General features: G+C 40.0%; 9 protein-coding genes and 1 pseudogene across 12 annotated transcripts; 4 read left to right on the forward strand and 6 right to left on the reverse strand.

The window, feature by feature from the left end:
- The first annotated feature begins 8084 nt into the window (after positions 1-8084).
- On the forward strand, positions 8085-19688 carry LOC145465988 (histamine H2 receptor-like). 3 transcript variants are annotated; one of them, XM_081449775.1, is made up of 2 exons: positions 8085-8709; positions 17648-19688. In XM_081449775.1, the coding sequence occupies exon 2, from the start codon at positions 17754-17756 to the stop codon at positions 18744-18746; it is 993 nt and encodes a 330-aa protein (XP_081305901.1). In that variant the 5' UTR covers positions 8085-8709; positions 17648-17753; the 3' UTR covers positions 18747-19688. The 3 variants fall into 3 exon arrangements, 2 of the variants coding, with proteins under 2 accessions (XP_081305901.1, XP_081305902.1); XM_081449776.1 differs by lacking the exon at positions 8085-8709 and adding an exon at positions 13286-15170; XR_014041758.1 differs by lacking the exon at positions 8085-8709 and having other exon boundaries at positions 15178-19554; positions 19588-19688.
- On the reverse strand, positions 10429-37395 carry LOC145465959 (splicing factor 3B subunit 3-like). Its single transcript, XM_081449729.1, has 32 exons — positions 37307-37395; positions 35913-36144; positions 35662-35738; positions 35015-35108; positions 34024-34196; positions 33096-33350; positions 31972-32034; positions 31087-31161; positions 30419-30522; positions 29798-29963; positions 29170-29265; positions 28387-28459; positions 28062-28213; positions 27474-27578; positions 26271-26321; positions 25588-25878; positions 25436-25500; positions 24837-24894; positions 24090-24244; positions 23071-23245; positions 22610-22765; positions 21912-21961; positions 21553-21718; positions 21354-21395; positions 20782-20865; positions 19703-19842; positions 13202-13274; positions 12786-12884; positions 12383-12526; positions 11789-11893; positions 11231-11326; positions 10429-11063 (listed from the first exon to the last, which is right to left on the reverse strand). The coding sequence occupies exons 2-32, from the start codon at positions 36136-36138 to the stop codon at positions 11019-11021; spliced, it is 3654 nt and encodes a 1217-aa protein (XP_081305855.1). The 5' UTR covers positions 36139-36144; positions 37307-37395; the 3' UTR covers positions 10429-11018.
- A 128-nt stretch (positions 37396-37523) lies between these two features.
- LOC145465997 (glycine cleavage system H protein-like) lies at positions 37524-42987 on the forward strand. Its single transcript, XM_081449787.1, has 5 exons — positions 37524-37740; positions 38801-38880; positions 38998-39061; positions 39572-39703; positions 41667-42987. Exons 1-5 carry the CDS (start codon positions 37524-37526, stop codon positions 41771-41773), a joined length of 600 nt encoding a protein of 199 aa, XP_081305913.1. The 3' UTR covers positions 41774-42987.
- Positions 42988-44394: 1407 nt separating this feature from the next.
- Positions 44395-49826, forward strand: LOC145465990 (uncharacterized). Its single transcript, XM_081449778.1, has 2 exons — positions 44395-45297; positions 47881-49826. The coding sequence occupies exons 1-2, from the start codon at positions 44740-44742 to the stop codon at positions 48166-48168; spliced, it is 846 nt and encodes a 281-aa protein (XP_081305904.1). The 5' UTR covers positions 44395-44739; the 3' UTR covers positions 48169-49826.
- A 2727-nt stretch (positions 49827-52553) lies between these two features.
- Positions 52554-63172, forward strand: LOC145464974 (uncharacterized). Its single transcript, XM_081448786.1, has 3 exons — positions 52554-53402; positions 59182-59526; positions 60885-63172. Exons 1-3 carry the CDS (start codon positions 53327-53329, stop codon positions 61031-61033), a joined length of 570 nt encoding a protein of 189 aa, XP_081304912.1. The 5' UTR covers positions 52554-53326; the 3' UTR covers positions 61034-63172.
- Positions 63173-63266: 94 nt separating this feature from the next.
- LOC145464973 (glutathione synthetase-like) lies at positions 63267-76526 on the reverse strand. The gene is made up of 13 exons (XM_081448785.1): positions 75635-76526; positions 74834-74909; positions 69646-69803; positions 69230-69263; positions 68139-68215; positions 67960-68040; positions 67032-67115; positions 66471-66540; positions 65784-65905; positions 65577-65646; positions 64873-64954; positions 64231-64414; positions 63267-63624 (listed from the first exon to the last, which is right to left on the reverse strand). The coding sequence occupies exons 1-13, from the start codon at positions 75889-75891 to the stop codon at positions 63501-63503; spliced, it is 1419 nt and encodes a 472-aa protein (XP_081304911.1). The 5' UTR covers positions 75892-76526; the 3' UTR covers positions 63267-63500.
- Positions 76527-85289: 8763 nt separating this feature from the next.
- On the reverse strand, positions 85290-86247 carry LOC145466059 (uncharacterized). The gene has a single exon (XM_081449837.1). It carries the CDS (start codon positions 85735-85737, stop codon positions 85303-85305), a length of 435 nt encoding a protein of 144 aa, XP_081305963.1. The 5' UTR covers positions 85738-86247; the 3' UTR covers positions 85290-85302.
- Positions 86248-90791: 4544 nt separating this feature from the next.
- LOC145464975 (uncharacterized) lies at positions 90792-95413 on the reverse strand (annotated as a pseudogene).
- An 18165-nt stretch (positions 95414-113578) lies between these two features.
- On the reverse strand, positions 113579-128356 carry LOC145465977 (glutathione synthetase-like). 2 transcript variants are annotated; one of them, XM_081449752.1, is made up of 14 exons: positions 128271-128356; positions 124458-124769; positions 122987-123062; positions 122359-122516; positions 122104-122137; positions 121750-121823; positions 121575-121655; positions 121212-121295; positions 120051-120120; positions 119553-119674; positions 118939-119008; positions 118276-118357; positions 116833-117019; positions 113579-115561 (listed from the first exon to the last, which is right to left on the reverse strand). In XM_081449752.1, the coding sequence occupies exons 2-14, from the start codon at positions 124724-124726 to the stop codon at positions 115438-115440; spliced, it is 1431 nt and encodes a 476-aa protein (XP_081305878.1). In that variant the 5' UTR covers positions 124727-124769; positions 128271-128356; the 3' UTR covers positions 113579-115437. The 2 variants fall into 2 exon arrangements, with proteins under 2 accessions (XP_081305878.1, XP_081305877.1); XM_081449751.1 differs by lacking the exon at positions 128271-128356 and having other exon boundaries at positions 124458-124973.
- Positions 128357-139409: 11053 nt separating this feature from the next.
- LOC145465791 (uncharacterized) lies at positions 139410-141482 on the reverse strand. The gene is made up of 2 exons (XM_081449549.1): positions 141168-141482; positions 139410-140598 (listed from the first exon to the last, which is right to left on the reverse strand). The coding sequence occupies exons 1-2, from the start codon at positions 141436-141438 to the stop codon at positions 140114-140116; spliced, it is 756 nt and encodes a 251-aa protein (XP_081305675.1). The 5' UTR covers positions 141439-141482; the 3' UTR covers positions 139410-140113.
- Positions 141483-144179: the final 2697 nt, after the last annotated feature.

Genomic DNA, 144179 nt, shown 5'->3' on the forward strand with positions numbered 1-144179 from the left:
TAATATTTGTTTTCTACAAGATATTTCCGCGAGCAACTATCAGCCCACAGGCCCTTGACAGAAGCACTCCATTGTTTACAGATGTCGAGCTGATATCGTACCCGTGCAAGATCGTACCACGTGATTAGTTTCGGCCAATGACTACATAGGATAATTTAATGATTGACTTAAAGGACTGATACGGTTGCCCTCACAAATTTTATGTTTTAAAAAACAAATGTTAACTTGAGAACGATGTTGTAAGGCTGGTACATGATACATCTAGTGCTTTAGACCATAAAATTTCTACTATCAACCCATGGGACCGAGATAGAAACACGATTCTGCGTCGATGGTAGCCTGTCCAAGATTGCCATGCATACGGCTGGTGCGCCTGAAATTTGAATTGACCAACCAGGATTCATAAAGAAGGGAAAATGTATTGTCCTGAGGCCAATGTATGTTTAAAACAGGAAAGGAAATGAAGCCGGGCAACTTTCCTCACTGGAAACGGCATTGAATATTCACGAAAAGGGATTTAAAATTCAAAAAACCATTCCAGATTATAAAAGTCATTTGCAGCTGCAAGCTTTTATTTTGGCGCCAAAAATGGGTCGCCCTTGCCTGTGGAGTGTCGCCAGGCAGGATAATAGTTGTGTTAGTTTTAGCAAAATATGTTTTTCTTCGTCGAATTAAACCCATAATCGTATCTATAGTAAAATTGTCGATCGTGATTGGTCCTCCGCGCGCCTATTTGTCACGTGATCGGCGCGCGATCACGTGGGTGTCCAATTATAGGTATCCAATCCACCGTAGGTAAAAAGATGGCGGCTGTACATTTTACCACAATGCCACGCGAACCTAACACAGCCTACAAGGCACAAATAAAGCCAAATTTTTATATCATTTGTCCCTGTACTAAGGATATTAAGTAGCCTAGGTTTGAAGATGTTATAACGTTTCTGTACGTTTTTATGAACGTTGTTTAGGTTTTCGTGCGCTAAGAACTATGGGTAAATGTACCAGTCGCCATCTTTTTTCCTACGGAGGATTTGAACCGTTTGTAACCGAATACCTGTAATTGGATACCCACGTGATTCGCACGTCAATTACGCGCGCTTTAATGGCTTCATTCGCAATGTTTCCTACGGTTTTCAAAACTTATGAAAAGCGCTACAGACGCTTTCGCTCAAAAGGAGTTTTCAAAAGACATTTTTAACTCCGAAATTTGTTATAGATACGATTGATTAAAAATTGGACCTCTTGTCGTACAATTCAGGGAGTAATCGTATTCGTAATTTCAAATTGGCCTCGCGCTCGTCCAATTTTAAAATTACTCGCGCGATTACTCCGTGAATTGTACTCCACTCGGTCCAATTACTATTTTTCTTTGGCCATCGTGGCTTAATAAGAAATAACACGCAAACTGCGGTGATAAACATGGCAATAAAACGCATGTTAAAAAACAAAGACGTATAACCGTAACAATGAAATGATGTGCTCGTTTGACGTTAGTTCATTGTTTACAAACGTTCCACTTGATGAGACAATACAAATTTGTCTTGACAAATTGTATGCCCTCCCAGATCCACCAACACTGCCCCGCTCAGCCTTGAACGTTCTGCTGGAGTTTGCCACAAAGAAGAGCCATTTCATATTTGATGGCCAATAGATCGTTTTCACGTGACGTCATCAAATTCCAAAATCCAAAACTAAAGAGCCACGAAAATTGTTATCCTCATAAGGCATAAGGGGATCTAAATTTACATCGGTTTACAACTTTTCAGCTCAATAGCGTGCTTGGTTTGGAAACCAGCGCCGTTTGAAGTTCAGAGCTATGGCGGTGCGTGACATACCGCTTCGATCGCGTTCGTGCAAAAGTACACACTTATCTACTGATTTTTAGCCTTTTTAGGAGTTAAAGTGTTAGGAAAAGTGCTTGTGTAAATGGTTGTTGTTTCAGTTCAGATAATCAGTCGCCTAGATTTCCAAAGTAAGTTCCAGATGTTTGCACTATTTTCCGGCCGCCATGTTGGTGGAGCACAGAGCTCCACCAACATGGCGGCTCCATACTGGGCTCTGTAAATTTGCGCAAAATGTTTCGACGAATATTTGAAGTTTGGGAAAACGCGGAGACCCAAAACTTGGAGAAGTGTCTTCTTTATCTGTTTCCTACAATCATTAAAATTTCTTGACTTATCCTCTGAATAGTTTTCGATTTATTTTTTCGTTGCGTGACAGTGAAAACCATCTATACTATGACCAAATTGATGGTGTGGCTATGGGCTCTCCTTTAGGTCCTGTGTTGGCCAATATCTTTATGTGTCATTTTGAAGAAAAAATGGGTTCGTAATAACAACGCTCGCCCTTCCATTTGGTTTCGATACGTTGACGATACTTTCACCTTGTTCGACAGTAAAAACACAGCAACTCAGTTTCTACACTACCTCAATAACTGTCACGCAAATATTAAATTCACCGTTGAATTTGAAGATAACAGTACAATCCCTTTCCTGGACATTCTAATCAAACGCCACAGTCATACTTTCTCAACATCTATTTACCGAAAGAAGACCTTTACTGGCCTGTACACAAAATGGGACTCCTTCACACCTAGGAAATACAAAGTAAACTTCATCCGAACTCTCACTTTTCGTTGTTTCCGCATCTGTTCGTCACCTTCTCTTTTGCGCTCTTGTTTGAATGAACTGAGGAAGTTGTTGTTACTAAATGGATACCCCACGGGTGTTATCAATTACAACATTAATGATGTTCTGAACAGGCAGCAACGCAAACCGAAGAATCCAACCACCACAGTCCCTAAAAAGGAAATAAGTTTTATGGCTGCATTAATCTTAGGGTTATTTTCCAAAGCGCTTATCGCATCAAGTCTTTATTTCCCTACAAAGATAGGATCAACCGTTCCCAACTGTCAAAAGTTGTGTAAGGCTAGTTGTTGGGACTGCCAGGATTTCTACATTGGAAAAACAAAACGTAGATTGCATGATAGAAAAACTGAACATTTTAAATCGACCACGAGTAGCTGTCATGCTTCTGCTATTGCAGACCACGTCACGTCAACTGGTCACAACTTCAAATGGGACCACTTTGATATATTAGCAAAAGGTCGGACAGATACACATTGCAAGATAAAAGAGACTCTGCTAATAAGGGAATTAAAACCCGCCCTAAATGATAATGTAAGGAGCGAAAAGCTTTATCTTTATTAGTTGGCATTGTTTATATGCAAATTTTTCTCAGCCTCTGTCATTGTTATCGTTAATTAGTTACTTATTTTAAATTGAAATTTAGTTGTTACTTCTATTCCTAACGGTCACTTCTGAACATGTATGTTGAAACTTACGAAACGTCAAGTAAATGAACTTTGTTTTTTAACATGCGTTTTATTGCCATGTTTATCACCGCAGTTTGCGTGTTATTTCCAATTACTATTACTAATTCACGAGGTAAGTATTAGAAGAGACCAGAGCAACTTAGACATTGAATTTTTTTTTTAGCTGCGAAGAAAAAGACAATTATCGTGTCGTTTCGGTGGGACAGTTCGGTTAACGTTTTAATTGACTGTCGCTCTTATTGCGCGCGCAAGCACTGTCTGCAAGATGTACCACGTGTTCAGATAGAAACCTCCAAACTGGCGAGGGGTACAGAAAACTTGACTTTTTGACTAGACCGCAAGTACTTCGCATCAACACACGCATTTTTCTTTTGACTTTAAAAAAGTATAGGCACGCAAGGCGTGTAAGATTTATTTTTTGTTGTTGAGTGAATTAAAGTTTGCACTGCTAAACGGAATCGTCAGTCCAACAAGTTTGTTTTGTTATGATGTAAAGAAGAGAAAACAGATTTAGAATTTATCTCGTACCCACAATAGTTAAGCAGGAAGTAAGCCTTGAGTTTTATTAAAAAATGTTAGGTTGGCTGGTTAAGATTAATTTTGCCAGGAAAAAAAAAAACCTAATGAAACTTCTGATATAAAGCCTGCTATTATTCTCTGGTCTTTATTTTAACAATTCAGTAGCTTTGTCTGCGAAAATACTGTACTATTCTCAGCAAGACATGAAACAGTAGAAAGATTAACACGTAACACATACTGCGTACGGCAAACGGTAAACGGCAAATTGCTGTTGATTCTGGGACATTTTCCCTGGACTCACTAACGCACCAACACGGTTATATCCTGTCACCACCATTGTTCACGGTTTCTTCAGAGCCTTCTAAGCGCCGTTTTGGGAGGCAAGGAAGTCATTTAAAGAAAAAGGTTTGTCACTTAATGAGAGATAAGTTTAACTCTGTTGTAACCGCGCAAGGAATCAGCACTGCTTGACAAAACCAAAAACCACTGCATCGCCTCAAAGTCTAAAGCCCTGGTCAAACGGACTCGCAAGTAGTCGCAAGTAGCCACAAGTTGAACTTGCGTAGAGACTTGCGTTGGGTGGCCAAACGGACTCGCAAGTTTTCTCACAAGTACACGCAAGTCGCAAAAAAAAAAAAAAAAAAACATTTTAGGCAGACATTTCCTGTATTTCATTGGCTAATGATATGTTAATGGACGTCACTCAACTTGCGTTGACTTGGGTTGGGTGGCCAAACGGTGAAAAACTTGCGTCGACTTGCGTGCAAATTTGATCTCGACCAAAGTGAGCGCAAGTCATCGCAAGTCAACGCAAGTGCCCGCAAGGCCTGATCAAACGGAGTCGCAAGTAGACGCAAGTTGAGAACTTGCGTCTACTTGCGAGTCCGTTTGGCCAGGGCTTAATTGAATCAATTTGTTGTTTTAAAATGTTTACTATGCGAAACGCAAAGCCTTGATCACATGATAGAATATGCCACTATGATTATTCGACTGATTCTCAAATTCTAAACTATTTTGAAACCCACCCACAAAGTCTTCGACCTAACTCACACAAAACGCGACAGCATTAGCAACGGTTCAAATAAGGCCAATACATGAATACATGCTCCTGTTTATAGAACGACAAAGATGGCCGTTCTAATATCCGGATGAAATCTTCTCACATGCAATGAACCTTTACAAGCACCAGTTTGATTGTTTTTTATAGTAGCCTTCTGATTCCGATTCTGATTCGTGTGACGTGACATATCCAAAGATCCACCCATCCACTAATCCACTCATGCACTTATCCAGTCATCAAAAAGTCCAGACCCGACGACTAAGAGGTGCTGATATCTTAATAGCTATTGCACTCTTAATGACTAAAATGACGTCGCACTTCGTAGTACCAGACAAAGTTTAAAAAAACCACACACACACTTCGTGATAACATAGGCACGCAAGACGTGCAAGAGTTATTTTTTTCTGTGAAGTTTTGTAGATAGAAGCATTCATGGTACAGTAATGATTTGGTTAATTTGACAAGTTCTTTTGGTTGCGATGTTACATCGGTCATGGTAAGATAGCTAAATAGTAAGCCATAAAATGTTTGACTGAACAAACTACAGTAATCTGACATGTCTCCAGATCAATGTAGTTATCATCTTATTTTCTAACGGGCAATTTGATTCGCTCTTTGATACAACCCGCGCTGTGATTGGTGTGACACCCGCACATGCATAACTCCCTCGCTCACCGATCACATAACCCTTCCAACCCCCAAGAGAAATTTTTGCTCAAAAATACTCAAGTTAATTTAGAGACTTTTTCGCATTTTACACAAGTCGTAAGTTTACCTTTTTACACAACACAACACAACACAACACAACTTCACCGAAAATGGAAAGAAAGAGAAAAAAAAATCTCTGACACGTTGAAAGTCTGATTTAATGAAATGCACTTTAACTTGGTGCCACGCAGTCTTCAAAGAACATTTGAACAGTTTTCATACTTTTTCCCTTAAAAAATATCGGGCTGAAATGAATGTCATCAAATAAAACTATTAAACTGCTACTGCAGAGACGTAAAAACCGTCCAGAAACAAAACCTTTTTTGTTTAATATCCTGGAAACAGTAGCCGATAACTTGTCAGCTCTAATTGAATTTACTCCCATATAAAAAACAAAAGTGTTAAGTTACCATTTGTTACTAAAGATAGCAAACATCTCGTGGGAAAGAGTGATGACGATTCGTCCGCTCTAATTGAATTTACTCCCTTGTGAAAAACAAGAGTGTCACATTACACTTTGCAACTAAAAACCAAAAATGTCTCGTTATATTTGCATGCAACAAGAACAAAACAATTGTTACCCGCACTTACTATTGTAAACGTTAGAACTGTTTCAAATCTAAAGTCTCGTCCCCTCTAAAGCAAGTCCTAAGAACTACACGCGACGATTCGTGACCTCTAATTGAATTTACTCCTTGTGAAAAACAAAAGTATCAAGTTACCTTTGTAACTAAAAATAAAAATATCTCGTTGCATTTGCATACTACTAACTCACGAACTGTTTCAAACCTCAAGGCTCATCTCGTTCATTTAACTAAAATCCTCAGCCTAACCCACAGAAAATGTCGAAGTAAACCCAATATATGAATACTTCCTCCTCTTTTATAGAAGAATAAATATGGCCGTTCTGAACTCTATCGGGATCAAATCTTCTCACATACCATTTACCTTTACAACAAGAAATTTGATTGGCTGTTTATAGTAGATCCAATCTGATTGGTGTGACATACATACATCTCTCACTCACTCACTTACTCACTCACTCACTCACTCACTCACTCACTCACTCACCCATTGACCCGTCCATAACATACCCGACGCGCCGACTAAGAGGTATTTTTTTTACAAAAAAATAACTCAAAAATAGCTGTCGGACCTTGTAATAACTAACTTGCCGAGCTTTGTGGAAAAAAAACACCCAGTTACAAGCGGAGGCAACGACTATGAGAAGGTTAATAAATGGCATACATAAGTAAGCAACGGCCTAAATCGCACTTTGTTATAAACCTGGCTAATAAAACCTCAGAGAGTATGTGGGCAAATTACTACAGCTACCAGAGGAAGGGGACTCGGAGAGCGAGGAGCTGAAACTCAATTACGATTTCAATCTCGATGGTAAACTTCAAGACTTCTTTGCAAGAGAGCAAGTTGTATCGGGGACGAGAAGGCATGTATTTTTTCCCATTTTTCCATGTTGTAAAGGATGACTAATATTGTTGGGGCGCTTGGCACAAATTATGCGGGTGCCTGACTTGTATCTGTCTGGCTGCTGGCTTTATTGGCCGAGCTTAGTCTGACTAACAAGCTTAATGAACACGCTCTCGAATACAGTAAACACCCGCGTATAAGAACCTAGAACTTTTGGGTTCAGGCTGAATGGGTTCTTATATTTTGGGGTAGTTTTTCCGAACTCAGGCTGATTAGGTTCTTAGTAGGTTCTTATTTGTAGGAGTTGTCATAGTGATACCATTCAGAGAGCTACTGTAGTACTAGTATGTCATAATGGTTGAACATTTGTATTTTAAACCGCAAAAATGCCAAGCCTTATTTTTTAAACAATAATAAATTCAGTATCATAGGCTACCATATTTACAGTTGTATTTGATAATAATGTAAATTGTTAACAGCAATATAAATATATAAATAAAAACAGCAAAAATAAATAAAAACCCAATTTAGGGAATTAAAATTGAACCAATTTGAAAATAATCAAATACAATGTGAAACAAAATATTAATTTTCTTGCGTATTGAAATAAAGATGCATTGTACTGTACACAGAAAGAACAAACATTTTCTTTGGGTATCACTGTTAGAGTTGGAATGAAAAAGACAAGCAGTAATGTGTATTTCACATGAGCAAAAGTCAGGGCACTCTACAGATTCAAGTCCCAAGGCTACACCAGTATAATTTTATACAGTATTCTATACTCTGTATTTAAAAGATTTTCAATTAAACAAATAATTTTCATGGTGTTTCTCAGAAATTTCACAATTTCTATCAATTAAAATCCAGTATTTTGGCTACAAAATAAGAGTGTTTTTTTGTATAAGAACCTATTGTTCTTTGCCAGCCTAAATAGGTTCTTATATATTTGGGTATTAAAATGCCCAATTTCAGCCTGTAGGTTCTTAAATCACTAGGTTCTTATACGCGGGTGTTTACTGTACTCTATCTGTGGGCACGTGTGGGCTGACAGGCCGACTGACCTTGGAGGATTAAGTATCTTCAAGCAATACCTTTTACACGACTCCCACCAAGGTCTTGTGCTACCAATGAAACACTCGACTTTCAAGAACTAACGTCAAAACAGGAAGTTTAGTGGAGATTCTACGCAGGGTCAGCGGACAAACCCCAAGCAACAACACCCATGGAGTTTATTTTTCGAGAATTATACGATTTATCCACGGTCACGGTCAAGGGCGAAAAAACTTGCAGGCAAAAACTACATGGAAGATTCATGTGTTTCCATGCGGGCCCTTGAAACTCCAAACTAAATAATTAGTAGCCCGTGAAGCTAAAACGAACGCAATCCCAAAAACATACATCGAACTCAGCTGACAACTGACAAGTCACAAAAGTAGTTTGATTGACAGATGACGATGGCGTTGCTTCATATCAAAACATGCTGTCAGTCATGAGTGATATTAATAGAGATAATGCCTGTATATTAAGACTTAAAAATCCATTTAAACAGCCACTTCCATAACTACGGTAGAGAAGAGGAAGCATTTCAACAAGAATACTCCAGGGCAGGAGAAGAGAAGACCCGGCACTGAAATCAAAACGAAGCTGAATCTAAATTCAAGTAAGCGAAATTTTCTTCAGTTTCAGTTTTATTGCAGAATACGAGCAAGCCCCGCCAAGAACGCGCGAGAAGGAAAAGTGAAGCTTTTTCTTCCGCTCATTTTCATTTGCTTTTATTGTACCTTACTCGCAAAAATTGAGAGCCATGAAATTAAGTCGTCTATGAACTTTCAGACATCGAGGAACAAGCGTTCGCCCTATTATCCTTTATAATAAATCTTACACATAAACAGATCAACGGTCGCACAAGAAGAGAGATTCGACGAGTTTCCACGCTCTGCGCTTCGATCCCCGCTTGAATTCACAGTCCCCTCGCTTAGTTGATAAAATATTCAAATACATAACAAGCGTGCATTTCGATGCAACAACTAAAGATCGTTTCACGTGGAGGGATCAAGCTCTAAAATGTAAAACTAAAAAGCCAACAAAGCGTTTTTCCTCATCAGACATAACTGGTGATAAATTTATATCTGTAAGCAACTTTTCAGCCCAGTTAAAAAATTGCAGAGTTATGGCGGCGCCTGATAAGATATATAAGATATATATATATTCATCTCTAACTGTTACTGTTTCGGCCTTCTCGGCCTCATCAGGGCAGTGCTGATTCTAGGATGGAGGAGAAGCCATATCGTCACCCCAAACTATCTCACACTTGTGGTACCGTCTAAGCCATGCCAGAGTGCTAAAACTAGTGAACATTCATCTCGTGATTTTTAGCCGCTTGGGAAGTTTAAGTAATGGGAAAACTGTTTGGGTAAATGTCTGTTTGTCCAGTACAGATAATTAGTGGCCTAGATAATTAAGTTCCCGAGCAAGTTTCAGATGTTTACACCATACTTTCTGGCCGCCATATTGGTGGACGAAGTTAACATTATTGTTGTTAAAAACAAAAAAACAACAAAAAAATGAATGTATAATAGTACAATCAATGATGATTGAACTTTATTCTACATCCTATTGACGACATAGCAGGTGTCCATTCTACCAAAAATGCTAACACCAACGAGTTTCCAAAAAAAAAATCCAAAAATCGCATCAGATGTGATCATCATCTTTGATAAGGAAACGCTCCACCAGCAAATCTTGGGGCTGCAGACAGGAACGTGTCAGCGAGTCGGTTGAAGTTAATTTTTATGTTAATTAGAACACGCACAAAACGTCTCACAATTAGACTTTCACAAAAATTAATGCTTCCTTAGAATTAAAAACAGCAGCTGCAAAAGCAGCTGTAAACATACCGAACTTTTTTCGTGCCCATTGAGATGTGTTTTACAACATGATCGCGAGAACTCAATGCTACAAGATAAGCTTGTCATTCAATCATTTAAGTAATTGAAAACAAGAGAAGACTTTCATGTTAGATGACTAGAGAGGGATATCTTACCCAAATGTGTTAACTTAAACGCTGTCCAAACCTTTTCACGTTTTGTATATGACGAATTTTGAAGCTATTGCTTATCATGGGGAAGGAGTACATTTTTGGGATTTGGTTTTTGAGCAGCAGAGTAAGACAAAACGAAACTGGCAAGTAGGAACTGTTCCTCCCGGATAAATTTTCTGAGAAGATTTTTAACTTCCAGAATTATAACTCTTGCGCCATAGCAAATTGTAACTGCCACACAACTACGGACGAGCAAAACTTTGGCTATGTACCAAGCTCAAAGATAAATAAGAATGACCGCTGCAACGACAGTTTAAAGCACCACAATGCAACTTCTGCAAACTATTAAGAACTCATTTCTACTTTAATATACATAAAACTACTTTAGCACTTGTCCGAGTACTTTTAAGTAAGAGATATGGAGAGACGCAGGACAGGGTATTGTTTTTACTAGTATTTAAAAGTTTCTCAATGACATCGCCTTTGAAAAACAACTTAAATAAAACATTATGGATGACACGCGGCAGAAAGATGCTAATCAGCAGAATGAAAATTACACTGTATTATGAATATCAAAACAGTCCGGCTTATTAATAATTGGCCAATCCATAAGACGGCTTTTAAGAACAACTTTAGGTAAAGAAGGGTGCTTTACAATCAATCATCTACAAATGGCTCCATATTCATCACAAGACGACGCTTATCATGGCAGTGCTCAAACCACTTGTTTTGACAGTGCAGGGGCGGCGGGGCTTTTTATACACGCTAGAAAACTTGCAATGTTTTTCTACAGAAGGCGACGCAAAGTAACCCAGTGCGTCTTCGTAACACTTGTGGTACATTATAGAGCACAGGAGAGACGTCTAAAACGTTTTCGTGTCATACCACGAAGTCAGTCATCCTTCTTAGTGTTCTTGATCTTTATATTCCTAGAAAGCATACCGTGTTCTTATGTCTTCTAACTTCTTTGACACCTGCCAAGCAAACAAGTCAGTTAATAAGGTAGAAAAGAATAACAATTCATGTGCAGGTTGCTTGGTAAAAAAACAACCGGCTTCTTTCACGAGATAAGAAACCCACATCGTTCAGTCAGTACACTATTTGAGAAAAGAACTTAATAACAACATAATTCTGACTTTACCTCGGCTGGTGTGCGATCAAGTTCTTCTGCAATGCTGCGCCGCTTGGAAGAATCCAGCGAATTAAAATATTCACAGAGATCGCCATCAATTACGCTCTGAAATACAAACATGGAAGAAAATAATAACCTCCTACCAATATAAAGCAAACATCGCTCTACTTCTGCTGTTGAACTAGTCGACATCGAGGAATCACAAGCCGGTAAACTGAATGCACTGAAAACAACCCAATTCACCTCCTCCACGCTCTGAGATTCGAAGAAACAGGAACGACGATACGTGGTAACAAGTAGAGATCGTAAGACTGTTTTTATTTAATTCTATGATCGCATAGCTTGCAATGGGTAATAAATCATAGATGACAAGGCTACAGGTGAAACGAGAAAAGTAGTTTTTTTTTCCTTCCCTTTTACCTCCCAGTTCACCTACCGCTCACTAGCTACCTTCTATCCCCTCATAAAAAACAATAATTTATTCTCTTCAGATTTTGCATTTATGGACCACTCTCACAATATAAGTCTTGCACAACATAGTTATTTTTTTCTGGAAAAGCATCTGACCTTGACTGGCATGTAGTAAGATCTGTACGACAAATGATCTCTGCCGCAGAGAGACGGTTGTTCTGCACGCAAATGCATCTCAAGGTGCTGGAAAAAGTCAATGTCCTGAAAAAGAAACCAAGACGGCGCTCAGACGAAACAAAAGTGACTTAAACGTAATAATCATTCTCAACATCAGCTTGAAGCCGTATCCTCCGAAGGGTAGGAGGTAAGTTGCGATTTCTTGCAACGTAGAAATTACCAAAAGAAACGTCATTAAAATTCGATGACCACAGTACAAAGCAACAATAGCTAAGATTGGGAAACATTGGGACACCCGAAAGGCGATCTTGGAGAATTGATCGGTGTAAAGTGGAAAGCCAACTTGGTTAAAGTAAATAAATAAAAAGGTGTTTTTAAGTTGAAGAACCGAGAAAAGAAAAGTTCAAGTCCCCATGAAATAATTTAGTCCCCAAAGTGAAATTACTGAAGATGCGCAATCATTAACACAAATCTACAGCCACTATTCAGTTACTACATGACTGCTCACTACAGGTTTCACTCTGTAAAGCTGTAATTTCAAGTTTAAACGAGGAAGCATTAGGAGATCTTTACCTCTCTTGATGTAAACGGCACTAGCATTCCAATACCTCCTGACAGGGTGGTGTAGACTAGAGACTCTGACCCTCCAGGGATGAGCGTCGCTTTCTGCAGAGACAGGACTGTTTCACCCACGTGGTAATTACACAACGTCTCCACCTGTGGAAGGAAACAGTGGTATCACTCCAGAAAATACCGAGATTATCGCACAAAATGACATAGTTTGACTGGGTATTGTTGAGATAAAAAGTAATCTCATTGTGAAGTTACTGCATTTTTGACGAAAAAAAAAAGCGAAATTATCTATTGCATTAGGGCTAAGAAAAGCCTCGCAATGGTGAGAACTAGCCGACGGAACTATAAAAAGGAACAAACAAACAGAAAGACAAATTTTTCATGTAAAGAAAATTGGTCTTACCTTTTGAGGAGCGCCATTTAGAAGTCCCCTATCCCAAAATGCCTTTGTGCCTGTAGGGTCTTCGTCAATCTCATCAGTTGTGTTGGCCGTTAGGCGAACCTTATGAAATAGCAAAAAACGGAAACACTAAGTGTATTTTAACTACACTAGATACACGCAAACATTATACAGTTTGACGATATACTTCCTGGGGAAAGTGATAAACTAAGGCCACAGTAGTACAGAGGCCATATCAACCGGACGTCTGTAAAGCTGACTCTATGGAGGGAAAATCTAGCATGTGGATGTCTCCACTAAGTTTCTTACCACCAAAAACATAAACTCTTACAACCACTTGTCAACCGCAACAAATCCTTTTTTTTATTTTATGATCACGATGACGATGACGATGAAAATCATGTAAGTGATATACTCACCACAAAGACATTACCAAACTTATCTGCACCCGCCACTGTATCGTAGTCCACGTAGCTGCTGCAGGTTAACCATCTGAAAAGACAATAAATTTCGTATCAGTCTACTAGTGCTTATTAGTTATGACTATTATAAATTGAACGTCAGTAGTCTATTGTGAATCCGTGAATTTGATTGGCCTCATTGTCGTTTTCTATCCCCTGATAGAAAACAGCTGTACACGTAATTTTTTCCACATGCGTCAGTGCACGTCGCGCACAATCATAGCGCGCAGTTTTTGAAACTCTTTGAATTGCCTGATGCAACACAATAAAACAGAACATTTTTATGCCATAACACTAGGGCAAATTTATACCAAAACAATTAGGCCACCCGCCCTCGTTTTTTACAAGCGATAGCCTAGTGTTGACTATCTGCTCGCAGAAAACTTGGGAACGTAGTCTAATTATTAATAAGACTGACAGTGGTCTATTGTAAGACTTCTCTTGAGAATTCCACATGGTTGTTTTTTAAACGGATGTGTTATTAACTTGCCGTAATACCCGCCACATTTCATAACACAGTTAAGGGGTCTCGTATAAAAAGCTTTATTGTGTTTGCTCCATTTCTAGGCTTTCCTGGAACATGTAAAAATGATTCACCAAGGAAATTGCAAACTTGTAGTTACAAGACGTACAAACAGAGCCGGAAAAACATGAAAGCTTCCAACAGCCGAGGACTTAAACGCATTACTCAGAACTCTACTGCCGCAAAGAATACGCAGAGGTGTGCATTCAAAATTAGCCCACAAAAAGAAACTCATTTGACTGTCTAAAAGCCTTTTCCTTTTCTGACAAGGAAATTATGGCAGTTACAGAACACTGCCATTAACTAAACGCAAGAAACAATTCGTCAGAACGGTAATGGATAACTAGCTAAAAAAAACATTTGTTCTATGCCACTGAACGTTCTCTGTATTCGATAAACTGAGTTCTAATACATGACGACTCGCAGTCGTCGTTAAAAAGGGAAAAGAAAAGGCACTCGACTATTTAGCGAAAACGATCCAAGAACTGACTATTGCAGTTGATTATAATTGAAACATAAAATAAAGTGAAATAAGTGGTACCATCTGGAGTGAACTTAAGTGCTTTATCGTACGAACATTAACTCTCCAGGCCCCTGGTGAGATTTACCGTCGAAAAGATGAAAAAATCTATTTTGTCCCTGTGCGGTTTTGTGGCGGTTTAACTCCATTAAAAAAAAGTGAAAATGGAAATTCTACTTTTGTTGACTTGAGGGAGCAAATGCATGTAAATTGCTTTAGGTTTGAGGCACGGAAATTTGAAAGATTTTACGCAAACAATGGAGTTTCCTTAGATGTCTGGTCAAGAGTTGAAACACTGCTTTTTGAAAACTAAACGTCTCACAAAACAAACACGCGGTAAATGAAAAAAACACCTGGGAAGTGCTTGTCGCAAGATGAAACAAGGATAGCAGATACGTCCTACAGGAAGACAAAATACAAAGGAGAAAATAAACAGTTTCTCCTGGAGGTAAAACGAATATTTAAAATATACGTAATTTTATTCTAACTTTACAAGCCCTGTATGGACTCAAGCCTTTATTTTTGGGTCAATTCCTTCAAAAACTCAGTTCGGATATTTTGTGTCCCGAGAGTCACTTCAAACGGATGATTAATTTAATTTTGATGTTATGTCGCGTTGCTAACTTACCAATTAACCACATACATTGGAGAAATGTCCTTACTGGCTAACTTGTGCACTCCCTGGAGTGAGTAATTGCAATTCGCAGTTGGTTGAACGTCTTGCAACGCTCAAAGTAATATAACTCTCGGCAGGATCTGTTTAAAACTTCACAAAAAAAGGCAGATCTTCTAGATGCGCAGAAACGGAACGGAATAATATGTGACTTCGTATATATAGTTCCAAATACCGATGACACACGCAAGGGTAATAGGATACAAACAAGGTGAGAGGGCATTTTGAATGTTACATATTTCGCCTGAAATTTCAAACGAGAATCGAATTTTGAAAATAACTCATCTTTCGAGCTTGTTACTACAACTACAGCGTCATTTTGTTACGTTAAATTAAAAGTTTTAAATTAAAACACATTTCTTCATCGCGTTGAAACACGAAATCTACGATACAAATGACTCTTATTACCCTAAGCTTCGATAGGTTTAACATTGAATATATGGCAGTTTTAAAAATACCGCAAACAAATCCCGTTTAAAATACCTTTCGAGACTGTTAGACAAGGACCAAGAAAATATATCACACTGTAGCTTAAACTAGCAGTATTTATTTTCTTAAAGAGAAACAAAAGCAACCTTTTTGGACGTCACAGCACCTGTTCTTGCCAAAGTTATTAACGTGGAGTTCCATGTAAACATCGCCAAAAGTGAAATGAAATTTTAAAATTTAATCGGCGATAAAATTACGATATGTGTCATGATCAGCAAGAAAATAAAGGAAATAATTCATCCGGCTTCGCCTGACAACATAATGCAACAAAGAGGATAAAACTGAAGCCTTCTTTTCAAACAAAGGTGAACTGGTGCGCGCACATACAATTGTCACAGAATTATGTTTAAGTCGTTTCCAACCTCTGAATGCAAATTCTCCCAGCTGATTCCTATAAGTTTATTTCACTGTGTTTTGTGAGATTTTTGTGTTCATAAGACAATATCCCCGAGATACAATTTCATTAGTCTAGGAATCTGTCTGTTCGAAAATAAATTTATACTGTTAGGTAAAATACGATAAGGATTCAAAAAGTAAAGACTGAAATTATCCTCGAATCGTAAAGACAACAAATACTGGCGATTTAAAAACAGAGCGGAAACTTCACAGGTGATCGAGGGACAAACGATAAAACTATACAACAAAAATGTTCGTTCAGAAAAAAAAAAACACTTTCCATAACTGTCAATTCTTCGTTGAAATATGACAGTCAGGCTACCATAAGATTTCGGAAAGGTCTACACATTTCTACAAGCGTCAATCGCTGACCTTAAAAAGAAAAATTCTTACTTGGACCAATTTTGAAATTTAATGTGTTTAGTAAAAACGTAGCGGGAACTGGAATGAAAGGTTTTCCTCCCTTTGCAAACAAGAAGCTAATGGAAAGAAAGCAAATTTTGTCAAGTGATTTCGATTATCTCGCATTATCTCGAAATGAACGCAACTTCCAAGAATAGCATTAATTTCGAGTAAAAAGAAGACATTATTTTTTGGCTCCAGGCAAAACGCGGCGAATCAGAAAGCTAGTACAAAAAATAAATCAATCATATTTGTTTAAATTCAAATCATTAATGAGTTCTTAAGAACATTTACAAGGCACAAAACCCGCAATGTGGTTGGTAGCCAAAACAAAGCTAAAAGTTGCATGACCTGTTCCCAAGAAACAGGATATTAGAACAAGAAAACAAATTTGACTCATAATTTCCACCGCACAAATGCGTATGCAAAAAGCCAGTGTTGCTCTCCATGACAATTTTATAGAAGACAGGTCTGTCCGTTTGAACTGACATACGAATATCGACAAATACGAGAACGATGCCAAGCTAAAAAAAAAAAAAGGTTGCAATGAAAATTCGTTATTTAGCAGGAAGGTTGTTCCCTGAACACACTTAGAACATTTAATTTAGCCTAGTGTTTACTCATGACAAATAAACCCTCTGATCTGTCTTAAGTAGCGATTCTATCAGGAGATAATAAAACAATTCAGGCTAATAGATTTGGTGTAACGACAATGCTTGGGGTGGCTAGCTTTCAGCAGGTTCCACACAAAAATATCACCATAATCGAATTATTCGTTAGCGCAAATCGCTTGCTGATTCAAACCTCACAGGATTTGTAGACATGCTTTTTTACATATACCACTGTCAAGAACAGCAGCGCTTGACAAATGACTAATTTAACTAGGAAATGAAATATTCATGATTACCAAAGGCTTTTTTGGACCTTTTCAATAGATCGATCCCAAAAAGATATCAAACTTTAATGCACGTAGACCAATATATAATACCATAACTCAGGAAGGAAAAAATTATCTCCTATATTGAAACGGAACTGGTGTTGGCGAGATAACCCCACGTTCCATTGTTATTCTGTTTTTAACATTATTATCAAAAATCTATACGTATTTGGCACAGAAAGTACTGTCTGGAGTCAAAATGAGTCACGGCGATGAATGAAATTTGATCAGCGCCTCAAAAGAACTGTCAACAAGCTTTGACAAGGTAAACACTGTTTTTAATTTTTTTGCATGGAAAAAATTGCCAACGAAGTGATTAGCGCCTATGCAAAATAAGGCTAAAATAACAAAGCTTGCACAGTGGGAAACTTGTACAGTATCAAACAACATGCATTTTACACAGACCGTCAGGTTCTAGCAAGTTCAGCATAATATTTGACGTCTTTATGTTCTTACGTTAACAGGGCATAAATCATTTCAAGCATCTCGCGAGATCACAGAAAAAAGCCGCTACTGAACGCAGCTGTCCACGCTAGACGATCTGACAGTGAAGAAACTGAAATTATTAAAATGGAGAACTTGAACGCTACCGGAAATTTAACGAAAAACGACGGAAACCATTCGAATGAAATGGAACCAGAGGAGTTACTGCACCAAACACAAGCCGGAAAGGCAATTATCGTGTTCTTAGCATTGCAAGGCGTCCTGATAATCTGTGCGAATTCCCTAGTGTTCCAGTTGTTTGCCAGCACCCGTTATTTACGAACAAAGACAAACTACTGTTTAGTAAGCCTGGCGGTGAGTGACTTTATGGCGGGGAGTGTTTCTCTGCCATTAGTGCTTGTTTGTTCCGCGACTCTTTCCCGGCCCGTTTGCACCAGTATGGATCTGTTTCACCGCTTCCAATCGATTTCAACAATCCTCCACCTGCTGGTTGCCACATGCGAACGCTATTTTAAGATTAAGAGACCGTTTAAGTATAACATCCTGGTGACAAAGCAGCGAGTGGTGATTCTGTTAGCCGGTGTGTGGATCTTCTCTTTAAGCGCTTCGTTTGTTCAGCTTACTTGGATTACAGGAAACCTGGACGATGAAACGCTGACTGAGTTCGATTCCGGCTACACTGCTTTCTGTTTAGTTGCACTAGCTTTCATACCGTTTTTCGTCATTGCTTGTATCGATGGCCACATCTTTTACTTCATCCATAAGGAAAAGAAAATGCGACGCGCGTTAACTCAAGGAACAGTGCTTCAGAAACAGGAAAGGCAGAAGAGGAAACAAAATGATTGCAAAGCGCTGATAATTTACGCGGTTATGGCCGTCACGTTTGTGCTTGGATGGTTCCCATACTTCATAATCTCCTTACTATCAGATTTAAGTTTCGACATGCATGTTCCTTTTACCGTGGAAATAATCTTACTGTTTTTGAAATTAAGCACAGCGCTAATCAACCCACTGCTATACACATTTTTTAAGACGGACTTTCGAAAAGCACTTCAGGCCATGCTAGAAAGAGATAACAGTTCAGATGGAAGCAACGAATTAATAACCACGACAGTTTAATTAAATAACACAAATCAAACACTGCTACGAGGAACGGAAACAAGCAAACTTTTTGAGCCGTTCAATTATTCCATTTTTTGTTAACAAGATTAATACAGTTTTTGGTTTATACATTGTTCCCTGATTATAACAAATTAAGATCTCGCATAATCCTAGTGTTAACACTGCTGATCTCCAACAGATGGTAACGAATAGCAGTTGTGAAATTCTAAGTTTCAAAGAATAAATTAAACATGGTTTCTGTTACCTGACAGAGTTATGGTGTGGCTTGTACAATCCTGTTGGTCTCTATCAATCCAATTATGATGGAAACATCTTACTCACATTTAGATCTTTTTTCATATTCACATTATAGCAAACCATCGTTTTATAAAGACTCTCTTTGAGCGGAAAGTAATTTTGTTTCTGCATCCAAATTGATGTTTACGTCAATTACAAACCTTGTTTCAAAACATGATATATTGATCACGAGCCGCACAGCCTAGGAACGCCTCAACTCTTTTGTCTTGCATATACGCGATATTCGTTTTATTCAAGTTTGGAAAATGAACGATAAGGTGCTCAAAAGAACCATATCTCTACCTTCAACATGAGTGGCAAAGATCAAGATTAAAATAGGATATTTTCTCATAATCAATAACAAAAAGAGGTTTCTTCACTGGCAGAGTATCACTACATTGTTTCTTGAAAAATTTAACACTCAAGACAGATGGAACTTGCATTAAAAAACACGATACATCTACTGTTGTTAGTAGCTTCTCCTTGCTCGAAGAAATTAACCTATACACTTCTTATAGTAAGGAAAACTGTGAAATTTATCTCCCTCTGTACGAGCATTTAGGCAAGGCCTTTTTCAACAAACGAATATTTAACCACAGACTAAACTGCAACACCAGCTGTTGCCCCAACTGTGCAAGATACATTTAGTTGAATCAACAAAAAGACAAAGGAATTACCTTGGATTCACGTCATCTGCGAATATAACCAAATGGTTTTCTCTCGCCTTGTACTTGACGAAGTGAAACGACTCTTGAATGTCACTCACAACAATACGAGTTCCCATTGTATTGAGACCCATGATAAAGTTGGGCAGTTTCTGCAGGAAAAAAACACGAAGACTGAAACTACTACTTTTAAATGGCTTTACCAAAGATTTTCCGAAAGTAATTTCGGAAAATAAAACCTCCCCCTTAAACTGCGCGCCTCTTCATCTGTAAATATCCTTAAGAACGCTTTGTACAAACATTTTAAATTAAGTCAGCTCAAGAATAAGATTTTTACTCCTTTTTTAAATAATAATTTTTAGATTGCGATATTTTAGTGATAATCTTTGATTATTGTCTATAGTAGATTTTTAACTTTTAGTACATTTAAGAGGGCACAAATTTATTAGTTGATAAACTATTACGTGTCACCCTCGATAAATAAAGTTTTGATTTGATTTGATCTGTTTGCTTTTGCGTCCACTAAGCTCTAAAATTGGTTCACAAAACCTGTAAAACGTACTGTAGGAAAAGATTTTGTCTGGCAATCGGAATAGAGTCAGATGCCATCGTGATTTGGCTTGTGGCACTATTTTTCCCGCGCTTTTTCTATTCGGTTCGTTAAACTTACTGTCGGGGGTAGTGACTGGTCAATGCCTTACACGTTTGACCCAGGTCTTACTGTGAGACCAATTCAGCTCTACGTACAGCTTTAATTAATGGCGTCACCCTTTTTCAAAGACCAGATTGACGTTCAGATTAACCGGATTCCACTATAATGGCTGGGCAACGTGATGGAAAACCGCTGTAAGGTCTCGTCCACACTACACAGGAGGAGCACTATAATGTAAAGCCGGCGTTTTCAAATTCCTCCAGTTTGAAGAGCGTTTTCGAAAAGCCCCGTTTTCGTGACGGATTAGTGTGGACGGTAGGCCCAACCGTAGAAATAAAGCGGCATTTTCAAATTTCTCCGGCGAAGTGTGGACGGGGCCTCAGCCTGAGATTATGATTAATAAACAAAACGGAGTCTGAACACTTTCATCACAAAGTACCTTGTTTTCACATTTACGAAGAAGCTTCTTCTTGCCGAGGTCATAGATTCTTAACAGCCTACCAACACCAGCTAAAAGACGGCCCTGAAATTATATAATCAAGAAATATTCAGTTATCTCACGCAATAAATCATGGTCCCCAAGGTCAACGGTAATAGAAGAACTTGCCGAGGTCTGAAATGATAATCCTTCACTCTGACTAAACGAAAACCATTCAATAACTCAGATGAAACGTTACGCAAATGCTATCTCTGCCACATCTTGATTACAAAAAAAAAAAACGTGCAATGACTATAAGGGGCTACATTCAACAGTGTTGGGTATCATTTGGTCCCCGAGCCTGGTGCTGACAGAAGTAACCACCACTGAACACATGGGTGTTTTTGGACTTCACGACAATTTTCGACTGGATATCTGAACAACCGGCTAATGCCTTCAAAGGCAGACAGTGCGATCGACTGGATAGCTGGAAATGCAGAAACCAGAGAAAACCAGAGCCTTCATCAAGGCGAAATTTGCCAACAAGTGTGACTGACATGCTGCCGGTATAAAAAACAATCAAAACTACCAACCTGAAATGGAGCGAGCGCTCCTGGGATATCATCGACCTCCGTCTGAAAAAACAACAACAACAACGAGTCTGAAAACAACAACTCTCAAACGATTAACTAGTAAATAGAGACATGTTTATTGTTACTGCTTTCCATTCAGGAGTCTCGGAGAGCAGTTTGTCTAAGTTGCTGAAGAGAGTATTTTAAAACGAGTGCTGACCTTGTGGACAAATTCCAGTTTGTATCCTCCATCAATAAGCTCAGCTATCTTGTACGTATGAATGAAGCCTCCTGCGCATGACCGTGGGTTCAATGTCAAATCCTTGGCTGTGCCGACTAACGCGTACGTTTCATCAGGCCGACACGTGAAATTACACACGCATACACTATGAAATAACAAACAGAAACTTAATTCTGCTAGTCTATTAACGAAGCCTACTGAGACATCTACAGATTTCTGTAAGACAAAGGCGATACCTGATGAAATGAAAAGGACTACAAACAGGTTTACATACAGTAATCACATGAGCTTCTTTCAACACTTAAGGATTTATCGAAACGATTCTACACGACACAAACCTGACAGCAGATTCGTTCTGTTCCAGCCGCACCTCGTCAATTGTTTCACCCTGGAAATAAACATTGACGCCTTAATAAATGAGCCAGAAACGGGAAAGGGAGTGAGGGAAGAAGACCATGAGAACTCCGAAGAGAAGCGGGCATTTTTCAGGGGCAGAGAACATGCAGCGAGAATAAGACTTTCTTTCATGAAAGGCACCTAACTGTACACTTAAGACGTTCGTTAAAACGTAGATAGGGTACATGCAGCAGCAAACGTGTGTAACTTGTATCATTTCAGCGGAATCTACTGCCTGCCGATGACCTTTCCAAAGAACCAGTCACGCTACCTCATAAAGACAGTTTTTTTTTGTTCGTCTAGTGTGATCGTCCGGGTGAGGGTAGTTCTGAAAAGAACTGTTGTTGGTGACTGACGTTTCGACAACCTGAGCGGAAGTCATCTTCAGAGTCAAGTGAATAGTGTTTGTCAGTCGATGTTGTTGTAAACCCCTGGTTCGTTAAAGCTGATTGGTCAGTTTAGCCTCCATGGTATTTGGGCGTAAGACTGGTGATAGCCAATAGTCATTAGTCCAGTCTAGTAAGTTTCGACTCGTATATTGCTAGTCAAATAAAGTTGTTCTGTTTGAGGTCATCTGTAAGGTGCATTTAGTGGCATTCTATTCTCAGCGGTATTGCTAGAGCGTGGTTGGAGTATTTACCTTGATGGGGTCCAACATTCTCAGAATGGAGGCCCACATTCCAGGTCCGGCTTTAGCAGCGCCGAACTGCTGCTCGGCCAGATCCTCATTAAGAAACTCGGCCGCCATTTGTGCTGCAAGCTCCTTCTCATCATCACCGGCTGCTTCCACCATTTCCTGACGAGCAGAACGAAGCATGAATGATCAAAATGTAACTTCTCTTCCAATTATCAACTCAAGGTCAAGAAGGAAGGTTAGGAGAGTTACGAAACTGATACTATATATTACGAAATTCTCCTAACTGCAACTGTTTCACATGTATAGGTACCCCTGTTTAAATGAGAATTTATCCCAGACTCAATAAACCAAATAGTTCAATATAGCGATGTTCTAACCAATAACTACAATACGTGTTACAAAGCGTGTTACGTAAGGTAAAACATTTGTGGCAAGGCAGCGACAACATTGTCTGAGTTACACACCTCGGCGATTTGCTGTTTCTTTTCTTCCTTGACTTTATCAGTGAATGCATTGTGATCGCTTTCTATGATGACTAAGTTGTTACTCTGGGGGTGGATGACAAATTTCCGAGGTGTGTACTGTAGAGAAGTGGCCACTTGATTAAACACCGCACCCAACTTTTCCAGCGCTAAAATCCTTTGAAAGAAAAACAACAGAATACATTATTTCGCCAGTTATTCCTCAAAAAATTGTTCGCAAGACAGAAAACGTCCCTAACCAAATTTCTAAAAAAATGTAGTTTAGGAACCTGCACAAAATAATACAAAGGAGTTTCAATGGTGTAAAAGTTTGTTTGCAAACTTTCCAATGTATAGAGATGTATGGAGACGCTTTTTCAAGTTCAGCTAATTGTCCATATTGCAGCCATCATTCTCCATTGTTTGTCATCCTCACTTCCAAACGGGGAGGGTGGGGGGGGGGGGGGGGAGGGCGGCGGTCATTTGTTAACCACTGTTCTACAAAGTTAAACAAGTACTATGTTGACGAGGTATGTTTTGAGCTTTTGAAACAAGTTAACACACTTACAATCACATTGATCACATCATTTACACATCCAACTTCTACTGCTTTATAGTTCCCGTCTACATAGATTAAGAACATTTGAAGAACACTCCACACTAATCTTCAAAGTACATAAGCTGAATTGTGGGAGGCGCGGTAGGCTAATTTTCAGTGCGCTTGAATCCGAATCGAGAGGTCTGGATTTGAGCCCTGGACGGATCACCGTGTTGTGTTTTAGGGCAAGACACTTTTACCTTCACAGTGCCTCTCTCCCATGTTAATGGGTACCGGCGGATTGTTGGGGCAACCTAACAGAGTAGTAGAGAGTAACCCTGCGATGGACTAGCATCCCATCCAGGTGGGAAATATTAATACTCCTAGCCGCTTCATGCAACAGAAACCGGAGACAAGGACCAAGAACTATGAGCCAGTTGGGCATAAGAGGCTTTACTATTTATACGCCGTGTACGAGGCTCACCTCAGCGTGTTAGCAGAGATAGCTACAATTCCTTCAGGACACTGTTCAGAGGAGAAGCTGGAGGCGTATTCCAGCGTCTCGTAAGACAGTGGAGTAAGGTGGAAGCGAGACTGGTACGAGTAGCTCAGCCATGAACGACTTGACATGGCAAGAACCTACAGAATACAACCAATATATCAAGCACAACAAATAGTGACCCAGTGACCGACAAGGGTCAACATTTTGACATTGACCGACAAGCACAACATTTAAATATACGGCAGAAACGTGAAGGGGATAACGATGTACAAACGTTTTCCCCATGTTCCTATTGGAGTTATAGTGGAGAGCTTAAGTAAACCACGACGGCAACGGCAACGAGAACGTCACCAAACCAAAGGTTTAATGAGCAAAACAATAGCTGTGCGCGTGCGTTATAAATCTTTGTACATTTCTTTGCAGTCCTCTGCAAAATGACAACGTGAAATTTTGGAGAAAACGAACGACGGCGGCAAATTTTTCGTCTATTTATTTAGAAATGAACGCTGGCATTACATATTTAGCTTCAGCAAGTTATGAGACCAACTGACGTTCTGAACAGATGTAGACAACTGCGAAATTCGAAGGTAAAATATAAACTAATCTTTTATCAGGCGTTGTCCTCGAGGTCGCTTTCTCTAGTAGCCCAAGTCGGAATTCAGTACAATTTACTCTTAGGAAAATTGAAATTTTTGCGTTTAAGTCGACGTTGTTAGCAGGGACACTCACCGCATCAGATCCGTGCATTCGAACTTTAAACAACTTGACAGCTTTAGAACCCAGGTATCTAAACAATAACAACAATACGATGTGTATGAATTAGTTTGCCTGACCAGCTCATCACATTTGAGCTTTACTTTTGCGATTACATTTGAGCTTTTAATATACTCAGCCAAAATGACGCAGAATTTACATAAAATGGAGCTCACACTGTACAGCTGTAGGCTGATTCTTATCCCCACAGAAAACAAATGCATGAAATTTGGAAATGTCGGTTAAGCCATTTCAATCTCCCCCTTAACTTAAAACATACATTGTACAAGTTCCTTCACGTGTAAATGTAATTGTTTCTCTTCAAAGGTTTTGCTCTTCTAACAGAGCTTTCGAACTTAGGTAATAATAGAAGTAGGTTTTTGAACTGGCTAATGAAACACTTCCCTAACGTTTATGTTGGAGAAAGAATTTCTAGTCCCCGTCCGAAGAATGCGCAAGCGAAGAAAATGTATCAGGCTTTGTAGAGGGAGAACAACCAACGGAACGTTATGAAACGGAAAAATTTGTTTTAAGTCCAAAACTGCTTTACAACGATACCTTAACCATTATCCTACCTTGTTCTGGTATCAGACAGATCTCCAGTCACTAAATCTAAAACTGTTCTAAGAAGCACGCCATTCTGCAAAACAAGAAAGATCACATTAGCATAACAACAACACAGTTACCTCGACACTTTAAAGACAAGCAAAACAATAAAAGAACATACCGACAATCCAATGTTAAGAAACAATCCTCCTAGTCGCCCAGATTCGCTTTCCAAGCCTCCCATAGCCATCTCCACGATACACAGTGACTCGGGCGTTGCGGGTAAGGCCTGCATACTGAGAGGCTGCAGACAGTCCTGCGGGTCAAGGGATATGACCCGTACTGTATTGTCGCTCAGACCAATGGCCAGAAACCTGGAGCGTTGTTCACCCGCGGGCACCGTCCCGAGGGCCATGCACTGTACATCTGAGGACATTTCTTTTCGTTCTGTATACTCGTTAAGTTGACCGGACTGAAACAAATAACATTTCAAAAATGGCTATGTTGGAACGCGTGGAGAGATAACGTACTGTTTTCGCTAACAGTAAGAGTGAACGCTGAGTAATTAAAAGAAAACCATTCACTTCCTTTCTATCGCTTCACTCCTGTGATTTTCTCCTTACAAACTGAATATGTTCCAATATTTTTTATCCTACTATTGGTTTCGTCAGAGGCAATAACAAGTAACCTTGTATTTCACGACAAGTAGAGTTTAAGGCATTTAAAGGACTGAAATTAGCACCAGAAAATAGAGTACATGGAGCCTCAAAACACGCTTACAAGAAATTAGGAAATAAGGCCTATGGTAAAACGTTAGGAGCACACTGCCGCTGATATAAATGATTGAAATGTTACTTCACTTACCGGGTCCATCTCAAAGTAGACAATTTCACCTCCAGTTAATGCAATGACAACCTGAAAGGTAAATAAACCACAGAATTATTGCAAAACAATCATTTAAGAAAAAAAAAATTCCGCCTTTACAAGACAATTCAATGCTTAGGTCAGGGCAAAGGTCGATGGTTTTTTGCTGCTGATCATGTTCTTCTCTTTTACTTTTGTTGTTATAATGTGACTAAGTGTAATTTATTAACTGTAATTAATGTACAGTATTTATAAATATTTTAATGTGAGGCGAGGTGACCTCTTGAAACCATCAGGCTTTTAGTTGAGGCCACCTCGTACGTAAGAATACGGTTACATAAATAGTGCAACAGTGTGCGGCTTTGCCAGTGCAGTAATTATTTTACTAAAAACTCTAGCAGGAAAACTTGACAATGAAGTGATTGTAACAGGAAGGGAATTCCAGATCTTTGGACCTTGGTAAAGATTGTGAATATTTTTAGATTAGTCCGGTAATGATGCACGCAATAATTATTGGCTGTTCTGGTGCTATAGCCATGAATTTGACTGTCTGTAAAAAACAAGTTGAAAAACAATGGAGGAAACAGGTTATTATGATAATAGTACATAAATTTAGCTATTTGAAACGTGTTGATTTGATAAATGTCTCAAATTCCTACTTTGGAGAATAAAGGAGCAGAATGTGCTCTATAATCTGAATTGGTAATAGCTCGCACAGCCCATTTTTGCAAACAGTAAATTCTATTTGAGTTAGTAACGTATGTAGACGACCATGTAGAGTTAAATAAAAATGAATTTACCAGAAATAAGGCTAAGTTACACTCTAGCCAATGGCGGCAAGCGGCACTTCAGGTAGGTCCTTGGGGTCTCATACAGGGTTTGTCAGGCCTTACAGAGCTTATGTGTTTTCTGTTCCAGTTATGCAAAGACGCGCTGTTGTCTCGAGTGTATAGTGCGCTCCCTCAGCTGGTTGTGGTACAGTGTAAGAATGCGAGTTGGTACATATAAGTGTGACGGTGGAACTGGGGGGTTGCCACTCTCAGGGTTGTCATAGATACCTGCGTGCTCTGCTCGATGCTCGTATCACGCCTGGCGCCACCCTCCCTTAAGAACCTTTCCCAAACTCATCATTAACATTTAGAGGTGAGTCTAACGACAGAGCACTCCTGTACACCTTGTTACAACAATCCCTGCCTAACTCACCTGTCTCTCGTTCACTGCACATTTCACAATAGTTTTCTTTCCTGGTGTTTTCCATTCATTCACACGCTTGTCAGCTCTGATGTGTCGGATACCGTCTGTATAAACCTGTCAAAATAATGGTACCACGTGCGTTCAAGGTCTTGTAAACTAATTATTTTACTCCAAAGGCATCTAAAAGCAGATAACAAGATATGTTTTACAATGTATATTATCTGAAGAATGAACTATTCCGCACTCATTAGTCGATAGCTGTGCTCCATGGCAGTTTTGACCGTGAAAAATGATGTCCACTTGTGAACTACACTGCAACGCAACTGTCCGGAAAACCTTTTTCTCTTGTAACAACCTCACGTGTCATGATTTCGTATTGAATGCGCTCTCACCATTAATGTCCCGGTAATTTAGTTGACTACAATTTTCTGTTGTCTACATTCTTGCACCCCAAAAAATCATGCTGTGGATGAAAATAACGCAGCAGTGTCTCTGTACTCGCTACACTCGTGGTTCCAATCTAAATTTGATTCTTATGATATCATTTCTATGCGTTGATAGCTGTTGTGAATTCCATAAGTACAGTGTGCATTGTACCTGTAGCAGAGCCTCCTCTCCTAGCTGTGAACAGGACAGTGTGGGAGTGGTGCCGAGGAAACCACTATCAGTGACTTCTTCAACTGTTTCACCAATGGACAAAACCAGAGTGGCGTTTATGAAAGACACCACGATATAAGAATCGAACTCGTCTGTAAAGAGAGTGCAGAAAAAATTTCAGAAAAAAGCACTTTGAGATCAGACTGAGAGACGTAACTATGCAACAAATTACAGTAGTTGTAACAGAATTATGTTTACAGTTTCCAGTTTCCAGTTTCCAGTCATTGGTAAAATTTGTCCTGCTTATTTCTTCACAAAAACATACCTTGTGAATGTGTTTTCACGGTCCAAACAGCATTGGGATTACCTGGTAGCTCTGACACGGCCATTTCAGAAACCTAAAGGATTAGAAATATACTGTAAAATACCCACAAGTATAGAGAAGCATGCCAAATGTACATGAACACGAATTGTATGACTGTCCAATTTTATGTGCACACTGGCTTTCAGTCTTACGTGCATAGGTGACATCTTTCGACCAACTTTCGACTTGCCATTTCTTGACATGCTACATATGAACATGTATGTAAATGGCTGAAAGATTATTTAACTGCACGTATTTAACTGGCAATATTTCCAGTTATTTGAGGAAGAAATGACAAATAAATGATAATTACTGACCTCAAATGGCTGAAGAAGATTGTGTGCATGTTTCCTGATTTACGGGATAATTCAAATGATTTTAGTGTGGTCAATCGGCTCTCAACAGTGACTTCCAGTAGTATTGGGCAGCTGCCACTTTTAGTATTCGAAAAATGCAAACATTCAAAACAGTTGATTATCTCTGACAGAATGACTGCTTAACACTCTGATATTCTGATGATCTCTCATGACTAAAAGTTGAGTTCGACCGTAGGGAAGTCCATTGTGCTTTTGTGTAGGCTGGGTTACATAGCATGTCGAAAGATGTCACCTATGTGTGTAACACTGAAAGCGGGCATAATTTTGTCATAAACAAACTATTAAAGGTTGAGAGGTCTGTTTCATAGCATTTCAAAAGTGAAAAAAACCTACACTATACATATCTTAATTTGAGTTTGTGTCTTACCTCCAGACCATGCCTCAAGACCCTCATGGATGAACGGGGACCCCTGCCACAGGCAGCAAACAACTGAGGGGTGTCTTCGTTAGCCAAGTCAGCAATCTGAAGGGGAAAAAATTACAACTCAGCGAAAGAACTACTGCAAGGTTTACAAGTTAACATACAGGATTTTCCTGATACCTGACATACAAAGTACACTGAGACATGCTAACATGGGGAACAAAATCCCAGTATAGGGGAATCTTGACAAAGTATGGTACCTTAAGCAATTCTGATTCACATTGTCCTACTGGAAATAGGAAGGCAAACTAAAATCTACAGGGGATGCATTGGTCTGATATTTAAAGCCCTGGACTACAGATCAGCGATTCACATTGCAAGCAACTAGATTGTCAGGACATTATTTTATCCCCACAGTTGCCCTTCTCACCCAGGAGAATAGATGGAAAAATGGAAAACTGTTATTCACACCAGGGAAACCCGGCTAAGCTATTACAGTGTGGGACGCCTTGACCTGAGTGCTGACCAAATGTCCATGTAGAGATCGTGATCTTTAAAGACCATAGAAGCCTAAGTACTCTATCCCGTACTTACCTGGGACTTACTATAGCTCATGCAATATGAAAATCAGTACCTGGCAGGACATTATAGGAGCCAAGCTCTCCATCTCATCCACAAGTACCAAATTTTTAAGGCCTCTAGGAGTAAAGAAGAAAGTTGTCCCCTCCTCCAGCTCCATTGCACTGGAGAACTCTGGCTCATCGTCATCATCACCAAGATGAGCAATCTGATACAAGTAGCTGAAATAAAGAATGAAAGGAATTTATCAACACCACAAAGTACAAGTCACTCACAAATGCAGCGCTTACAAGTGCAGTGTCATTGTACAGTGTAAGTACTGATAGAAGCATTCTCATCTTAGATGTAACAGGGTACATAAGGTCCCTTTTCAGAGTCACCACAAGTACATTGTCCATGGTGCACATGTACCTAATTCCTTGTAAGGGTTAACCCTTACATGTTATTTTCTAGACAAGATATCTATGATATGTTAAAAGCTTGATCAAACCTTTTTAATGAACTTACCATGTATGTTCATTCTTTTACTAAATTAACTTGCATGCAGAACATTATTCTTACTTATCTTTGTAATTTATATCTGACAAATTAATGGATGAATCTTAGAACTTAGTAGTTGTTGAACACAAGTTGTTGTACACAAAGGTACATGACATACAATGTACACTGTACTTACTGGTTTCCAAATTCCGAGGCACAGAAGAGGAAACCTGTCTTCAGCACACACATGGCAGCAGCAACAGGAACAGTGTCAAAATACTTCATGCGCAGTTCTGTTACCTGCAGAAGTAAACAAAGCACATTTAAGCTAATTACATGTGATATGTACATTGTGTACTGTTAAACCTTATCTACATGCAAGATGAACACAATCAGCCTTAGTTATCAATTGAAGGTATGTACCTGCTACCTGTCAACAGTTTCACAGTAAGGTTAACTAAAATTTTCAGATTTTCAAAACTATACTTAATAAACGGTACATGATGCCTAGCTTTTTGCCAGATGGGTGTCCAGGCGTCCTGTGGACATCCACCTTTTAAAATAATTGTTTAATTACTTTTTGCCTGTTGTTTTATAAATTGTTCGTTTGAGCCGACCCCATTGCACATTTTGGATGCCCACTGTCAAAATCCTGGCTTAAATCCTGTATGATACACTTTGCCACTTGTGATCTTTGCGAGGTTGAGTTCTTTAATTCAACCAGGGACCTGAAATGAAATCCACTTAATATTCTCCAGGTGGTAAAAATACATTCATATGTACATGTACCTACATGTACTTGCAATCTACCTAGCAATCAGAAACCTGCAGAACTGCTATAAATTCAACCACTCTCATACTCACCATGTCTTCATCAACTTCCATGGTAACTTTAAAAATGTCGCCTTGTTCCGTTTGTACTAAGAAGAAGAACATGGACTAGAGAAGAAAACCAGTTTAAATTTATATGATCATGATAAACAGTAAAAGTCAGCCCCCTTAAGAGCTACTGCACACTAAACACAGTTAATCATTTATTTTTTACAAATTTATAAGCAGTGTGGTTAACATAATTATAGTAAAAACAGCTATCACTCAATTGAAAGACAAAGACATTTTAAAATCATTATGATCATAATTATGCATAACATGTAATATGTAAATTATTCAGTCAGGTAATTGTTGAACATGTATATAATGCACCTTTACAAATAAATGGTATGTACCCCTGATGGAACAATAGTAATTTTGAGCTTTAATTTAGTAGTGGCTTAAAAATGACGTTCCAAGGTATTTGTTTTTGGCTTAAATACATGCAGCTTAACAATTAGGGAGGTCAATAAGGGCCGTAACCCATAGCACCTGTTATAGCTGAGCATGAATGATGGGCCCCTTGATGTTATGGGTAAACTTGCCAGTTGTTGATACAATTCACCCATAAAGTAACAAGTTTGTTACGGGTGGGAAGATCAAGGCTACTGGTGAATCAAAACTTAACGACAGCCTTACATGTACCTACATGTAGGTAGAGAAATTAACAAGATGTGGAAATATGTCTATCTTGTGGATATTAATTAACATCTGGACTGGTGAACTTACACGTATGTATGCTATCAGAAAATGGAACAAGATTTTGCGGGTTGGAGAGCTTATCAAGATTCAAATATGCAGTTGCGTACCACATACATGTACAGTTATATAATGTTGGGTTGATGATAGCACAAAATTTTATTATTTTTTTAAATGTACCTTTGTCTTGTGAGTAGCACTGCAAACAAATATCATTCCTCGTTCTGGGTCATCAAGATCATACTGAAATATCAAATATACTGTTTTGTACATATACATATTTATAAACAAGACCAAAAGGGTTACTCTCAATCGCTTTTTGTATTTTTGTTTCTTGAAATGCTCTAATGCCAAACAATGACATCAAACCATTTCAGAAAAATAATGCAATAGAATGTAACCCTTTGCATCTACTAACCTTTTACATTACATGTAAATTATTGGACATTTGCATATACATGTATTTTCAATTAAGTGTTTCAACCCAGGGGAAATGCTGAGCTGAAAATATTACTAGATTGTGTTGCTTTGTCTTTGCTGTTCATTTAGCAGTTCAATGCTTGGCAGTCCTGGTGGGGACCCCTCCCCCCTCCCCCCTCCCACAATCCACTACGAGAACATTTGCCCCAATCGCAACCTCAGTGGTTCTTTTTGATACATGTACAAAAAACCAAGAAATGCAAGTGTCCAAAATTATTAATTTTTAAGGATCATGAATAAGTAAACAAACTCTAAGGCCCAGTTCAAATGTTACGTTATTATCGTGTCAAACTTAATTGTATTGACAGAGGTTATAATTGAGGGCGACTACATGTACAGTTCGATAGTTGATTCAAACATCACGCTAATTGTCCTGTTGAACTCAACTGTATTTAAAGTTTGACTTTAGTATGACTGTAAGTCCATAGTTAATTGAAACATCATGCTATACTCATGCCGGGCAAGAGGAAAATTGACCAGCTGTGAAGACAATTTTGCCTGCCTGGTTTGGCCATCTAGTGGAAAGTTGTCCTTACAAAGAAGTTCAGTTCTGTTAGTTTTGCCCACCTGTGAAAACCAGTTGCCATCCTGCTGAAAATGTTAATGAAACCACTGCTCATGTTGAACTCAGTTGACTGAGCTTGTCATGCTACCTGACTTTGGCCAGGCATTGATTCACCTTGATTAAAACTATGAGCTATACATGTGCCTGTAGTCATCCTGAGGTCAAACTTTTTATTGATCAATTGAGTTCAACAGAACGATATGGCAAGGACAGCACAACATTTTAACCAGTCCTACATGTAGGATTTGCACGTACAAACCTTTCGCCGTGGAATAGGCATGCGGATATCTGCCTGATCGCCAAAATTTTTGTACGTGATGTAGTTTTCAGAGCAGACCAGCACTCCACTTGGCCCATCATTTCCTCCTGGAACAGGAATGAGAAAGTTTCCATGTTCTTCAAGGGGTTCACTGTATTTACGCACCACGTGGTTTAAGCCCAGATCTAACTCATAGAATGTAAGGGTTTGTTGAGTTGTGTGGACAGCCTCTCCAGTTGGATCATTATCAGCATCCTACAAGAAATGACAGTTAATGTTTTATACAGAAACAAACTGTCAATACTACTAGCTTAACTTCTTCCATACAGCCTTTGAGACGTCTAGAGGTAAACAAATAATTGTAACTACATGGTTCCCACAACACAGTGACAAAATGGCTCTGCATGGTTGGCTGTTTAGGTTGATGAGTTCACATGGAGTGTGAAAGAGCTGCAAATGGATGCTCAATTAAAGAAATTAAGTTCAGTTCCTATATGTTTTAAACTGTACTTCATGCATATTTGCAATTTGTCACATCAAAATTTGTACAAAAGCTCTGTTACAGGCTCAACTGTGATTCTTTTAAAAACCATGAAAATGAGTCGAAGTAAAACACCAACTGGTCTGTGACTTGATTGTACCATATCTTCATCAGCTACGCATTTGTAATATAACCAGGAGTTTGATATTTTTGAACTTTCAATCATATCATTCCAGGGGTTAGTGGGAATTAGCGGGTTTGAACAGTTTGTTAAGAACTGCTGAGATTTTGGTATTAAAAAATTAAACTGACTCCCCGATGTAAATGTACATGCAAGATTGAAATAGCATTGGCCTGGTGTACAAAAGGTTAACAACAATCTCAAGATTACTGTATTCAATAACAACACACAGAATGCTAAATAAATTTAAAATATAATTTCAGTACCTCATAATCCATCTCCAAGCAAGCAAACATTGGATTTTCAAAACCAACATCAACACCAACAGTGTGATACACCAAAGTGTGAGACTTGTGCGCTTCAAGTGGAGATGAAATTGTCAGGCGAGCTGCAGCATCTCGGTTCAGAATATAAACTAACTTCTGTTTTTCCACAGCACCTATGAAAAGACATTTTAAGCAACAGAGGTAGATAAGGATTTTAAACATACGATATCATCCTGAGCATGTATGCACACTGTCCAAGTACATTAATTTCCAAAAGCAAAAAGCCCCTTAAAATAGCAATCTTTCAAGATAAACCAGTGCTAAAATGTAATTATTGTTATACTACATGTAGATTCCCAATGCAGGAGCCATTTGAAGGTAATAGAATTCTAAAACTAGCGATCTCACACATGTACATAACATGTCTTTTTTCAAACACAACTTTCAATCATTGATAAAAAGTGAAAATAACAGAAGGAAAGAGTAGGAGCCTGATGTTTTATTCTATTAGTTATTTATTGATAAATAAATAATTTTTCCAAAGTACATGCTTGGTAATGAATTACTCTCCATTTTGTTGTACATTTGTATTGAAAAAACAACAACAAAGAAAGATCATTTGCAGGAAGTTTTATTCAAAACATTTAATTTTTATTAGATGGATCGACTTAAATATAGTATACAGTGTACACATTTTAGGCTATTCAATAGCACATGTACATGTCGCAACCCTGAAAGATGCAACTCTCCAAATGTAGCCATACAAAAGACTGCTACATGTAAATCTGGAAGTGAAGTTTATGTTTTGGGATAGTCTAACTGGGAGGTTTTTTCTTATAAGTACAAAAAAGGAAGTGTAGAAAATTAAGATAAAAGCTTTGATACTGAAATAGACCGAGTTCACATTTGACACAACACAATGTAATTTACTAACATCTTGCCAGTGACTGTTAATCTAATAAGTATGCATAAATGAAGAGATAAACCATACCAATCATGATGGCACGTCCTTTAGGATCAACAGCCAAGTACTGCCCAGGAACTATACGCCGACAGCCACTTTTACCAAACGTTTCTTGATGAATCTGTAGGGAAGAAGAAGTGAATAAATTATAAACATTTCTGTCACCAATGTTTTAAATAACAGCCTACATGTATATGTACATGTATCTTTAATCTAAAATACAGCATAACTTCTCAGGGCTCAAAAAAAGTGCCAACCAGTCATCCAGGACAAGTAAATTTTCTTGCCAGGCAAGTTACTTTTCATGATCACTTGCCCAATGGGCAAGACCCCAGGCAATTCAAGTCATCTGTCAACTAAATAAGAAAAAAAGGAAACTTAAGACTTGCAGGGCAAGCACAATTTGAGAGTAGTTTGATTTGAGAGTTGTTTTGTCCAAAAGGCAAGTTATAATTAGTTTTTGCAGCCCTGCTTCTGCAACGCAACAAAATTACAACATGCATGTATTTAACACTACATAATTATTATAAAATATGTATATATCAGAACATACATGTACTAATAATAATATACTTCTTGCACTTCTTCTATTCAACCATTACCAATACATTTGTACATTGCACACATGTAAAAAGTGGATACTGTTCTGTTAGTAACAAGAAAGATTTAGTCACCCTCTCAAAAGTGTTTTTAGAAGGGATGTATTCCAGGATGACAATTCTTCCAGAATCACTTCCAACCACTACATAATCTGTAAACATAACAATATTATATCACTTTGTTACTATTGCATGTGCAAGAAAAATAAATGCAATATGATCCTTGCATCTTAAAAGTCTAAAATGTAAGTTAGTCTACAAACTACATGTACTTCCCCAAAACAAATAAATTAGCTATGGGATTTTGGAAAGTTATACGCACTTACCCTTTGATCCACCAGTGAGTCTAAATGCAATAAGATCTCGGATAACCCCAAACATTTCCATGGCTAACAATGGAAACACTTTGCCAGTGTTTGGGTCAGGACGAAGAAGTTCTATGATCTTTCCTCGTGAGATTACAATCTCCTGCTGCTTGGAGCCAGAGAAATTGCCGTGAATTGCATGATTGATAGTAGACGCCTTCTGAAGAGTTAATGCGTACAAATGCATGGTGGCCTGGAGAAATTAAAATCGAAATAGTATACATTCACATGTAATGCACTGTATTAATTAATACTTCAACATTAGTAGTAATGTGAAGATAATTGATTAATTTGTTTCAGATAAACTCTCCTATAGTAAACTGTCGCTTACATTAATTATAAGCCCTGGGCTTATACAACCTCATAAGGACTTATAGATGGGCTTATAAACGAGCTACTGACAGCTGCACATGTTAATCGAAACAAGTTTTTCATTTACTGGTAACTATGCTTTAAAACCTCATAATAAAATGAATTCAAAATAAGGAATCCGAAAGCTAGAGGGGGGCTTATAGCCAGATGTATCTTTTAGTTCACAGGTAGACAGGCTTGTAATATAACCAGAGGAGCTTATAAGCGGCGGTTTATGGTATAAATGTATCTATATGCTCTTGAAGATAATATTCTTTTGAGACATGGTGTAATAGGCCATACTCATACTCTCAGTGTTGAACTGGATTTAGCTCGTAATGGAGGCTCATGTGAGGGAGTATCATTTCAAAGAGATTAATGTAATTTGCATTTCAAAGCTACTAACAGTAGTTCCAGTCCAATTCCAGAAACACAAACATGGCCTATTAAAATAATAAAGAAAATATTTCCTATGGACATCTTTGATATGCACCCAGGTATAAAATCAAGGCAGTGACTGTTCTAAGTTGGCATGCTGATGACCTTCTAGAATTTAAAAACCCTCTCATTTCTTTGGCATCACAGGTGCATTAAAATGCACCCTGGCCATTGTATCCTAAGACTGAGTCATATCAAACCGCTCTAACTATTTTAATAACCAAACATTTTAACTTTAGAAGATCATGATAACGAAAATTATGGAAAATAGGGGAATCATGGAAGGGAAAAAGACTTACGCTTACTTCGTTTAACCTGGATAGATCTGACAGTTGAATTTCTGTTTTGCTGGTACTGCTGTTCTTCTGTTTTGCAGATGCATAGTAACTAAAAGGTCTTCTGTTTCTCGCACTAAATCGAGCTTTTACTGGAATGCCGCTTATGAAAGAGTATCTATTGTAACTTCTATAATACTATAATGCAGTAAGTAAAATATGAAGACTTTAATCATTCTATCTGACCTTTCCTCGTGTAACTAAGAGAAAATACTACCCTAATTTACTTACTTTTCTAAAAATTTCACGCTCAAAGTTTCAAAATGGATACACCAACACCTTTTAGAGGAGATTCCTTGTAAGAATGTCCCAAAGTATGTACTTCAAAGGCTTTCGATCCTGCAAAAATACTCCAGAAGAAACAAACAACATTGAAGCTCAGGAGAAAGCCGCCATTAGCGTTTGACGCACGTGTGGTCATGCGCAGACGGGCTCTTTATAGAGCCCAATGAGACGAGTAGCACTGGGGACGAGAATGGAGCCCAATGCTACTCGAGCGACTGGGAGCCTCGTGAATAGTGAGGGAGGAAGCATGGCGGGTTTTCTGAGGAAAACTTCAGCAATTCTGCCCCTTTTTTATAATTTATCCTCAAAAAGAGCAGCGATATGCATCACCAACTTTGAGAGTAAGCGGTTTCTACACGTGACAAGGCAGCTTTTAGCAGGTAAAGTCATGTAAATCGTATTCCAGCTCGTGCTTTGGTATTCGATATTGCGCAAAATTTATACCTGGTCAACGTGGAAGCTTCGATCGGGGCTATATGGTCTGCATTTTGTAGTCAATCGTATTGCGCAACTCCCAATAAGTAAGGTGGTTAGGGCTCTTCTATTAAAGAAGTTTCTCCTCTAGAAATAAAACTGTCTTAAAACCTTAGCAGGCAGACACTTTTAAGCGTAACATTACATGTAGTTCTTATCTTGAGAACCGGGCTTTTTCGAGAACCGACCAGTCTTGCGGCATCGAATATTCCCCGGGCCTGCGTGAAATGTCCTCAGCTATTGATTTTTTTTCTTCAAACACCCAAATGTTTATTCAGACGTTATGATGAAGTGAATCAAATTTATATCCTGTGGTTTTCAATTACTGGTACTTGTGCAAACAGTCAACTGCAAATGTCATCAGACCAATCACAGCTGAGCTCACATCAGTCGTTTCTGAAGATGTGTGCTTTGCCTATATCACACCATATTTTGGTATTTGTAGCCATTTTCAACAGCTGCAAACCATGTGACCAGCAGTGGGGAAAAAGCATGAAAAAAACCTACCAACTCTCGAGGATAATTTATGTAGTAGCCTGGAAACAAATATAATCTCCAGACTACTTGTTGTATCTCTCTGAAACAATGGGAAACCCTTTGGTATGTTTGTTCCCACTGATTATGGCTGATTTGACAGAGTCGGTTGTTCACACTGTAAGTAATTGCAATCTTGTTGAGAATTTGAAGAGATAAAACCACCCCCCCACCCCCCCCCCCCCCGTCCCGTCCCAAATGTATTATGAATAAAAAAATTGTTAGAATCAAAACATACCATTTTTTCCATCACTGGAATGGGAGAAGGAGTGTTGTTAATTTTCAGTTGAATTCAATCCTGAACTGAGTTTGATTCAATTCAAGTTCAGTATAATTTAATTTCTTTCACTTAGTTTCACCAGGAATCGTGTGCATTCATCAGTCACATACAGGTACTCACAGTGGGATAATTTTCTTGCATTTAAATTTTAGAGAGGAAATATACAAAAAAGCATGAGTGGATAAGTGTGGAGAATGGAATTGGTACAGTAGGAGTTACAGATTATGCTCAGGTAAGTCTCATCTTCAATATTTGCTGCACAATGTAGATTCCACCATGAGATTTAAGTGGTGTAGAGTGTATTTTAACTGTAAACGTTCACATTCTTTATTTTGTTGTTTCTTTCAAGAGTAAATTAGGAGATATTGTATACGTTCAGCTTCCTGATGTGGGCGAGACAGTGACAGAAGGAGGTAAGAAACCTATTAGAAAGTCTCTGTGACTTGACAAAACAAGAGGCTGAGGTCTCAGTTAAGTTACAAGTACTTGTTGGTCATGTAGCCTACATTGTATCTGGGGACATTTAAGTTGCATATTGCTTGACTGTCATCTTCATGAATGTGGAACTAGAGTAGCTGGGGTCTCATTCTTCAATGACACAAAATGCCCGTTAACCTGTTTCTCTTGTTCTTAATCATTTTATAGGACAAGTGATTTTTCACAGACTTACATGTAGGGTAGTTGGCAATCAGGTCATGCTGTGTTCTCCAGTAGTCTGTATGGGAATTTCGCTACGAAAACTCATTAAGGCAGACTCTACTAATGCACCCACCCTGTCACAATCATAATAATTTAACCATTCAATTTTTGTGCTGTTTCTGTTACTGTCTGTACTAACCCTAACATTCTTTGATTATTTCAAAAACATGTGTGGAATTTGTGTTATGAAACTTGTTGCATTGTGTCCATAAATTTTTTCACAGTGGAATTTGGCGCTTTGGAAAGCGTGAAGGCTGCAGCGGATATCTACTCCCCAGTCTCAGGGGAAATTAGTGAAATTAACAGCAACTTAGAAAATGAACCAGACTTAGTGAATAAGTCTCCCTATGACGAAGGTAATTTACAGAAATATGAAGGTGACGTTAAAAACGTGTCTGTAAAATCTCTGATGTGGCTGTTCTCTGCCAAGTGCTTTACACTTACAGTTGCTAACTGCAAAAAAGGTGTAAGCTAAAAAGAGAGTGAAATGTTCTTATTTGAAAAGAAACTAATGCAATGGATCTACCAGGGAGGAGGAATTGATTCTTTAATTGCAATGTCGCCCGTGCCAGCCTTAACAGGCCATGACGAGCATTGGCCTTTGTTCCACTTAATTCTGATGTCATCACATTTGACCAAAATTGGCATCACTTATACATGTAATTACTCAAGTTCTGCTGGAGGAAGCGATCTTTCCAGTGATACCCCAATAAGAGTGATTGGGTCAATGGAGCCCGAAATAAGCACGAAAATGCTCAGAAATTTGATTGAAAGGCTCAAAGCAAAATTATTCTCAACTACAGTCGGCTACTCTGTGGTAAGAATTGCCTGTCTGGATGATGCTTTCTTGGAAATTCTTGAACTGGTTCAGCAAGCCCAGTTGAAAGTCAATCGCTGTGGCAAAAAGACAAGAAAAGAAGAAAAGGAAAGGCAAAAAAAAGAAGAAAAATGAAAAGCATCAAGATGCAGGTCACTTTCTGGTTCAAATGCTTCAAAATTTTGATTTCTGTGCATGCATACTGTCCTGTTGCAAATGCCTTTTTGAGTAGATTGCAGCTAATTTGACTCCAGTCCAAATGTACAAATAATGCATTTTTGGCAAAAAGCTCCAGGAGTCAATTGGTTCAGATTGCCACAGAGTCAAATTATGAATAATAAAATCAATCAACTGGTCTTTGTGAGGTGTACATCTGTCAGGTTATGGATGGAAGCAGGGGTTTTGCAGAACACCAGAGACATTAATTTCATTACTATGAGTTGTCCCTGATATACTAGGCATAGAGAAGAGCCAATCTAACTTCTTGCATGCTCTCCAAACTTCCCAACTGCAACTATAGCTTGATAGACATGGCTGAAAGTGGGACCTATACTGACTATTTTATAACTGAAGGACATTGATCAGGAAAGCTTTGACCAGTAGCCTTCTTATGATTCAGAAAGTGCAATGACTCGGTCTGTACTCTGTTTCCTTTGTGTTTTCTAATGCTTTATGAGGTGGAAAATCTACACTCAGTTAGAAACACTGTCATTCTCCATTGACAAAACTTGACAAGGATTTCCCTTGCTTAGAGCGAGTGGAAGACATTTTTGTTTTGTGGCAGTAACATTTGTACTCATCATTTTAATTATACAGCATGGGCACTGTCGTGTGCCCATTCAGTTATGCATGGATGCTTTTGCTAGCATGTTGAGTTAGACTGTTTATATTTACTGACAAAAACATAAAAATGAAAATTCTAAGAACGATACCTGTCATGTACTAGTGAAGAAAACATTATTTGCTCTTTATTGTCGAGTGCATTCAAATTGAGAGTGAACATTTTCACACTTCCAAGTATTTATAATTCATCAAGTTTAAACAAAGGATATCATAGCCTTGAGGGTGTTTGAATATCTGATCTTTGTAAGTATGCATTCTTCCAATTTTAATTTTCTGTTTCCTCCTTAGTTTTAATTTTGATCGATAAGACATGAATCATTTGAGACTGTTTTGCCACTTTTACAAACACTTCGAAGTTCATCAACACTACTCCACTGTTTATTGTACTATCAACTCTCTTCTAAGTGTTTGGAATTAATTTTGTTTATTAAACTTGTTTGATTTTCACGTATTACTTGAAATAAGTACATGTAATTATAAATGTAGGAAAGGAGAGTTTATATCAATTATGGAATCTGTACCTTGAACTTTCCTCTGAATCCCAAGAGAGAGAGAAGTGCGGGCAAGCTTAATTAAAGCCTCTATGACATTAATGTGACTCTGTCTGTCACTTTGTGCCATTCATGAAGCTTCTGTTAATTCTTCTTCTCTGTTTTCAGGTTGGCTAGTTAAGATTCAACTCAGTGAGCCAGACAAGCTGCCAGATGACCTCTTGTCTGAAGAGGAATACCATCAGTTACCTGAACTCGTGGAAGACGATCACTGAATTTAAACACAAATAACAATATTATTATACTAGTCCAATGACTTAAATAGTTTAAACAATTTTTTTATTATTAGTCTAACTGTGTACAACCTTATGAAAAGTTTGGTGGGAGTTACAACACCGGTGTGCAAAATGAATTTTATGATGCATTGCATGTGTGAACACTTTGTGATGTCACTTGAAACATTACATGTATACATTTTACACAATCCAGTACCACACTGCCATACATGTGCGTTAGTCTAATTATAGTGAGGAATCAACAAGATTAACTCTATATTTATTTATAATGTGCAGCTCCAGAAAGTATCCGTATTCCCCTCACAGAAGGGATTGGAATTTCCTAGGGTGGGGGGATGGTTCTGTGTGATAAAGTTCTAAATGTATGAAGCTGAATTGGAAGTTCCAGAGGAGTGTAGGGGTCTTAGGAAAATCCCTTCCGTGGGGGAGGTATGGATATATTTTGATACTACACATTATTTGCATATGGGAAAAATACATAATTTTGTTATACAATGGAAAAAGGGGAATTCTATTGGGGAAGTTTTATACATGTAGTAGCTTTTTTAAATGTTAAGTTTTTTCCTTTTTCTTGTCAATGAATCTCGACGTATCCATTCATAGCTCTAGTAGTCATCTTATTGTCTGAGGGAGACTGAGGTTGGGAGATTGATGTCTCAAGAACAATGTACACAAGACACAAAACTGTGGGCACATAGTGTTACCACCTTCAACTGAACAAAACGTTGTGACTAAAAATCTACATCACTGAATGAGTACCTCAGTCAGTTGTTGGAATGCCTTGTTGTAGTTGTTCACTGCATGGTTGCTGTTTGGCCGTTAGTGATTCATGTTAAAGGAAGAAGTGTTGTTGTTATTATTTCTCTGAAGAGTGAAAAATGACATAATTTTTTGTTAGTGAATTTATCGTACATGGATCTGAAATCAATCCCAAATTTAATAGCATTGGCGACTTTATTCTTGTGAGTTTAAGAGTAGTAATAATCCATTGCTCCTTACAATACAATAATCTGCAGTAAAACAATTATTTTACATTTGTTATTGTTATGCAACAGTCTTCCTTTGTTGATGATTTGATTCCATCTATGAGTTCTGTTTCAAAAGATGTTCATTGTTCTTTTGGTATTCAGTGATAGAAAAAAACTGTTGGCATCTGTTGATGGTTAATAAAGGCAATATTTTCAAGTCTATTATTTCAGGGTTTGTAAAAAATATATTTTAGAGAATAAAAAATTATCATTCTCTGGATATCATGTTTTATTATCCAACTGTATCGAATACCGTCAAAATAACAGTACAAAGAAAAAGCTATATTGTACAGTTATTTGTACAGAAGAAAACCCCTTTGCTGGACAGGTCGGCACGTGCACTAAACTGTCACACTCTCCCTCTTTCACTGATAAATTTATTGACTACTGACAGCAGTTGGATAATAAATCTCTTATTAGATGTTTTGGTGTGTAGTTTTGCTTTATATTATTACTCGTCGTTTGTGTTTTATAAATACTGCACAACTCATAAAAATATACAGCGATACTACACACCAAAACATCTAATAAGATATATGTCCAATTCAGTCTGTAATCATACTCAGGATTAACAAATCGAACTCCTGCTTCGCAATCATCTGATTTTGTTAATTATTATATGCTTACAGACTGAATTGGACTCCACTCCGTCCTTAATTACCATTATTAATAACTGGATTAATAATTAATCCAATTATGGTAATTAAGGACTGAGTAGAGTCCAATTCAGTCTTTAAGTATAGAGTGATTAACAAAATCAGACAACTGCAAAGCAGGAGTCCAATTTGTTAATCCTGAGTATGATTACAGGCTGAATTCGACAACACGATGTCCTGTTACCACATTAATCCTAACCATTATAATTTCCCACAAAAGTAAAAGTTTCATTTGAAAAAGGGCTTTTAATAGTCATTTTAAATATCATAATTAAACATAAGGAGAATAGCTTGCAAAATGGCTGTTAAGTTTATTTCAAAACAGTCACCAGAGACAACCTTCACAATTTGACAAAGTCAATCTCTTGAATTGGTTACTATTGGTGATTGTAATGAATGTTTAGGGCAACTGCCAGCCACAATGGTCATTAATAGGGTATCAAATTTTTGATCAGGTCATAAATAGGGTAGAGAAAACAGCAGAATTTGGTCAAATGAGGTAAGGGATTTGGGCAGCAGGCTGCACACCCCCACCCACTTTTTTTTTCTGGGAATACCCTCCCCCACCTCCCGGGCTTCGCTAATTCACTATGGAGATTGATTTACCATTATCAACTGCCGCGAAAAAACTTACTGGTAGTTGATAAATAGTTCTGAGTTTCACTTGCCTTCTGACACAGCCCAGCAGTTTCTTTGGGAAGTAACACTTCGTGATGCTTTCCTGATGGGTTAGGCTAGACATTATTATTCCAGTTAAAGTTTTGAATAATTTTTGGCATGTATTCTAATTTTGACTGTCAAGCTCTTCATTTGAAGAGTGGAAGTTTAGATCTGAGAATGAAATCACATTTTCATCATTGAATAGTCCATTGTTGATTTTTTTAAAATTCTAACATGACTTCAGTTTTCTAACCAAAAACTGTCGTAAACTTTTTAAGACTCCTTTGTCTGGTAATTCCCACTGGTACTGACCGAGAGCCTGGAACAGACTTGGTAATTCCCTTGAGAGACTTGACAGAAAGGAAACATAACAAAATTCCGAAGTTTGGCAGAAATCTTTGTTGTAATATTAGAACTGTTACATATACTTTGCACGCGTAGCGAGCCTATAAAAGTTTTCAGAAGGACTAGTATCTAGTTAGGAGGACGCTGGGAGTTGTTGGGGAGGGGTGGTTACTGCGAAGGACTCGAACTTGTGGCAGGGATTTCTGTGAAGAAAGCGAAGAATCAGATAGTTCGTAAGTTTTTAGTGACCGAAAAGATGGCCGAGAACGTGATCGAAGAAGCTCACCGTAGAGCAAATGAAGCAGAAGTGCAATCCGAGCAAACAGCTGAAGGAGGCGAAGTAGGAACAGCAACGGCTGCAGATGGAAAAAGGGACGCTGTTGCAGATGAGGAGAAAGAACAAGGCCAGCCGCCGAAGAAGAAGTCGAAGAAAAACCCCGCAAAGAAGGCTGCAAACGCAGAGTCCGCGAGTGCTGGCCAAGATAAATATCCTTTTGCGCGATCAAGAGGTATAAGGATCTTCAGTGATCGGGAAATCGAGTCCCAGGACGCAGAGATGACAAAAGAATACTGGCGTTTTTGGAACGACACCGCCGAAGAGCTGTGTAGCGATCGAGCTTACAACGATTGGGGAAAACGGGATCTAAAGCTTTACATTGATGCTGCCTGGATTATACATAAGACTTACTTGCAAGAACTGCGTGAAAGAGAGTTGGCAGGCTTGTTGAAAGAGCTGCAAGAGAAATACGGTTATGCTGAGTTGCCAGCGAAACTGAAAAGCCAAGATCAAGCAGTCTCGACCGCCCTGTCAAAGGTACATGTAAATACAAAAATTAACCTTAAGTTTATATCTTTTACACATTTAAATAAGGCTGGAAATTTCATTTAGTCCTTGGGTACTTATTGACCGTTGTTGCTGTAAGACTTTGGTGCGACAGAGGTTATCGTGAATGTTTATACAAACTTACCACATCCCCCTGGGAAAATGTTTTACACGCTAGTTCTTGACCTTGGGGTTACCAGGGATTTTTGTTATTTCCTTGTGCTACAGTGTAATATGGCAAATTGTCCTCTACAAAATAAGTTACGAAACCAACAGCTTAATTACTAACGCAGGCAAATGAAGGACTATTATGCACGCATTTGGAAAAGCATAAGTATGTATAATTATTTGCCCAAAATATTTCTGGTTATGTTTATGGTACATGTATCAGTCAAGAGGTTTTATTTAAGCTTAAAAAGATAAAATGATATTATATTTGTATGCCTTGGGTACTGTCATTTCATCAATGCCTGCACACTGAACCATTAGGTATATTAACATCCTAGAGGGGAATTTTAGCAAACCATAAAATTCTGATCATAAGCCTCCTGAAAACTTGTTTCACAACATGGCCAGTGGCAAAAATTCTGTTTTCTTTATTGTTTATTATGAGACCTTGTAATAGAATGGGTGTATTTCCCAGCCCAGGCTGAATTTTAAACCTTTTCATCTTGCAGTTTCTGAAGAACTTTTACAGCATTGTCAGATTTTGAACACAAGCCATGTTGCAATTGACAACATTCGGTGATCTGTTCCAGTGGGTCCCCGGCACATCTGCGATGGATCGCCAACATACTCAAATTTGTGCAAAATGAAAATCAAATTGGCGCTTGTAATTTTCACCATTTCACCTGTAAATATGGATCGAATCGTCCTACTGTAGTACGTTGCATCCGCAGATGATGTTCACATAAAATTTTTCATCGCCGACAACTGCCGACAACCACTGGCTCGCTTGCGAAGTTGAACTTGGCTCAACTTCGTGGTCAAGCTGACGGTGAATGCCTGGGATAGATTATGATTCTGCAATAAATGTTTACATATGCCGTAACGATGTCCCAGGCAGTGCCGGCAGCTATGTCCCAGGTATGCTGGCGGCATGTAAGAACCAGGCAAGATGATTTCCAGTCCATATTGCACACTCCCAAGGGATTGAACATGTTTTTGTTTTGATTCATGTAACCTTTTGCAACTTCTTACATGACATAAATTCAAAAACATGTTATTCACCATTCACTACTATGGACAGGGGCGGGTCCAGGATTTTTCTCAGGAGGGGGTTTCACCACTAAGGAATGGTGTAACTGACTGGTGAGGTAAACAAATATGAAGAAGACGGCTTCATCTCAGGGGGGGGATTGCACCCCCTCCCCCAAGATCTGCCCCTGAGGGATATGACACTTTATGCTCCATTCTTTCTGATATCACTGAATAAAACAACTTTGTAGCTGTACAAAAGAAAGCAACTGTTAAATGAAAGAATTCAAAATGCCACAAAGATCGTTAGACTTATAACTCTTGGGCTCTTGATTTCAAAGGTATTGAGTGATTTTTGCAGTATGTATGAAATGTATTTACAACAACTGTGTACACAGTCAGAACTCTTCTTGGACCACTCATTCCCAAACAAACAGGTCTAGTTAGGTCACCATTGCAAAACTCAGTTTGAGGTGACAGTTGTAATTTGTAATTTTTTAGCTCTTGCAAGTGACTACATGTATTCCTAGACTGGCCTTTCCTTAGTTTTGTTTGTTATTAGTGACCACTCAATGATTATCATTCTTATTGGTCAATACTTAATATATAATATATGCAATTTGTCTTGATCACCCTGTCACTATATGGTATATACATAATGATATTCATTAGCCCAAAACATATGACACACACAGAGTAGTGACAAAAATGGACACAGTATTATCTGTCAGACCATTAGTTTACAGGATTATTGTTCCACTGCAACATTTCTGTGTCGCTCAGTTGATATTGTTTTATTCACTCAGGGTTTGGCCCTTTTTGTGTACTTTTCTCTCAGCAATTTACTGGTCAAGACAGTTTGATAAATTTTTATACAGTCAAACCTCTATTTTGCGGCCACCACCCCCTTATTAACTTGCCAGTTATCAAAGTCCCAAAATTATTGTCAATAACATGCTTCAAATAAAACCCCTGTTAAACGGCCACCTTTTTTAAGTCGCAGCGGCCACCTTTTGGTAGTCCTGAGGAGGGTTTTCTATTGTCCTGAGCTCCTAATAAGCGACCGCCTTAAATTTATTACATGCAGTTTTGGTTTGTTTTCAAAAAGGCTATGTCAGGTAAGACTGAAATAGAAAATGACCACTGGTAGAAACATTCAAACACAACACGCCCGTGAAGCAATATTAAACCTGATGGTAAAAAATTATTCAAAGCACACAAAACCCTATCATGCAGCCAGTTCCTATTTCCCAGAGGATGGCTGCTTAATAGGGGTTTGACTGTGCACTTAAATATGCTGTATAGATGCAGACATTTATGTGGAGTTACTTTATGTAATAAAATCATTCAATCTTTTTGTTTACTCTTGGATTTTAGCTTCAAGACTCCACAGCCAACTTGAATGAGCTCAATCTCGAGTTGTCCCGTACCAGAGGCAAAGCAATGAATCTTAAACAGCGGGCAGTGGGTGATTCTTTTCCTGCAAAACAAAAGGATGAAGAGACAAGAGTAATGAACAAACAAATCAGCGAGCTGGAGAAAACTCTATACGAAGGCATGTCTGAAGTGAAGAGGGATCAAGATTCTATGAAGAAAGCCCTTAACAGACAGAAGACTTTGGTATACAAAGCACGTCAGGAGCGACCTTTAGTTGGGCACAGTTAAGAATACAATGGTTTATTTGGAAAAAAAAGAAGTCAAATGTTATCTGTTGGAAATCAGTAAATATGGTGGTCAATTTTAGCATTTTGCATTTAACATGTTAACAAAAAACTTCTTAGCCTGTTAATTTATCTCTTGAGGAAACACGGGGATGAGAAACTCAAACAGAAAAGACTTGTATCAAATTGTTATTGTATCTATTATTACAGATACTCCTGTAGCATATGCTGACTATATTTAACATTACTTTATAGATTTGGAACTGGGATACTTTATGAGTAAAACTTTGATCCACTCTTGTTATTACACAAAGTACCTTCCGTTTGGAACCTTTGAGGTGAAATTAAGGTGAAAATGAAATATCAAACAAAACAGTTGTTGCCTAATTTTTCCTTCAGCCTATATTGCCATATTGTGGAGGCACAGTGGCCTCATAGGTAGTGCGCTCGTCCCGGATCGAACGTTTCGGGTTCGAGCCCTGGCCATGGACACTGTGTTGTGTTCTTGGGTAAGACACTTAACTCTCACAGTACCTCTCTCCACCCAGGAGTATAAAAGGGTACCGACAAATTGTTGGGGAAACCTAACAAATTGCGGGGGAGTGACCTGCGATGGACTAGGATCTCGTCCAGGGGGAGTAGAAATACTCCTAGCCGCTTCATGCTACAGAAACCGGGATAAGTTCCGGCAGCTATAAGCCAGTCGGCTCCAACGCTTCACTTTTTATATTGCCATATTGGTGTCTCCAAACAATAGGTTTGCACAGAAAAGAATTCGTTTCCCAAAAGAAGGAAATTTTTTCATTTGGAAACACCAATGCCGTGCCAATCAATGCGGGCTCTTCAATTCTTAATGAAAATAAGAGTTATGAGGGCTCGAGCTGGATCCAAGTTTGTACCTAAATCAACCTTTTAGGTAGATTTCCGAAATCACTTACGCACGAGCCGCCCGCCTGATGGAGGGACCGATTGAAATGTATGGGAAACGTATTATTCTGCCGCTCCTTCGTTCCCAAGCATTTGCCTTAATAATTTTGCTACCTGTTTTTCCCACAAACAAGAGAGGCTCGGGAACATGCTACGAAGCTCTACGAATTGCTGACTTAAAAAAATTACCTTCAAACGGAGCAGAGTTGTGAAAGCACTTGCCTGCCATCCATACGGCCCAAGTTCCAGAGAGCAGTTCTCTGTTGTCTGAGAGACCCTGCTATGGGTGTAACCAATATGGAAAAAGGTGATACGAAAATAGTTTGTTAGGGGAAAAACGTTCGACCCCAATTACGAGATGGGATTCGAAAAATAAATAAATTAAAAAAACGAGGCACTCGTAATTTAAACTGAAGCATCTTGAACTATAGCTCGAAAACGACACCCACTGACTAACTCACTTATCTTCATCGTGCCGTGCAGTATAAGCTTTAATAAACACTGAGATATTTCTTTTTTTGTATTCTTTATTATGGGTAACATGACTCACGTACAATACTGTGTTCAACATAGCAACTCAGTACAATTTACTTCTTCACTTTGTGAACACAATCAAAACCTTTTTTACATAAAAGGAACACTAAACTGGTTGATTGATTTGAAGACACTATCTTAAGACATATTTACAAAAACATTTAGTCTGAAAGAGGAATGATTGTGTAATTAATCGAACTTTCCCATAATTTATTCAACCAGTAACACACTCATTCTTCTTTGATTAAAGTCAGTAACAAGTTCTTAATGCTGGTATCATAAACCATAGATTCCTCTCGTGTTAGTGTCACTCGTTAAAAAAATACTTAGATTATAGCTTGTTTACATAATACGAAAATTTCAACCAGTTTGCGTATTATACAGCCTTAACCATGAGGGCATTACACTTAGGAAAATTCCTTTCAAGCTAGTAAGTCAATTATAAGAAGAACTTGTTCTCCAAGTCCAAGGTCACAATAACCATCAGCCTGAGAATCGGAATCCAAGTCATCAGAAAAATAAGAAACTTCGGGCTCAAGCTGCTGTTGTTCCATCGTCGGCTGATTTGTTGATTTTGAGTGATCAGTCTCAGCAACTGCTGACATCTGCTGTTTAATAATACCAAAGCACTGGTTCGTGTCAAGCGGTTCACATTCCATTTCTTGTGGAAGGTCGTTATAGATTGATGCGCCACGTTGCATACAACATTGCTCAGTCTCTGGTGCCATACACGCTGTAACTGGTTTCATAACAGATTGCGTCAATCCTTGATCAGCAATCGGTGTCTTCATTAACATATGTTTCTCCTGTAACATTCCCATTGTAGACGATGATGGCCTCTTGGCATCTCTCTCCTCGACTGGAATCGCTTCGGGTGTACATGCATTAGCTAGCTTGTGGGTGGTTTCCATTGTTTCAAGCTGATGAGCATTAGAGGGTGTGGTCAGTAATGGCTCTTGATCTGTCTCCATCATCTCTTCAGTTGGCGGTGCAAGGAATGGCTGACTGACAAAATTTGCCCACACTCCAAATGAGCTGTCGTCTACTGAAGCAGACTCATGGTTTGTCTCCATTGCCTCAGTTTGGACATCGCCAGACAAAATCTCATTTTGGCATTGCTCTTGATCTAATTCCATCGGCCCCATCAGTTCAATGAAACTTGCATTTGCGATCTCTGATTGCTGCTTTGCTTCCGCTGGTTCACCAGATGAAATTGTCACCGCACATTGCTCTCCGTCTGTTTCCATTACCTCTGGATGGCCAGTGGACAGACGTTCCACACTCAGCGCACTCTTGACTACCTCTATCACCTGAGGCTCCTTTGCTATAGCTTCCTCTGGCTGTCTCACGTCTCGGTGTGCTTGCCTTCCCGCAAACTCAGTTGGTGCGGCCTTTGAATTGACATATATGCTTCTTTCGGTGTTCCGTTTTCCTGTAATGTTACTAGCCACCTCTATAGCTACGTTCAAAGAAACATCTCTCGCCACCTGCGACATATTCTGCGTCCTGTCAATAGAAGCATGGTCGTCCCAGCAACTGATTTGCTCAAACTCTTCCTCGTTCTTTGCCTGCTTTACTGCAGGGGTTGTTGGCTCCACCAAAACCTGTCCCTTAGGTGACGATTTTCCATCAGTCTCACGAGAAGCGATGCCTTGTGAATCTCCAGTTACATTAGTAGAACGCACTTGACTTGAATGTGTGACTCCTGACGATGAATGTTCTTGATCCTTTACTTTACCAGGAGCCCGGATTTCATGGTGTACATAGCGTGATGGAGATGGAATGTCTTTCCCTTTTGTCTTTTCTTCAAGTGCTGGAGTTGGTGCGAAAACATCCGTATGTGCGGATGAGATTAAACGTGATTTTACTTTCGGTTTAGCTTTCTTCTCCGTCCCAGGAACCCTGGTAGCAAAATCATTTTTGGAGAGCGTAGTTGAATGTGGTCCGTTTGTTTTCCATCTAGTTGTTAATTCACTCTTTGCCTGCGCTTGTTGGACAACAGTTGGTAGAGCGGATGATTGTTCTTTTTCAAGGCCGGAAGAACTCGGCAAAGGACTGCATGGCAAGTCTTTCGAGCCTGATGAGGAAAATCGTATGTGGGGACTCTCTATGAACGGGGCAGCTTCTTCTCCTTTTAGGTACGCTATGAATGCGGGCTCCGTGTAGGGTAGCACCTCCATGCTATCTTGGTGAATATCATTGAACTGCTCCAGTTCTCGTTGAACGTATGCATAAACTATCTTCGGCATGAATAACAGCGCATCCACCATAGCGTTAACAATACGACAAAAATGGAAGTAAAAGCCGCTTCTTCTCTTCGACTCTTTTGAAGCTGAAGCGTGTTTGCAACAGCACATGTTACGGTCACCAGCAAGAGTTGTTTGGACATTAATGTTAGCTGGTACTTGTCCAGGAACATCAAAAGTTGAGGTCGGGCTAGGACTGTCTGGTGTACGGACAGTGTCAATGGGGCCTTTCAAAACAAGTTCTTCAACTGGCGGCGGCTGTATTTTAATCTTGCGCTGGTTTCTTTTCTTGCCAGTTGATTTGTTTTTCTTGATTTTGTACGTGCGCTTGTTGGTTTGTTGAGCTGTTTTCTGGACGCGACGATCTTCAGCAGTTTTCGTTGTTTTTTGCCGATAGCCCTTACCAGGTACTTGGTCCTCGTCTTTTATGTACGCTGTAAACGCGGGATCCGTCTGCTGCTGGAGCGTCTTGTTATCTCCGTGAATCTCATTAAACTTCTTCAACTTACTTTGAACGAAATCGTAAACTTTCTGTTTCAAATATACCACCGCATTTTTCAAAACAGTGATCATGAGAAAAGGAATAAAGAGACAAATGATAACAAACACATTGCGAAGGACAGACCTCTCGCTTCTCGTCTTTGAATCCATCTGTCTCGAAATCTCTTTCTCGTTTGTGATGATTTCCATTTCGTTTGTTTCGTCATTTGCCTTGCGCGCGCGTGCAGTAACGCGCGCGTCGAAGCCCGCGCTTATTCGCACTGATGTTTTTTTTTTTTTTTTTTTTTTTTTTTTTTTTCTGTGGCAAGCTGGTCCATGATTAGATGACAAGGAAAGTTCTTATTGGCTCGCTGAGCGGTATGAATGGTCGGAATTGGCGGGCTGCTATTATGGATACTCTCGACTTGCTTTCTAAAAACATTGCAGAAAAGAAAACAGATTTGTTGAGGAGTAAAGTTCGTTTGTCCATTATATTTGGCGGACAATTTGAGTTTTACAACTACTTTCAAAGCGAGTTGAAAAACGTAAACCCCAACTTATACCTCTATTTAGCTCAAGGGGTGGGGGTGAGGGGGGCGGGGCAAAGTACTCGCGCTGATTTTGATCTTTTCTTTCAAAAACCAGCAATAGGTCGCAAAACAGTCAAAAAGTGCCGCCAGGCTGAGGGACGGAAATAAAAGCCCACGCTAAATTCTGGAACCCAACTGTCAGTAAGAGAGGTACAAAAAGACTACGAAACATCTGAAAGAGGGTCACCACAGAAAGTACCATCAAGTCCATAAGGTACAACTGGCCACAGCTTTAACATTTATTCGCACATTTATCCAGTCCCCACTCCCCCCACTATCCACAGACATGACCGTAGTTCGCTTTTATCGCATCGCTCCCTGGGTTCGAGGAAATGCATGAGTACCCTACGTCACGTGACAACTTTCTATCAAATTTTGCTCGATCATGGCGGCTGCAACTTTCCGCTTCGGCATGGTGTTTTACGGGGTCGTTTTGATGATGCTGGTTTTGTGCAACAGTGGTAAGTGTGTATGTGATATTTTTTGTTAGTATTTTGTATTTATGAGCTGCGCTGCGCGGGATAAAACTTCTGATCAATCTGCAAAAAGTATTAAACGAACACCTCGATTCGATTAGCAATTCTGATGTGTCGAGTGGTGTCAGCGCCGGTGAAAAGAACCCCAATCGTGATCACGCAGCCGGATTTCTTCTGTAGATTTTCTACTTTTATTGCTTGATAATTCGTGGTAGCGCTTTCGTCTGTCAGGTGTTGTTGCTGAGCTCTTTTGTTATCGACTGTATTCAGAATTCAAAACATCCAACCTGGTCAATAATTTGCAATTTAAGCACAATGACCGTAAATTATGTGGTCAGATCCACTAATACAGAATTCTTCCTGAAATTTCGGAAGATTTGGATCATTTCGAGGGAGAAACCAGAATTAATGCTTTATAGAGTTCAAAATTTCAAATAATTATTTATCTGTTGTATAATCTAATGACTTACCGAAACACAAATTCGAGCAAGAATATTTCGGTTTATCGTGAACTCATCAAGGAGACAGTTTTTATTGCTAAACATTGACGTCACATTCGATCACGTGCACCAAAACACTCTTGAGCATGGCCTGTTTAGTGAGTAGCAATTGAGGTTGCGAGTGGGTGAAATCTTTAGCTTATGGTCAAATTTCCAACATGATTTTATGTGTCAGTACTCAAATTACCAGTGAAGCATGCTTATATTGCTCTAAGTAATGCTGAAAGCCTCAAAATCCTGAAATCCTGTAGTCCTGTCCCCAGTACTCACTTGTCGTCTGGTCAGCATCAAGAATTGCCAAAGTCTAATATTTTGAAAGTCTAATACCTGTATGAAGATCGATTATCTTCCTGCCCATTCAGACACAGATGATACTGTCACTACTATGTGATGTGACTCCAGCATATGATCTGGGTTTTAAGTCCAATTTTCAACAAAGTGTGGAAGAAACATAATTTTTAGCACATATAAAGAGTTTTCTCTAGTTCTCATGATCACTGGACAAAACCTGGTTCAGTGTTACAGCGGGGTAATATTAAGGGTAACTGATTAATTTCTTTTCATATTTGCAAGCTAATCATAACTATTTAAGTAACAAAATTCTTAAATCTGATTGGTTCTTAGCATCTAAGGTGCCCAATAATTAAGCGTCCAGATTATAACAAGTTGTCCAATAACAAAATCCATGTGCTGTGTGTGCATTGTTTGGTTCCTTCTCAACATCGTGTAGTTCCAGGAAATATCCATACCCCCACCCATGGTTGAAATTTCACATAAACCCCTCCCTCCTCCCCGGAATTTCCATTTTTTGAATCCAAAACTAACCCCCTCCCCCACCCGTCTGCCCCCATACCCTCTGGAAAAAATAGTTTTGGTAAGAAAGTGTGTTAATTAAAAAGTTAAAAGTTAAAGTAAACACTCCAAACACTTAACCGTCTGCATTATGCTTCACTGCTGTTTATTTTCAATCATAACATCTGAAGATACCCACAAAGAAAACATACAGCAATTTATTTAAACATGCTTTAAAAGAAAATAGATAAAATAATCAATTGTCAAATTACTTTCCCACAAGACTAAGACTGATGAGCGTAGTTCGTATGAGTTTGTATAAAAAATAGTTTGCAGAAAACTCTGGAGAAAGCAATGCCTGTTGAAAATTTAACATTCTAGTGAAAAATGAGTGTGGATGAAATTGACACCATACTTTTATTGTAAACACGATCGCTAACACACTCGTGACAAAACCCACGTTTACAGCAAAATTACATGCTAATGGCAGAGATAAACAAGAATAAGAAATTCTCAAGTTTGTGAAATCGTAACATCATTTCTTCCTTTATAAAGACACTAATTTTCACAAAAGAAATTTACTGCCATTCAACAGCTTTGAAGACTGATGCAAAAACAAACTAGGCTAGTCACCAGTGCTTTTAGGTCCACAAGATGACTCCATGCAAGACTGGTAACAAGTAATGGCAGCCACTTCCACGTTCTCCACATTTGTTAGTTTTCAAAGTGCTCTTTGAAGAAAGAAAACTTATTTCAAATATGCAATTGAAATACAAGTATTCAAGCTACTATTCTTTTATGTCAAAGATCTACTTAGCAGGTTAGAAAGGATTTTTGAACAGCTATAGCGATCCTTGAATCCGTGTTGAATCGAAGGGCATCTAGAAACTTAATCGACTGTCCAACCCCCCTCCCCTCGAGAATTTCCTGGGTCTATAACCCCCACCCCCACCCCTCCAGAATTTCCCATTCCCTATGTGGTGGGGGTATGGATATTTTCTGAAACCACACATTTTGAAAAACCTCTTTAGTCACAGAAATACCTTTTACTTAGTGAATTTTTCACCAGAATGTTACATTTTCAACAGGCACTGCTTTCTCCAGAGTTTTCCTCAAACTAGTTTTTATACAAGTTTATGATTAATTGGTAGCCAGACTTACAGTCTAATTGTGTCTGTAATAACAGTCATTTACAGGAACATTGCCAGAAAAAAATTATGACTGATCAGTGTTTGCACCAGAGCGCGCCATTGCGGGAATTCCGCGTTACAGTCAGGGATGGCCCCTAGAAAAACTAAAAAGGGGCCAATTTGGCCCTTTCCTCAAGACTGCAGGCTTAACACAGTCATAATATTTTAAAAGCCATCCCAGAGCTCGAAATCGTGATTGATACGGTCGCCAATGCAACAAGCATTTCATCCTTGGCGACCAAAAATTCTGGTTTAGTCGCCATAGTATGACATAATGGTGACTACATTTCTCTGTGCTGACGACCAGAAACGGTTATTTTGTCACACATTATGTCCTTCTAGAAAAATCATATTGAAAGATCTTTGCTTCTAAAACATTCAACATAAGAAAAGAAGTCAATGACCGTGTTTGAAATCGCCCTATAATGCATTGCAAACCCTTGATCATTGACTACGTCATGTAGGCCTAAGGATTGTTCTCTTGTAATGCACGGATCCTTCATACTAGTATCTGATTCAAAAGAAACTTTATTGAGTAGAAACCCTTCAAAAAGCACTTACTATTAAATTTTATCATAGATCCTAATAAACTGCTTTATTTCCTTGGTACCCTGATGCATTTTTTCTTTCTGTAGCTTTCAATTTAGTGGCCCCTTTCCTAAAAAATTGGCCCCTAAAAAAGATCTTCAGGGGCCACTTTGGCCCTCAAGTAAAATTTTCTGGCTGAAAAACTACTGATGCAATGTCCATGGTTAAATTTTCATTTACTTTCTTTTGTTTTGTGTAATTTTGTTTAAATTTCTCTTATAGTAGCTTTTTTACTTCCCCCATTCAAAAAAGAAACTACAGAAACGAAAAATGACTGAGGCAAGTGCCTCAGTGTGCCTCATACTGGCTACGGTCCTCATCTATTACACAACTAAGTTAGTCCAGAGGGCCAATAAGTTAAAAATCAACGAATCAGACTGCTTCATTGTTGGTCCAATATTCTCTAAGTATTGGACCGGGCACTGTCCCAAATGATTCCACATGATCACTCTTGAAGATTCCTTGTGTTGTTTTATGGCTTACGTCTCTGAAAGAACTTACTGATAGTCCTTTTGTTTTTCTTCCAACCCTCTTCCCTTCTGGTTTGTTGAACATCAGGCGAGAGTTTTCACCTAATCAGCTGCAACCAGTATTGTGCACTTTTTTTCCAGTTCATTATCGTGGCATTTATTTTTTTTTCTCATTTTCAAGTTTATGATAAGTCTCTTACATATTAACCAGGCTTGCTCAGGACCATACAATGATAGTGGGAGCATATTGGCCGTCGGTCTTTTTGGTACAGACCTTGCTACGCTTGGTCCATACTGTCAAGACCTTATGAACACGTTCATCTCTTTCTTCACGTAATTCTCTACAGCCTCTTGCTGATTTAAATCAATGGTTTTAATGTCCAAGCACTTGTTGAAAGGCCATGCTGGTATGTGGTATCACTTTAAGTCTCTTGCAAAATTTCTGTGGGTCCAATTTCACAATTTCTGCTGTGATTGGGCTAGGTGAATAACCCTGTGTTTCAGCAGATGTTTGTGGGGGAGGAAGATTGCATGGTGCGCTCAAAGAGCAACTGTGTAGGAGGCTAGAAAACACAATGCACAGTTGATAACTTTTCCAGAGAAATATTAGTTTACTGTCAGATAACAGGGATAACATAATATGACAACACAGCAACTGTGATCTACACTGTTCATCAGCCGAAATTGGTTTAATCTATAGAACTTCTTTCTTACCATGGTATGATTTCAGAAGCTTCGATTGCTTTTGAAGAAAACTGATCGAAATGCCTTTTTTTCAAAATCTGAATAGTTAACCTATAATTCTTAAAAATTATTGTCCAAAAAACTCTCAGTGGCTTTTCTGTGCATACAGTTTAGTCTTTGAGATTCTAAAAGAATAGAGTGACTGGACCTACAGTGCTGTAACTGTGTAAAATTGTGTTTCTGTAACTTGATAGAAACACAGAACTAGAATGATAATGATGGGGCGGGCAAAGAGAATTTACATTGTGATGATCAAAGTAAACAAGTTGTTCCCTTTTCTTCATTGCAAGATTTTCTAAATGAAATAGAGAACACATCCTCCTTGTTTCTGTCAAGTTTTAGTAGACTTCTACTAGTATACTAATGCAAATGCTGTAATCTGATTGGCTGAGCCATTGAACACCATCAGCCATTAGTGTGCAGTGGCTGGAGGTCATCTACTAAATGGTGATCTTTTTTCTTTTTTCGTTTTTCCAAAGTATTGGAGGAAAATTTTGATCCAAATGCACGAGAATGCTAAACGAAGGACATTTACGGTTTCTTGACTTTAAAAAAAGTTGAAATTATTGAAAAAACTGATGCGCATGAGCACACAACTTCAATTTTAAATGAAAATTCAATCCCAGCAATCTTTTAAGGCACAAAGTTTAATAATACGTCGAGAAATAATTGGAAACTGTTGTTTGAAGTAAATTTTAGTAAGAATTCTACTAAAACAGTAAGATTATTCGCTCTCAATTTCTATGAGGTGATAGTTGATGAGGACGAGAATAATACGTCGAGAAATAATTGGAAACTGTTGTTTGAAGTAAATTCTAGTAAGAATTCTACTAAAACAGTAAGATTATTCGCTCTCGATTTCTATGAGGTGATAGTTGATAAGGACGAAGGCCTCATCAACTATCACCTCATAGAAATCTGGAGCTCATAATCTAATTGTCAAATAGAAACACTTGTGGAAGTTTGGCAGAAGTCAAAAAAGCTGTGGAAACACTTGCCTGTTGGCTCATGTTCTCACAGCATATCTTGTTCTCCCAAACTTCCACTCATGCCTCTATACCTCGAGAGAAACATGGAACCTTATAAACCATGAAATACTTTAAACATTTCTGGATTGGTTGTTGTGTTGTCAGTCCAATCAGAGTCAAGATGAAACCGCAGATCTGGAGTAAATCACTAACTGTGAGAACTGAATATTATTTGTGTAATACTTACTCAGTCTGAAAGCTTTTTCAAATCATCATAAATCATAAATAAACATTTTGTCCTTAATCTTAATTTACACAGCTACACTACAGTACTTAGGGCTTCATTTTTTCCTCTTATAAGTGTTTCTGAAGGCATAAGTGAAGAGTGACTTGAACTTAAGTCTTATTGTCACACTGTTTTGAAGGTCAAGGCCTGCAATGAAAGCCCCACACTTGAATTAGCATTTAATTTGTAGTGAGCTCATTATGTATAATATTCAACCCACCACCAGATACAGGGACAGGTACAAGTACTGCAAATCCTCCTACTAATAGTATTAAACCAGCAACACCAACCACCAAGAGCAAAACCACATCATCGACAACAGTACCACCAACTACTAAACACAAAGTCACAACAGTAACTGCAAAACCAAAGAGTACAGTGCTGCCGACTTCTAGTAATCATAGCACAGCAGTACCAACTTCAAATGGAACTAAAAGCACACCAACATCAAATGGAACTAAAAGCACACCAACATCAAATGGAACAAGCACAGCAATGCCAACTGCACATGGAAATCATAGCACAACAGTGAGCTCTACTAATACGATGAGTCCTTCACCAACACCAGAAGGTAAGTAGCAAAGACATGTTTTAAATGTTTGATACTTAGTTGATTTTATAGTATTACACTGCAAAACCTTCCTGCGGGTAATCCTGGGTGTACATGTAATTAGTGCACATGTATTGTTCAAACTGAGTATTACATTGATCTGCAACATGTACATTTAATGTGTGCACATGGCACAGTTTTCACCCAAGTGTCAAGAGCAATTTTGTCTTTGCTTTACGTTTGCATTACCATGCTTAGCATCTGGCTTAAAAAAAGCGGTGCACACCACTGACTTTTTGTCATTTAGTAATTTAATCGCAACCAATTTTGACTTGCACATGTTTTCCTGTCCTTCACATCACCTACATGCATAATATATATATATATATATATATATATATATATATATATATATATATATATATATATATATATATATATATATATATATATATATATATATATATATATATATATATATATATATATATATATATATATCACTCAGGTTAGCCTGAGTAGTGTTCCAGTTAGCCTGAATATGATTATCACTGAGGGATAGCCTGTTTGTAGTTACAGCTGTAGCTCTCAGTAATGGAAATGGGAAATCAATACCATATTGATACCATATCTGCAGAGTGCAGTCATCTGGTTTCACTTGCCAACTATCATGATTAGAGCAGCATTAATGATTATTTTTAGACAAGTTCATATGTTCTAGTTTTTTTATCTATTAATTACTGTTTTTATTTTCTTACTGTTTATTATTCCTTATGATACATGTGTGGTTTAGAAGACCTGCTAGTACATTTAAGACTGAGAGCTGTTCTAGTTCATATGAAAATGAGTACTTTAAGTACACTCTCACATGTGCATGCATAACTTACACTGTAACTTCACATAATTATGGGTTATTGAGCAAGCTTGTTCAGTCAAGATGGCTTGATACTGGCCAAGTTCTTTTTTTCCATGTTTATGGACCAAGACGAAGTTGAGGTCCATAAACATGCAAAAGAAAAAAAACAAAAGAACAAGGCCAATATCAGGCCAACATGACCGAGCAAACGTGGTCAATAAGGGATTTATTATATGGCTTTTGGGGAAATTTTCCTGGCAGGACACAGTGGGAAGTCCCAAGTGGGCAAGACAGCTCCATCTTGCCTGCTCAGGTAGCCAATCACAGTGCAGGATTTCATTCATATTACCCCACTCACGGAGCCAGCCATATAATAATGTGCCTTAAAGGAAACCTCTAGTGATAATGGACCACCTTGTTGATGCATTATTGACAATATGTAATATCTAGTCAAAGCTGAAATTTGTTGAAGTTCTTTTTTAAAAGCAATAGTTTGAGAAACATGACCTTGTTTGTGTTTCAGGGCATGGTACTGACCGTGGCAAGTGGGTGGCCACAGGTTTTGCTGTCGCCTTTTGCATTACAACCATTGTAATGACAGTGCTATATTGCCGGCAGCGCAAGATTTACCGCGAGCTGGAGGGTGACAGTTCACTGTCCCGGCTGATTTAGAGGAACTCGGGGGCTGGAAGTGAAGTTAATAATGTTTTGTAACAGTAGTCTAGTTACTTTACAAAAACCTGTTATTGTCACTTTTGATTACAAACAAAATGAATGGTTTGCAAATTGTTTTAAGCCATTTGGCCACCAACATGCCAGCTCTTGAGTGTGGGCTATGTATATGTATGCATAAAGTGTAACCATTCAAAAGGTATAAAGTGGCACTTTCAGATAATTCTTTCTTTTCACCCTCTTTTATCCTCTTCTCTTTTCTTTTTCTTTTTCTTTCTGTTTTTTTTTTTTTTTTCTTGTCTCTGTAGTTTTTTTCTTTCTTTTCCCTTTCTCATTGTAATTAATGAATGTTGATAAGCAAGCTGGACACAGATTTCAAAGTATGCTGTTATTGGTATTCCCAGCCAACACGAGGCCTGTCCAAGGCTAGCCTCTTGCCCTGACTTTAGTTGCTCTCTGTTGAGGACAGCTACCAAAACTAAGATCAAGCAGAGGTTAGAATAGAGAGCAGTTAAGATGCTTGATAGAAATTGCTAATGGACAAGGTCGAAAATGTGCCCTCATGTTCTTGATCTTGGCCAATTGAGTCCCCTATGAAGTATTTCATGTTTGAGTGGTTTAACTCTATTTTCTTTGTCTTAAAACAACTTTTCCTAACTTTCATGTGTAGAGGTAAGTCTGAGCACCTTTTTTTTTGTTTTGTTTTCTCACATTTTACATATCTTAGGTTCATAATCAGGCTCTCAAGGCATCATGGGGTAGACTTTTTAAGTCACCAACAAGTACATAACAGTAAATAAATGCATCATGTTTAAGAAGCACCATAGTGTCTAGATTGCTATCATTGTTTAGTCTATTCCATAACCAGCAAGAGCATTTCTTTTCAGGGCAGTTAATGAAAAGGGACTGTAATAAATACTTAAAGGAGCTCAGTCACGGTTTACGCATATTGAAAAGTTTAGCCTCAATTTTTCAAACTCGTCGTTTGTAATCCGTGTTAATCTTCTCCATTCTTAGCCATCCTTGTTCCTTTATGGTTTATCATTATCTCTTTGGTGTTTTTCTATCTTATTAAACAGTTATTTTCAGGTTTCCTACCATTTAAAGGCAATTTTGTATGTGGCCAAAATAACTCAAAATATCGTGACTGAGCTCCTTTAACAAGAAGCCTTTTCACGTATTCTGGCTGCCATTGAAGGAGTAAACATTGGGCGAAATGCAGTGTTCTCATGGGAAAAAAGCATCCAAGAGTGGACAATTTCTGTACCAAATAGTATGTGAAATATTTAAATGTTGGTATTGTGTTTTACATCTCCTCACATCTATGAAGTCCACTAGACAGTAAGTAGAACCTCTCGGAAATTTGAAAAGAGCAATTCAGAAAGGCGGCCAGTTCACTGATGTGAAAAGACTTGTGAACGAAGGATACTTCTCCATTTCAAAGCAAGTTTGTATGCAAAAATGAAAAACAACAACAACAACAATACAGCAAACATGTTTATTGACAAGTTATTTAGCTTCGTTACATTACCATTAAAACTTAAAAGTAGTGTGCTAGTATAGCTTTTGACTGTAATCAAATGTTCGCGATGTCAGCGGACTAATCAAGCAAAAAGCTTATTGCTTTAGAGCGGTTTTCATTTGAGTGTCGAAAAGTAATTGGTTTCGCATCAACTACGCTACACCATTGGCTTAAAAAACTCGCGCCACTTTTTCATCCAATCAGAAGTAAAACCATAACCAATCGTGACTCGACCGCACGCGTTTTCCGGCGCTTTGCGTCTGCTACATGTAATCTCTTCGAGCTTTGATTGGTTTGTTGGATTGTCTGTGTCCTTTGTGATTGGCTAGAGTGATTACTTTGGTTTTGGTTTTACGACACTCAAATGAAAATTGCTCTAAGTAAAGGGACGGTCATTTAGTTGCTTTGCTAATGAGGACTTTAGAAAATTGCATAACATAACACGTGGAGAATTGCTAATCTTTGTACTTAGTTTGGAGTTATAGAATTTTTACAAAATATGTTACTTAGTTTAGTTCTATATAAACAATAAGTCTGTAAGTAGTTCCTCAAAGAGAATAGTTCGAGAAGGTTTAAAACCCTCAAGGCTACTCATTAATAAAGTGTTTTCTTGGAAAGGCTCACCACATTAATACTACAAGTTTCGCGTTGTTGCTTGCGCGACTCATCCAATTGAATTGCTGATATTTTTGAAAGGAAAAATACAACTTACTGCCTAACGAACACGGAACAAAAACTATAATTAAGACACTGCGTTCGGTATGCTTTTTTTCAGACATGCTTCGATCACGGAATAAGTAGAACCAAACTGCATAAAACGGCATAAAGCGGGCAAAAATAGCAATTGCTGATGTATTCAGCTAATCTGCAAGCTGTGAATTGTATCTGGCCTTTGTAGACTCTTGGTTATAAAGCAAACAAACGAAAGATGTACTCGAGGACAAGTTAAACCAAATACGGACTGCCATAAGCACCCTCTCCATGTAGACTTTTAACTTCCAGTTTGTTCCATGGTCTGTTCCTGACCAGGTAGCCTCCCTCTCTGTTGACCAGAATTTCATCTCCACGACTAACAGAACATAGAGACGTAGGTTAACCTATCTTTCACATGGAAAAAGCAGCACCTTTCCAGAGTGGGAAGTACAGATGCGAGGTAACCATTAGCGAAAAGCGTCATTTTTGCGGGAATATGCAGTTGTAACTTCACTTCCTTGCCTTTTTACCCGGAGCAATTATCAATCCCATTTCTCCGCCTTACACTGTTCACAGCCCTCTCTTTCCTCGTATTTTCTCGTATTTTTTAATTTTTTTTCATTTAATTTTTCTTCATTGAACCCGTTCGCGTTATTTAACACGCGGGTAGAATTACGAGAGAACTGGACGCCAGCGCAAAACGGAAGACTTGACATGTTTACAGCCTCTCTATTTACGCACGTCGCACGCGAAAGAAAAAGTGAGCGAATCGAGCGCGAAGCTCGCGCGGGGTGGGGAATGGAGTTTGCGAGCAAGGCGAGCAAGACGTCCGTTTTGCGCTTCTGTCCAGCTCTCTCGCGGTTCTATCTGCGTGATCCACGATCGAAAAAAAATACGAGAAAATAGAAGGCTGGGAACAGTCTAACTTGACAGGGTAAGGGGGGTGGGATCTGATATCGATTGAATACTGTATCTTTGTTACCTGATAAAAATCCCAAAAATACCCAGCTCGGAAATGATGTCAACCGGCGTCATGGACTCTTGGCGAACAATATGGGTTTTGTTGATGGAAGCAGGCCCGATGCGCTCCATCAGTATGTACTGTGCACGGTTTTCAGGGATGTTTAGTAACGTTCGACGGATATCTTCGCCGTAGATTAGATTGCCTGGAACACAAAAAAAGCTGATAAAAGACATATGAGGGATGGGTGATTTTTTAAAAGATATATCCCGCAAGCATCCTTGTACCAACGAAAGAAATTTCGCGCATGTTCAGTGAGCCAAAATAAGCATGTTACATGATCAAAATTGTAGTGAGGTTTTCGTGCCAGCGTCCCGGCTTTTCCTCGATGATACGGCAGGAGTCGACGCATGGCAATTGTGGGAAGCTGTTTGCTTACGCCGATGTAAATGGTCATCTTTCACAAGTTACAAGAGAATTCTTAATCAGATTCATATCCTCCTCGCATTTAACATTTACCAGTTGATTTTCACTAGTTACCCTAACTAGCACCGAAATGTTAATTAAATACACCGACACTTCGTGAAACAACGTTGAATTGTTTTCAAAACTGCTTCTAATGACATCAATATTGGGTGGAAAGATTGAATACTTGGAACTTACCTCCCCCTTCTCTTTGAGGCTTCATCACAAATTTTTCTACCGTCTTTAGACAAAGCTCAACATTGAGGTCTCCCTCTGGACCCTGAAAAATTTCAATTTCATTTTTCACTGAGGTGTAGTTCAATACCTGGGAAACAGTCTTACAGTGGCTGTTGATTATAAAGGCTTTTAGTGACACAAGCCTACGTACGGAGAGAAACCCATTGTGACACAGATTACAGAGACAGATTTAGAGACAGAAGGAGCTCAGTCACGGTATTTTCAGTTATTTTGGCCACGTACAAAACTACTTTTAAATTGAAGGAAACCTGAAAATAGTAGTTACTTAGATAAAAAAACACCAAAGAGAATAACAAAAGATAAAGGAACGAGGATGGTTAAGGATAGAGAAGATTAAGAGGGATTACAAACGACAAGCTTGAAAAATGTAGGCTAAACTTTCACGTTCCACGTTCAGTGACAGAGACTGCAGTGACGCGCAAGTACAGTGACTGACTACAGGGACACAGTCTGACAGAGAAAGAAAGGAAGATTAAAGATGGAACAGTTGGAAGTTACTTATGATTATAAAGTAATTGTAATTCCAAAGACAAATATGCCAAAATCTCTCGCGAAAGACTGCCTCATCAAATGATTAATAATCGTTAATAATCACTAAATGATTTAACTTTTCTTTAGTACAAACAGCAAATGCCGTTTAATACCGGGTCCAGAGAATACAATCCAGTGAAAGTCCTCCGCACCCTGGCCACTGACTCTTTGTCTGGCAGAAACCTGGAAAATTAGAAATTATGTCTTAAATGCCTTCCAAAATAGAAACGTTTCAAGAGAAAATCTACATAACAATATCATATTAATACACAGCAATCACTGCAGGAGACATTCATTATCCTCTCTGTTTGTTGTAATACCTTTCTAAGACTCCAGGCTCAGCGAAAACTTGCTGCATCCTCTTTGTTCCCATCAAATGATACGCCACTGTCGGACATTTAATACAAAGCGATAACTCCACCGTCAGACGAGCTGCCCACTCCTACATCGGAAACAGGTTCAATATAATTAATCAAATGATCTACTGGGTCGAGGTCCGAAGAATTTTACAGTAGGTGGAGAAACGGCTATTCAAAAGCCGATTATAGCTGATACAATACATTACAAAACTTATTGACACTCCCTAAAGAGGACTTTTCAGTGACAATTGATCAGAGATTAAGGCTATCATAATTTCTCTCTGCAAGGTGTAAAAGTGCTTTTTACTACTAATGATTTCTGGAATTTGAAATGAGACAAGCTCAAAGCTTAAAGAAAGAAATTATCAACAGAAATCCTCATTAAAAGGTCACAGAAACTTTAATAAAAATTCACGGTCATGCTAAATTAGTTGAATCGTGCTTTGAAAATGGGTGAATAAAACATCTTGATATTGCTATAGGCTGAACATTCTTGCACCATCGAGCGCACAACACCTGATGATGTAAACCTGTACACGTGTGCAATTTCTCTCTACCGGCTTCTAATGTAAATTTGGAGAATGTGCTTGAAGAATTAGACACAGCTTTATGTCATGCTCTGTAGCCTTTAACAAATAATCGACTTACCTTATCAGTGGGGTAGTCTTTGGGCGTGTAACCAGCTCTGAAATAAGCCACAGCGACTTCAAGTCCATTCCTGTTCGAATTATTCAAGTTGCATTACTACACCTCAGAAGAACAACTAAGACGGTCAACGGTGAATTACATAAATCTTGCAGAGCATAGAGCGGTAGTCTCAAACTGTAGTGTAGTAAAACCAAAACCAAGCTAAATACATCCCAAAAAGACTACTCAGCTAATCTCGGACTCTAGTAAAAGCAAAAACCAAAGTAATTGACTGATAACTTTCGACACTCAGTTGAAAGCATAACAAAAAACACCCGTGTTAATTCCAATTAACTATAACGGCTAAACGAAACCAAAGGGGCAGACCCTAGAGTGAGTTGTTATGCAGGTGTCGGTATCAGTAAAGGGGTATAGATTATAACAGTGAATTTCGGTTTCTCAGACATAAGGGTAACTCTCTGAGGCACAGAGATGTATCTATTATACAAAGGATTCCGTAACGAGAGGCTAGAGGCTTTTGACTGTAACAGATATATAACGGAAAATACTGATATTACTCACACAAAGAGAGATTTTTCATCGTCCATTTCATTGTTGTTATAAATGTCAGTAAGTGTCCTCCTGATTACCGTTACAGCGGAGTTCCTGCGATTTAAAGCGCGTCAGCTGTTTATCATTTTATTAGTCATAGTAGCACTGAATTCAGCATTAACTTTAGCACAAGTAGTAAAAGTCATTCTTAGAAGATTTCTGTTCTCACAATACTTAAGGTTTCAAAACTAATTTTAATCAATTTCCTTCCAACGCACGTGATGAACAAATCAATTCAAAATTCCATGATGATATACTTCCTTTCCTCCGAATGAAAGGACCTTGTCCTAAAGGTAAAATACTAGAATTCCCGCACGGGTGGTTAGTAATGAAATTTATCCCAGAATGTGGGACAAATTTAAAATCCAGATTATTATTTGATGTTACGGGAAACAAGGTTTGCAATTGTATTTTTACCCATGGTAATTGATACTATCGCCTTTGAATCTTTCAGTTCAGTATCGGCGATCGCAAGACCAAAAATTACTCTCGCGTCTAGCATTATAAAGATGTGTTGTAACCTTGAAAGAAAAATTGCTGTGTGCGATGATACCGCAAAGTTTGAAAAATAAAGACGGATCCTTGTTACAAGTTGGTATTTGCAGCTTTCTTCAGACGCGTTTTTCTGGGGTCGCTACTTTTGAGCAACTAAACTTGAACCTGCATTACATATGGACTGATCCTTCTTAATACAAGAATAATGTTATCATTGCATATATAGAGAAAAAACGGGATACCTCTTGTTGAACAGATCTAGAATTCGTATTAAATGAAACGGAGTAACCCTTAATTTGCGTCATACTTTCGGAATTTGCTAACAACCATAACTTTTTATCGTCTACTTTCTGGAGGTCGTTATTTTTCGTACCACGGTTAGATAAGCTTATATCAGTATTACTTGTTTTTGATGTGATACTCCAGTATCCTTTGGACATAAACATTGACCTCATCAGTGCGAACGATGAACATTATGACAGCACTAAAAAGAATTAAACAAAAAGAAGATCTGAGTTCAACGAGCGAGCAAAACAAAATTACACAAACCGGCCAAAACCAAGAGGATAACCTGCTTATTACCTTGGGGTTCCATATAGTTCCCAGGCCCTAATGAGACCATCGGCCACTTCATCTAACGCAGAATTTGGAGGTGGTAACTGCAAGAAAGCAGAGAGACAAGGTATATCGTAAAATACAGATTAGGGATGGACCATTATTTATTTCAGGAGGGGGAGCTTTTTGAGGTTGTGCACGCGGACTTTTTTCGTTGAGCAACAGCTTGAGCAAGAATTTTTTTCAACATCAAAAACAGGACCTGGATAGTAAAAAGCGTTGCTAGATTGCTTTCCTCGTGGCTTCCAACTTCAACTTCGTAAGGGGTTTTGGGTTGGCTTACTTGCAGATCGGCAGCTTATACCCAGGGGAATCGTAAACGGCAAAAAAGGGCGTTTGAAAATGAGCCGGCAAAAGCAGATACCGCAATACTGATAAGGGATACAAGTAAGTCTATCAGGAAAGTCGAAAGTCTACTCAGTATACGTTTAGATCTACAATCTACCTGCAAACGTATTCTTTACCTATACGATATTTCTATTTGAAATGCAGTGTTTTGGAACTGACCTGGGGAGTTGGTTAGGAAGTAAATATGTAAAAGTCGGACGGGGAAGGGTTCTATCCGAAGGGTCCTTTGATTGGGTTTCTTTTTTCTTCAACGGAAAGATGCACGTGTACCAGAGGGACTTGAGAGCAAGGACAGGGGGGAGGCTGATAACTGGCATTTTACGATGCGGATTGACAAGTATTTTGTTTTTTGAATCTGCTCGCCGTATGAGAAAAATGAACAAGATAGGCGCTCTTAGAGTCGGGCATACACAATCGATATTTAAGCGATACGCGGGGCATCAGACTTTTCTTTGATCAAATGTAATCAGGAGCTATGAGAGAGTCCAGATGATGGGATTTGCAATAAGTGGTCAGTATTCTCTTAGCTATGATTATGTCCTCAATAACTACAATTTAAATGCCGGAGTTAAAAGAATGATTTCCGAAGCCACATCTAGTACCTCTAAAGAACCAAACAACAAGCTTTTACGAATTATGCATGTGACTGGTTAACGCGATAATCCAATAACATTCCGTGGGCATAAATTTTAAAAGCGGGAATATCTCACCTCGTGTTGTGATCCAGTTAAATTCAGCAGATGTCTAGCAAGTTCAAAATTACATATAAATAAACACAACATTTATTGGACAAGAGATTACTGGTATGTACACTAATAAGTCAACATTTATATCATCTCGACCTTTAGCCACGGTTTCCAGGCGTTTTCTCAGCCAGCTTCCCTTGTCCGGGGAGGACCCAGTCGGAAATTCGAGCCCACTCGATTGATTACAGTAAAACTGTCTTTGTAGAAAGTGGGAAAATAACCTGAAAAAACCGCTTTAAGTTTCTCTTCGGGAACTAGCTCAGTTTTAAACATCCAAGAGAGAAAACGTTATTCCCCGTTGGGTTACTTCAGAAAGAGACACTCTAAATAATGTTCAATTTGTGTTCGGAAGCAAATCTTCTACTCTAACAAATGTTTACCTGTGCATGTTCGTAGTCCGACATGAAGAAGTGATTGCGCTTATAGATATGGTGTTCAGTTCAACTTGCTTAAGGCAAAGATCAGCGACTTTCTCTTCAAAGGCGTTGTGTGATTTGTCAATCAAGTAGTCCGATCGAAAGATTCCCAATGAAATAGACTGAAACAGAGAATAATAAGTTCAACTCTGGTTCAAACTTAGTTCAGTTCAGGTGAGGAGTGATTCCATATCATCTACATGTAAAGATCTACAGTTGAAAGGAAAGGGATAGCCATCCTCTCTTGTAAAAAGCCAGCCATTGGAGGTTTTTGTGATATTACGCAATTCTAGATTTAGAGAACGGGGACTGTTAAATCACATCCAAAGGTGGGGGATACTCGTCGGAAACTTGTGAATGTCAATCAACCCTCTAACAGAGATCAGACTAACCCGAGCACGGCTTAAGCTTTATTTTAAAAAACAAAAGAGCCATAGTGACTCAAATGACAACAAAAATGCCAGTCAACACTTCCTTTCATCTACGAAGAAATTTTACGCCAATTAAATCGATCTAAACCACAGAAACATCGTATAATGCGTATAACCTCAAGATACCTTGATGTACAGTGGCCAAACATTGACCTGAACGCCCTAACTGATTTCAAAATCCTCCATCTACACCTCCAAGGGAGATCACAACAAGCTGCCCCCTTGACACGGCAATCCCCGGGAGAACAAAGACTCCTTGCCACGTAGGACTGCCCGCGAAAAAAAAGGCATAACTTTTTAATGAAAAGAATATCATAATTCGCAGAAACAGTTTTGTCGGCGATCGTTCTGACAACATTCTCTCCGAATTTCAGCCAATTTGGTCCGGGGGTTGCCGACCTGGAAATCGAAATGCACGTACAACTCGCCTATTTTTTTTTACTTTCGAGAAACAGAGAAACAATAAAATTTGGCGGCATCCAAGTGTTATGAGATTACCACACCAAGGGAGACACCACAGCGGAATCAACTTTCTGTATAACAATAGGACTGTGACAGTTAACATGGAACAGGTACAGATTTCCGCGACGGCGCGCGTTAAACTATTCACCAGTGAATAAACCGCTTTTTCATGTGTGAAGTCAGAGTTCCAAAGTAAGTAAACGTGAAATTATCTTTTGATTTACTTTATTAGCGTTCGAAATTTTACGTATCGGTTAACTAATCTTCAAAATTATGACCATGTCAGTTAACATGCGGAAGGCCCGTAGAAGGTCCCCGAGAAAATGCAAGTGCACAAAGGGAAAAGGGAGCGGACGTCGTAAACGCGACTTCATCGACTAATGTTGATGCAAAGGCAAAGATGCTGGAAGAAATGACGATAGCTGGGTAAGAAAAAAAAAATGTTACACTGCTGATTCTAATTTTGTACAATCGATCTGTCCTTCAACTTCGTCCACTTCTCTTCGTCAATCTCCTCTACTTCGACAGTTTCTTGCAACAGTATTTTTGCGCGGCCGTGCGCTCATTTCGGCTTGTTCGCTGGCTTCGTGATCGCGATCGTTGTCGAGCAATTTTTCTTGATTGTAAAACGACCCTTTGCCGCTTTCCGCTAATTTACCGCCCCTTTCTTTGCCGAAAGTGTTTTTCGCCTTGTTTGGCCTTCTTTTAGCCGATGAAAACGGGCAAGATCGCTTTTTCTTCTTCGAGGGCATCCGGCACTGATTATGGCGCGCGAATCGCGTGTCAACTCAGCATGATCTTGATGTCATGTGACTTCTTGCCTCGATAATTAATTCATTTTACAGCATTTGTCAACTCTCAATTAAGTAATTAATATGCGAAAAAACTTTCTCGCGCAATAACTAGCGGCAGATATAATATTTTTCCTTGGATTTTTTTATCTTGAAGATTGCCTTAAAATTTATCCAACCGCTTAAAAAAGTAAAATTATGCAAAATGGCAAATTTTCCCCTGAGAGGAGGAAATCTAAATAAACAGAATATGCATATATCACTACATCTGAGTATCAAACAGCTAATCCCGTTTTAAGGAAGCATGGATGACCAAATTATCAACGAAAGGATACAAATTCAAAGTAAAGCCAAGAAATGCATTTACAAGCCTGAAAAGGACACTATAGAAGTTCAAAAACTTGCAGTGCTAAAGTTTAGTAATTATTCACGTTTAATTAAGCATAGTTAACAATAAAGATTAGCGAAAAAACTGAGCAACGACGTTTCGGTGTCATCCTGGCACCATTTTCAAGTTAAAAAATATTTGTGCGAAAAGTAAACTAATTTATACCAATGGTAGAGGTGTGAAATTGAATAAATTAAGATTAAGATAGCTGTTCAATGTTCATGTTCATTCCAATGAGGTGTCAAACACTGGTAATGAGTTCAGTGTCTGTTCAAAGCCTAAACAAATACTTTTGCGCGAATGGAGTCTGACTGTGTGTTAAGGCTCGGTTTCTTCTTGCGAATCCACAACATTTCGTGGATCAAGCAATCGAACTTTCCCTGACATTTCTTTAGGATCTTAAAGTTGTTAGTCAGGTCACCAACTGTATCAACTCGGTGTTCATTTTGAAGGTGTTTTCCGATGGCGGTAAATCGGTGTTCCTCAATGCGCTTGTAAAGATGACGGCTAGTGTAACCGACGTATTCTTTGAACAGACACTGAACTCATTACCAGTGTTTGACACCTCATTGGAATGAACATGAACATTGAACAGCTATCTTAATCTTAATTTATTCAATTTCGCACCTCTACCATTGGTATAAATTAGTTTACTTTCGCACAAATATTTTTTAACTTGAAAATGGTGCCAGGATGACACCGAAACGTCGTTGCTCAGTTTTTTCGCTAATCTTTATTGTTAACTGTATTTCCAAATTTAATCTTATAATTAAGCATAGATTTGAATATTATTTTTGCCGACGACTCTGAAGTCATCTTATCGGCGGTGGCTTTACCAGTCTCTAACCTCCAAGCATTTCACCAAACCGAATAAATTGAACTAACAAAACGCGGAAATTCCATACTTTGTAAACACAATTTGCAGATCACCACAAACAGGCAAATATTGTTGGCTTCGGCTTAAAATGGTTCATCGACCTTTGTTTGTTTCCAACAACAGCGGAAGAAATTTTAGCAGTCTATGAAGCGAGCGAAAAAGAGATTCAAAATTCGCCTTGCAGTGTTTACAAATAAGCTTACAGTTTGATTATTTTTAAACGTGAGGTTGCAGTCCGCGAGAGATAGCGAAAACTACTTGTTTTCTAAGGAATGGATGCTCCGCTGGCGCGCCTTCGGCGCGCAGGAGCTTCGCTATAAAAATCGTTGGGTCCCAGTACTCGTTTCCGTGAAAAAACGATGATTTGTCTCTCGCAACCCAAGCCGTTTAGCAAAAGCCACTATTTTGTATATGCATGCGCTCGTGAGCGCGCGCTAATGACGCGAAAATCGTGCGCAGTAGGGGTGCACAATGCAATTCTGAGGAATAACTTAAGGTGGCTCCCTATAGTTTTACGATCGCGTGAGCGCTGAGGAAGTAATCTGCGCGCGCTCAAAGGAAAACGTCAGTGTTTTTCGATATTTTATTACGTCAACATAAGCACAAAAAGCAAAACTGACATTGAATTTTCTTGGGTTACCTTCGGTGAAATTCCGTAAAATTTGGCAAAGTGGTAGTAAACATTTTACTTTAGTCGGAGCTCGTTTTTCAGGGAAATCTATAAAACCAGATTTTTTGCAGCGGTAAATGACATAAATTTGAAAATATCAAAAAACTGCCTTTACAAACCCTACTTTTTTGGGGTTTAAAATTCGCATCCCGCCGTATTCAATGTACCGTAAAATTTGACCGAAGGAAATTCAAGAAAATCACATATAAAGCCCTAAAAACTGTAAACAACGCATTTGTTTGGGCATTTATTATTCAACATTAAAAGCCAAGATCTTAAGAGAGATGATAGTAAATCAACATATCATCATTGCTTATTACATTTAATGAGTTTTAAAGGACTGGGTGTAAAAACGAATGCAAAAACATCATTCAAAACATAACACTAGCGCGCGCAACGTGATAAATGATTACCCTATGGAGCCGCCTTAATAGCGGAGCTTCGGCGGCCCGAAAAGCCGCCAAGCGGAGCCCCATACTCATATTGGAAAGAAAAGGAAACCCATGAGTTGATTTTCTCATGGTTATCATGGCTAGCGGTATTGCTCGTGGACGCGTACGTACGACGGGGGCGCCGACGACGACGACGGAGTCGCGAAACATGGCGGCCGTACTCCAACTGATAGGTTGACAGAGACATGCAGCCTTGGTTTATCGTTTACTTCTTTGATATTGGACATCCATGTTATGATCAATTGACACCTGTCAAAACAAGGTATCTGCTGACCAGTATCACATGACCATATCGCGGGCTCAAGTTTAAAGCTTATCGAGATCGCGTGTTTTTTCAAGTTGACCGCTGACCAAGTGCTGGTTTTCGATTGGATCGCGAGCTCATCTCAGGTTAACTTGTTGAAAACAGGGCAGGATTGTTTGGAAGCCGGTTAATGCTAACCCAGGATTAAAAGTTTACCGAATTATAACTTTTTCTTCTATACAAATGTTTTTTGCTGCTTTGTTTTGTGTATATGATGATTATTAAAACTTAAAACAGAGGGCCAAACAATATACAGAAAACCTCAAAATTCTACCTTTTCTTGGGTTAGCTTAATCGGGCTTTGAACAACCCGGCCCAGGAGCTACGCTTTTAGGCTGGCCTAAATCTTTGTATTAGATCACAGAAGACGTCAAAATGTGGTGACACATCAGTGTCGTGTGCCACCACGGCTCGTGTGCTACTTTCTTGTTCTTACCACATTCTGACGTCATCGGTGATCTACTGAACAGACGCACGGCAACATGGAATCTATGTGTTAATATGAAAGGATGCCATGCATTTCAGTGAGAAATGCCTGATGAAACATTTCGGCTGTTAATCATGAGTGGCACCAAAATTACCCCTTGAATACCAAGAAGGTCAATTCGCATGAACGTCGTCAGTTTTTTCCCGCAGTTCTGGTGATACATGAATTAATTCGAATTTTTCAAACATGTTTAAACGTTTAGAAAATGTGTTCGGATAATGGGAACTTATTTCAAAGCCTGGACAAACGCATGGTAGTTGAATACCTGAAGTAGGAGATTGTGCATTGACCTGAGAGGTTCCTTGTTCTCGCGCTTTCTCGTAGATGTCAAATAATTTTGATGTGAATGAATCAGCTGCTACTGTGCTAAGGGATGAAAGAAAAAAACAGTGCAAAGCGCTTGATATCATTTAATCTTAACAGGAAAAACGCTTAAACTACAAACGTCCCATCAGCAGTAGAATAACGTATACCTCTCGCATTACGACACGCTATATCAGAGTGGCGAATGGAAAGACAATGCATAGGCTGGGAAGGAAAATGGAGGATATTCTACATATCCAAGCCCTCTTGAAAAAAAGCCCTCTTAAAAGAGTCGTTACTGCAAGGCCGCGAACAGATTTTCAGCATTTTGTACAAGCCAAGAAAGAAGATTACTTTTAAAATTATAATAAGTTTATATTGTATTAAAAGTGATGGAAGCAATAAAGTTCAAAATAGAAATGAATGTATGAAATATCATATATCCGAACTCCGGGAAAAAATATGAAGACACGATTGATCATTGCAGTACTGCGATGATCAATCATGTCTTCATATCTTTGTCCGCTGTTCAAATATATGATCTCAGTTCAAATATTCACTTGTATTCTTCACCATCTACGGGTATATTACGAACACAACGTGACCAGCTCCCAGTTGGCTTCATAGCTCAGTTGGTAGAGCACTGCACGGGTATTGCAAAGGTCATGGGTTCGAATCCCGTTCACTAGAAAGCTGATTTTTTTTTTCAGACTTTAATTTCACTGCTACTTAAGTTGTGATGATCAATCATGTCTTCTTAATAAATTTCAAAGCTCAAAGTTACATACCTTTTTAGCGCATTCTTTGTGAATTCGTAGTCCCGGCTGGCGTTGTGTACAAGCAGATTAAAATCCGTTTGAACTTCTTTTGCAGCTGTGAAAAACTTCTTTGGAAAAGGAGTAGGGAACAAAGTGAATGGTCTGTGTTCTAAGTTTCCGTTTTGGTTTTTGTAAATCATTCCGTGGGTAAGGAAATAGTCTCGCCCTTCTTGTGCTAGAAAATCCACGTCATCCACAGATTGATTACAAACATTGGAAATGGACATCTTTACTGAAAGGTAACAAAACAACAATGACAGATTAACACCAAGGACAGACAGCTAGTCACCTAAATAGGCCATTTCTGAGTTGCGTTTTGCCTTTGTGCCAAAACGAGTCTCCGTGCGAACCATTCATGTGAAAATGTGTTCCGCCTACATGTTCATTTTCATGGAAACCAAACTCATTTTCATATGAAAAGTTTTGCACGGAGACTCGTTTTGAAACAGAAGCAAAGGGGAACTCGAAAATGGTCTATTATGTAACCTGCGAGCAGGCTCACGTTTGGGTTGCTAAAATGGGAACGGGGCATCTCTTGGAGAAAATGACGCTAAAAAAACCACAACAGCTATCACAGTAAGATAAGCAACAGCTTAATGAACCTTAGTGACTTCACGACGAAAACCATTTGTCGTAGCAATTTGTATTCTACGAGTCAAACTGGCACGTGCACTAGTGGCTAGGACGCTGGAAACGGAGTGTGTTCAGATCCTCATCAGTTTTGAGTCAAGCCGTGTACCTGTGGATGGTTAGAAATCGTGGTTAATTTCCCTGTCGACTTCACACTGACAAACTACAGCGGTTTTGAGATCGGCTAAGTGAAGCAAAATAAGAAGAGCTAGGTAAAGCAAAATAATTTTAAACCCTCTGCCAAATTAAATTGTGGGACTTTTCACCGAAGAAAGGGAAGAAAATCAAGAAGAAAGCTTTTACTTTTTACCCAATATTACGCAATCAACATAGGATTAGCCAAGATCCCCATTTGAGCATGCATGTTTCAAACCACTTGGTTTGTATACGATTTTACAGGAAATTTCATCCAATTCTACAAATGAATCACCTCTGAAAGTAAATAACAATATTTGAATTTAAAAAGACTGAATGTTTTCTTTGAAATACTTCACACTGACTTGAAAATTTGGTCGTACAGTCAACTTGTTCACAGCCCGCGCGCGCATTCGTAAAACTGATTGTGGAGCCACTTTCAGGCAGCTTCTTCTTTATTCAAGGTGAACGAAATTAAAATCATTGCATTGTCATAACAACATGAATTACTTACACCACGTAATACAACTCCCGGGGCAAACCTATGGAAAATATCACGGTATTAATATCAGCATGATGTCATGATGTGTAGGAGTTTTAAAAATACATTTTGTAAATGCGCTTTTTATAGTATTTAATTAGTGAGTCTAGACCTTCATGGAAGGCATCTTATACAAAAATGTTTATAATATTTTTGAAGGATACCGCAAGAAAAATAGAACGTAACAAAAAAATCAGACAAGTAGGGGTTGGAAAGAATAAGTTAAGGAAAATCGCTTAGCAATTTATCATGGTGACTTAGCGAACAGACCAGTATGTTCGAATAATATTAATTTGTAATAACAGAGGATAGGAAAGCGGAGGAGAATTAGCCCTCTCACATTTTCGCATCAAGTAAAGTGAGCTGTTGTTATTGTATGCAAGCAACATTGGGATGTGCGAATTTTCGACTTGGAGACATTCAACAGGTGTTTATTATGACAGAGTAGAAAAGAAACGAAGTTTAGGAAAACTGGGGCAACCTTGGCAACAGAAGAGATTTCACAAGCACGTAAAACAGAGACAGTCTGAGAACCATGAACGTACTAAACGTACTAAACTGCGTATTTTATTTAGGGTGACAAAAATTGGTTTTATATATAATTAATTCCTCGAAAATATAGAGTGTACATGGTCATACATACTAAGTGAATCCGTAATCTAATCGCTTCTGAGATTTGAGCGCATTTTCTCAAATTCAGAATCCGTTGAATAACGGCGTTTATGAACTTTTCCTCGTCGTCAAAACTATATTATAATAAAGTTTCCATATAACGCACGCTCTGATTGGCTGAAACAGCGTGCTTTATCAGAGAACAGAGCACAGGTTGATGACGGTGAGTTGGCTTCCAAATTTTTGCTTCGGAATTTTGACAAATTTGACCCAAATTAAACATCCCCTGTGACTCAGACAAACGCAGTGGAAGTGAGCTATTTTTCTGCAGTAAATATGGCTCACAGAGACCATTGTTAGCAACAGTAGTGTTAAAACTGTACTAAAATAACAAGTTTTGCTAGATTCCCGCCGACAAAACATGTACAGCTGTAGCGAAGTAAACAAATTCTCAACCTAAACAGTGCTTCGATAAAGAAATTATATTTGTTACGAAGGCCGAAATTATACTGAGAAGTAAAACAACGACAGAAAACAACCATTGAACTGTCCCTGTTTATGATGAGAAGCTTTATTTTTGTAAATTTACAATTGAAAATGCTCAATTGCTCAAACAACACTTACATGCAGTCTAGTAACGCTCGTTCTCAGGTCATCTCAGCGAAGTAAACCGACGAGTAGTCAATGCAAAACTTGCTCTGATATTCTCTTCTGTGCTCGGAGTAGAACCAGTGGGAGCCGTTAAGTCTTTCTAACTTTTACGCTTGATCGGGCAATCTTGTTGCATGCGGCTACAAGCCGTAAATAACTGTAGCTCCTTTCAAATTCAACTCGGTTTCTTGAGCTCCGCGTTTCGTAATTTCCACTGGAAAAGTGCACGTTTTCATGGGCCACAATACGGTCGGGTTCCTCTGGACTATAAACGGTTACCTGTCTTCAGATCCGTATTTAAAAATTAACTTAAAAGCGAACTTTGAAGGCATCGTTCTTCTCTCGAAAGCCGCTCAAACTACTCGAAACTGAAAGTTTAGCTGAAGTGCTGTTTGTGATTGACAGCTGTCGCTTCGTTAGCCAATCAGATTATTTGAACAATTCTATCAAGGATTGTGATTGGCTTATTTTAGCGTGCTTTATCAGAGAACAGTGCACGGCTGACGCCACTTTTGCTCGTTTGGAAAATAAAGTTTGGTTTGAAAATTCAGCCGAATGCGTGGGGAAATTATCTGATTCTTTATCATAAAACAAATAAAGAAGCCTCGACCGTGCTCTGTTCTGTTGTAAAGCACTTAGGAAGCGGTAGAGTACTCAAGAAGTAGGGAAAAACACTCGACTACGTCTCGTGTTTTCCCCTACACTTCTTTCGTGCTCTACCGCTTCCTACGTGCTTTACAACAGAACAGAGCACAGTCGAGGCTTCTTTATTTGTTAATCATTACATAGCACGCATTTATCCGGCTGCGGCCACAGCAGACAAATACTCAACCGCCTACGTCGGCAAAATTATTGCATTGCTGGGTATTGGTAAAAAAACTCGACGACAGTAGACTGATAAAACAGCGACGAGTTTTTCTCGCCTGTATTCCGTCATGAAGAGTTAATCCATAATGAGCCATTTTCTTTTTAAATTTATGTGCCGAGTTAATGCAGCAATCCTCGCAACCATTATTATGCAAAAGACAAGCAGTGAGTTTTTCTTTGATTTGCGTGCTGAAAAAAGCAATCTTGACAATTATAATTGTTATACCTCCCAACTCAAATACGTTTTCCGATTGGAGGAGAACGCGTCACGTGTCGTGGGTCAAAACTCGCTAACTCCCTAGGGTGAACAAAATTCACTTAAGTCTGGTCCTCACTAGTGACGCAAGCATAAGCATCAGCATAAACATAAAAAGAAGCTTATGCGCTAGTGAGGAAGGCCACGACATAAGCATAAGCATAAGAATATCAAAACCTTGCGTTCTTCTTATGCTTATGCTTATGCTTATGTCGCTGTAGTGTCCAGCGAGGACATGTTGGCATAAGCATAAACATAAGCATATGCATAAGACTCTCAGCCAATCAGCGAGCACTTTATGCTTATGTCAACGATGTCCTCGCTGAACATAAGCATAAGCATAAGTAAGAAATCTTATGCTTATGCTTATGTCGTGGCTGTCCTCACTAGCTCATAAGCTTCTTATGCTTATGTTTATGCTTATGCTTGCGTCGCAAGTGAGGACCGGCCTTAACTCCCTAGCGAAACAACAACTTGAACTTTAGACTCGCACGTGATCAGGTCGTGCTCCTTGAAACCGCAGCAAATTTGTGAGCCAGCCGCCTTCAAGCAAATGATTTCGTCGCAGTTTTTCTTCTAGTTTTGAGTTGGGAGGTATAACAAAACACTTAATGTTTCCTCTCGGCTTCGCCTCGAGGAACATTGAGGGTCTCGGGGAAACAAAAGTCACTGTTTCCCTGGGGGTCAGTCATTGAGTGCTTAAAGAACCGTGAAGGCAAGTTGTCAGAAAAAAATGTGTACGCTATTTGTTTGGCTGTAGCCTCATTGACAATTCAATCGAGCTCATACCTTACTTGTTAAATATATTGTTCTATTCAAACTAGGTTCCAAAGAGCAAAACAAAAGGAAAGATTTGTCATTATTCTTAAATGTTTGCAAAATGAATCTAAAACGTACGAGTAGTTTTCAGAAACTGAGAACCAACTATTGTCTTCCAATTGCTTGCCATGATCCATGACGTTGAATTCAGCTATATTACCTAGCTATTAGCGTTGAAAAGTCTATCCACAAAAAAAAAACTTACTGCACTGAAGGTTCCTCTTAAATCAATATTTCCGCTTGAATTCGATTCTCCGTCGCGATGGGAGTTAGCCAAGGCAGGCGTCTGTGAGAGCCGAGTGCTATTGTCCTTGAGAGTAATTATTGTCTAGAAAACAAAAAAATTAATGTTATGCTGTCCTTTATATATCTTTATCCATACATTAGGAGAGTATATTGGGGCATTCTGGGTGCCCCCTAGGCTAATAATCTATGTCATGCGCCGTTTTGGGACTTGAAGACAGCCATACAACCTGACAACCGGAACTTTGGACTGCTCACAGAAGTTATCAATACCTTTTTTGCAGGATATTTATGATCTTTCTAATTCTGTCATCCTCAAATGTGGCCATTTTCTTTGGTTATTTGCGTTCCGCGTGCATCATGATCTGAGATGTTCGTTGACCCCTATATTTTTCTTTCGCTAGATCACTTTCTGTTTTCCTACGTTTTGTGGAAAAAAAAAAAAAACTAAACTTTTTGCCCCAAGCACCATCAGATTCTGCTCTCCTGAGCTACTTGATTACAAGTAGCTGTATGAATGCCTCTTTAAGGGTTACGTTTTGCAATAAAGAAGGTAACGTAACATACCGTACGGGTACAAAAAAGAAAATAATAAGTTACCTCACTGTTGACTCACGTACTCATGTTCAATATTTTTAGCTGAAAACTCAGGAAGGCAATGTTTAGTATCTTAGCTTGCTCCAGTTAGATTTTTCTGCATGGAATTAAGCTGAGTACTTCTAACCCTTCATCTGGAACTTGTCCTTTTGTACTTCAGTGAACTTGACCGATTTTAAGCAACACAATTGTACCTTTGAACGGCCATTTAAACTCATAAACTTTTGCTTCATTTGACTTGCAAAAGGCGGCTAATCTTCACTAATACTTTTTCGTTTCCCGGATAAACCTTTCTCGCTTGTCACAAATTTTCAGAAAAAGGACTTCTTTACTCCTGGTAAGTCTGGATACCAGCCGTGTGGCCCTTCAGGCCGGAGGTTATCTCAATTTCCGTAGCATGAGGCGACTAGGAGTATTTCTACTCCCACTTGGATGGGATGCTATCCATCGCAGGGTTACCCCCAGCATTAAATTTGCCGGCACCCATTTATACACCTGGGTGGAGAGAGGCACCGTCTTGCCCAAGAGCACAACACAATGTCCCTCGAACCCGGACCACTCGATCCGGAGATGAGCGCACTAACCGTGAGGTCACCGCGCTTCCACATTAAAATATACTCACGATGTAATCTTGCACCACAACATTTAAAAATTTCCAAATGCACTTTCACTGCGACCACGACATGGTGTAATACAGGACGCGTGATGAATCACACTGGGTATAAATAAGCTAGTCACATGCCAGCTTCAAGTAGCTTCAAGTGGGCTCGGAAAACTTTGAAAAGCCAGACCACTTGTGAAAGGACCTAAATGTCAATGCAAAAACAGGATAATGCCAAGTCTTGTAATGAGACGTTTGTGCGCAATGATAGATCAAAAGGATTTTTTGTTGTTTTTTTCGGATACCGTCGGGCATTGTTAGGTTCTACAGTAAAGCAAAATGTTTAAGAGGACAAACGGAAAAGTAAAAACTCGAGCGAAAGGTTAAGTTCATGTCTCCATCAAAGCAGGAAAATGGTGATATTTAACGTGACTCTTTTTAATTTGTTTGATTATAAAATATGCTTGAAAATAATACAGATAAAAACTGTTATAAAAGTCATTTCTGTTAACGAGTCCATAGAATAAGGCCTTTTCTATTTCTTTGATTACAAAATATCCTTGAAGATAATTCAAATCTGTCAAATGAGAAAACGTCATGTCAGTCAACGAGTCCAGAGAAGGCCTATTTTTAAAACTTCTTTGATTACAAAATATGCTTAAAATAACGCAAATACAAAAAATTTCAAACATCATTTCAGTCAACGAGTCCAGCGAAGGCTTTTTTAAAAAATTTCTTTGATTACAAAATATGCTTGAAAATAATACAAATTAAAAAATGTTTCAAACGTACCGGTGTCGCAGAGGTCATGGGTTCGAATCCCGTTCAGGCCTGTTTTTTTTTTTTTTTTTTTTTTTTTTTCAGGCTTTAAGAGCAATTGCCACTAACAATCAAAGAAATCGTGGCCACGGTCCAAAAATCGATTTTGCTCATAATTTGCCAGTTTGAAGGCCTAGGTAAGCAACTGACTGAAATCAAGTTAGTTTTTTGAAATATCCAATATAACGGCAGAAATTCACGAAAAACGGTTATCGCACCAAAAGCTTAGATTTCACTTCGCTATAATCCGAAATTTTACACTTTTCAGCTTCTTGCTGCACAGTCGTTTACATCGCTGTGAAACTTTCTCAACTTTAAATGTATACATTGATTCTTCCTTAATCAAGACATAGTGATCATTTTTATTTCTTGTGTTTTCTGGCCGAACTGAGCCCCGATTAAGTAGACATACTTTTCTAATTAAAACAAAACTCAAAAGTTATGCAATTTCAGTGAGGAAAAACGTTGACCGGTAGTGCTTCAAATCGTCTGATATTCTAGCAAAAGACAGTTCAGTCGATGAATTTTAGGCTTACGGATTCATTTTTGTGGGATCTACCAGCAATTTTGCATGAACGCCGATCAAAAATCGAGAAAATTGCAATTCAACCCCTTTGAAATTTGCAATGTAACGCAACACGCTAAAATAGGTAAAAATCTTTTGTTGGCTTGAGACACTGAGGACAATGAAAGCCTATTAATGTCTTTAAAGTTTGAAACGCTTTAGAAATAGTATTTAACTTAGAAATTGCCTGTAACAGCGAAAAAACACGAGTAGAACCAAACTTAATCACTCCCTAACTCTCCCTGTTTTGTGTCACGCATGATACACTTAGCCCATGCTACGATCTTGGAAATGACAATCTGTGGCGAAGGTCAAGTAATTTATGCAGCTTCGGGATAAGTGACGGAGTGTTTGAAGCGTTCAAAGTATTTCCCCACCAGTTGCTCTTAGATTCCCTTTGCGTTTAGATAACTCCTCCCAGAAGCAATTCAAATCTGCAGGAGCAAGGATATTCGGGACGGCTAAAACGCACTGTTCAGCTTTCTCAGATAACAACGCGTACTAGAGCCTTACACTGCAGTCCGCGGTGCTACTATGCAGCGACTACGTGACGGACTTGGCAGATGCGTCAAATCTGTGGAAGATGATGGAGCTTTCTCCAGAACTCAACCTTCAATCGCTTTTTCAAATTATGCGATATTCAGCTATCAGTTTGCTTTCCTTTGGAGCTTCGTCCAGGACAAAAAGCCTACCTTTGCATTCAGCTCATTGATCGGGGTGGAAAAAGAGACGTCAGTATCAGTTTCATGATCAACTTGCAGGGCGAGAAAGGAAGAGAAAAGAGTTGAATTGCATTGACAACGCTGGGGTGGGGATGAGAAAAAACTCCTGATAAAAATTGCCTTGTTTACAAACCAAATTTGTGACGCCACGGTTGGTTTTCATTGCTATCTAGCATTGTAGCATGAAGCATTTTTGTAGCCAATGTTGCCTTTTATCTGGTCAGACTGATTTTAAAGTATAAGCCGACAGGTGCAAGTCAAGGCGGAATATGCGTTGTTATCATTGAGGAGAGTTTCTGGTTCTCTGTTCATCAAAGATTTCAGTCGTCAATGGCGCGCCTGAGCCCACAGGGAAGAACTGTTCTGAATCTTCTAGTGAATTCACGGACTTGAATAAATTTCCATTTGCCGTGTGTGTAATTTCCACAGATCCTTGAGTGACATGTATCAACTTCTGGACCTGTACCTAATCAGGAGCCGGTCATGGGCTCCTGACCTAATCAATGAGATTGTCGATTCCAAGAAGTTTCTCGGTTTCTCGAAACGCACACATTCGCCAGAAATATTCTTCACGTATGTCTCAATGCGATAAAATCTGAAGGACTGTTAGTGGCTTTTGATATCCTTGTTACACTATATGAGCGGTATGACCGTAACTGCGTGCCGGCACAAATTCCACCGTATTGAAGAACGAACTCGCGCGGGGCGTCTCTAACTCATCAAGCTTACTCCGATTCTTCTTTGATAAGTGCGTTGTTTGCTTGGTTATCGATACGACATTAACTTTTCGCGGGAATAGATAGCCTCCTACTGGCTAGCGACGGCATAAAGCTTGTAATCCCTAACATCGTTCCAATATGTATATACTATTGAGACCTTTTTTACTTCGTTCGGCGGGTTAACTGGGCAATCTTCTCTTATTAATGCATGATTTCGCACATCAACAACAAAGATCTTGTTATTAAAATTTGACTCATTTTGAACGGTGAAAAAATGGTTTCAAATTTGTTTCCCTTGAAAAATCGCTCGAGCGTGACACTGGGCAGCGAGAAGATGGAGAGTGCGATTTAAAAGTTTGGTGTTTCTTTTTTTTTTTTTAAACTCTTGTCGGCGATTTTTTAAGTTAAATACTACTTTTAAAGCTTTTCAAATGTAAAAGACATTAATAGGCTTTAATTGTCCTGTCTCAAGCCAACAAAAATGGTCTTACCTATTTTAGCGTGTTGCGTTACATTGCAAATTTCAAAGGGGCTGAATTGCAATTTTCTCGATTTTTGATCGGCGTTCATGCAAAATTGCTGGTAGATCCCACAAAAATGAAACTGTAGGCCTACAATTCATTGACTGAACTGTCTTTTGCTAGAATATCAGACAATTTGAAGCACTACCGGTCAGCTTTTTTCACAACTGCCTAAATTGTGTATATAACTGCAATGATCAATCATGTCTTCATATCTTTCTCCGCAGTTCAAATATATGATTTTTCATATATTCATTTGCGGACATCTAAATTTTTAGCTAAGATTAGAATTTTATTCCGGAGTCAAATCAATAACGGATTAAAATCTTTTTTTAGCAAATTAGTTATTTAGATTATCCCTGACTAAAAAGTAACATTGAAGAAAGGTTATTCTGTCTTTGATTTTCTTGGCGTATTTTACTCTCAGTTTATTCTGCTTGTCAATCTTCTTCTGTTGTTTCTGCATCCTTTTATCGGTCTCTACCACCTTCCGTTTAATGGAGGACTGAAGCTGCGTCTTAGCAGAGGCTTGAGCTGCGGCAATCCTGCTTCTGTTCCATGAGGCTCTGTTCCCTGCTTGCTTCTTCTTCTCCATTTCTTCATTCCGCTTACTTTCGGCTGCTGCCTGCTTAGCTGCAATTTTGGCTGCAGTAGCTTGGGCGGACGTCTCCGCGGGGTGTGGTCGGCTAACTCCAGCCCTACTGCGCGCGCACTCTCGGATGCGCTGCAATACCTTTACTTTCCTCTCCTCGGCAGCGCGCATTTTCTCTTTCATTTCCTCCAAAGTGCGTTCAGGCGCGACCTTTCGTTTTCTAAACCGTCGCGGAACTCTAGTAGGTGGGCAGACCGTCTTCTTGTCTCCAACAGGAATGTCGAAAGCGACCGCGGTTTGCACCTTTCGTGGGAGAGTGGCGTCAGTTGAGCTTAGTGGCTAAATAGCGTGGCCAGTATTGGAACTTGAAGAATTACCGTAAGCTTGGAATGCGAGGATTTCAAACGCAGTATCCACTAGTCGCCGATTACGGTCTGCAGCACGAAGCCTGTTATTCCTATTGTTTCGCACAGGTGGCACACTGACTCTTTCGTTGGCCAATGCGCGCATGGCAGCTTCTATTTCTTCGAACGAGGAATCATCAGAATCGCTTGAACTGTCATTGCGGAGTGAACTCTTGCCCCGGACCGGTTGTTCTTTGTCTTTCCAGAACTCTCGGTCCTGAAAACACGCCGCGCATTGGTTGGCAAGCTCCATTGTACTCGCGACTCGTCGCGGCTCCGGAAAAATCATCATTGCTGGATCGATCTTGTTGTTTGCAGATTTAAACTTTGACAGTAGCGACCCACACATCTTGCGCAATCCAACTTTGATTATAATGTCTAAAAATAACCTCAGAAATATTTGTTCAATTATTGTTGCTTGCAACGCGCACAAACCGTGTCAACAACTTTCCAAAATGAACAAACTTCTCGTTGCCTTGGATTCGTTTATTACGTGGAAAAACGTCAGCATTTAAGTTGACGTAACATTCGAATAACACGTATGAGATTTTACAGTGGTTTAAATTTTCCTCTGTAATTGATTTAAAATTGTCAATTTTAAAGGTCAGGTACTCGTTTTTTTCGCGCGCTTTCTCTTGCTTACTACTGGTCACTTCCCAATCACTAAAATATTTGTTAAAATATGAACATGCAGCAACAGAACATGAATACGCAGTCCACAGCGGTCTAATGCACTGCGCGCGCGCAGTTACCACTTTCGTTCTCTTCCGGTAACATTTGAAACTGTTAACGGAACAGTAGACTTTCTAAAAGTCCTTTCCAATATTTCTTCCCGGGCCTGTTGGCCTTTTCTCGCGACTTACGTCGCTCGCGCTCGCGATTTCGTCGCTCAAAAATAAATAAGTCAAGTTGGTCGAAAGCTTTAACGAGGCTGAAGTGGGAGAAATGTCTAACTCACAAAGGCAAACTCACAAAGGCAAACTCACAAAGGCAAGGTGTCATTACACTTATCGAAAAAACAGGTAAAGACAGAACTCGTCTTGAAAATTGGACACCGATTTCTCTCACTAATGTTGATACTAAAATAGCATCCAAAGTAATAGCAACACGAATTACTAAAATTTTACCAGAGATAATCCACAGCAATCAGACTGGATATGTTTCAGGTCGATACATAGGGGAAGCAGCTAGATCAATTCTAGATGTCATGGAATACACTAAAACATTCAATATTCTGGGTATATTATTATTCATAGATTTTGAAAAGGCATTCGACAGCCTTGAATGGAATTTTATGTTTAAATGCTTAAAAATTTTCGGCTTTGGTCACAGTCTTGTAAGATGGATAGAAACATTTTATAGTAATGTATCCAGTTGCATTATTGTCCAATATGCAGACGACCTCACAGCTATTTTATCGATTAAACATCCGCACAAAATCTCTTTAAATTACTTGATCGTTTTGGAAAACTATCAGGTTTAAAGGTTAATTACACTAAAGCAGAGGCAATGTGGATTGGTTCGTGTCGTGACAGCCCCGAGAGACCATTATCTTTAAAATAGTAAAAAAAGCGTAAAAAAAGCGCAAAAGCTATTGGGGTACACTACAGTTATAACAGAGAAGTGTCTTTTCAGAAAAAATTTTTACGACAAGATTACCAAAATTTAAAAACAAATACATCAGTCGAGCTGGAGAGGTCTCTCTCTATTTGGTAAAGTATCAATCATTAAAAGTCTTCTTCTCCCTAAATTGGTATAGATATTTTCTATCCGCTCATCTCCCTCGGAATTTATATCACTGATTCAAACGATAATATATAAATTCTTGTGGAAAGGGCCTGGTAAAATAACCAGAAACGCTACAATTAATTGTTCTGACTATGGTGGGTTAAATCTCACTGATCTAGAGACTTCAATTAAGTCTCTTAGATTAGCATGGATTTCGAAAATTTTTAATCCTGCACCGTCTCCATGGAAAAGCCATCTTGACATTTGCTCAAACCTTATGGAGGTTTTTTCCTTTTTCACTGTAACTATAATATTAATGACTATCATATTAATTCGATTTTTAGTGCAGAGTGCACTATTGGGATGGTTTAGGGGGCTGCTGTTCGGTAAGGCACTAACCCGCTAGCGCACTAACGTTGGAACACACTAAGGTGTAAACTTTATTATTTGTTTAATTAATTAATTTCAATTAATCAATTAGCTTTGCGGGAAGGGGCCCAGGTAGGGTAAGTAAAGGTACCCGTGTGCATTTCGCAAAACGCGCCTTGCTTACGTCGCTATCTTTCATAACCTGACAAAAATATATATATGGTTTTGCAAATCTCATGCTATCCTTCTGGTGCTATTCTCTTAAGAACAAAAGAAATTTGCTCCAAACGCATGCGCAGATTAGTTAGTGTCAAAGTCACTATATCTTAGCATTCTTGTCCCCAGAGGTCGTGCTCCTTTTGGTCAGCTCCAAGAATCGCTACCTCTGGGAAGGTCCAATTTTTTGAGCATGCGCAGAGTAATCGTTTCGTTTTGTCAGTCTTGACTCTGAGCACGCGCAAAATGACGGGAAGTCCGTTAGTCGTGGACTTCCAGTGTTGGACCTTCCCAGAGGTTGATCCTAGAGGTCGCGATTCTTGGTGCTGACCAAAAGGAACGCGGCCTCTGGGGACGAGAATGACATGTTACGAACGTTGAGTGCTTTTCCTTGCGGTAGAATCAACATAGAAAGTAAGACGCATGCGTTCTAACTTTGCTAGCGTGATAAACTCCGTTCTCGAGTTCAAATGCACGCTTTTTTATTTTTTGAGTAATACCGCGCTCTCGTTTTGGCCGGGGATAACAGCTATATTTCAGGTAACGTCAGTTCTCCTCTATTTACTGCAAAGAACGCTTCTGTGACTGCATACCTTCGGAATCTTCCCAACTTCGATTCAAGAAATGTCGTCTGCTGTTTTATAACTATTAGGTGTTTGCCAGGGTGCAGATAAATGACAGAAACAATTTGCTTCTCCTCAGCTTGCTTGTTTCCTCTTCTCTGAAAGAGAGCCAAAAGTTCATATTCAGCCGAAACATTCCCGCGTTAGTTAAATATATAATGTAAAACTAGTAAAATTTGTGACAAAAGAAACTTCATTATTATTGCCGCAGACTCCGCCGCCACCAATTAATTTCATCAGCCGATGAGTTGACTGTGGGATATAACTTCGGTCAAGTAAAGATCTCTACCTTCAATACTTCTCGTTGAAACGCTCCTCAGTTGTGTTACTCGATAGCATTGTGTATTAAGTTTCACGTGGTTTTATTGTTAACACCAACGCTGACAACAGAATAAGAACGCTCTCTTCCGTGACTCGACGTGATTATTTGATAATAAGATTAGTTCTTGTTTATCGGTGAAATGAAAATTTCCGTTTTGACTAAGACAAAATCGTTCCTCTTCGACTTTTCAGCAGATATTTCACTTTTATTTTCTATTTAACTCCAGCAGTGAGTAAGAAAGAATACACATCTTTCTTATATTTTCTTGGAAACAAAGGTACATTGATGCACACATTGGTAAGGAAAACAAAAGTGTCAAGTTACAAACGTTGGCGTGAAAAGTACAAATTGTCACATTTGCTGCAATGACTTTAAAACCGTCTTGACAAACGGTAATTGGAAGGTATTTTTGGGCAAAACACATACATAAAACACACACACTGCTAAGATTATGTCTTATCAAGTTTTTGTCCACTCATATTCTGCAAAGGGGAAAAGGCCTAGTTGACTACCAAGGGAGAGAACAGCAGGAGTGAGGACCTGTGTGACTACTATATCAGAGCCGGAAATTACACTCTGTACCATCTGAGATTGTCTCACTAGTTTGTTTAGAAATGCTGCAGTGGTGGTCTGAATTTCGCTCAAATTTTGCGACGGATTCTTAAGCTTTTGACCCTATAATTTGGAATAACTGTAATATAAAGATAGACGGCAAACCGATCTGTTATCAAAATTATATGAATGTTGGGGTAATTTTTATTAGCGATTTACTGTATTCTCGGAACAATGTTGAATCCTTTAACATAGCAAAGGACAAGGGACTAATAGGCTCAAATTACTTGACGTGGTCTGCTGTTCGTTGCTCTGTGCCAAAGCATTTAAGGAATCTCATCGTCGATAGAAACGTTTTAAATACACCCGAGTTAAAATTTGATAACAAAGATTTTGATCCTCTCCCGAGCAAGAGTGGAAACTTTTATGCTTTTCTCATTCAAGAAAAAGCTAAACATTCAAGAGGTTTCTATAAACTAATGTCAGATTTTAACGAAAGTAAAGAAGAGACTCGAAAAGTGTTTGTACTGGCAAAATCAGTTGTTCTTGAAACATTTGTACAAATTTTTCAGATCAAAATTTTAAACGACATTTTGGTTTTGAATACCTGATTAGCAAAAATCAGAAGGATTCAAAGTGATCTTTGTACGTTTTGTTAAACCTCTCGAGAAACATTGGAACATTTCTTTTATCGATGCTCCTTCTCAATAGAATTTTGGACTAAATTTGAAAACTTTTGGTTGACAATAGTAGAATAGTACGCTCTTGGGGGGCCCTAACCAATCAGGAGCCAGCAAAAAATGACGTGCCGGTCTCTCGACCAATCAGATTGCAGCATTTGCTGACGAATTAAAAAGTGAGCGTGGTTTGAAAAAATTGATGACGTCACAGCTCAGGTGATGTCCAAATAAGGACCGTTGTCATCAGCGATAGTGGTGAGTGGTGATTAAAAGTTTTGAGGGGTGCCGTAGGCGTCAGCGGCTCGCGCGCGCCAAGGTCAATGTTTTTGAGGGGTACGTAGCGCGTAAAAGATCAGGGTTGTGCGCGTGCGCTAAAAAGGTCTCAATTGACACAATTTAAATGTGAATAAATGTCTTTTAATTATAAAGTAACAAATGTTTTTACGTTTGAGAAACGTCGGATCATTGTCCGTTGATCAAAATGTGAATAAATTTGGTTTTTACTATTGATCAGTTCGTGGCGGAACTACAACAGCTCCATCAGGGTCTCCACGTTGTCCATGTCGGCATCGTCTAATTCGGTCGGTCGGTTCCACTGGTAACCGTAAGGGTAGGACTGGAAGGTCTGGCGATCGACGACGCGTTTATCAAAGACCAGTCCGTACTGTTTGGTGCGGGGTCCCACTCGGATCTGTTTGCTGGCGGAATCACGAGTGAAGAAGGTGGGGTTGACGACGGGAATGTTCCTTCGTTGGTCGAGCGGATTGGCCAACTCTTCCGGTAGGTTTTCTTTCATGACGTCATAGTTGAGTTGTTGGGAGCCGCGTGCATTGAGAGTGAACCCTCGCACTTTGCAGCAGACTTGCCGAGTTTGGTCTTGTAGCCGTAATTTTTGGGTCCGGCCGAAGTGAAGTCGACGATGTAATCGTCAGCGTCCAGCTCGTTGGTCATGTCGCCCAGGTAGTCGCCTAGGGGAATGTCGGTTTGACCGGGTTTGTGGGAGTAGACGACGGAATCGATGTCGAAGTACAGCACTTGTTGCTTCAGTTGGTCGAGATACGAATAGAGCTTGAGACGGGCCCAGCAGGTGGTGAAGGCGGCCACGAAGATGTTGACGCGCCCGTTATCGATTTGGTTGTCGCGCAGGTCTAGGTAATCTATTTCGAGCACGTCGTCGGAGCAGATCCGGATGGCTCGGATGTCGTGAAAGCTGTTGGATACCAAACCGAAGAGTTCAGCAGGCGATGTGGCGGTTTCGGTGTGTTTCTTGTGGAGGTTTTCTCCGAACTTGCCCCAGAAGGAGTTGAGCATGAGTTTGGCCGTGGCTTTCCGGCCGGGATTTTTCTGGATCATGGCGGTGTCGAGGGAGATGCCTTCTCGTTCTTTGTATTGGCGCACGTAGCGTAATTTGTCGTCGGGGGTGAGGCACCAGCCGGGGTACCCGGTGGATTCTTGTTTGATTTTTAGCCAGGTGTTGACGTAGTCGGCAAAGAGACCCTTGCGTCTTTGCTTTGGGAGAAAATTCCACGCCTCGTGAATGTGCAGGACGATGTACCCCTGTCGAACCGCTTCTTGAATTTCGGGCGTGCACCAAGTCCCGCGCAAGGCGCGCTGAGTCTCCGTGTGCGAGCACCGCCACGATTTGTCCCGCTGAGGAAGCGGCATTTGGTCTTGGACGCAGGAGCGGCACAGAGGAAAGGTGAGTTTACCGGCCTGGCGATGCGGCAGCACGGGATGGCAAAGGTGTGGAGGTGGAAGGATGTCGATGCAGGCCATGCCGAAGCAGTGGTGGATGTCTTGGTCGGTGGGGTTGGTGAGGATCTCGGGATGTCTAACGGGGTATTCGCAAGTCTTATTGACCCACGGGTACAGGGAAGTCACGTCCACGTATTTGATTTGTTCGCCCTGGCTCTGGTCGACGGAGTGGTGAAGACGCACGGCGTTGGTTCTGCCACCGAAGAAGGCATTGCGCGGTTCTAGGGGGTCCACTTTCTGGTAGGTGGCCAAGAATCGTTGGAGGGCCTCGTTGGTCTTGACCTCCTGATCCCAATCGCACTCCCACACGATCTTGAGATGGTAGCTGTGCTGCTTGAAAAGGGTCTGTTTCTTGAGCGTGTGCTCGTAGAATTCTTCTAGGATGCGATCGGTGTGGCAGTTGGGATATCTGTCGCGTTGGCGGGGGAAACAGCGAGAACACCCGTGCCAGAGACAGCCGTGGAATTCGTACACGGTGTTGTTGTGTACATCCAGGCCGTCTACCAGGACCTTTGCCACTCGTTGCTCGCCCCCATTGCCGGCGTGCTTGATGTGGTCTGCACGAGGCTCGTCGTGGTTGGGGCTGTCACGACGAAGAAGGTGTTCCTGCCATGCTAGCCACTTGAAGGCCTTGGCGGACTGGTTGGATCGAGCCCCGTGCCAGCCGCGAGGAGGTTCGGAGGCGATGGTGTCGGGAGTGAGTAGTTTCTTGCGCCAGAACCGGTGGCACGAAGAGGCGACCGTGTAGCATTTTTTCCATGGGGTCAAAGCCGGCCTTTTGCTTGAACTGCTGTCGGAATTTCTGGCAGCCCGCTTTGAGGAGCTTGACGTCGCTGATGCAGTAAGCCTCCATGTCCCTTTTCGGATTGAAGGTGTAGTGGTTGTGGACCTTGTCGGCATACCAGCGCTCGAATTCGGATTTTTTTTCTTGGCAGACATACCGTCTGGATCGTAGCTGGAGGCTGGAGGCATGGGTCCCCGGTACTCTTGGTTTTCTAGGGTGTTGAAGAGATGAGGGAAGAAATCTTTGGTCAATTCTTGGATGCCGAACCTGGCGGGAAAGTTGGCCAGCGGCATGGGAAGAAAGCAGAGCGAGTCCTTGAAGGTGAGGCGATCCGTCTTGAAGGAGAGGATTTTGGTACCGAGGGTGATCTGGTTGGTAACTTCTCGGTGATGATGGTAACAGTAGTCAAGGAGAAACATGCCGTCGTAGCCCTTGAGGTTGTGGAAGATGACGATGACGTCCCAATCGTCGCCGTCTTGGTCCATGGCTATTTCCTCTAGCCAGTAGAAGAATTGGGTGGTGCAGTCGGGTCCGTAAAAGAACACTTCTTGGTCCTCTTCGTCCGTCTCGGCGCAGTGGAGGATGGGAGATTGCACTCCCTCCTGGTCCACGGTGGCTTCGTAATCGGCGTAGACCTGGAGAGGAGGATCTCTGTCTACCCGGACACGACGATCGGGAACGTCCGCCGAGGGTTCACTGAACGGACGGCCATTGACCTGGTCGCGATGGACCCTCTTGGTTTTGGGTTGCTCTTCTTTTTCGGGGATGCATTGGATGAAGCATTGGTGACTGGACAGCATGACCGGTTTGCCGCAGATGCGGCACTCGCCCCGTCCGCACACGTGTTGTGGAGCACGACGATTGCCACCGCGACGCACTTTATGGTCTAGTTGGTAGACGTGACAACAGTCTGGGCACTTTTTGTGGGTGTCGCAGATGGATTTGATGTTCGGGCCCCGTAGTAGCAGGTGGGAGATGAAGCATTGGTGTCTGAAGAAGGCACGATGGCAGAGGGTGCATGGTTTAGATGGACGCGGAAACTTTTCGGTCTTTTTGGCTTCGATGTAATCGGGGCAGTCCTTTCTTTTGCAGGCGGGGCACCATTTGCAATTGAAGGGATGATGTTTAATGTCGTCGTGGTCGTAGCCGCGGTTGCATTCGTGGCAAAACTACCATTTGTTGAGGAACCCGCCGAAGGAATTGCAGCCGTCGTAGTGGCCGTCCTCCTTGATGAGAAGAATGCGCTTGTCCGAGTCTACGGTTCCCGCGTAAATAATCATGTGCGGTGGGTCGATGGACAGGACCTTGATCTGGTACCCGGGTAGCGCCGCCTGGAACATGTCAAGTTCTTTTAGGCCGCAAGGTCCTTCGGGGACGTTAGCCAAGCGATGGAGTTCCTTGGCACGGTTGGTTTGAATGGGACGACCTCGCAGCATGTTTTTGTAATCTGCATCTGTCGATCCCCCGTCGACTCTGGCCTTCATGGTGACGATGGCGCGCGCGCAGCAGAGTTGGTCTTTCTTTTGGATGGTCACGCGCGACCGTTTGACGATGCCCCGGACGGCCGCTTTGCTGGGTCGGTATCGCTTGCCGTGACCACTACCGGGTCCGGGAGTCTAGATGAAGGTGGTCTCCATGGTGAAGGTGTCATCCGGGGTGAAGTCCTGGTTGGAGTTGAGCTTGGCCGCGAGAGATTGGAGATAAGTGTCCAGTCTTTGGCTGCCTTCTTGGAATTTGCGCACGCTGAAGGTGGCGGATTGGAAGGCGTGCGTGAAGGCGCTGGACTGCATGGTGAAATGGACGGTGGAATGGGGAGTCAGGCTGGGATCCTGGTCGATTTGTCGCTGGATGGATCGTTGCAGTGCGCTGGTCAGTTCTTGGCCTAGGTTGTCCCTGGCAGTCACGTCTCGGTGTTGTTTGAGAGTGGCTTCGTATCGACGTTTGTTCACGTGTCTCCAGTTGCGTGGGGCGCTTACGGGTCGCAGTTCAAAGTCTAGGGGATGGGTGGTGGCGCCGCCGCCATATTGAGTGTCGTCATCATCCGAGAAGGCTTGGTCGTGTGACTTTTTACTGTTTTCGTTTAAGATCTGGTCGATGGCCGGATCGAAGATTCAGTCATCGTCGTCATCGAAGATCCATTCGTCGTCGTCGCGGACTCGGTCCAGAGAACGAGTGCGACGTGGAACGTTGAGTCTGGGCGTGGGCACTGGGGAGAGTGACCGACTTCGTCTTGGAGTCTGCAAAGACATGAGGACACACTGATTGAGGACGCGTACAATGCTTTTGTATGAGGTCAAACACAAAAGTTTTTATTGGCTAATAACACATCCAATCATACGTCAGCGGAGAACGATTTGTTTTTTCTCGTCTACATTATTCAAGGCATCTTTAGGGGCCCATTAACCCATTCATGCACGCGCGCGTTGCTAAGAAGGTGAAATTTCAATTCTGGTCACTTACGTCAGCCTGAGCGCGTAAAATAATAACTCAAAAGCTTGCAAATTCGCATACATTTTAGGTGTTTTTTCTTTGTGTTTCGCAAAATGCAAAGTAAAAAAAAGTACAAGCAAAGACAAAATAAGAGAAAGACAGAAAAACAAGAGCAATAGAAAGAGAAAAACTAACTCCGTGTGGCTTTGTTTGATCTTACCGAAGTGCGCTGGTAGTGTAAATTGCACACGCGCTGATAGGGTAACTTCCAATAGATATCGGGCGCACGTCCAGGTTCTTTTAAATGCTAACGGAAACGCGGTTTTTCATTAAATTACGTTATTAATTCTATGAGACCATATCCCCAGGCTTTCTTTAATCTTGCATAATCCACAATTTCGTCATGAAGTTTGTCCAATAGTTCCTTTTCTTATCAATAATATGTTGCGAAAAGGCTAGTGAAATCGCATAACACTTAAACCTTTTTATTCCTACATGACCACGTCCCCAGGCTTTCTTCAGTTTGGCGTGAACTAAAATCTCTTTGAGGAGCCTTCTTAACAAGGTGTTTCCTCTGCTGTCAATGATATGTTGCGAGATGGCTAGGAAAATCACAAAACACTGTATTTCTGCGGGTAACCAATCCGAGTGACTCTATGAAAAAAGGCGCGACCAGATTTCAGTCAAACAAATGGCTACGAAGTGACTTTGCAACACGTTAAACTATCAGTACTTACGACTTCGTACAGGTCCATAGGGCGATTCATCTCAGCGTCGGTCAGCTCAGCCATGATCAGCGCGCGTGGTAAGTAAAACGATTTTTAGGCCGCTCCTTTTACACGCGAGCTTGAAAAGTGATTGGTGCGCCCAGTTTTGAGGAGATACAGCGCGCGCCCAGGTCAGGTTGCATTTTGAGGGGTGCCGTTGTCATCAGCGATAGTGGTGAGTGGTGATTAAAAGTTTTGAGGGGTGCTGTAGGCGTCAGTTGCTCGCGCGCGCCAAGGTCAATGTTTTTGAGGGGTGCCGTAGGCGTCAGCGGCTCGCGCGCGCGCCAAGGTCAGGTTGATGTCTGCGCGCGCTAGGGTTAAGTTGCTTTCTGCGCGCGCTAGGGTTAGATCGATTTCTGCGCGCGCCTAGGACGGGTTGATTTCTGCGCGCGCCAAGGTCAGGTTGATTTCTGCGCGCGCGCCAGGGTTAGGTTGATTTCTGCGCGCGTAAACCCAAAGTCTACTTAAATGGCACACGTCCGGGGCTGTGAGTGGGATTAGCATAAAGCGAAGGCGTTCGTGGCAGACTTAGGTTGTTATTCGTGTCTTCCACAGTGGTATGATGTGTGAGTTACGAAAAAAATAACCAGACCTTTTTATTCTGAACAACAAGTTTAATGTTTTTTTTCAAATAAAAAAAACTTTCACAACTTCCAACGTTTCTTAGCTTGCATGATTCTCTTAACAATGCGTTCTGTCATGGTTTTACGTCCGGGCAAATTATCGATGCCTTTGATCATCTTGGCGTCGGCTTTCCATTTGTGCTGTAAGTTCTTGGCCCTGGAATAGTCAATGTCGTGTTGTTTGGCCAGACGGTCCAGACGATTGATCCCGGGGTCTCCTCGCGCTAAACGTTTCTTCAATTTGGTCCCAGGTCCCATGTACTGATAACCGGGCCAATGAAACTCGATCCCAGTCTTGCTCAACCATTTCTGGATGTCGATTCCGTAGCCTCGTTGACGTCGGGTACTTCTTCTCCTCCCAAGTGGGAGTGCTTTTTTTTCTTTTTATTCACTGTCATAGCCTAGTCCCCGTCTCCAAGACTCTTCAAAATCTTCCCACCCTTCTTGTAACTTTTCCGCCTCTGTCGGCTTGGCCTTTTTGTACTTTTTTGCCTTGCCTTTGGGACTGTAACCACCGTCGTCGTCGTAGTCAATACCGAGTGAACTCAGTATCTTTTTGGTTCCTGCAGATAATGGTGGTTTTTTCTCACTCCCCTTTGTACTTGTGGATGGTTTCTCCTTTTTACTGGTGGATGGGTTGGGTGGAATGGGAGGTTTGGGCGTTTTCAGCGGCTTTTTAAGACCTGACGTGGAGGGTTTGGGAGTTTTCAGCTCCTTTTTAAGACCTGTAGTGGAAAGTGGTTCTTGTTTGATGACAACGGGGGCTGGCGGTTGTTTGTTGACTCCCTCGATGATCTGTTTCAACAGATTTTCGACGGGTGCGTCGGCCATGCCTTCGGGTTGTGTCGTGCCTTGGTACGAGATAGGACCGCGTGTGCCTGTCCGTATACGTTTCACCAGTTTAGTTTCTTCACTGGCAATGGGTTTGGTCATCTTGACGGCCATGCTGTCGGGGATACGACTGTCTTTCAAAATGAGATGTTCTTCGGCGGCCAAACGTCCCGCTTTGTTCAACAAGGCACTCTGGGTAATCTGACCCTTGTAATAATCTTGCAATCGATTGAATTCTTGGACGGGTACCATCATGACTTCGTCCATCCCTAACTCAAGGTGGTATTGGAGAAATCGGACACTTGTCTCAAGGCCGTCTTGTAACAGTCTTGCCAGTATCGTATGGCTTCCTCTTTCTTTTCCAGCTTCAGTTGAAGACTTTGGACGGTTTGCTTGCCTTGACCGCACTCCGTGCACAGCTCTATGCATCCAGCGGTTGGAGTGGTATCTCGCTTCGTTTGACAGGTTTCACAAAACTCACCGTATTTTAAAGCCATATGCTCTTGATACAGGGCGTGGTACCTACGATTCCAGTACTCGGACGAATCTTTCCATTGGGCTTGGCGTCGATTGGCGTCTTGTAACAACTGGACGAGTCTGGGGATGGTGTTGAACTCTTCTTCTTTTGGGCGGGGTGGGAAATTGGGTACGACGTCGATACCCTCGAGCGGGTAACCGTCTTTGTCGCGTCCTTTTACCGTACACGACATGCTCGAAAACCACCGCGTAATCCGCTCCAGAATCCGCTTCCGTTCTGCTGTAGGAGATGCTGCCTTCGACACTTGAGGGAGTTTCTGCGTTTACTCAACTCTAGCAATACGTTTTTATGCCTTTTCAGTTTCCCATAAGTCACTGCGTCGATGGGGATCCTCCTTTTCAGCAAATTGAGAACCATCATCGCTGACAGCATTGATCTGATCTTTGTTGGGGTGTTGCAACAATTCTTGACGTTTACGTCGATTGGCTTCTTTCAGAGCGCTCTCCAAGAAATGACGTTGTCGCCGTAACCGCTTCATTGTTCGCGTCTGCGTCCGAGTGGATTGACATACTCTTTTTATAACAGGGTTACATGATGCAGCAACCCCTGTTTCTTTTTGCGTAACCTTTGTCGACGGCCCAACTGCCTAAACTCTTACTGCCTCCTCGTCTCTTATACTCTTGGTACTCAGGTTTGTAACCAGCCACTTTACGTTTGGCCTTTTGATGATCGACCGGTTTCTTGACGGCATTTATCATGTCCTTAGTGACTTTGAATCCCTGCTTGAAGTCCACGAAGAAGGGAGCGGTGCCTCCCTTTTGAGACTTTCTTCTTTTTCTCTTCGTTTTAGGCATCCTTCCAACTGTCTTCTCTCTCTTTTGACCAACTCTTACAACGGGTCACCACTTTTGTCTGCTCTGAGTGGATGGTCACAGGTTTTTATCACCACTTAGTATTTTGAAAAAGTCCGTCAACGGAACTCCCTGTACTGGTCCCAATTTCCTTGAAGCTCGTTTTACTCTCTTGGATTTTGCTAGATTTCTCATGGCTTTGTTGAAACCTTTGTAATAAAGATATCCAACCATTCCACCTTTCTGTGTCCTTCGTCGACGTTGCCTCAACCGCTTCATCGTTGACATCTACTCTGAGTGGATTGACATCCTCCTTTTATGGTTTCCTTCTTGCCATTTCCATGTAGATAGGACCCCATAAACCAAATGATGGAATCATATCTCTTTGATATTGTCGTTTGGCTCTTTGGAATTTTTTGTAACCTTGGGCTACTTGTTTAAATCTTCTTTTGAGAATCGCGGCTTCTTCTGGAGTTAGACCTCTACCTCTTTGTTTCCTCTTCCTACGAGCTTGCATGGTGTCGAATGAGTGGTGATTACGTCAATCCTCGTACTTTTATGTCCTTTTCACATGATGGAGCATCTGAACGATTCCCCAGCACTATTCCACTTTTCGCCTCTTCTCATTTGTTCCAACATCTTTTTGGTATGTTTCGCTTCTTGTTTGGCTCTCAAGCTTCCGATACCTTTGGTGATACCCCAAGCCGTCTTGAGTAAACCTGCCACCACAGTAGTAACAGCACCTCCCTTTTGGGACTTTCTTCTTTTGGTGGTTTTACGTCTCTTGGCACGCGACGACGCTTTCTTTCCCCTTGACGTCTTAGGCATGATGATTCTAATGAGGACTCGCATGCTTTTCCCCTGATTTTATATTTTCATATGGGAACGTGATGAAACTGTTTTTCGTAAGTAGGAGGTGTGAAAATCCATCACGACATCGTCTAACGTTTGCATCTTGGTCTCATCCCAGTAAGAGCTAGAGCATCTGCATAGATACAGGAAGAAGGGGAACCACTTGACTTCACTCCTTACCATCTTTTTTATCGTCGTTTCTTGCGTTTTTTCACCAGTTTTCGGACCCCGTAGCCAACGCCTGCCCCAGCGGCACCCATGGCAGCCCCAGTTCCAGCTCGGATTCCGGTTTTCACGGCACGTTTGCTCAAAGCTTTGACCAACCCCAACACGGCCCCTTTACCGATGGGAGCTAGTGTAGACAAGGCACTCACAAGATCTACACCACGTTGAACAGGTGATATGATGTCAAGGAAACCTTCTCCTCGTTGCTGTCTCTTTCTCTGACGACGTCTCCTCATGATGGTCCTCATCTTCTCAGTTACGTACACTGGTCGAATTGCGTGTCACGGTAGAACGTTGTCCGTTTTTATAGGTGGTCGTGATCGTGTTGGTGGTCGTGATACCGGCAATGCGACGACCCACCACCGTTTGTTGTTGTTGTCGCAAAATCTCTTCCAGTTTTTGCTGCATCTGGGCTTGGTTGAGATTACGGTCTCCTCGACCCGGTTGTTTGACCAAAGGTGTCGTACCCACTCCCATCGTGACGTTGGTGCGTGGTGCGCCCGTGCTGGCTGTACCTACCCCGATCGTGGGACCTGCAGCTACTGCCACGGGTGGTGGTGGCGCCATCCTTGGACTTCTGCGTACACCCACGGTTGGAGATGGTGACAGAGCTCTATATTCATCGCCTGATGCCATCTCTTGCTACTTATTCTCTCTTGCTACTTTCTGCTTGGCCAGCACTTCTTGGGTATGAACCAAACTCTCGAAACCTTCACCGTTATATGATTTCACGATGGATCGTACTTGACGATGACTCACACATTGTGTGACACGTTTCATCGGCTCGTAGTCCATTTCATCGGGATTCATCACGTAATAAATTTTCACATAGGCGAATGAACAACGGAAACCAAGACGACTCGCTCCTCAACATGCTGCTCTCTTGGCCAACACCTCTTGGGTATGAATCAAATTCTCGAAATCCTCGTCGTTATAGGCTTTTACGATGGACCGCACTTGACGATAACTCGAACAGAGACAGATTTGTTTCACCGTCTCGTAATCCTCTTGAAAGGAATACATGCGACGTAGCATGGCTATGTAACGGAGAATAAACCTAGGGAACCACTCGGCTTCACTCCTCAACATGGTGGTAGCGCGAACTGATGGCATCCTACGAATCCTTCGTCTTTTAACACACGGCCGGGGACTCGTTGATCGTCTAGACTGGCTGGATGAAGATCCAATAGCATGTAACCGTAAGGGCGATCGGTGACCTTTCGACACGTGTCCAACACCTCCGGCCATCGCGTGGGAAACGATTGCAGTAATAGACTTCGTATACCCAATTGATCCCGAGGGTTCTTGAAGGCCACGATGTAATGGGCGTTGCGGGAAATGGTCTTGGCGAATTTTCCGTTGGGGAATAGATCCTGACACAAGTAAATCACCGTGATGTTCCGATGATGAGAATGTTTGGTGAAGAGATCTAACACGCGCTTGTGGTTACCGCCCTCGTCCATCAGGTCGTCCAGGACCAGGACACCCCCTCGTGGGAACCATCGAGGTAGCTGTTCGCTGTCCGGGATGCCTTCGTGAAACTTGACCCCTCCCTTCTTGAGCTCGTCGAAGCCATCTTGCCACGATCCGTAACAGTAATGAATACTCTTCGGGGGTTCTTGGAAAGAGTCGCCGTTCTCCAAGAGAAGTTTGGTGGTAAACACCGTCTTGCCGCAGCCCGACGGACCCGCTATCAACAGACTCGACGGAGTGTGAAATCGAAAGGCTTTGCGTCGTTCCATGTTTCAGACTAACACGCAAAGTGATGTCGGAAGTACTTATCGGTAAGCGTCTGTTTGCATTCTGGCTCGCAGTCGCAGGTAGAAAAGGTCGTGTCGAAGTAAAGTCGGATAGGCTATATCCTTTTCCTGTTCAAGTATGAATCGGACTCGCCGATAACTGTCGCAATCCGCAATGCGTTCCATTACCCTACGATGGGGATGATTCGAGGACAAGTCGAGATACTTGTCTCGACACAGTTTGAGGAGTCGAGGGAACCATCGGACTTCACCACGCAACATCTTTTTTTCAACTGAACACTTTTTTATTCAAACCAGCTTACTTTAACAAACGACGCACTCCTCTAGAGGAACCTCGCGTGTCCTGGTGACACGGGGTTTTACAAATCTTGCGCCAGATCAACTCGTCCACAACCAAACGTTTTAACATCTGTCCTACTCTATGATCGTTCTCTACAAAGTCGTTTCTCTTAAAACGATTCAAAAACGCGTTCATGTCACGACCTTCGGCTCGATCGATCAGGAACATCAAGGCGTAGTCGCCGCAACTTTGACTGAAGAGTGACTGCAAACTCTGGCCGTTGAAAATCTGGCACTTGAAGTGACGGTCCAACCATTCTCGGAGCGGTTCGGCGGTTCCGTACACCTCCAACGGGAGACCGTAACTCTCCAGGATCTCACACTTGTCCTTATCGGCCCACAAAGCGATCCAATGCATGCGAGGTTTATCGGGAGGGTCCGTGTTCACGATGTATGCGGTTGGTCCTTCCCGAGGCAGTGTCTTGGGAAGCCGATCGCAGGGTACCGTTCCGTAAAAGACGCGACAGAGTGTCGGATGCGCTCGGGCCAAATGATCCAATTGTAGATTATTCAGGGCTACTTTCTCCATTGTGTTCACTGGTACACGTCGTAGACGACGACTCGGTTCTCGTTGATCTCCAACAAGTTCTCGAATTCGCCGTACAACAAGATGGTCAGGTTTGCTCCTGGATTAGCTCCAAAATCGATCACCAGACGCAGCTCACCTTCCTGCTTGGGGTTCAACACTGGACTGTCCAAACATCCATTGGCCGTGTTATCAAATACAAACACGTTGCATCTCTTGCCGTGCCCCCAGTCCTCTTTTCTGACCATGTTCCCTTTTCCCCGAAACAAAGCTCCTGAGACTTGGAGGAATCTGTAGTAGCCTCTCTGATCTTTACTGTCCCCATCGTGTTGGAGCTCCAATATCTCGTAGGGGTACTCTTCACCTCTCACCAATTGTTTGATGGAGGAGATATTGAATCTTCCAAAAGTGAACGGATTGACCGTCACAGTTCCATTGAAGGCTGTTTGTTTCATCAACACCACCACCAACCGATTAGGCAGCTTGTTGTGGAAAGGATTGCTGCACTCAAAGTGGAGATTGTCAGTGGCGTGAGAATAGGTGCGAATTTCACCTCTCACCGTGGGGTAAGTGACCACTTTTCCACCTTGCATGTCGGACATGATTTCTCGGTACACCGAGGGAGTCACTCTCACTTGGGACAGGAACAATCTCACTTTCACGTTGGCTTCAGTCAGTCTGAGAGTATCGGCACCGGCCCATTGGATGGTCCTCATCTGTGGGGCATTGATGTACATATCGATTCCGATCTGTACGCCAGGTACCAGTAACTTGCTGAGATGAAACACTTCCAGGTAAGGTTTGAACCTTAAAGTCACTGCTTTTCCACCTAGAAACTGGACTCGACCCAGGACCATATTCTTGACATCTTGAGGCAGAGCTTTGTAATCGTCGTGGGTCGTATCCAACATATTGACTGTCATTACATCTGCTTCTCCACGACTGGGTGCACCGAGACAGTTGTACCAACCGTTGGGTGTCAGAATTGTTTCACCGTCGTCTCTGTCGTGGTTCAACAGCGTCTCGATGTGGGCTTTGTAGTGGTAAGTATCGGTCTGGGGGCTGATGAGAGTGCCATTCAATCTCACATTGATCTGTTTGAAGAGGCTGTGTGCCACACTGTTGGCGAGTCCGACGGTATCCGCTTGCGCCAGATTGTTGGCGTCACCTTTCTTAACGGTCCAATCCACTTCGAAGAAACTTTCGTTCAAGTCGATAAAGTCTTCTTGCCGATCGACTTGGAAGGTCACGGGGTGGATCCCCGTATTGAACGGGTTGATTCTCACCACACGTCGAGACGACATGATGAGATCTGTGGGAGGGACATTGAACATGTCCAGGCGGGGGTTTTCGTACCCCCGCCGACCGGGCATGAGCCACCATGTCCGTCATCGTCTACGGCGTCGTTTCCTTCTCAGTGCAGACTGTACCCAACGATAGTCAGGAAGTTGTGATCGGGTGGGGAACATCGTACCACCTTTATACGTGCGTCGTCCAGGGATCCGCCTCACGCGGCGCGAGTAGATGGGAATCATAGTCCAAACAGGTCTCTCCTCACTTTTTTGGCCAACGCTCGTTTGATCTCTTGCGTCGCTTTACGTTTGACGGCTCGTGTCGCTCCTCGCTTGACCCCGGCCAGTCCACCTTTCCAATTGGGCTTTCCTCCTTTGCCACCCGCATTTAAACCTTTCAGACCCTCCATGGCCGTCTCGGTCAGAACGTCTCTGAGAATAGTGGGACCTTGGGTCTTGATGTTTGTCCAGGTCTGCCCGAATCCGTCTCCAGACTGCTTAGGTTTGTTGGGTTGAAATCGTACTAGGGCTCCTCCGATCATTTCTTAAAGTGTAAGGTCACGATCGTATTGCCAGGTCCAAATTTCACCAGTTCACCAGTTGTCTCTGCCACTTGCACTTCTATAATGTCTAAGACTTCTTTGCGTACTTGAATATATTGAATGTGAAGAGGTTCGAAGTACTGAACACCAGCTCCTCTTCGAATCAAGTTGACTTCTCTCAGTAAATCCGTGACTTGATTCCCCACCACACTACTTCCTCCCACGTCGGAGTAGACGAACAAGGAACGCGAACTACTCCCCACCACTGCTTCAAAAGCCTTGTTCAGGTTCAGAAAACGCCAATTGCAATAGGTGCTGAGTTTTAAATATCCATACTCGCTGACTGTCCAAAAAACAGGATTTCCGTCCTTGTCATGTAAGTCATCGACGACACCCTTGTTGGGAATTTTATCGTCAAAAAATTCCGTCTGTATGTTAGGTCCCAGTTCGTATACCTTGGTCCTTTCATTTTGTTTGAGCCAGTCCATTTTCACAGCTAAGTTAAAGGTGAAATGTAAAGCCGGAATGTCGGAGAAAGAAATTTGTATAATGTCTTTGTTGTCAGTGACCAGTTCTTCACCTTCCCACTTGAACTTGACGTAGGTTCTTTTACCACCGGTGACGTATTCCGCTCCAAATTTGGGACCGGAATTTTTGTACATGCGTTGTCGCTCGAAATAGGCGATCATGGATTTCATGAATCCAACACCGGTCACGTTGTGGAACACATCTTTGAGGTCATCAGTGTCAAAGTAATCTTCTCCAAACGTATAACCGTCTGAAGTCTGATGTTCAATACGTCTCCATGCGTAATAGGCCAAGGTGACTTTCTTATCCGTCTTTTCATTCGTAAAGGAAGGAATCGAGACTTGGGCGTCGGGTAGAGAGATGCTACTCATTCCCACTTTCCATCCTTGTCCCTCCTGATCTTGAAATGGTTCGCCGTGTTCTCCGGAAATTCGCTCTTGTTGCTGTGACCGGGTAAGCTCACATAAAAATCACTCATCTTTTCTTACGAAATGTAACGTGATGGTGGTCACACCCGAAGCAAAGTTCACCAGTTTTCCGTCGTTCTCCGACACTTGTGTCTCTACAATGTCCACTGTGGTGGTGCGCACCGGTAGATATAGGACGTGTCTGGGTTGAACGTTGACCACATCCGGATCGTAATGAACCTGTCTCAACAGATCCGTGACTTGATTTCCCGTCACCATACTCTGTCCCACATTCGAATACACGAACAAAGAACGACGATTGTGACAAAACGCTTCTTCGTAACTACGATCCAGGTCCATGAAAACGCAATTGATGAAAGCACTCAGATGCAATGCGTCTGGGTCGATCTTGTACAAAATCTCGTCCCCATCATTCACAGGTCTCATCAGGTCGAAGGCAGTGGGTACGACTTCCGCGGGAAATTCTTTTCTCAAATTGGGTCCCAAGACGTAACCAGGTCGTCCGTTTTGCAACTTTCCCATGTTGATCCATTTCATCTTCTTAGCCAACTCGATGCCGATAGACATCTCGGGATACCTAGCCTTACCATTGATCTGGATGGTGGTGCACGTTCTCGAGTTGTCGATGACGCATTGTCTGTTTTCGGCGCGATGCATGATCGTGTACAGCATTTCGGTGGGATCGTCGGATTGGCTCTTTTTCTTGAACATTTGCAAGTCGTACACCGTTTCATCCCTCAAAGACCACATGTATCGATCTCGTATCATGTTCATGAACTCGGTACCAGTCCTCGGCGTGAATTTCAAATCCCTTTCTTTGATCTCGACCATTTCTTCTGAGTGGAGGTTGATTTTTGTGTCTATCAACTCGATCCAACCCATTCGAAACAGAAGAGAATCTTTCAAATCCAGTTTTCGGAGAGCAGACGGAAAAGAGATGTCGCTTATACCCACTTTCCATCCCGATTCTCTCAACTGTAACGGATACAGTAAACGATTCTTGAAACTGTTGGCCTTGTTATCGGGGAACTCCGACGTGCTGGCATTGCTCATCAGTTGTACGTAAAAGTCTCTAGCACTCTCATTCATCCTTAAAGTGTAACGTCACAGACGTCACCCCAGGGGCAAAGTCCACCAGTTTTCCATCGTTCTCGGCCAATTGCGTTTCCACTATATCCAGAAGATTGCTGCGCACAGGTTTATATTGAATCTGAGAAGGATCGAACGTCATCTTGGTAGGGTCGTGAGGCACTTCTCTCAATAGGTTCGTCATTCGATTCCCCGTGATCGTGCTACGTCCTACATTCGAATACAGGTACATGGGACTACGAGGAGGAATGTCTGGAGTGACGCTACCGCCCTGGTAGACCTTGGCGTATTCCTCGTCCAGATAACTGAAGCGCCAGTTGCAATAGGAACTGAGTTGTAACACCCCGTCGTTCGTCAAATTCCAAAAATTATTGGTGCGAGAGGTGTCATCGTTGGTCCAATCTTTCTTGAAACCCCTGGGCACCAGGTCGTTTTGGAACATTTTCACCATATTAGTAGTCATGTGAACAGAGTAATACGATTCCTCGTTAATCCAGCCCATCGTCTTGACCAGTTTAGGACCAAAAAACACTTAGGGACGCCGTCTGTCTCCGGATTCATCGAGGAACGTGTCGGTGTTATCCAGAATCAAATCATTCCCATCCCATTTGAACACGGGGTAGTATTTGTTTCCGTCCAGAGCTCGTAGACTTTCACCTTCGTGATCCATGTACCGGGTCAAGCGATCATGCAAACGATTGACGATGTATTGCATGAGAGATTTACCACTCGTCACTTTGTATCTCTCTTGGTGGAGTTCCTTCCCGGTGACCTCAAATGACACACGGTAACGCGACGGGACCCACAAACCATCGGATGTCCTGATAACGTCTCAATGGTCCACTCAAAATGACACAACATATCGTCATCGTCAAAGTTGTGCGTTCGATGAGTGAGTGCTTGATGCGGTCGTGCAGAGGGATCGGGTAAGAAATGCTAGCCAACCCACTTTCCACTCCTTGTCGTCGAACGAGAGGGGATAAGGTAGACGATTCTTGAAACTGTTGGCTTGGTTGTCGGGGAACTCCCCCGTGCTGGCATTGCTCATGAACTGCACGTAAAACTCTTTCATTTTGTCTTTTTCAACACGTCCTTTTTCTCCAACCAACTGTCGTACTTGACTGGTCAACCTTTCCAACGTACCAAGACTTTATCCCCTTTCCGTTTGACGATCTTGTCGATACGGAACAGATCGTCGTCTTCCACGGTCACTTTCTGCAAATCTTCCGCGTAAAATGTTCCCTCTACCGCCGTACCATCCCATTCTTCCACCTTGTAGGTGGGAACCTTGCCCGAACGCACCCCTCGCACCACAAACACCTCCTCGGTCCACCCGGGTAGATACCCTTTCTTGAACTGCCTGAACTTCTTGTTCAGTCACACGCGATCCCCGACTTTGAGTTGAGGTTTCTAGAATTTGCCCTTTTTACCGTAAAGAGTCTCCCACACGTCTTGGCTATTGGCCGAGGTCACTTGATCGGGAGCCATCTTGATACTACGATGATACGATCGGTTGTACCCTTTGACCAGATCTTGCAACACGGGAACAAAGTTCAACGTATTCTGCACGGTAAAGTACCGGTACAAACGTTGTTTCAAGGTCCGATTGAACCGTTCCACCACACTGGCTTTCGTATCCCCACTGGTCGAAAAATGATGAATACCCTTCTGTTTCATCAAAACTTGAAACGTCTTGTTGTAGAATTCCTTCCCGTCGTCCGTCTGAAGATTGATGGGTTTTCTCCCGCCTTTCAAGATCTTGGCCATCGCCTCCGTCACCGCTTTTCCCGTCTTGTTTTTCACGGGTTGGACCCAGGCGTGCTTGGAAAACACATCCACCACCGTCAGGAGATAACGATACCCTCGATTGTACTTGGCGATATTGACCACATCGATCAAATCGGCCGTCCATTGCTCGTCGATTCCGAACACCATCACGGGTGCCGTGGGAAACCGACGACGCCTGGGTTTGTGCAACGTGTACCCCAAATCGCGTTGCAAGACCTCGCGAGCTCGTCGGACGAAAATCTTATTGGCCTTAGCAAATCGCGTCAGACCACCCAGACTACCGGGTTTCAAAGGATCCCGATACCGCGCCAATAACGTCCCGGTCGAAAGCTTTTTTTTCTTCTTAGAATTCTTCTTCATAATCGCCAAAGTTTGTAAACGCACTCTCTCCACAACTCACAACGTTGCTCCAGGACGTCGAGATACTTCTTAAATGAATCGGGTTGCTGTTTCAACCACAAGATATAAACGACAAAACGCATCACGTTGACCTCGACATTGGTCTCGTCCAACACCTCCAGGGGTGAATCGCTGAAATGATCGGGAATGGGACTACCATCGCCGTATCTCGCATAAACTCTCTCGCACTTGGAACACAGCGTGTACCAACTCCACCGATCGGCCATGTTCACACACACTGTCGACAACAACCGACTCAATGCATGAGACATGATTAATGACTCAACACAATTTTATTTCAACTTCTTATATAGGTACAAACATCGTGTCTGATTGGCGAAAGACCTACTGAGTATACACTTCGTAATCGGACGTGTCGTCCGTTATTTCCATGTTCTTAACATCTTTCAAATACTCTTCATCATATTCGTCTTCGAAGGACTCCCAGGAAAAATGTTTACAATTTCTCCAACAACATTCCCCTTTACCGGGTCTCCATTTCAGGGCTTCCTCTTCGTCTCCGTTCACATAAAATGCTCGACGCATCTCTGGCATAAAAGAAAAACCGCTCCTTCCACATATCACGTTGACGCATGACATCATTCATCAACTCTTCCAGCTTAAGACAGATCTCCTTATAATCGCTCGTGTTGAAGGTCAGCAAAGACTTCACTCTGGGACTCTCGTCTGCCTCCATCACCCGTCGTGCCAGGGCCCTGCCGAACCGCAAGGGTTCACATAGATCACGGACGGCTTCACGCATCATGTACGTGATGTTTTGGGTGGCAATCAAACAGGTACGATCCGCATCCATGACGGGTTCCCGACTACGAACAAAGCGAAAATCGTTCAGCCGTGGTCTATACAGCACACGACACCACTCACCACAAAACAGATACACTTGTTCATTCTTCTTCATCAACTCCAGAATCGTACCACCCCAGTCCGGGCAACGCCTCATCAACGTATCGAAATGCCATGTACCCTCGGGTAATCTCCCTAACGGTTCAAAGAGATTGTCAAAAATGTACACTGTCACGTCTGACATAGTCTCGAGAGCGTTCAAGGGTTTCACCTTCTCTTCTACAATCTGCATCACTAGTTCCCGAATCTGGTTAGAGTTGCTGTAGTAAGTCATTTTGACCAAAACACTATGTAATCGTTAAACTTCTTTCCTTCTCGATCCAAGCGCTCAGAACATAGGTTCAATTCTTTTCTCAGATCTTCAATAATCTCTTTCACGTCTGTCTCATTCAAAACTCTGGGCTGACGAGTCATCACTGCACAAGTGAAGAATGCAGCGTACGCGCGCGCGCCTTTTATAGCCGAGCCGCAATCTCCACTTTTACTGACCACGAGTTATTTTTTCACAACCAATCAGGAGCCAGAGTATTACATGTCTCTGATTGGTCCTCGAACGACGCAATATAATCGATCCACGCAATTTCAAATCACACACATTATTTCATGTAAACACTCGTAGGTGTCATGACTTCCCTCGGTGAACCCAAATAGGTACCCCATATCGACCCGACTGATCCGTCCGGTAAATTCGGACCAGACAGTCACATCGACTACGGAGCTTATTCCGCCGCCAAGTATCCCGACAAGAAAAAAGCCACCAAAGACAAAGCCGCTCGCAAGAAACTGAAACTGGATATCCCCAAGAAAGAAATAGGTAAACTACAATATACGTTAGACCGATGGCTCTTCAAAACACGTTCTCGTGTACGTTTCAAAAAACGCGTACTGCTCAAAGAGATCACGCCCGACTCCGTGCGTTGGACCTCAGTACCTCTCAAAGGCTTCTCCGAACCATGGAGTGCCTTCTCAAAGAAACGACAAAAGTGAAATGAAACGTAACCATTACTGGCGAAGACAAAGACCGACTCCCAAAATTGCGCGAAAAACCACGCACATCCTGGAAAGACTGCTACGAGAAAACACTCGACTGGGATACTAACTCTTTTTTCATTTTGCTCATAGACTCACATCCACCCACCATTCAAGGCGGACTCATGTCATTAGTAGGACTCGACAAGTTCAAGAAAGACAACCTCGTAGAAGTGCCACCAGAAGTGGACGACAAAGGGGAATTCACCGAAGTGCAAGTGTTGGAGGAGTTTAACCCCGATCAGTTCTTGGACCAACTGAAAAAACAAGATCACACCTGCCCGCGTTGTTGGGCACCCATGCAATTCGGGAGTGTGCAAACCCCCGACGGTAGTACCTGGGAGTGTTACCGGTGCCCCTCTTCCAGATTCTTCACCAAGTGTTATGTGACCTGCGGAGCCAGTGAAGTGAGCGCCTACTTGCAACGCGTTGCCGAACAGACCCACCCCTGCTACAAGAAAATAGACCCAGCCCGTTTCCGTTGTCTGTGCAACAAGTCCCTGGTATTGGCCACGTCCCACTCGGTCAATAACCCAGGCCGACTCTATCTCAAGTGCCCCAAGCGCACCTGCAAGTTTTTTCAATGGATCGACGAACCACCCCGAGGAATCACCGAAGGCCACCTGATCCACGGACAATGATCCGACGTTTCTCAAATGTAAAGACATTTGTTACTTTATAATAAACAAAATTTATTCACATTAGATCCGACGTTTCTCAAATGTAAAAAACATTTGTTACTTTATAATTAAAAAACATTTATTCACATTTAAATTGTGTCAATTGAGACCTTTTTAGCGCACGCGCACAACCCTGATCTTTTACGCGCTACGCACCCCTGAAAAACACTGACCTTGGCGCGCGCGAGCCGCTGACGCCTACGGCACCCCTCAAAACTTTTAATCACCACTCACCACTATCGCTGATCACAACGGTCCTTATTTGGACATCACCTGAGCTGTGACGTCATCAATTTTTTCAAACCACGCCCACTTTTTAATTCGTCAGCAAATGCTGCAATCTGATTGGTCGAGAGACTGGCACGTCATTTTTTGCTGGCTCCTGATTGGTTAGGGCCCCCCAAGAGCGTCCTATACTACTGACAATAACCAGGGAGCAAATAAAACTGGAATATATTAACATTATATTAGGAATATTAGATCAGAGATCTAACCTGCTCAACTACTTTATCATTTTAGGTAAAATTTATTCAAGTTATGGAATTGCCGCAAAAATAAAAAAATCCCTCTCTTTTTGCCTTTCGAAGATCTAGTCAATAGAAAATATGAAATTGAAAAGCTTATAGCCTCTCAAAGCATCAACAATCCAATTTTTTGTAAAGGAGTAAGCGCTGCTTGTTTGTTTGTTTTCTTTTCTTACTATCATATGGAATTATGTGAATTATATAAATTTATATGTATTTTTGTGATGATTTAAATACCTGTATTGTAATTTTATATAAAGTATCTTGTTAACACAAAAAGTAATTGTGTAATTAGAGTACAAGGAAGAGTAAGATTTGTATTATTAGTTGTGTAGGCAGAGTATCTGTAGTATTTATAGTGTTTGTAATCGTCGTGTAAGTAGTATTCGTAGTGCAAGTAACAGTCGTATTGTAAGTAATATCAGTAGTGGCGTAAGTGATATTAATCTTTAAAGTAATGTAAATATTGTAGGTAATGTTAGTATTGTAAGAAGTGTTAATAGTGTAAGTAATGTTAGTATTGTATGTAATAGTAAAGAAAAACAAAAAGCTCAAAAAAAAAAGTCAAGGATTAAGAAATGGTCGACTTGTGACAAGTCCAAAGGAAGACGCACGGATACAAAATAGAAGATGATACGACTACCTCCGTTGACTTCATGTTCAATATTTTTATTTTTCTCGCCCCACTTTTCTAAACCGGCTCGACTTCGTTTAGAAAGTGAAATTAGATTTTCTGCATGAAATTAAGCTGAATACTTCTTAGCCTTCATCAGGGTTTTGTCCTTTTGTACTTCAGTGAAACTTGACCGATTTTGAGGAACAGAATTGTAGCCCTTCCTCCATTTGATTTGCACAAGGCGGGTAATTTTCATGAATACTATTACTTCGTTTCTCGGGTACACGTTTCTGGCTTGTCATAATCTTTAAGAAATAGGTCTGCCTTAAAATAGATTGAGCGAGGAATATTTCGGGAGAACATATTCCCCCGTTGTACTACGAGTTTTGCGGTACCTTTTTACAGGAATTTCCTTCGTTTTCACTAAAATATTCTCACGTCATAATCTTGCACCATAAACTTAACGGTACCTTATTTCGAATGTAACAGTATTGAAAGAAAACCGGATGTTATCCTACAATATAATTAGCCAGAAGCTTGTGCAAGCGGCTAACAAAATCAACTGTTATTTAATTCCGTAAATCTTTGCTCTTTTAGTTTGTGCATATCCTTTCCTGGTTCAGCCAGGCTGAAGTCCACGTAATACAGTCACTGAGTGCTTCGGGATATGTAACAAAATCGTCATAGTGATTTTTCCGTCGTGCGTGACATTATAGGAACATGTTACATATCCTTTCTGGTTCATCCAGGCTGAAGTCCATGCAATTCAGTTGCTGAGTGCTTCGGGATAAGTAACAAAATCTTCATAGTGTTTTTTCCGTCGTGCATGACATTATAGGAACATGTTACATATCCTTTCTGGTTCATCCAGGATGAGGTCCATGCAATCTTCGGGATATGTAACAAAATCGTGATAGTGATTTTTCCGTCGTGCTGTTTCCAGAATCGATTGGCATTTCTCGTAAACAATTAGATTATGTACTCGAGATTTCTATCGCTTTTGAGAGCTTTCAGTCATATTATTTTTGAGATAATTTCCTGACTGCCCATAACATTAACTGATTTTCGGTACACATGATCTTCGAATTCGACCACTAGGAAATTTAGATCATTTATTTTTGGAATCGCTGAGTAACAAACATGTATACAGAAAATACCCTAAACAGGTTTGAATCAGGCTTTCCGTGGAAAATCTGAGAACATTTCTGCCTCTTGGGCATTTCTGGGCTGCCGGGCATAGTCGCTTCGCTTACTGAATAGCAGTGAAAACTGAGATTAGCAAAAACGTTTCAGCTATACATGCACCGTAGCTTTACAAGGGTAAGAAATATATCAAAGCGTCTAAGTTTTAAACTGGCGGTTGCGCCCCCCAGCCCAGAAGACACATTATTTCAACGTTATTTTTTCTTTTAATCCAAATTCTTCACGTCAGTCGATTTCCCGAATCGTCGACTATTAAAATGTTTTGTATCTTTCTGACACGATGTTTATAGTAAATATACTTTCACACTTTAGCATTATGGCACATTCGTGCAAAACTTGACGCGTTTTGTGGAACATAAACGATCACCTACATGGATATGATTACACTGTTGTAAGCCACTGGATATCCCGTGGAGATGTAGAACTTTTAGTCCTACATCTCCAGGTCTGTTGTTTTGGTTGCTAAGAACGTCTGGCTCCCTATGGAACACCCAAGAGCTCTCGGCATGATGCCCATTTAAGATCAGCTGGATCGATGCAAGCAAAACTTAAGTGATGGTATTTCTATTTGTCTTTCTCACACTCGTCAATGTTAAATCAAGCAAACTATGACCCTGAGGTTGTTTGGATATCTGATTTTAATTAGCATCAAGAGAGGATGATCTATAAACTAAAAGTAAAGAGAAATCGGAGAAATGAAATATCGTAAAAATCTATGCCAATGCTCGTTTTAGCATAGATTTTTGCGATCTTATTTCTCCGTTTTCTCCTTAGTCTTAGTGTCGATTGCAAAGATTTATCAAGCACTCAAGACAGTGTTTGACCGCATCTCCAAACAACTCGCGGTTCGTCAAAAAGACTCCGCTACGCGACATATTTTGAGCTTTTGGTGTTTGGAAATGTGGTAAAACACAGTCCTTCGTGTTTGATACAGTACACCTCACCACACCACATCGGCACACCGCACCAAACCACGATAACCAACAGTTGTTTATTCTATCTACAATGAACATGAAAAAGGCCCCACCCTCGCCATCCAGTTGGCATTTTTTAATCTATTCTAAAATTAACGCGGAATATAACCTACATCAAAAATCAATCACACCTAGCGTGAAAACGACGAGTGTAATAGGCGTGAATGAAAACCAAAACGTACAGTAATTAAAACCAAACGCTAGCAATAAAATGACTGATTGTTACTGTCCACTACTTCAAGCTTGGTCTTCTAGGTGCAATGCGACACATTCGTATTAATTTTAATTTATTTGTGTATGACTTGTGACTAAGATCGAACGAAGCCTTTAAGTGGCAACTTCATTACATCCGGTCGTGATTGGTGTATATATATAATATTGGAGCATTTTTCCTAAGGTTTTTGTTCACAAGTATTTAATGTACACTCTTAACCGCTCACGTAGAAATGTACTGCTGAAATAAAGTTACATTACTGTCGTAACCCTAGCTCAACATTCAGAGTCAAACCCTAAGTTTATCAATCAGTTGTCAGCTACTTCAACTTCTTTACTTTAATCCTTGTTTGACCATGCAAATAAAAACTACCGCATAATACTTTCAAGCTGAAGTAATTTGTTATCTTATGTTAAAGGTACGGGTTTGATAACTACAAGCAAAGTTTAACATATGAAAATGGCAACCCCTTCTCTATTTAGCTATAGGAAGAAGACCAGACTGTCAACAAGTATTTGAGAATAAAGGTCCAGTTTAATCCAGCTGTTACTATTGACTTCACAAAGATACACTTCTCAGTGTCCCAAATATGTCTTTGTTATACCATATATGGACTGTCAAAGGCAGCCCTTCCAGCAAACACTCCACCATCCGGATGCTCAGTTGTTTTGGTCCTCACTAGGTAACCTCCCTCTTTGTTGACCAGCACTTCATCTCCGCGACTGAAACAAAATTAAGCTTAAACAATTTACTAACTTTAATGCTTGCACATGATGTTATCATAATATAGAAGGATATTCCATATATTAAACAAAATGGCACGATGTTGGATTAACCAAAGTTGAAGACTTTCTTCAAAGTAACAGGTTCCCAACTTTTAACGAATTCTGCAGCAAGTTCAAAATTAAAACAAATTTCTTGAACTACTACGTTCAATGCCACGCAGTCCCTCAAAAGTGGATCAATATTCTCAAAGCAAATGTTACTGAGCCTTTGGAAAAACGTTCTGTGAAGGATGAGATATCTTTAAATAAACTTTCTTGCAAATCGGCAACTAAATTCTTTGTTAAGAGTAAATGCGTTACGCCTACAGCTGACCAAAGGATGAAAGAAGCCAGTCTAAAATAAGATACAATACAACTCATTTATAGTCTTCCGTTTAATGTTACCAAAGACACCAGACTCGCCAATTTCCAATACAAGATAATTCATCACATTCTACTGACCCACAAATTCGACACTTTTTAGAGATTCAATCAAGGAACCTGATAAATGTCACCTCTGAGGCGAAAGACAAACGTCAACCCAGCTCCAAAAACGGAGATACGATCACTCTCGATGAATAATTAATAATTAGTCGGGTGACTAATAACTTGGCTCGTCGTCTTGGCTTAAACCTCCGCATGATTATAGCCAAATATTATTTATATACTGCTTCAAGAAAAGAAGACGAGTTTTATTTGGATGCCTTCTTGTCGATTCTAACAAATAAAATTAAAATTGAGAAACATAAACAAACTATGTAAAAAAGCCACCTATAGTCCAGTTTCGAGTTTGCCATGACCGCTGAATAAAGGCACTGAGGACGCATTTGCACAGGGTTAGCCTCGACCTAAAAAAAATATTTACAAATACCGGCGGGAAGGTGCCACAAATTTGAAATTAAACAATACACAGAGCTGTAAACAGGTCATCTTCTCGCTGGAATTAGTAAATATATTACGTTAGATCGAGGCTAACCCTGTGAAAATGCGTTCTCAGTGCTTTTAATCAGCGGTCATGGCGAATTCGAAACTGGACTATTGTAGCTACCGTCCTACATGAAAGTTATGTAAGATATTAATAAATTGTAAATAATGTTAGTATTGTAAGTTTTGTTAGTATTGTTAAATTGCAAGTTATGTTAGTAGTGGAAGAAGAGTATGTAATTATATTAGAGCAATAAAAAATACAAAAAAAAACTTTAAAAAAATTAAGTTTAAAAGCTTATTACCTGATAAAAATACCCATAATGCCAAGCTCAGGAATGACGTCAACTGGACGTATACTTGTCGACTCCTGACGAACGATAAAGTTCTTGGTAATTTGAGGTGAGATACGATCCATGCATATATACTGAGTCCTGTTTTCAGAGTTGTTAAGTAACGTGCGACGGATGTCTTCACCGTAGATGTTATTGCCTGGGTAGTCAAATAATTAGAGAAAGAAGAAGAAGAAATGTCAAGGTAACCATTTCAATGTTGTGACATGTGACGTAACTGTTTCTTCCCCTTACATCTTTACGCGTCCAAAGTATAATGCTTTGCTGTGATATAATGTAGTTTATGTTTGCCTGGTAAGAGTACATTAATTTTGATAGGACGAGATTATTTTTGTCCTGTTTTTATCTAATCACAAGCCCCCTGCTCTTTTGCTTCAAAACTATTGGCAACTTTCTAACTTTGGTTTGTCTTTTTTTTATCGATACAATATCTTACATAATCAAATTACAATAGCGCACTGGACAGCGTACTGTTTCGTTGATCAATTAGGCGTTGCCTCTTAATTGACAGATTTATTTGATGACAATAATCGTGATTGACATAAATTATATACATTGATTTAAAAGCGTTAGGTTATTGTGTTTCAAACCAGTTTTTCAGTAGAATCGAAGTGAGAAAGACGTTATTTTAGTCTGTCTGTTAAAACCGCTTACCTGGAGAATCTGTCTGTTAAACCCGCTCACCTGGAGAAACTGTTAAAGACTCAGTGCTAACCCGTAAAGTGCGACTGTTGTAACTACCCGCCACAGAAGTAAGTTGAAATTCAAGTTTTCTGAATAAAGCTTCGAGATAAAATTTATTTGTGTTTGTTCTGATTGCGAATTACAAATGTATCTCTTTTAGATCGAAAAATTTTTTAAACCTTGGCTTGATATTATGCGGCTTGTGGTGGTCTTTTGAGCTAGCCAGTTCCATGTGCAACATTGACCTGTAGTAAATTAGCTCCCCACGGCGTTTACAAATGTTCGGTCCACTTTCATATTTTTGTGTGTACCGTTCTGATTGGCTGCTTAACGAAACTCGGATATCCCATGCAATCTCAGCGCTTTACCTTGCAAACCATAATCTTTGCCAAATGATAGCTTGCAAATGATAATTTGTGATTTTATCTGATGAATTGTGATATTAGCGTTGTTTAGTTGTTAGGTTTTCATTAGTTATTAGGTGGAATACCTGTAAACTAGCTCTCAAGCTAATTTACATCCAGGTTAAATAAAGCATTCATTCATTCATTCATTCATTCATTCATTCATATATAATCTTTCGTAAACTTTCATCTATTTCTAAGTGATATATGGGACGTAAATCTACTTATTTTAACCTGGTTATTTAATGGTTTATACACAACACGATCATCTGGTGTTACCCATTTCTATCATCGCCGGTTTTCATACCTCCTCCTTCCCTCTGAGGCTTAAGAACACATTTATCTACCATCTGAAGACAACACTCCATATTATGATCACCTTTGGGTCCCTATAATTACAGCAAAAATTTCACACTATGCAAACGAATTCAGGTCTTACTTGACAGAGTTATCTTCCAACAGTACTAGTTATTAACCTGGAAGAAATGCAATAAGTACACTCAAAGCTGCCACTACAGCATCATGCCATCAGAAAATAAATGTTACTACCTAGCTAACTAGCGCTGCTGAGAACGTTTCTACTGAATCAGTTTGATGTACGCACCATTCATGTGTTTTAGCAATTGTTCGCTACAAAAATGTGAGCGATTTTATGAAAATAAATTAAAAAGAGACACAAATCAACAGATCTTCTTACGTCTACCAAAGTGTGCGAAAAGTGTAGAAAATATTTCTTAAAGCCGCATGTTTGATCGACAGTTTGTAAGCGATTAATGTTCGCTTCTCAGGAGCAAAATTTGCTTATGCAACAAACTTTGTGTCGGTGTGTGAACGAAAAGGGGGGAAGGTTCTCTGCCAGTAGGATATGTTACCACGTTTGCCAGGGCCCTCAGACCCCAGACGAACTGGAATGCCCAGGAAAAAAACTGTTTTGATAAAAAGTCATTAACTGAGCGGACATATACATTACCGGGTCTAGAGTATACAATCCAGTGAAGGTTTTTCTCACTCTGCCTACTGACTCATTGTCGGGTAGGAACCTAGAAAATAAAATGTTATGATCTGCTTAAAGAGCATGGTACAAGAACAACCTGGATGCGATCACAGTAAGAATCTTTACTACCAGGCCACTATGTGTTGATTGTTTGCCACACTTCTTATATCAGACGTAAGAGTGTTCATTCTACTGAACTCTAAGGATCATTGCAGATTAGTTATTATCGCCTCGTAAAATTGCTGACGGCTACTAAGGGTGTTGCCAATATAAGTAAAAGGACCCCAATGGTGACAAACTAACCATTTTGAACAACTCCTAACTTATCCCCAACTTGGAGACCATTGCATCTCGTCCCATACAGAAGACCGAGTGGTAGGTCATTTGATTTGAATGCAAGGGATAGATCTAATACTTGCCAATTGTGTTCCCCGTATAATATAAGAGACGCGCTTCGCAGTTGTTATCTAGGCAATATCTCGGGGCTTCGGTGTGTATTTAAGGAGACCCGATTACTAAGCTAACGTTTACGGGACGGTTGGGGAAGGATTATGTAAATGTAGTGTTAGTATAGAGGTTCGTAGTTATACCTTTCTAGGACCCCAGGGTCGCTTAGCACTTGCTGTATCTTCTTGGTTCCCATCAAATGATGCGCCACTGTAGGGCATTTGATACAACGAGACAACTCTAATGTTAAACGAGCTGACCATTCCTGAAACACCAAGCACTTGTTGAACTATTACCACTCACAATTAGACTGCAAAATACATCACAAAAACTGATAGGTTAACTTAGCTACAACCACTCCTTTATTTATTACTACTTGCGATCTCCATTGTAGCAATATATAAACCTTTAATGATCAATTAATTCTCAAAATTTAAGGATACTTTTACACGTCTACCTGGCCATGTAGAAAGAGGTAAGGATTTGTATGCTTTAAAAACACACATAGCAAATTGACGTATGAAGATAAGTGAATTAGAGAGACTTCTCGTCCTGTAAACTCAGTTCCAGTGTTCTTGTTATATTTCTTTTCTTAGAACTTAACTGGTACCAACTGTTTATATTATGCATAATCAACTTACCTGATCTGTGGGGTAGTCTTTGGGTGTGTAGCCTGCTCTGAAATAAGCTACACCAACTTCAATTCCGGTCCTGTTCACCAAGAACAGAACAGATAGTTATCACTTCAACAGGCCCTCTCGACAAAATGAATGTTATGTAAAGAATATATCAGTTACTGACAAAGTCCATTCAAGTCTTGTAATCGAGCGGTTTTCAACTGAGTCGCAAAACCAGAGTGATCACTCGGGCCAATCACAAAGCACACATGCAATCTTGTGAACCAATTAAAACTGACGCGAAGCGCGTGAAAATGCGTGCAAGCGACTCACAGTTGGTTTATAACATAACTAAAGCAAAGCGCGCGCTCTGATTGGTTAATTTAGCGTCTACTATTTGCCCATGGGTGTACGCTGCTGACGTGTGTGCTTATGTTTACAAAGCAAATCTTTAGACAGACATTGTTTCCAAAGTAATGGCCGACGTTCTTCTGCCAGAAATGCGAAACCGTCTTCACAGTTGTCTGAAGATAAAACTTTATCGCGTTACTGGTGTGCAGTCGGTTGTCATGAATGAATTTTCGCGAGCTTGTTTTCTCTTGTCATGTAAGACTACACGGACACTTTTTTGTGATGTAGCTCAATAAAAGGACTTCTGTTGTTTTAATGTCTTAATGTTATGTTATAAAACAAATGGTAAACGCCATAGCGTGCACTATTGAGTTATGGATGCACTCGGGAGGTTTGCTAAGCACTCAAGAAGCTAGAGTCGCACGAGGCGATAGCCGAGTGCGACTCTTACGCTTCTTTCGTGCTTAGCAACCTCCAGCGTGCATCCATAACTCAATAGTGCACGCTATGGCGTTTACCATTTGTTAATTAGTTTTACTTCTGGTTGGACGAAAAAGTGGCGCGAATTTTTTAAGCCAATCGTAAAGCGTAGCAATGCAAAATCAATTACTTTTCCACACTCAAGTGAAAACCGCTCTAAAACAGTTGTACGTGTTGCTTGAACAGAAGTGATTGATTCACTGAAAGCTGTTGATTAATAATAGGCAGTTACCGCGTGCTGTTGTGTTGTAAATCCACGAATCTGATTGGCTCAGTCATCGTCGATTATTCGCTGATAGACCACGATTATGAGCGCGTTAGTCTCAACAGGAAAACATTAACAAAGAAACTTACACAAAGATGGATTTATCGTTGCTCATTTTGCCGTCTTTAAAAATGTCGTTAAGGCTCCGCCTGATCACCTTTACAGCATTGTTCCTGCATAAACAGAAAAACGTACAAAAGCAATAGAAAAAAGAAACTCAGAGACAAGAAAAGAATCCGATAATTAGAAGCTTTTGTTCTCAAGTGAGGGCATTGCAGGGACAAGAATTAGGGCAACAAAACCTCTATCAAATTAACGCGCGTTTTGTCAGAATATATTGGGAGATATTCAGCGTGTCCATATCTGACAATGGTTGCACTTATTATTATATCTAAAAGCAATTGTTAATCCTTTGCATGTGTGTTATTGAATGAACAGAATTAAGTGTTTACCTCTCATGAATACGGTATTCCAGCAGCCTTTGGTCATAAACATTAATCTCGTCAGGCTGAACAACGAACATGATGACAGCACTAAAAACAAAACGTTAACAAGGCTGTTACCTACACAAACTAAACAAACAAACAAACAAAGTGAAACAAGTGAACAATAAGAAACTGCCCTAACCTGTCTGATCCATATAGTTCCCAGGCCCTAATGAGAGCACCAGCTGTTTCATCTAATGCGGGATTTGGAGGTACCTTGAGAAAGCACACACCACAAATCATTAACTTAAACTGAAAAGATACTTAACTAAGTGCAACAGACTAAGAGATTAAGTTTTGGCCTAAACAAATAGTCTTGGGAAATATTCTTAACACGGCGATAATCCAGAAAGGACTGGGAGCCTGAGAATCACGAACCTTCACGGGCATGATGTCGTTCAATTTGCAGCCTTTTCTTCTTCGTTTTGACGTCTTTTATAATTTCCTTGCAGGGAATGTGACCAACATACTCTAGAAATTTTCTACATCACTGTACCTTGTTCTCTCGTCCCATCGAATGTAAATGATATCTGGAATGTGAAGGAGGAAAAATGTGTCATGAGTAAAGCATCTCTAGCTAAAGATAACCAAGTAAGTTACTAAAAATGAACTTTAACGTTTAAAACCATATGTAAAGTCTTTCTGGTTAGGACTCTAAAGGGAGAGAGTGCAGTAAAATGTTAACAATCTGTAAAGGGTTAGCGATAAAAGAAAATAACTTTGACTGTTAGACAGTTTACACGTCAATTACCTGTGCATGTCAGGAACAAGACAGGAAAACGAGATTCCACCAATTGATATGGTGTTCATTTCAACCTGCTTGATGCTACTATAACTGCAAAACTGATCTTGTAACCAGCCTGTGGTTTCAATCAAGTAGTCAGACCGGAAAATTCCTAATGAGACTGACTGAAAGAAAAAATAGAACAGAACTCACTTGTTTATTTTGGCGAAAACCTAAGCCCAGTAAACCGCTGGAAACACGCCAAGAGACCTAAATCTTAGAAAGTTCTTGTCGGAAAAAAGCACAAATGTTTGCCAATCGGAAAAGGTGAACCTCTCGGAAACTTCGCCATAAGAAATCAACAGATTTCAAAACATAAAAATTTTCTGCATCGTAAAATCATTTAACTTAAACCCTACATTATAAAGTAAACTTTAATATAAATGACGTCAAGATAACCGCTGACAGGCAGTTTGCTCAGTGTCAGTAATTTATGTGTTTTCATTTCGCTCCAAAAACTTACGTAAAAAAGAACGCCGAAACCCGTTATTAAAGGAGTGATGGGTGGAAGATCGTTGCCGTCAAGAAGGCGGGCCTGAGGCGCCGGGGATGGGGGGGGGGGGGGGGGTGTGGCTGGGAGCTTGATGGTACTAACCTGAGCATTTCCTTGTTTCCAGACCTTCTCATAAATGTCAAAGAGTCTTGATGTAAAGGGATCAGCAGCCACTGTGCTAAATGATGGATATTAAAAGAAAAGAACAAAAGTGAATAAAAGAAACTGATAATAATAATCTTCTTTAGCTCAGAAATGTGATCAACAATGTAAAAAAAACGAGCTTTTAATACTGGTAAATTGTAGTGAAGGTAGATGATTATTACTAAGTTTGTTATACCAGCTACGCCGCCGATTTCAACTTGAATTCTGCTGCAGAAAAACAACGGTTCATGATACAACTTGAATGAAGAACTGCATGGGCAAACATAAATGTAAAATGATTGAATACAATGTAGTTAGTTTACCTTTCGAAGAAAATTGGCCAATTGACGTGAAGAGTAAAAAAAAGTGACGGGGATTGTCGATATACAAATTGCCCCCGCAGAACCAATAAACGAACAAGAAATTTGACGTGGTTTAGTGAGAAATCAGGGTTTTATTAGTACCACTTGTAACTGGGCCTTTTTTCAGTCAAAAATAATTGTAGTGAGTGACAATAATCGATATTCCTCTTTTTCTTTCTTATTACATTTTGACGTCATCTGTGATCTATTAAGCAATTACATTATGATTTCGAGATTTCTATCGCGTGATAGTTGACGAGGCCTCAGCCCAAGTCAACTATCACCTATAGTAATCGAGAGCAAATAATCAAATTGTTTTAGTATAAATCTACGAGTCGTTCAAAACTTAAACTAAATCCTTTTCACAGACACTTCGAAAACGCCAAGAAGTGGCCGTCATTTTGTTTGTAAGGGCACACTGCTACGCTACTCACTATTTATCACAGAATAGATACTGAGTAGCGTAGCCAATCAGAGAACGGCATTCGTGATAGAACGCTAGTAGGTTTATACCAATACTGAACAGGCGCCCGGCAACAATGAACTTATTTGTTGAGTAGATCCCCCAAAACCGATCAGCAAACGAAACAATTTACAGCATTATTAAATATAAGTGTTAAGCCGCCGTCCACAGTACGTGATTTCATAGTAAAGTTTAAGAAAACCGAGTCGTTTCTGTCGTATACCACGAGAGCAATAAAAGTTCATCAGTTGAGGAATCAGTTGTTGTGGCGACAACTGTCTTAAAATAAAAACGAGAAACGAACGAGGAAGAGGAAGAAAAGAAGAAGCGTTCCTATAGCAATATTTATATTGCTGGATATGGTCGGAGAATAATACGTATTGATATTTTGATTTGAAGAGCTGATTAAAGCTAAGTAGCCATTTTTATTGAAGAGATAGAACCAATGGAAACAGACTAAGGGCCAAGTAAAACTGACGATGTCTCTTCAAAGTGCCCTATCTTACCGTCTCAACAAACACGCACCATTGATCGAGCCTATAAATAACGTTTTCTGCCTACAAAGATTTTCCTCTGTAACATCTCATGACAGAACGTACAATACCTCAAAAGCGCGTTCTTTGTAAATTCGTAGTCCCGGCTCACTTTGTGTACAAGTAAGTTAAAATCTGTCTGCACCTCTTTTGCATCTGCGAAAAGCTTCAGTGGAATGGGTGATGGATACAGAGTGAAGGGAATGTGTTGTGTTTCTCCTTTAGAGTCTTTATAAACCATTCCGTGTGCCATGCAGTAATCCTTGCCTTCTTTCTCAAGATATTTTACTTCATCTTGTGTAACCTCATTGTCGCTAACATGTGACAGACGGGCCGTCATTTTGTTACTTGATTCATGAATCCCTTGAAATATTATAGGAAATCTGAAATACAAAAACACCATTAAGTTTCAACGCTTTACATACAGTTGAACGACTACCCGGCTTGGCTCCGAAAGGTAAAATGTCTGTGTGAATGCAAAACTTGGTGTACGGTTGACTGTCAATTCCAAGCCCGCTTATTCCCCCGTGAGGACGGCATTTGCCCCATGGTGGGGCTAGCTTATTTGTACAAATTACCTCAGTAGAGCTTGGAGAAGAATACAAATGCCCGACCCACGGGACAAAGTCAAAATCAGTAGGGATTTTCCAATGTCATTTTTTGGAAGCAATGCACGTTAAAGTAACAAAACGTGCAGCGGTTATCATATCAATCAGATGTGCGCGACCTTTAGCGTTAAATGTCTGGACAAAAAAAATTGAGTTTTGGTGGACTCTACGCCTCATTTTTCTCTGCTGAAAGCGATTTATAATCACAATTCAAAGGCGAGATGGGTCTCTATTGATTTTTAATGTACACAGAGATTGATCTTTCTTTGCAAAGAACGTTATCAATCCTCTCCTTTGTGATACCGAGAGAGAGAAGGCCTTTAGCATGGGAAGCGTTAAGGCAGCACAATATAGGCTAAAAGGGACCAAAAAGTTTGTTTAAATATGGTGAAGAAAGATCAATCGTGTGCGATTGCATTCATGAAGAGAAAATACATTTTGAACGTTTTACTCAACATGGTTGCTATGGCAACCAGCCACACCCTTTTGAGGTTTTATTTTGTAGCATTGACGCCTAAAGTTTCTTCTCTTATGCAAAACAAGATCTAACTTTCAAACAAGCATATCTTGTAAGTTTCTGTTTCGTCCTGTGCAATAAACTTAAGTTTGACAGTTAACTCTTGTTCTCAGTGTTTTTTACAGGCTTTATTCGGAAATAACCTTTTTTTGCACTAGAGCCAGTGGAGAAATTATCCGGTGTCACGTGACAGACGTTAAAATGTTATAATTTTCTTAGTTTATTGCATCACGACACTATTGGTCTTTAATTACGCCACGTTTCGGGAATTTCTCTTAAATACTTTAGAAATGCTGTCGTGAAGTCATTTCGTACAAAAGAAGACGTTTGAGAAAAATGCAGTTAAAGTTTCTTACACGATAGATTAAGCATTTAACAAGCCAAAAATTGCGGGGGTGCATGCTGGATCTCGGTAGGGGGCCGGGGGGAGTGGAATTGTTGTTCTATTTGTAAAAAGGTTCCGCAGTTGTTCCTTTTCATAAAGGATTGTTTTGTTTTGTATATTTAATCTTGTACCAAGTTTGTGATACTTATGTGTACCAATGTATTTGTTGTGCCTCTTTCCTGACTCTTACATTTTTAGTTATTATAATTACGGTCACCCAACTAGTTTAGCTTTTTAGTTATTTTGGGTGTCCCACTACTGTATGTACTGTACTGTTTATTTATATATTTATAATTATAATCTTGTAAATTCTTTTAGTTGTTTACAGTAGTAGAAATAAACTGTTGTTGTTGTTGTTGTTGTTGGAAATGAATAAGCCTGTGATGCTAAATCAGGCAACGATTTTCCCAAGTAATTATACCAATCGAGCTGTGCATCTCTTTACAGCTTTACTACAAAGTATCTTTCATATACATGTATGTTAAAACTAATCTATATTTTTGGTCATGTTCTTACTGTACACAGCCGTTGCTATGGCCGTTGCTACGTAAAAAAGCTTATACCACTGTGTACTTTCCTTAAATTTCACACTTATCTAGGGGCAAATTCGGCAAGATCATTTCAAAATATTTTTAACAAGTGTTCAAGGGTCTTAATTTTTTGTTACGCACCACCTTAACAGAGGCGAGAAAAAAGGACTATTTCATTCCAAAAGACTTTATAAAATCCAGCTGACCAACTGTCCCATGTGTCTTGTTTGATCCCATAGTCTTAAAAGATTTCCCAAACATTCTGCACCCGTTAGCAAACCTTCATAAAAATGTTTTCGTCATCACTTATTTTACAATGATTATCTTGTTGAAAAAAGAGGTCTTCGCCAGGAACTTTTGATGAAGAGCTCTTGCTTAACGTGTAAAGTGTCTGATAAAATCGTTTGGCTTCATTTAGAATTTCTTCATCAGTATTTAGGCTGGCGTTTACATAAAATAAAATAAAATAAAATAAATAAATAACTTTATTTAAGTGTCAAATGTATGGCACTGTTGTGCTAATTGGGGACACTGTAAATATACAAACAAACACTGCAAATTAACTGATAACCCAACTGTTAGGAGGCTGACCAGTTGGCTATTTACACAACATGGTCGAGGAGTTGAACTCGGGACTACCGAGAACAAATCCAGACTATAGCTGTAGGGTGGAGAATTTGAACCAAGGACCTTCAGATTTCAAACCCAGCGCCCTACACCACTCAGTCACGCCATCTCCCTCCCTCAGATTACCGTGTTCTGGACCTAATATTAGAACCTTGTTTCGATCCATTCAATTCAATTCAATTCAATTTTAATTTCAACTTTCACAAACATTAATTTTACAGAGGTGTCAGAAAAAAAATAGAATACATATAAATATATACAAATTACGTAAGGAAGATGATAAATAGCACTAATGAAATAATTTACAATTGTGATTAAAAAATAGTGTTAAGGAGAGTAAGAAAAGTAGATAAAGTACTCTAAATTCTAGGCCGTGTCTCTTAAATTAAACTCCAGTTACGTACGGATTTCACACTTCTCTACTTCGGAAAAATTATTTTCGAGTTTTTGCTCCGGCCTTAGGGTTTCGGTCTCCAGAGTCTTTTCGGTTTGTTTTTGTTGTGCATGCTTGGTCGAGTTTGCTTTGATTTGCATTTTAACCACATTATATAGAAGTGTTGTGTCTACTTTGTGGTTCGCTTTGTAATCATTTCCCACTTCGTTTTCGAGTTTCTTTGAAGAGGTTAATACATATTCCGCATGATCTTTAGAAAGTGGCCATTCAACTTCCAGAAAACTGGTCCTCTGGGGCTTCTTTTGGTAGCAGGAGATAAAGTTATTAGAGAGTGACCGGTTTTAAAGCCTGTTAGAATATCCACCTTAAGTGCATCGGTAAATTAGCTTGCACTGCTTAAGTAAAAATATAATCGACATTAAATTGCTGGTATATTTCTTCTTCAAGTAAATCGCTGAATGTTGCGGTGAAGGTCGCGCCAAATGTCTGTCAGATCCATATTTGCTTTGAACTTTTCATTTTCTCCTGCACGGTGATTTAAAATGAGTGGCATGTTTTGTACTAGGTTGAAGTCTCCCTCTATCATTAAGGCCTGGTTCACACTGGCAACATAACGTATGACATAACGACATAATCACTGATGTCGGTAATGTGAACATCGACATAAAGATATAAGGAAATGTCGTTATGTTCATGCTGTTGTGTTGCTATTTCGTCAGGATGCTCACACTGCAAACATAATTTCATCACGGATCTGAACCCCGAAAGTTATAAAGAAAGATCTCAGTGATCCGGTTCTATATCAGCTCCCTATTCAACTCACCAACACTCCCGCCTTCTTCAGAAAATGCCAATATTCCAAGCGCTTTGTACGATATAACCGCTCGTTACTGCAGTTAAACATTCACTTTTGGCAGCTATATTATCATGATAATTAGTCACCTTTTATATAACAAGTGATGTTATTCTCGAATTTTGATTAGTTCTTAATTATTATTTTGTCAAGAACTTTTTTTCGCATATTTTAGGTTCTTTATTGTAATATATAGGTTTGATGTTGCCGTACGTCTGTTCAGTAAAAATGGTGAGAACATCAGTGACTCAGGCGCCTAACGGCTCGTGTGCCACATTTTTTTTTCTTACCACATTTTGACGTCTGTGGAGGAGCGGTGGCTTCACGGTTAGTACGCTCGCCGGATTGAGTGGTCCAGGTTCGAGCCCTTGGCTGGGGATATTGTGTTGTGTTCTTTTGCAAGACACTTTACTCTCACAGTGCCTCTCTGCACCCAGGTGTATAAATCGGGGTACCGGTAAAATTTAATGCTGGTTGTAACCCTTCGATGGACTAGCATCCCATCCAGGGGGGGGGGGGGGGGGAGTAGTAACTGTTCAGTATTGTGGTAATTCTTTCTTTAATAGCTTTTTTTTACTGGTTTGAAATCTGGCCCGGGTTGTTCGAAAGCCGGTTAGCGCTAACCCAGGTAATATATTTTTTTGTATAGAAATATCTTTCACTGCTTATGGTTGTGTAGTTTTAAGATGAAGTAAACTCAAAACTGAAAGACAAACAACATAAACAGAAAACTGGACCGAAAAGTTACAAAAATGAGAGTAATCAAAATTCTCTCTAATCCTGGGTTAGTCTTATCAGGCTTTGAACAACCCGGGCCTGGATATTTGAGACTGTGGTGACTTAATTATGTACCAGTATTGGTACAATATTGGTTTATTGCAAGAGATATATGGAGAGACTGCTGCTAAGGTTAAATTTATATCACTCAAGTGAAATAAAGTCTCCTCAAGTCGCCTAAAATCGCCTTAAGTCGCCTAAAAATTAAATCGCCTGAAATCCCCTCAAGTTGCAATGTTTTTTCTGCCAATTTGGCTTAAGTCGCCTAAAGTCGCCTTAAATCGCCCAAAGTCGCCTTAAGTTACGGCGACTTAAGGTCCCAGAGTAGGCCTATAAGACGAATGCAGAAAAGCATTAGAAACCTTCCAGAATGATAAAACCCCAGGAGAAGGCGGTTTTACTATCGAGGTTTAGAAATATCTCTTTGATCTACTAGGCAATGATTTATTAGCAAGTCTTAATGAAGCACATGTGAAAGGTGAACTTAGCATCTCTCAACAAAGGGGAACGATCATGCTAACTCCAAAAGAGGATGGCTGGCTCTTAAAACTATCTACTACCGAAACAGGTAGACTGTTTATTCAGAGACGCGCGAAACAGCTGCCGTTGTCGAGAAACGTAATTGAATTAAGCCCACGTGGTCTAAAACTGACGCCAAATAGGTAAGCGCACGTGATCACGTTCCTTCACGTTCCTAAACACTCTAATTTATCCCGTGCGATTTGCATAAGATCATCCCAAGTCGCCACCTCATTCTCGTCCGTCGTTATCACCTCACATCGATCTTCGGGAAAAGAAATGTAATAAAAAACTTTTATCTGTATCATGTTGCACTACTTAGTCACAATCAGAGCGAAAGATCGACGACTGATCATGAGAAGAAGCGCGTGAGAAAAACTCAGGCTGGAAGAACTGAGCCACAGACCACGCGAAGGAATGTGCTCACGCGCGGTTGACTTTTGAAGGCTTCAAGCCACGTGACCCAAAACGTTCTCGTTTGTCGCCAACGGCAACTGTTTCGCGCGTCTCTCAAAAAACACTCTACCTGTTTCGGTAGTAATTGGAGACCGATTACGCTACTTAACGTTAACTTTAAGATTGCTGCCAAGGCAATTGCAAAACATCTCGAACCAATACTTCCATCCCTAATACACTCGGATCAAACAGGCTTTGTTAGAGGACGCTATATAGGGGAGAATATCCGTCTCATAAACGACATTATGGAAATAACAAAAACATATAATCTCCCTGGCATATTAACACCACTAGACTTTCGGAAGGCTTTTGATTCTCTCGAATGGCCCTTTAAAATGAAAACGCTAGACTACCTTAATCATTTGGAACTGACATGTAACGCTGGGTCAGCATTTTCTATTCAAACATAGAGAGTACGGTAGTCAATAACGTCAATAGAACGAACTGGTTTAAACCGTCTAAAGGAGTACGTCAGGGCTGCCCTCTCTCACCTTACCTCTATATTCTGTCAGCTGAACTGCTTGCAAATAAAATCCGTCAGGATTCAACTATGAAAGGCATCAAGATATTTGGAAATAAAATCAAGCTCTCTCAGTTTGCGGACGATACTACCCTCTTTAATGCTGACTTAGGATCGTTAGAAAAACCACTGAAAATAGTGGAAGATTTTTGGAAACTAGCGGGTGTTTTCTTAAACGTGAAGAAAACAAAGGCGATTTAGTTAGGAAAATGGATGAATAACAAAAACAAACCCCTAAATATTTCATGGTTTCATTGCCCGGTGAAAATTTTTGGAATCCATTTCTCTTACGGTGAAAAAGGAAATAACGAACTTAATTTTAGCCAAAAGATTCGGAAACTCCAAAGTAAACTGGATATGTGGAGTGCAAGAGACCTGACAATATTCGGAAGAGTAATGATACTAAAAATCTTGGGCCTATCGCAATGATTAGTTTATTCGACTTCAAACCTTGTAGTTCCTCAGTGAACGGTGGATTTAGTGAAAACAAAATTGTTTAGATTTCTTTGGAGAAACAAAAAAGATAAAATAAAAAGATCAGGTCTTTATCAAGACCAAGATAGAGGAGGAATACGCATGACCGATCCAAATATTATGTTCAAAGCCTTAAAACTTGCATGGATCCCTAGGTTGATAAAATCGGATAAAAGTAACTGGTGCACCAACCCGAACCATTTTTTTAAGAGAATGGGTGGCCTGAACTTTCTCTTAAGGTGTAACTACGATACAAAATACTTCAACGATTTACCAGTTTTTTTACAAGAAGATTCTCGATAATTTTAATGAATTAAAAAACCGCTAATACATAGATTTAGCCAGTTTTTGGAATGTTGTTACTACTGAAAATAATCCAACATGTTGGTGAGGTAAATTGCGAACGATTTTATAGTTTCACCCCGAACTAGGTTTACATCAGCAGATTAAGAGGTGTAAGATGGTGTGATGATGAAAACAGAGCCATGATTTCAAGGATTTTAGGGGAGCCACCAAAATCTTGATCACATTACAGAACTGTCTTCTGAGCTTTTTGGGGGCACTTTATTCAGAAAGACAAGACAGTCTTTTTTAATCATCATATTCTTTCTGAGTTAACTTAATTGGGGACTACCACACAAAAGGAGTTTACATTTTTTGGTTGTGGGGTATGATTGAAATGCAGTAGTTAAAATGTATTAAGTCCCTAAATCTCTACCAATTGAAAGCATTGTTTTCTATCTTGATCCCCAAAGACACAGTTAGCCATCTTCACTTTTGTATGGAGTCTCCTCCTGCTGGAAGGGTTTGCACCATCTCTCAAAGAATAAGTATCAGCAAAATCACTCAGGCATAAACAGTAAATATGACATTTTGTTGCTGATCGTATAATTTTATTGTTCAATTTCAATGTGATTTGTCCTTTTTCTTGATTGAGATTGTGGACTACAGGAGCTGCTATTGGATTCATTAATTAATTTTGCTATGATTAAATTATACCAAGAATTATAAGTAAGCTATAAGTAAGTTATATTATGTACAGGTATTATGTCTGCACTACACAACCAAATGCACTCAAAGGTTATAAGGCATAGGTACATTTGACAGAAGAGCCCAGCATATCCAAGACATGTTTTGATTGACACATCCATTAAAGATAAATTCAATTTACAGCAAAATGGATAAACAATACAGCAATATCCTACATGCCCCAAAGCCGGACATGGGGTTATAGGGCAATCATTTAAACAACAGATTGAAATAATTTATAAATTAGAGGACTCTATTTGTACAACACTAGGGAACAAACTAACTTTATTGGACGTTGCGAATGGCAAAGCTGTCTGTAGAATGTCACAAATTTCTCAAACCCTTTCTTTTCACAAAAATACTAATCCTGCAACTTTGCATAAGACCCAGTTCTCCATTTCATGTTGGCAAGATATTAGTTTATTCCATGCCCTATGCAGATTATCACAAAATTGATTTAAAAAAAGCAATTATTAAAATAAATCATGAGATAATTATCTCTAAGAAAAACTGATTAATTAGTTAATATATGTGTTTCTTAAAAATGTAATACAGTGTAGCTGTCACAATGTTGCAGCTATGATATTACTACACACAGGATGGGTTGCAGAACTCAACTTCCAAGTCAGTTTGTCCAATGAACTTAGTGCAGAAATTGTAATCGCATCAAGTTGTCTGTAAACCCAGAGAAACCAAACAAAGCATTACAATCTTAAGTAATGAATTAATTAACTGAACTCTTGTGTATGTACAGTGTATGTTCCATTAATATTGGGGATCTCTCAAAAGCTGCATCCATGATGAATTAATTTAGTTTCCAAGATATATTTGTTTATAGAACCGTTCACACATTAATATCTCTGTCACACACAGTGGTCTCTGTGTTCTACAACAATTGGTACACAAGAAAAATACACTCAGCAAGATATTGTTTACAATAAAAATCACTGCCTATAAGCAATCATAAGGACCTTAAATTTATATTCCTCTAGAAATATCTCACCTGGCCATGGTTGCTTTGAAAATCTTTCATTGAAGTTTTAATCCAGACTAACCATGTGTACGCTGTTCATATATTGACTGACGGGAACAGGCATGTAATCATACTGTTGCTGCTACTTGAACACCACTGTTATTCATACAAAGGCATATCAATTATAATTTATTATAATCTTTGCACACCAACAGATGACGTTCCTTGCATTGTTATACATTGTACTTCCTGAGTGTACTTACTGAGTGTCAGAAGTGAAACAAATGTTACAGAGATGACCGAAATTAAAATGATTGTAATTTATAAAATGTCTCACAACATGGCTTCAGATAAAGAGGACTCAAAAAAAAGATTCCTATTGAAAATAAGCTTATCTCTCCGAGGCAACTTGATAGTTATTATAGCAAACGCCATAACAAGTCACTTACCCGCAAGTTGGCAATTCACTTCGGCCAGTGTAAATCTTCCAGGCGAAGACTTGCAGCCTGTTAATTCTTGCTTTCTATTGTTATCTTAATTCCTTGCTTCAGTACAAACCTATCGTTAGATCAACCTCCGCTATCGTTTGTTGAAATGAGTTTTCTTTTCTTTAAAAATCCCGCCTAGAAAAGAAAGCATTTTTCCGCTACAATCCGAGGATACATGCCTCTGTCAACCTATTAGCTGGAATACGGCCGCCATGTTGGACAACTCCGCCGCCGTCGTCGTCGTCGTCGTGCGTACGCACCCACGAACAATACCTCTAGCCATGAAAACCATGAGAAAATCCATTCATGGCTTTCCTTTTCTTTACCATGTGAGTATGGGGCTCCGCTTGGGCGGCCCTTGGGGCCGCCGGAGCTCCGCTATGATTATTATCAAAAACAAGACATAATATTATTCGATTCAACAACAAAGAAATACTTATTGGCGGGAAACCAATTTTTTGGAGTGATTGGTTTAAAAAGGGTATTATTGCCATTATGGAGTTATTAGATGAAACCGGCAATCTATTAAGTTTTCGAGTATCCTCACTTAAATATTAACTCAAAACCAGTTTTCTACAATATTATCAAGTGCTCAGCGCCATTCCTAGGCACCTCCTGTCCTTATCCAAACAACCTGACACCTTTAGCAAATCGTTCTTTACCAGTAAGGACAATATTTTTCCTCTGAATGAATCAGCACAAGTGAATTTTGGCACGGCAAGGTCAAGAGATTTCTATAAATTGCTTGTTTCCAAGACTCACACCCATGTTCAAACTGGCCCCAAACGTTGGAGTGAAAACTTCTCTATAAATAAGGATTCGTGGACCAGTATTTTCAAGTCACTGAAAAACATCTGTAAGGAAACTCGGATAAAAGAGTTTCAGTTTAAACTAATTCACAGAATCGTGATAACTAGGAAAGAACTATTCATATTCGGCATCAAAGCTGATGACGAATGCCTGTATTGCGGGGGTAAAGACTCTATAGGGCGCAGTTTAAATCAACTTTGCATTAGATGACAAGAACGCAAGAAAATCTTTGGACTGTGGATGGTAGCCACGCTGTGTACAACTGAAACAAATCAATAAGATGACAGGTTTCAACTTAACGCCATTGGAATGTGATAAATGATTTTTTATTATTTACATTGAAACCATAAAAATCTTCGCGCGTTTCATCGTACAGTCTTAAATTGTTGTCACATTTATTCATCATCATGGAACCAAATGTGCTCCTCGTCGCTCGAGTGGCCCGTTGTATAGTTCTCCAGGCCACTAAGATTGACTTCGCTATCGCGTTTCCCTGACGTTGGCAAGGCGATTCCGCATTTCACGAAAAAACGAATAACTGTATCTCGGACCAGAGACGGCAAGAAATGTCTTGCCAAGCTTGCCCCGTCCATTTAGTAAAAAGAACCCTTCTTTCGCTCGCAGTTACTTTTCCCGTTAGAAACTGGTCGGGATGCAGAACTGAACACTCAAAAAAAAATGTTCAAAATGTTCAAATGTTGTTTTTTATAGTGGTCAATGCGCTTAGCTGCACCTAGCTAGTTCACAGGCATGCCACTTAAACTGAAAGAAACAAATATATCAACTAAACATAACAGGCTTAAAAATCCCAACTGGCGGAAGGCAGACCAGTTGGCTATTTACAAGCATGACCGAGGAGTTGAACTAGGGTCTACCGAGAGACAACCCCAGCTTAGTGGTCAGAGCGGGACTTGAACCCGCGACCTCCGGATTTCAAGTCCGGCGCCCTAAACCTCGGCCACGCTGCCACCAAGAAAAAACGTGGAAAAACCTCAACAAAATCATTTAGTTCGCTCTTCACACACTGTGAAGAGGGACTTGTGATCTGATTTCGAACTTTTTTTTTTAAATGCTTTATTAACACACAAGATAGTTACAACAGTTTTACAAGAGAAAAAAATTGTAAAGTGAAAAAAAAAAAAGGATCACGCCTATACATACAGCAAAGCAATATAATAGCAAAACGTAAAGCTAAGATACAAAAGTGTGTTACAATTATGTGGATAATATGTGTTGAATTTACATTGTATCGATTAAAAGAAAAAGAGGATGAAAAAAATATAAATTTAACATGAAAGTGTAAACGTCAAACGGAAACAAATAAAACAAAAACTGAAGAAAACGGGTTAGGTGAAATTCTTCCACTTCTTATCAAACTCTTCCAGCTGTTTGTTTTTAAGAACAATTTGCCCAAGGGTATCAATCTTATTACTTAAGAAAGGGTAAATTCTTATAATGCAGCTTTTCAAGGTGGGTCTTTATCTATTTCTCAAAGGAGGGGAATAATAACGTTAATACCAAAAGCTGATGGGGATCTGTCCGAACTTTCCAACTGGCGTCCAATATCACTGCTAAATATTGATTATAAAATTTTGACTAAAGCTTTGGCAAAAAGAAGAGAAAAATACCTACCAAAATTAATTGATTCAGATCAAACCGGATTTGTTAAGGGAAGGTATATAGGCCAGAACATAAGACTTTTAAGCGATATAATGGAATATCTAAATGCTAAAAAGACCTCGGGACTTCTCCTTTTTATAGACTTCGAGAAGGCTTTTGATAGCCTTGAATGGGATCTTATTGCTAAAGCCTTGAATGTTTTCAATTTTGGCCCAAATGTCAAAAGATGGATATCAATCTTTTATAATGGTGTAAAAAGCGCAGTTATAAATGGTGGATTTTTGACCAACTATTTCAATATATCAAGAGGAGTTCGTCAAGGTTGCCCGCTAAGTCCTCTCTTATTTATCCTTGCGGTGGAACTGCTAGCAATAAAGATACGCCAAGAACCAAGCTGCAGAGGCGTTGACCTCCCAGATGACCAGGTGATCAAAATCTCACAATTTGCTGATGACACCACTATAATAACGAAAAATGTTGAATCTCTCAAACCCCATTTACAGATCTTGGATTGTTTTGGAATTATTTCTGGATTGAAATTAAATAAGAAGAAAACTAAAGTTATGTGGATCGGCTCTATGAAAGATAGTAATTTGAAAGTACTTGACTTTAAAACAACTAAAGAACCCATTAAAGTTCTTGGCGTCCATTTATCCTACAACAAAAGTAAATGTACTGAGAAAAATTTTTATGATAAGATCAACAAAATGAAAACAAAATTAAATTTATGGCTTTCAAGAGACCTTACAATATATGGCAAGTCTTTACTGGTGAAAGCTTTAGGTATATCACAGCTAGTGTATGCAGCATCTATGCTGACCGTTCCAGAATCGGTTATTAAGACAGTTCAAGAGAATCTGTTCGCCTTTCTATGGAAAAACAGGAAAGACAAAATAAAAAGAATGGTTATGTATCAACCAGTAGCAGAAGGAGGAATTAATTTTGTTAATTTTTACATGGTCGTTGAATCATTAAGCTTGGCTTGGATTGGTAGATTACTAGGCGAGTCTGACGATAAATGGAAGGTAATCCCTAATTACTATTTTCGAAATTATGGTGGTTTATTATTTCTCCTTAAGTGTAATTATAATGTAAAACTTTTGAAAACAGGTCTGCCACTCTTTTATCGAGAACTTCTTCAATATTTTCAAGATCTCAAAAATACAGCTAACATCTTTCCAAATGGCGAACTCATTCTTTGGAATAACAATTCAATAATTATAGATAATGCAACTCTATTTTGGAAATCGTGGTTTGAACGCGGAATTGTGACGATAAAGGATGTGCTAAATTCTAAGAGAAAGTTTCTATCATATGAAGAGTTCAGCAACAAGTTTAACATCACCACAAATTATATGCATTACTTTCAGCTAATTTCAGCCATTCCATCTGAGTTGAAAAGGAGAGCAACTCAAACTTTTATACCTGCAGCTGATTTTTCTTCGACCTCCCCATCCATTCTTTCAAATCAAACTCTAATTAATCTGGCTGAAGCACGCTGCAAAAATTATTACCAATTGTTTAATAATCATACCCCTATTGTCCCGAGTGGTGTAAAAAAGTGGCAGAGTAAATTTCCTGAAAAACTTGGTGACTGGATTGGATGCTTTCAAGATATATATATCGCCTCACTAAGGACAATAAACTTCGCCAATTTTGTTTTCGTTTCTTACATAGAACAATTGTAACGAAGAAAGAACTTAAACTATATCATTTAGCCGAGGACAATAAATGTATATATTGCTTTAACGCGGATTCAATAGAACATACGTTTATTGATTGCAAGGAGTCTGTAAAACTTTATTCACAAATTATATCATGGTTCAATCATTCTCAAAGTACTGAGATAATACTTTCAAAAGAACAAATTGCTTTTCATGACACATGTCACGTGACTGATGTGCTGTCAGATCCTTTAAAACGCAAGCTAGATTTGCTCATCATCCTGGTCAAACAATATATCTATACTTCTAAATATCTTCAGAAAGAATTGTCTCTAGATGAACTTGTAAACAAACTGATTATTCAATGGAAACTAGAAAAATGTGCTTAAACGTAAAATCGCTTATCTAAAAAACACCACTTATGGGGTATTAAGTTGATTAATTAACAGAGTTATTACAATACAAGGTTAACGTAGTAAATCCAAAAATGCTCTCAATTAATATCTATAATGCAGTGTTAAAAAATTGTAATACTTAAAGCTAATGCATAGACCCCCCCTTTCTTTTTTTTTTTTGTTGTATTTGTATATTTTGTATATTATATTTTTTTTTTTGTTCTGTGTAGTTACTTAGCTGTCACGCTTTCTTTTTCTTTTATGTATGAGAAAAGTTATTGAACATTGTATAACTTCAACAGCGCATGTAAGTGTAATGTACGTGTGTTTTAGGTGTATTAATAAAGTGCTTCATTTAAAAATAAATTTAAAAAAATGATATTTGGTAAAGGGAACATGTAGCCGCAATTTTTGTTGGAATTTTTGGAGGGATAGAAAGGTGCAATCAACATCAAGCAGGTCTTGCGAGCGTATGATTCCATTTTGGTACCACGGTTTGAAGAAAATTGTGTTCTTGTTTATTAATATGTAACTGTTATTCCAAATTATCTCATTCTGAATCTGTGTATTGTCATCAGTGAAATCTTATCTGTAGTCTTGCCAGTATTTCAGCACAGAACGATGAAAAGGAGGTAGGTTGTGTAACTGAATTAAATTTATATCATAACGGCAGTGAGATAAAAAGGCAAGGCCATCGAGGTCGCCAAGCAAGCGTTCTGGTGTAGCTTTCCATCCTGCATCAGAGTTTTGTTGTATCCTTTGAATCCATGAGGTTTTAAAGGCAATTTCCATTATGCCAAAATCAATCATCTTAAGACCACCGTAGACTTTCTCACCTATGATTGTGCTTTTTTTTATTTTTGGAGGCTTGCCTTCCCAAATAAAATCAAAAATCAATTTGTTGGCTTCGTCAATGACATGAGGTGGTACGTAGAGGTTAGAGGCGTTAAAGATCAGTTTCGATAGCGCTAAAGTTTCCACAATGTTAATTCTTCCGATTAACGTAATTTTTCTGCATTCCCAAGCATTCAAAACTTTTCCCATGTTACGTAACTTGTCACGGAAGTTTTAATTTGTCCGCCCCAGGCGTGTTGTATGAGGAAAAAACGCCTATTGCACAAATAGGATCTTGTGGGTAATTAAAATCAAAGGGGGGGTGTCTTGTCTGTCTTTCCAAAGGCCAAGCCACAAAGCTTCAGTTTTTGACGTGTTGATTTGTAAACCGGAAATAGAAGCAAATTTCTCTAGCATATTTAGTAAATGCGTTATTGAGTCGAGGTCGCATACAAAAACAATGGTGTCGTCTGCCTACATAGATATTTTTATTTCTTTTTCCCCGGTTGTGATTCCTTTAATAAGATGCCACGTTTGATGGCTCTAGCAAGAAGTTCAAGGCCAATGACAAACAGTAAACCTGATAAAAGAGGTAAAAAACGTTCTCTGGTAAAATTGTTTGAAATTGTGAGCTTTCAACAGCCAGTCTGCTGTCTTCGACGGACAAAAATGAAATGATAAAATAGACCTAAGAATTTGAATATAACAAGCGAATGGCATATGTTAAATAGAATACGTGTGAAAGAATGTGAGAATGCTAAAAGTGTAAAATTAGCGTTTGTTTAAAAGAATGTTATATTGTCCCGGCAGAGGGCACGAATTGTTGTCAGCCTCGACAGTTTTCGTTGTGTGCCAGGATTCCAGCGTCTTTCTAATGCGGCTATTGCCTTTGTCAATTATCTCAGCATTGTTAAAGTCGATGGTGTGATCAAAGGTCCAGGCATGTTTCGCTACATTGGAGCCTTTAGCACATTGTTTAGTATTTCTGATATGTTCTTTTCGCCTTGTACTAAACGATCTTTTTGTTTCGCCGATGTAACTCCAGGGACAAGACCCACAAGGGATTTTGTAAACAACATTGCACTGGTCGTCGACTCGAGGTCGAAGCTTAGGAACAGGGAACTCTTGTTGTAGTGTCTTGATTGGCTTGTTGGTTACTCGAATATCATGACTTTTGAGAATTCTGGAAAGAGGCTCGGTGATGCCTTTGATGAAGGGAAGGACCGCGAAGCTCTGACTATTCGTTGGGTCAGCTCAACCGAAGAACATCCCAACTAGTTCTCCAGGTGAAGGTACTGGAGGAGTCAAAGATTTCTTTCTTATGATATCAGCAGTGACTTTTTGTGGGTAGCCATTAGATTGTAACGCGGTGCTAATGCGATCAATTTCACGGGCTTTTCCAGCTTCCGAGTTTGGTAGTTTTAGGGCCCTATGTAAAGGTGTCGCTGCAGTGCTGATTTTGTGCTCTCTGTGATGATGTGAGCGGAAATCAAGATATCTGTCCGTGTGCGTGGGCTTCCGATAGACATCAATGTTGAGCCTCTCATTATCGCGAGAAATAAGGGTGTCGAGGAATGGCAGCTGGCCATTAGATTCGTGCTCGATGGTGAAGGAAATATGCGGGTCGATAGAGTTCAGTGAGTCATGAAAAGAAGTAACTGCATTCTTTCTGATGACACAAAACCTGTCGTCTACGTAACGTTTCCAGATTTTGGGTGGAACCGGGGTTGAATCGATTGCTGTACATCATCAACTAACGAACCACAGAATTGACTGAATTTGCTCAAAGTTCATGCATTCTTCCCAAAATCAAATACAAGATTCTAGCTCATATATAATAGTAATAAAATAAATAAATAAATCATAACAACAACTATGTTCAGAGTTTCATAGTTATAAAGGTTCATAAACAAGTCGATTCATGCCAGGAGATTATCTCCTCGTGAAATCACAAACTAATGAAAAAAAAGGACCTCCTGGCTTCAATGACAATGGATTAGAATTTCCCAGAAATGCATTACATTTCACACGAAAATATAATCGGATTGTGCTATGAGAAGAGAACAGCATTCTAATGGGCAAAGTTGGAGGAACAGATAGTGTTCAATGACAAGTAAATGAACATATTTTTAAAGTCAAAAGGAGGGTATTGTACTTTTTATCTTTCAAATATTTTTTGCAACATGCAGGATTTGAAAATTGGCAAATATAGCTCAGATATTTTAGCTAGTGGATATTCAGTCGCATCATGCATTTAGACCAATAGAGTGCAAGTAAACAATATTTGCTGGATTACAACTGACAATACCCACTTCTTTAATTTCCTCCATACATAAGTTGGCTATTACGGGGCTGACAGGGCTACCCATAGCACAGCCGTGGATTTGTTTGTAGATGTCGTCATTGTAAATGAAATAATTGTTGGACAGCACAAAGTCTAGTAAACAAATTATGTCATCAACGTCTAGATTGCTTCTGGAATGGAGAGAATAATCATCTTCCAGTTTCTTCCTGATGTAGTTACAGACTTTTTCTACAGGAATAGCGGCGAATAAGGAAACCACGTCGAAAGAGACCATGGTTTCATCATCTAAGATGTTGATGTCAGCTATATCACTGGAGAACTTCTGTGAGTGCCATTTCGATTTTGAATAGGTGCTAAGATGTTGATGAGAAATTTTGAGGTGTTGTAAAGTGCACAACCGATGCATGTTACGATGGGTAAGACAAAAGATCGTTTAGTACAAGGCGAAAAGAACATGTCAGAAATACTAAACAATGTGCTAAAGGCTCCAATGTAGCGAAACATGCCTGGACCTTTGATCACACCATCGACTTTAACAATGCTGAGATAATTGACAAAGGCAATAGCCGCATTAGAAAGACGCTGGAATCCTGGCACACAACGAAAACTGTCGATGCTGACAACAATTCGTGCCCTCTGCCGGGACAATATAACATTCTTTTAAACAAACGCTAATTTTACACTTTTAGCATTCTCACATTCTTTCACACGTATTCTATTTAATATATGCCATTCGCTTGTTATATTCAAAATTCTTAGGTCTATTTTATCATTTCATTTTTGTCCGTCGTAGACAGCAGACTGGCTGTTGAAAGCTCACAATTTTAAACAATTTTACCAGAGAACGTTTTTTACCTCTTTTATGATGAATCCTGGTATCGGATCTTCAATATTTTTAAGTAAACCTGATAGTAGGCAGCATTGTCTCACGCCACGGTTTATAGGAAAAAAGCATGAAGCGTGCCCGTTGTTTAAAACGCAGCTGGAACTGTCAGCATGAAGAGATTTAAACCATTGAAAGAAATTAGGACCAAAACTGAAATGGGTAAGGACTTTTTCTAAGTAGTGTCGAAAGCTCTGCGAAAGTCAGGGAAGATAGCCATTCCTAGGAGGTTTTCTTTGTAGGTGTAGAACATTAAATCTTGTATTAGTCTAATATTTTCGCCAATATAACGTCCTTTTACGTACCTTGTTTGATCAGCATTTATTAATTTGGGAAGAACTTTTCCTAGGCGTTTGGCTAAAACTTTGGTGAGAATTTCATAATCTACATTTAGCAGTGAGATCGGTCTAAGATTTTCTAGAAGTGTTTTATCCTTATTCTTTTTTGGGTCTTGAGAGAGATAATTCCACACATTTGTGAAATTGAAAGGTAGCCTTTATGGAAAACATGATTGAAACTGTCAACAATTGAGTTTTTCAGTTCAGGCCAGCAATATTTTAAAAATTCAACAGACAGTCCGTCTGTGCCGGAGTTTTGTTTGCGGAGAAATCCTTAAAGGCATTTAGCGCATCTGTTTCTTTGATAAGTCCTTCGCATAAAGCTTGTTCATCCCCGTTCAAAGTGGGGACGGCACTTGGGTTAAAGAAAACGTCGTTGTCGTGGGTACTTTGTGCGGAAGATACTTGCGATTTATAGAGGTTTTCATAGAATCTTTTTTGTTCTTCTAAGATGCCAGATTGATTAGTTGTGTTCAAGCCGTCACTCAGCTTTAATCTAGTGACAACTTTTCTTGAGTAGTTTCTTTTTTTCGAGACCATAGAAATATTTGCTGTTACGTTCACCCTGTTCGTGCCATCTGGCTCGGCTTCTAAGAATCGTTCCGCGCGTTTTGTAAGCCATTAGGCTGATTTAGCAACAGGACGGGAACGTCAGATGACGACTGCAGGGCCCGCGGAATAACCTGGATTCTGTCCTAATTTGACCATATTTGGGTATTTGTACTGCGCGCGCCGTCGTCAAGTGACGTTCCCGTTCTCTTGCTGAATCAGCCTATTATCTTGTTTAGACGTGCTTTGGTTGAGTTGAGCTCGTAAATGATTTTTTTTATTGTTTCTGTGTTTTTTTTTTTTTTTTTCGCTTTCGCGATTAGATCATTAATTCTATTTTGAAGGAACTTTTCCTCGTCACGTCTTTCTCGAGCTTTAATTTTGGTGTATTTAACCGTGAAGCTTCTGATTTCCATTTTAATAAGGTCCCAACGTAGCCCTAGATCTTCAACAGTTTGATACTTGCTTTTAAATTGTGGGAGGTTTTCACGTAGCCGCGAAACGTATGGATTATCTTCGAGAAGGGAATAGTTGAATTTCCAAAAACCTGGTCCTTTCTTTTGTTCAGATGCTTCAGAAATGAGATTAAGTTGCACAGCAGAATGATCGGTACTGGGTGTAAAAACAATTCGACAATCTGTTCAGCTCGTTGGAAATTAGAAAGTAATCCAGCCGACATTGCACCTTAAAAGACTTGTCTCTCAAAGTGAATTGACACGCGTCAGGATTTACAGAGCGCCATGTGTCGCAAAGATTGCACAATTCGCAGAGCTTCTTAATTTCATTTATTACTGAAAGTTTTCGTGTGAGAGGGTTTCCTCCCTTTTTATCGCACTATGTTAGAGCACAGTTAAAGTCGCCACCAATAATTATATTCTCATGCGGGAATTCTTGAAGTTGATTTTGCAGATCATTTAAAAAAGAGTACTTGTTGATTAACATCGTTAGGCGAATATACGTTAACTAAAATTAAGTGCGTGCCTTCAGTTATTAATTTGGCTATGATGAACCTGCCATTTTTGTCTCAAGTAATTTTCTAAATTTTGTAGTCGAGCTTAGGATTTAAAATCATGACTTCGAACTTTGCTAAACATTTCTTGAACTTTAAATAATTTCTACGGTTTTTGTCTGGCAGCAGAGTTAAGTGGAATTAGTTACATTGTCTTACAATACCAACGTTTGGAACCTTTTTTGTTGTATACAGTCTGCTTTATTTATGTGGGTGGTTAGTAGTGTTATGTGTCC

Source organism: Orbicella franksi, chromosome 13 (assembly GCF_964199315.1).
Source record: "Orbicella franksi chromosome 13, jaOrbFran1.1, whole genome shotgun sequence".
Lineage (NCBI taxonomy): Eukaryota > Metazoa > Cnidaria > Anthozoa > Scleractinia > Merulinidae > Orbicella > Orbicella franksi.

Coding starts and splice junctions, on each gene's coding strand:
- LOC145464974 (XM_081448786.1), top strand. CDS start 53,327: ATGGCGGCTGCAACTTTCCGCTTCGGCATGGTGTTTTACGGGGTCGTT. Junction 53,403..59,181: donor GCTGGTTTTGTGCAACAGTG/GTAAGTGTGTAT, acceptor ACCCACCACCAG/ATACAGGGACAGGTACAAGT. Junction 59,527..60,884: donor TCCTTCACCAACACCAGAAG/GTAAGTAGCAAA, acceptor TTTGTGTTTCAG/GGCATGGTACTGACCGTGGC.
- LOC145464973 (XM_081448785.1), bottom strand. CDS start 75,891: ATGTCCATTTCCAATGTTTGTAATCAATCTGTGGATGACGTGGATTTT. Junction 74,910..75,634: donor ACAAAGAATGCGCTAAAAAG/GTATGTAACTTT, acceptor TTCATCCCTTAG/CACAGTAGCAGCTGATTCAT. Junction 67,116..67,959: donor GAGTATCACATCAAAAACAA/GTAATACTGATA, acceptor TTTAAATCGCAG/GAACTCCGCTGTAACGGTAA.
- LOC145465988 (XM_081449775.1), top strand. CDS start 17,754: ATGGAGAACTTGAACGCTACCGGAAATTTAACGAAAAACGACGGAAAC.
- LOC145466059 (XM_081449837.1), bottom strand. CDS start 85,737: ATGAAAGAGAAAATGCGCGCTGCCGAGGAGAGGAAAGTAAAGGTATTG.
- LOC145465959 (XM_081449729.1), bottom strand. CDS start 36,138: ATGCATTTGTACGCATTAACTCTTCAGAAGGCGTCTACTATCAATCAT. Junction 25,879..26,270: donor TCTACTTTGAGATGGACCCG/GTAAGTGAAGTA, acceptor TATTTGTTTCAG/TCCGGTCAACTTAACGAGTA. Junction 24,245..24,836: donor GAATGCACGGATCTGATGCG/GTGAGTGTCCCT, acceptor TGTATTCTGTAG/GTTCTTGCCATGTCAAGTCG.
- LOC145465997 (XM_081449787.1), top strand. CDS start 37,524: ATGAGACGAGTAGCACTGGGGACGAGAATGGAGCCCAATGCTACTCGA. Junction 39,062..39,571: donor CGAGACAGTGACAGAAGGAG/GTAAGAAACCTA, acceptor ATTTTTTCACAG/TGGAATTTGGCGCTTTGGAA. Junction 39,704..41,666: donor TAAGTCTCCCTATGACGAAG/GTAATTTACAGA, acceptor CTCTGTTTTCAG/GTTGGCTAGTTAAGATTCAA.
- LOC145465990 (XM_081449778.1), top strand. CDS start 44,740: ATGGCCGAGAACGTGATCGAAGAAGCTCACCGTAGAGCAAATGAAGCA. Junction 45,298..47,880: donor TCTCGACCGCCCTGTCAAAG/GTACATGTAAAT, acceptor CTTGGATTTTAG/CTTCAAGACTCCACAGCCAA.
- LOC145465977 (XM_081449751.1), bottom strand. CDS start 124,789: ATGGTGTTTTTGTATTTCAGATTTCCTATAATATTTCAAGGGATTCAT. Junction 121,824..122,103: donor CGATGGGACGAGAGAACAAG/GTACAGTGATGT, acceptor TGCTTTCTCAAG/GTACCTCCAAATCCCGCATT. Junction 120,121..121,211: donor AACGATAAATCCATCTTTGT/GTAAGTTTCTTT, acceptor CTTGGTGAACAG/GACCGGAATTGAAGTTGGTG.
- LOC145465791 (XM_081449549.1), bottom strand. CDS start 141,438: ATGGTCTCTTTCGACGTGGTTTCCTTATTCGCCGCTATTCCTGTAGAA. Junction 140,599..141,167: donor GGAGGAAATTAAAGAAGTGG/GTATTGTCAGTT, acceptor GATGATGTACAG/CAATCGATTCAACCCCGGTT.